The sequence below is a fragment of the Schistocerca americana genome, chromosome 8 (assembly GCF_021461395.2).
Source record: "Schistocerca americana isolate TAMUIC-IGC-003095 chromosome 8, iqSchAmer2.1, whole genome shotgun sequence".
Classification (NCBI taxonomy): domain Eukaryota; kingdom Metazoa; phylum Arthropoda; class Insecta; order Orthoptera; family Acrididae; genus Schistocerca; species Schistocerca americana.
The window spans coordinates 255,968,675-256,112,853 of record NC_060126.1 but is presented as its reverse complement, the minus strand read 5'-3'; the positions used below and the strand labels follow the sequence as shown (position 1 = coordinate 256,112,853).

General features: G+C 42.0%; 1 protein-coding gene across 1 annotated transcript; it reads left to right on the top strand.

Moving 5' to 3' along the window:
• The first annotated feature begins 38,365 nt into the window (after window positions 1-38,365).
• LOC124545092 (alpha-tocopherol transfer protein-like) lies at window positions 38,366-128,506 on the top strand. The gene is made up of 7 exons (XM_047123904.1): window positions 38,366-38,494; window positions 84,713-84,851; window positions 101,712-101,871; window positions 108,579-108,834; window positions 116,493-116,603; window positions 124,723-124,825; window positions 128,133-128,506. Exons 2-7 carry the CDS (start codon window positions 84,713-84,715, stop codon window positions 128,282-128,284), a joined length of 921 nt encoding a protein of 306 aa, XP_046979860.1. The 5' UTR covers window positions 38,366-38,494; the 3' UTR covers window positions 128,285-128,506.
• The last annotated feature ends 15,673 nt before the right edge of the window (window positions 128,507-144,179 follow it).

The following is a 144,179-nucleotide window of genomic DNA, read 5'->3' as shown; positions in this document are numbered from 1 at the left end:
GCTCACTTCTTTGATCCTCATTTAATCAATATAATCAAATTCTGCGATCTTGCCATGAAGAGCGTTAAACTTATTCTACACTTACTGGCATCAGCTTATGTAATGGGAGGGTGCCTACATATGGAACTCCAATACCTAGAAATTTAACCTTTACTCTCAGACAAAATTTACAACGTTTAGTTTTCGTTTGGATTAAGTCCAGACCTAATTCCCTACCATCAATTCGTACAAAACATTTGCAGACAGAGATGTCTGTTTTTGTGCCCCCTGTTGCAGAAACCCAATGCCTAACATGCATCTGGCGGACACATTATCTATGACCTCGAATGTACATTTAAATACTCCATTACCTGTAACAGCTTCCAACTTCGTCTGTCATTTAACATTATTTGATTTGGTATCAACAGCGCCAGTCGCTCTACAGCTCTGGACTTGTAATATAGGAGGTGTACCTTTATGAGATATTTGGTTGTATAAGTTGAGGGAAAGGACATTCCCTGACACACCTGTATCTATAATTACAATTGTAGGCAGTTTTCTTACCCCTAGTAGGAAAAGCAACTTGCACTACTGTATCATACAGTTCGTTACATGGGTTAGTATCAGAGAATAATTCGTCAATATCCTTATTATCAATATACCTGATCAGATTGATTTGTTCATCTGTGTTAGTCCCTGTAGAATTCCCGACCACTTTCCCAGGGCACGGTGTGACTGACTTCAGTTTGTCACGTTATTGGTTGTTGGTTAGTTGTTCTCAATCACTTTATTAACCTAACAGGTTGGTTTTGTGGCTTCAAATGTGCAACACTGCTGTTATAATTATGATTACTGTACATCTGTTCATTTACCTTGCCCGTGTTATTAACATTTCAGTGACTATGGGATTTGTATCTTCATGGAGCAAAACAATCGAATCAACTATTTACATGAATTTCTCAACATTTGTCTCTGATGCACATAATAGTTTCTCTTCACTTTAACTACGCGTATTACATCCTTGCTTGATGTTGGGTCATTCCAAAATCGAGCTTTGTTTATATATTTTTCAAAGTACCTACGTAAAGTATCCTGTTTACTGTTGTAAGATTCTGGGTGGTATACCTCCTTTCTCCAGCGTTCTTGAATACAAGGACATGCATTTTTATCTAGAAATACTCTCTCAAATTGTTAATAAGAATTTCAACGATCTAAGATTTCAGACGCCCAAAGATCTCCGTCACCCTCTATACGTTCTTCTACAAATTGTATTTTCTGTGTATCTGTCTAAGAAGACTTTTTACAAATACAATAGGATGTCGAACTTTTATGTCTGGTACGAAAACTTCGAAATGCCAGTGCTTTACAAGGATGTCTTAAATTAGAACCGTGGAGAAAGTATTTGCCCCCTCCCCTCTTGCATATAGAGTTATTAGCAGACAGGCTAACTTCACTTTCATCACGATAAAACGTTTTGGGTTGCGAAGAAGTAAGATCATCATTCTTGATGCCGTCTCGCCTCCGTTATTCCATTATTACTTTTCCCTTGCGGGTATTCGTGCATAAGCATAAACTTAAGTTGACCCAATTCAGTTTTTATCCCTCCGCTATCAATTCGGGGATCAGTTACCACAACTGCATTTACGTTCTGTACTAGAGTTTCTTTAATGATTCCTTTAAACTACGAATCTTTTTCATGTAACCAGTTAACGAATTCGTCGTTAATTTTGTTACTTTGAACAGCCAGACACTTAGTAGCTTCCTCGTCCTTCTCGTGCAACCAGTGAACGAATTCATTATTCAGTTGACTGCTCTGATTAGTTAGCTACTGCAAGGTAGTTTTTAATTCGGATTGCGTGTCTTTTATAACTTAACATCTGACTTTAATTGGGTTACCACTTCCAGTAAACCTTTACACGCGTTTTTTAAATCTGCTAACTCAGTCACTACTATTCCTCAGTTCGTGTTCAGTCTAGTGAGGTGAACGGACTGTTCCTTTAACAAACGCTCGAAATCATTACTCATTTGCCGTTGAATAACGGTACTTATTTGTGCCTTTGTTCATTTTCACTCTTTGTTCTTTCACGAGGTGGACAAAATTTTCATTCGTTTGTACGATTTGTTGTATACAAAATTTTCCTTTAATAGTGATGAACTCTGTACGATTCAGCAAATTAACTAGATAACGTGTACGGTAATTCCACATTCTCTACGAGTTCTGGTGTAATTCTACATTACGCATGTTACAACATGTGCTTTCTACAGCTTGATCTGGAATTTGCTGCTGCCAATATTTAATTCACATTCCTTCGTATCCACTTCCTCTGGATACGTCTGAATTTTTCCTACTTTTCCCATTTACATTTAATAAGATTAAATCGTTGAATTTGAAATTTATATTTATTTAAAATTTACATTATATTTATATAATGATATAATGAAAAATAGGACCAGAAGATGAAATTATTTATTTTTTGCACTTTTAATAACCTTCCTTATGCGTTGACCACAATTTCATTTATATTAAGATCTGTCACTCAATCTAAATAATATGTATTGTGTTAACGGAAAAAAATTAACCACTATTTGACATGATGGCTCTAGATTGTACAGAGCTCCGCCATCTTGTGGTGCTCAAGACTAACAGAAAATTTCTAATAAATAAAATTTGCACTCCCTTCGACTAAATTTACTGTAAAAGAAGAGCCACGTTCATCCACTTTTCTTCCTAACCACGGAACACAAAGATTTTAACTTGAACAGAGCCCTCCTTACCTGAGCATTTTTAATTTCCTTGATATTAATTATGTTGCCTTTCTCTTTTCTTCTGTCATTCCTTATTCTTGTTTATTTTTGTTTGCTTTTCTCTCATTCGTTGATATATAAAAGACAGAATACATGACAAAATTATAGAACATTTGCCTTCACAATCTTTACACAATGTATACTTCATTCCAATGCCTATTTTATTGGCAGTCGTCGTCTGACAACACTAGTTAAATCATTTACGCCTCACATTTGAAGTAAAACTGAGTTTAGATCTTAAATCTAATAACTCTTCAGCTTTAAGTTTCGTAAATCACTTAGTAAAAATTTCGTCTTTAGCGGCAATATTATAAGGAAAACTAGGGACAGAATATGAAATTATTTATTTTTTGCACTTTTAATACGTTTTCTTATGCCTTGACCACAATTTTATTTTTCCAGCAACCTTAAGCTGTTGAACTCCCCGTCATTTTAAAAGGCAGTGTTATTTCAGTCATATAAAACTGTTAATTAGATAGTTTGTATCGCGGTAACACTCTCGCCCACGAGACAAGTGCAAACTTGTTTGAGAACAAAGAAGGATAAGTAATGGTCTTGTTCAACGTTTGTATGTGTATATATGACAATGTAACAGTAAAATAGTTGTCTATTTTTTATGCTGTTAATGGTTACAGATTCTGGCATCCCTGCTTTAAACATATGTTGCACAAAATAACATTAAATATTTTTCCAATCAAACGTACTAGGCTGTCATTCAGTAGGTATTGCTCCTGGTACGGGGAGAAGTTCTGCAAGTACAGATGTGACGCCACGAAACTACGACTTTTATGCTGCCTAATTGCACTCACGGTGATGCAGAGGTCTTAAAGTTCCCGGCGCCTCTTCTTAACACTGTCACGTCATAATCGCAGTCTACATCCGAAAGCAATATCGTCACTGAAAGCCCATTTGTTAGGAACACCAACTTACAGCGAGAACAGAACTGGTGTCTCGCAACACGTCAGCCGGCGACATCTGGTGGCTGTATTTGTACTTTAACTTCACAGTCCTCGCTAGCATAGAAATCAGTCAACTTGATAATCCAGTCTCTTCACTGTTCCTATTTGGCCACTTGCACGTATTATATCATGGTACAGTAGTTCACAACGGGATTCTCTTTGATATATACGCCTATTAAATGTATAATTCGTGGCAACGCGTTGAAAACAGTCCACTCAGCAAACACGTTACTCCACTTTCTCCGGATCATAATTTTCAGTTGACTTTGTGAAGAGGCAGTCCACTACTGAAAACACTTCAGTACATTTATATTTTAATCCACACTCAACTACACTCGTTGGAAAGAGTCCTCTTTACACGCAGAAAAAGAATCTAAGGCTGCTGCTACATGCACATTACTCTATCGCTCACCCACGACTCTAATTCGTCTCTACACTTCTCTCCAGACACCTCCGTTAACGTTACGCATACAATAATATGTAACTTCATACATGTAGGAATATTTTAACAGAAAAATAAAAATAATGATTCCTTTGATGGCAGCTATACATGGCCCAATCGCATTAACGTGAGCATGCAATAAACTATAAGAGACGGCAGGTGGCATCAGTAGCAGTGGTGGATAAATAAAGTGTGTCGAGGGGACGCGGAAAATTGTACCCTCTTTGTCGTAACGCGGAATCGAAGCGATTGATCTCAAGTCCAAAAGAGCAAGACCATTATGGTTTTCAGGCCAACAGTGGAACCAATTGTAAAACGGCGAAGTTTTTAAACCGCTCGCTTACCACTTTGACTAAAGTATAACATGACGCTAGCCAAAGCCACTCCGAGGCAACCGTGGTGCACTACGGTCGTAGATGACGAGGGTGGACAACAACTACGGAGATGTGTACGGGTGGATGTACGGGCAACTGTTGAACAACAGACAGCCCAGATGAACCAAGTGCCTGCCAACAGTCTGTTCTCAACGACCGTTCAGCGAACGTTGCTGCCTATTGGGCTTCGCAGCAGGCGCCTGGTTCGTGTGCCCATCCTGGCTGTTCATCGGCAACGAAGGCTGTTATTTGCACGCCAATACTGCAACTGAACGTACACCGAGTGGCGACAGGTGACCTTTTCAGATGAATCACGTTTGATGTTCCATCGGACAGACAGCCGCTGGAAGGTACGACGTGAACGACGTGAAACGTCTGAAAGCAAACACCCTGCAACAGTCATCGGAAGCGTCCTGACTCGAGGCATTCTGAAAGGCTAAATATACAGGCAACATTAGTATCCACCTATCCTTGTGTACCATGTCCATCCCCACATACATGGTGGTCCATTGATCGTGAGCGGGCCAAATAGCTCACGAAATAAGCGTCAAACGAAAAACCTACGAAGAACGAAACTTGTCTCGCTTCAAGCGGGAAACCAGCTGGCGCTATGGTTGGCCCGCTAGATGGCGCTGCCATAGGTCAAACGGATATAACTGCGTTTTTTTAAATAGGAACCTGCAACGCTACCGCCCTTCTCCGACGTACGTTAGCTCTATAAAGCCTGTGCTGTAATACGTTCACGGGCTTCACCTTATAAACAAGGATTTTAGTACATTAGTTGACCGCGTGTACCTAATAGAAGCAAGATCGGACTTATATTCAGCCAATAACTACAGTGATGCATCAAGCAAATGTAAAGTATAACTACTCGTTCGCATGGACAAGAAGTACACACAGTAGATGCTACCTATAATTAACAATTCGGTCGCCAGCCTACTTAGGCAATGAGTGAGTTTTTCCTTGTACAAGTGGGTGCATGTACAAGCATAGTAACTCGTAGTAATGAAGCGTTATATGGCAAAGTTTGGAACCAGAAAAATCCACAGAACTAAAGTTTTCTCTTGTTGTACTAATTTGGACGAGCTAAATTTACACAACACCACACAGTAATGATTACTACGAACTGCATTTTGTAGGTTGAGCAGACTGAAATCGGGCATAGATTGCCCTAGCATCGACAATCTTGAAAGTACACACACAATATCACTATAAATGATGGAAAAACACTAATACACTTAGGATTAATATAGAATTTAGCTTTACTGGTCAAATCTGATCAACACATTTCAAGGTTTGAAAGAATGGACAAGAGAAGGGGGGGGGGCCCTGAAACTGTGATGGTCGTTATACTGAAACTATTAAGTACTGAAGGCAAATTAATACTCAAAATTATCAATCTCTGGATAACTACTCTTTTGTCTCACTCTGAATTATTTAACTGTCATTATTTCTGTCTCAGATTAATTAAATAACATCGCTAACTCAATCCAACAAAAACTCTCTTCCAATTTAGTCACACTTTTGTTCTATCTCAACATTTGCAATAACACATAGAAATTTTAGGCTCCTTTATGGCATAGATTAATCTGCTGATAATTTTCATTAACACTAACATTAAACTTTCAGTTCAGGATACTCGGGTTGCACAATACGAGGTAAGGATCCTGTCCAGGTCAGTGATCAGGATAAGTCATGGCTAAAGCAATTCTGGTAAAAGTCACGTTATTATTGAACAGTTAGAAACCTTTTCGACACTGGTCCACACATATACACTTCTAAAGATGAAATAAATGTTTGACCTGTGCAAGTCGGTGCGGCGGATGGCGGGCAGCGAGATAGCGGGCAGCACAGCACACATACCAGCACGGCTAAGGCTCACACAACATCGGCACTTTCCATCTTCTTAGCGTCGTAATCTTTCCAATTTTGTGCCTCAGAATATAGCCATGCCAAGTAGTCGTCGGAATCGGTTCATCCGAGGCTCAATGGAATCCACTTTTCCTGGGTAGCCTCCTCGGTACAGTACGTGTACTTCCGACTGTTGCTCGCCTCCGACTGTAATGCTGTGCCCGTTGTGCCGAACCGCGCCAGTGTGCGTTTTCCCGCCTCGCCTGCCTCCACCTTTTCCCGCTCCCCTACAGGTAGGGTATTCACCACAGATTTTCTACTACACATATCCTAATGCATTACCTACGTATGGACCAAGTGTATAAATTACAATTTTCACATTTTACAATAGTTTTAACATTAAATACACTTTCCTTTGATTACCACATTATTTGAAATCTAACATAAATAATAATATTCATTTCAAGAGTTGCTCACAGTCTCTTTAACATAACGATACGAACCAAAAAAAAAAAAGTTCAAAACATTGCATACATTAATTTATCTAAATTCATAAAGAAAATTATTATATGTACAGTTGCCGTTACAAACCCCCATTTTTTATTACAACTCGTGTAGTACGTAAAGAAATATGAATGTTTTAGTTGGACCACTTTTTCTCTTTGTGTAGATGGCGCTGTAATAGTCACAAACGTATAAGCACGTGGTATCACGTAAAATTCCGCCAGTGCGGACGGTATTTGTTTCGTGATACATTACCTTTTACCAATTGCGGACAAGGTCGATATCGTGTTGATGTATGGCTATTGTGATCAAAATGCCCAACGGGTGTCAGCTATGTATGCTGCTCGGTATCCTGGACGACATCATCCATGTGTCCGGACTGTTCGCCGGATATTTACGTTATTTAAGGAAACGGGAAGTGTTCAGCCACATGCGAAACGTCAACCACGATCTGCAACAAATGATAATGCCCAAGTAGGTGTTTTAGCTGCTGTCGTGGCTAATCTGCACATCAGTATTAGACAAATTGCGTGAGAATCTGGAATCTCAAAAACGTCGGTGTTGAGAATGCTACATCAACATCGATTGCACCCATACCATATTTCTATGCACCAGGAATTGCATGGCGACGACTCTGAACATCGTGTACAGTTCTGCCACTGGGCACAAGAGAAATTACGGGACGATGAAAGATGTTTTGCACGCGTTCTATTTAGCGACGAAGCGTCATTCACCAGCAGCGGCAACGTAAACCGGCATAATATGCACTATTGGGCAACGGAAAATCCACGATGGCTGGGACAAGTGGAACATCAGCAATCTTGGCTGGTTAATGTATGGTGCTGCATTATGGGAGGAAGGATAATTGGCCCCCATTTTATTGATGGCAACTTAAATGATGCAATGTATGCTGATTTCCTACGTAATGTTCTACCGATGTTACTACAACATGTTTCACTGCATGACAAAATGGCGATGTACTTCCAACATGATGGATGTCCGGCACATAGCTCGCGTACGGTAGAAGCGGTATTGAATAGCATATTTCATGACAGGTGGATTGGTCGTCGAAGCACCATACCATGGCCGGCACGTTCACCGGATCTGACGTCCCCGGATTTCTTTCTGTGGGGAAAGTTGAAGGATATTTGCTATCGTGATCCACCGACAACGCCTGACAACATGCGTCAGCGCATTGTCAATGCACGTGCGAACATAACGGTAGGCGAACTACTCGCTGTTGAGAGGAACGTCGTTACACGTGTTGCCAAATGCATTGAGGTTGACGGACACCATTTTGAGCATTTATTGCATTACTGTGGTATTTATAGGTAATCACGCTGTAACAGCATGCGTTCTCAGACATGATAAGTTCACAAAGGTACATATATCACATTGGAACAACCGAAATAAAATGTTCAAACGTACCTACGTCCTGTATTATAATTAAATATCCTAACTGTTCGTCTAAAATTGTGAGCCATATGTTTGTGACTATTACAGCGCCATCTATCAGAAAGCGAAAAAAGTGGTCCAACTAAAACTTTAATATTTCTTTACGTACTACACGAATATGCAATAAAAAATGCGGGTTACTATTTTTAAAAAAACGCTGTTGGTATCCGCTTGACGTATGGCGGCGCCGTGTAGCGGGCCAACCATAGCGCCATCTGGTTTCCCCCTTCAAGCTAGACAAGTTTCGTTCCTTGTAGTTTTTTCGTTTGACGCTTATTTCGTGTGATATTTGGCCCGGTTACGATCAATGGACCACCCTGTATAGCTTGTTTTTCCTCAGAACGATGTCATCGACCAGCAAGAGAGTGCAGCGTACCAAACAGTTCGCATTGTACATGTGTGGTTCGAACAGCACCACCAGATTCCTCGGATTTAAAACCGATCGTGGTATGTCGTACTACCTCTAACGGGTTGCTCGCGCCGTGAATACTCAATCGAGAAATGTAGTTCAGCTGGCCACAGCACTGGATTCGGCATTGCTCCAAATACCTGTCGGTACCTTCCAGAACCTCACTGACTCTCTTACCGCACGTCAGGCATCGATCCGCACTGCGGTGGGTGGTTATCCAGACTTTGGACTTAATTTAACTGGACAGTGTAGAAGGCACATGGAAAGAAACACAAAACCTCGACTGTTAAACTTCTTCTTGATGTGAAAAGAAACGAAAAAGAGAGTAATACACTGAGGTCACAAAAATCATGGCATAGCGATAGGTACATATATAAGTGGCGGTAGAATCGCGTGCACAAGGTATAAAATGGTAGTACATTGGTGAAGCTGTCATTTTTACTCAGGTGATTCATGTGTAAAGATTTCCATGATGATTATGGCCGCTTGACGGGATTTAACAGGCTTTTAACGCGGAATGGTAGTTGTAACTACACGCATGGGACTTTCAATTTCAGAAATAGCGAATACAGTATTACGAGATCCACAGTGGGAAGAGCGTGCAGAGAATACCAAATTCCAGTCATTACCTCTCACTGGAGACAACACTGTTGCTGATGACCTTCACTTAACGACCGAGAGTAGCGGCGTTTGCATAGAGTTGTCAGTGCTAACAGACAAGCAGCACTTCATGAAATAACCGCAGGATACAATCTGGGACGAACTACGAAAGTATGCGTTAGGGCAGTGCGGCGAAATTTGGTGTCAACGGGCTACGGCGCCAGATGACCAATGCGAGTGCGTTTGCCAACAGCACATTGCCTGCAGCACCTCTCCTGGGCTCGTGAGCATATCGGCGGGACCCTAGACGACTAGAAAACCGTGAGCTGGTCTGGTGACTCTCGATATCAGTTAGCAAGAGAGCTCGAGTGTGGCGCGGACCCCACGAAGCCATGGAGCCAAGTTGTCGACAAGCCACTGTGCAAACTGGTGGTGGTTCCATAATGATGTGGGCTGTGTTTACATGGAATGTAAGTGAATCGATCATTGACTGGAAATGGTTATTTTAGGCTACTTGGGGACAATTTTCAGCCATTCAAGGACTTTATGTTTCCAAACAACGATGTCATGTTACTGGGTCACAAAGTTCAAAACTGTTTTGAAGAATATTGTGGAAACTTCGTGCGATTGATCTGGTCACCCAGACTGCCCGACGTGAATCCTATCAGACATTTATGGGACATAATCTAGAGGTCAGTTCGTGCAGAGCACCCAGTGCCGCTAACGCTTTCGTAAATATGGACGGCTACGGACGCAGTAACGCTCAATATTTCTGCAGGGGACGTCCAATGACTTGTGGCCTACATGATACGTCGAGTTACTGCAAAAATCCAGGAAGGAGGAGGTCCGCCATAATGTTAGTAGGTATCCCATAACTTTTGGTGCCTCAGTGTACACTGGACTATAGTAATACTTTCACGATTTCTTGTTAAGTAGGCATGACAATCGACGCCGAAATTATTCAGACAGAAACTGCTAGGATCAAGTCCGCAGGGCCCATACGAATGTGTAACAGAATTGGTCCGGCGGGGAAGTTAAACTGGAGGCCATGGAAGAAAGAAGTCGTACGAGGGTCACACCAAAATAAATGCACACTATTTTGTATGAATACAGTTTTAATTCTGCATGTGTGAAAGTTTTACAGTGTGTAGATACATCCTTTCCGCTTGTTTCCAAACTTAGTTCAACCTGTTCCCGTGAGTGGCACCGTCGCAGCATGTCTTCAAGATGGCTGCTACACTTGACGTTCGTCAGAAGCAACGTGCTGTCATAGAATTCCTGTGCTGTGAAAACGAGACAGTGGGAAAAATCCACAAGAGGTTGAAAAAAGTGTATGGAGATGCTGCTGTCGATCGCAGTACAGTTAGTCGGTGGGCAAGCAGATTACGTGATGAAAGCGGGCATGGCAATTTTGAGGATTGTCCTCACAGCGGGAGCCCTCGTACTGCACACACTCCAGACAATGTGCAGAGAGTTAACGAATTGGTGACTGCTGACAGACGCATCACAGTGAACGAGTTGTCACGCTACATTGGGATAGGGGAAGGAAGTGTTTGCAGAATACTGAAAGTGTTGACGTTAAAAAAGGTTTGTGCCAGGTGGGTTCCCAGGATGTTGACAGTGGCCCACAAAGAAACAAGAAAAACAGTATGCAGCCAACTTTTGGAACAGTACGAGAATGGTGGAGATGAATTTCTTGGAAGAATTGTGACAGGTGATGAAACATGGCTCCATCATTTTTCACCAGAGACGAAGAGGCAGTCAATGGAGTGGTATCATGCAAATTCACCCAAGAAAAAAAAATTCAAAACCACACCTTCTGCTGGTGTTTCTCGATTCCGAAGGACTCTTGCTTGTGGACATCATGCCAAGTGGAACCACCAGAAATTCTGATGCAAATGTGACGACACTGAAGAAGCTGCAAACTTGACTGAGTCGTGTTCGACCACATCGGCAAAGCAGAATGGTTTGCTGTTGCACGACAATGCACGGCCACATGTCAGGCAAAAAACCATGGAAGCGACCACAAAATTCGGATGGACAACACTGAAACACCCGCTTTACAGTCCTGACCTGGCTCCATGTGACTATCATCTCTTTGGCAAACTGAAAGACTCTCTTCGTGGAACAAGTTTTGTAGATGATGACTCCCTTGTGCACGCTGCCAAACAGTGGCTCCAACAGGTTGGTCCAGAATTTTAACGTGAGGGTATTCAGGCGCTGGTTCCAAGATGGCGTAAGGCAGTTGAGAGGGATGGAAATTATGTGGAGAAATGAAAATATCGTTCCTAAAGGATGTATCTACACACTGTAAAACTTTCAAACATGAAGAGTAAAAGATGGATTTAAAAAAAAACAGTGTGCATTTCTTTTGGAGTGACCCTAGCACTTCTTGCAAAATCCTGTTGGGTAGTAAGATAGTTTAGGGGAAAAGGAGAGGAATATATACAGTATTTTTTTCTTCCAGAGAACGCGAATGGAATATTAAAGAAAATTCATAAGATCAGTACGAAGTACCCTTCATCACAGACTACACAGTGGTTTGCGGAGTACATGTGTAAATGCAAATGCATTAATTTGAGTCCGATAGCTCTTCCTCTAATGTATTCAGAGGCTGGAAATAAAATAGGCTGGATGGCTATGTGAGAAGTTTCGAAGCTAAAGGAAGACTAGAACGAAACGATTCTCTTTATCAAGAGGAGCTCTTGCGAAACTAGTCTGAAAAATATCCGAAGGTTGAAAGCCCCGATAAGGCCAACCGATGTCAACCTTATCAGTGGCTTGTGCGGCATCGGTTGTTAGTATCAGATTAGACTTGTTTTCTTCATCATCTGCCATACAAAAGTGCAAACTACTCTCTGCAGACCATCGACGTAGACGCGTGATTCAGAAACCTATTAACAGGGTACTGGGGTTCTTGTTCACGGTAATCATATATCTTCATCAGTTCTGACTGGCTTTCTTGTGATCCGTAGAGAATGTCTTTTCCGAAAATGTGTTCCTCCATAAACATGTTGGAGTAATGCTAATTCAATCGCATGAGCCACACCGTGTACGAAAAGCGGTAGAATTATAAAATGAATTTACGGGAACTCATCCAAGCTGTAGAAAGGATGTCATGACATAAATAAAACATGGAAAGCATTTGTGAGTAAAACTATATGCTGAAAATTGCAAAATCGGCATGCTAGTTTGGTATAGCTCAAGTAAAATAATACTCAGTGAGGTTATTCAAACAGCTAAGCAGGGCATGAAGTGTTGTGTGACGCCATTAATGGTGGTGTCCTACAGGAAGCGAATGACATACGTCTTGCAAAGTTTCTCTTAGGGGAGCAAGGTTCTCTGAAGTAGGATTGCTATGAGCAACAGGTGTAACAGGTGCAGACAAAATATCCTTCCCAAAGTTTCAGGTGGGGAGATCGACTTGACCATTCCAACCGCGACGATTCTTACTGTTGAGGAACTAAGAATTGAGATAAATAGCGCTCTAGACAATTGCGTTCAGGTTGACGCCGCGTTCCATGAGTTCGGGAAGCGCGCGACACCGTCCCGTACTACTGTTTCATACAAAAATATACGACCTTTCTGAGTATCGAACTAGATCTGAGACTGGCTATAACACCTCCTTAAGGACAGAACTCAGCACGTGGTTCTTAACGGAACAAAATCTACAGATGCAAAGGATATTTCCGTAGTATCCCAATGAAGTGTGAAAGGGACTTTACTGTTTACCATGTGCATAAATGACCTAGTAAAAGGCGTAGGGAGCTCTTTAAGGCTGTTCTCGGATGATACGGTTGTCTATAAAAAGTAGCAATGCCAGAACACAGTATCGATTTGTAGAATACCTACAGCCGATTGATGAATGGTACAGGCTTTATCGGTTGATCCTGAACGTAAATAAATGTAGCAATTTCTGTGCGAGCCCTGATTTCTCTTATTTGATCGTGATGATCATTTCTCCCAATGTGGGTGGATGCCAACAGAATGTTTTCGCAATTCAAGCAGAAAACTAGTTGTTGAAATTTCATGAGAAGATCCCTTTGTTTTAACGATTTCCACACCATTTCACGTATCATGTCTGTCGCACTATGTCCCCTATTTCGCGGTAAGACAAAACGAGCTGCCCTTCTTTGAACTTTTTCGGTGTCATCCGTCAGTTGCACCTGATGCGGATCCCAGGTTGCACAGCAATACTCCAGAACTGGGCAACCCAAGCGTGGCGTAAGCAGTCTCTTTAGTAGACCTGTTGCACTTTCTAAGTGTTCTGCCAATAAGTCGCAGTCTTTGGTTTGCTCTACCCACAGCATTGTCTATATGATCGTTCCAATTTGTAGTTGTAATCCCTAATTATTGTTGAATTTACAGCCTACATATTTGTGTGACTTACGCATAATCAAAATTTAGCGGATTTCTTTTAGTACTCATGTGAATAACTTCGCACTTTTCTTTATTCTGGGTCAAATGCCCCTTTTCGCAAAATACAGATATCTTGTCTAAATCATTTTGCAATTCGTTTTGGTCATCTGGTGACTTTACAAGAAGGTAAATGACAGCATCATCTGCAAACGATCTAAGAGAGCTACTCAGATTTTCTCCTATGTTGTCAATATAGATCAGGAACAGTAGAGGGCCTATAACACTTCCTAGGGGAACGTCGGATATTACTTATGTTTTACTCGATGACTTTTAGTCTATTACTTCGAACTGTGACCTTTCTGACAGGAAATCACGAATCCAGCCGCCCATCTGAGGCGACATTCCATAGGCATTCAGTATGGCTAGAAGACGCTTGTGAGGAACGATGTCGAAAGCCTTCTGAAAATCTAAAAATATGCTATCGATTTGACATCCGCCGTCAATGTCACTCATTACTTCACGAGTATAAAGAGCTAGTTGTGTTTCACAAGAACGATGTTGTCTGAATCCGTGCTGAGTATGTGTCAATAAATCGTTTTCTTCGAAGTAACTCATAATGTTCGAACACAGTACTTGTTCCAAAATCCTACTGCAAATCGACGTTAATGATATGAGCCTGTAATTCAGCGAATTACTCCTATTTCCCTTTCTGGGTATTGGTATGACTTGAGCAGTTTTCAAGTCTTTAGATACGGATATTTCTGTGAGCGATCAGTTGTATATATATGCTAAATATGAAGCTGTTGTATCAGCATACTCTGAAAGGAACGTGACTGGTATAGAATCTGGACCGAAGGCCTTAGCTTTATTAAGTGATTTAAGCTGCTTTGCAACACCGAGGATATCTGGTTTAAATGGTTCAAATGGCTCTGAACACTATGCGAGTTAACTTCTGAGGTGATCAGTCGCCTGGAACTTAGAACTAATTAAACCTAACTAACCTAAGGACACCACACACATCTATGCCCGAGGCAGGATTCGAACCGGCGACCGTAGCGGTCGCTCGGTTCCAGACTGTAGCGCCTACAACCGCACGGCCACTCCGGCCGGCCCGAGGATACCTACTTCTATTCTTCTCATCTTGGCAGTTGTTCTTAATTGGAACTCAGGAATATTTACCTCATCTTTTTTGGTGAAGGAGTTTCGGAAAACCGTGTTTAATAACTCTGCTTTAGTGGCACTCTCATCAGTGACTTGACAGTTGTTGTATCGCAGTGAAGGTATTGATTGCGTCTTGTCACTGGTGTGCTTTATGTATGACCGGAATCTCCTTGGGTTTTCAGCCAGATTTCGAGACAGAGTTTCGTTGTGGAAATTATGAAAAGCATCTCGCATTGAAGTACGCGTTATATTTCGAACTTCTGTAAAACTTTGCCAATCTAAGGAATTTTGCGTTCTTTTAAATTTGGCATGCTTTTTTCGTTCCTCCTGTAACAGCGATCTGGCCCGTTTTGTGTACCATGGGACATTTGGTACCATCACGTATTAATTTATGGGGTATGTATCTCTCAATTGCCGTCGATACTTTCTCTTTGAAAACATTCCACATCTTTTCTACGTTTATATGATCAGATCTGAAGGAGTTAAGACTGTGTCTTAAAAAGGTGCTAAGAGCATTTTTATTAGCTTTTTTAAATATATGTTCTTTGCGTCTCTTTTTGATGGTTGTGGTTGTTACGGTATTTAGCTTAGCAGCAACTGCCTTGTTGACGCTAATCCAAATATTCGTTATGATACCCCTTATTTGTCCAGGGTTATTTGTTTCTAAGGGGTCAAGTATGCTTTAGTGACCATTTGGGCTTCGAGAGGACTCATGAACTAATTGTTCAAAATAATTTTCTGAGAAAGCATTCAGCACAATTTCGGATGACGTTTTATGCCTGCCGCCACTTTAAACGAATAATTTTTCCATCATATCGAGGGTAGATTGAAGTCATCACCGACTATAATTGTATGGATGGGGTACCTGTTTGAAATGAGACTCAAGTTTTCTTTGAACAACTGTATCTTCTGAATCGGTGGTCGGTAAAACGATCCCATTAATAGTTTAGTCCGATTGTCAAGTTTAATATCTTCCGATACTACTGCGTAGGAGCTATCTACTTTTATTTCATTACAAACTAAACTACTTCTGGCAGCAATAACTGCTCAACCACCAACTGTATTTAATCTATCCTTTCTAAAGACTGTTAGGTCGTTTAACAATATTTCGGCTGAACTTATTTCTGGCTTTAGCCAGCTTTCCGTACCTATAACTATTTGAGCCTCAGTTCTTTCTATTAGGGTTTGGAGCTCTGGTTCTTTCGCGACACAGCTACGACTATTTACAACTACGGTCGGATCGTTTCTACAACTACTTCACTATGTTTTAATTGCCCCATTTGGATGGGCGCCCTTCCTGTGGTTTCCTGAGACCCTCTAACCCAAAAAACTGCCCAGTCCCTTCCACGCAGCTCCCACTACTCGTGTAGCCGCCTCTTGTGTGTAGTGGACTCCCGATCTATTAAGCGGAACCCGGAAAGCCACCACCCGATGGCGCCAAGTCAAGGAATCTGCAGCCTACACGGTCACAGAACCGCCTGAGCCTCTGATTCAGACCCTCCACTCGGCTCTGCACCAAAGGACCACAGTCGGTTCTGTCGACGATGCTGGAGACGGTGATCTCCGCCTTAATCTAGTAAGCAAGGCTGGCAGTCTTTACCATTTCCGCTAACTGCCCGAAACCAGACAGAATCTCCCCTGATCGAAGGCGACACACGTCATTGGTGCCAACATGAGCCACCACCTGTGGTTGGCTGCACCCTGAACTGTGAAAGGCATCCGGAAGCACCCTTTCCTCATCTGGAATGACTCTCCTCAGTATGCACACGGAGAGCACACTGGCTTCCTTCCCCTCCTTGGCAGCCATGTTCCTAAGGGGCCCCATTATGCGCCTAATGTTGGAGCTTCCAACTACCAGCAAACCAACCCTCTGTGAATGCCCAACCTTGCTGGCCGAGAAGCTTCCTCTGGAACGGGGTGGACGACTGCATTCGACTTACAGACTTCGTCAGCTACAGATAACGCCAGAAACCTGTTCGTCAAACGAACTGGGAGGCCCTTCGAACGGCCCCTTCGGAAAGTATTTCGTTGCCTAACAGATTTTGGAACGATCTCCCACTCGACCACGGGTGAGAGGTCAAGCTCAGTGCAGGCAGAATCCGGGGCGGCCATAGCAGTGGACCAAAATGGTTCAAATGGCTCTAAGCACTATGGGACTTAACATCTAAGCTCATCAGTCCCCTAGACTTAGAACTACTTAAACCTAACTAACCTAAGAACATCACACACAACCATGCCCGAGGCAGGATTCGAACCTGTGACCGTAGTAGCAGCGTGGTTCCGGACTGAAGCGCCTAGAACCGTTCGGTCACATCGGCCAGCAGCTGTGGACCGTTTGGGGGACACATGGGACATGCTCGACGTCCATTGCAATCCCGCGTCCGACCCCACAGTGATGCCCCTTGGCATCGTCAAACTGTTTGACGGAAGCCATCACAGCGTAGAGCTGTGGGCAAAGGGTCACCAACTTAACTCGCATCTGTACACAGCAATCATAGTTTCTATCCATTACTGAAGTCGCTTCTGTTTGAAGCTCGTAAAAATATGTAACAGACGAACGATGTACTGGGCTTACTAGCATCAGGAACTCGAAATGCCCTCTCGCTGACGGTCCAGCCCACACTGAGCTACACTAACTAAAACAAACAAAACCCTGTACGATACGAGGGTCAATTACAAGTGTCGACAACAACGGCGGTACTGTACGCTACACTGTTATCAAAATAAAAGGCTGTGCCTAGTAAGCACACAAACACACAATAAATTACAAAAATAAACCACTAACTACGCAAATAACTGAAAATAAGTCGCTCCTGTTTGAAGCTCGTAAAAATATATAACAGATGAAAGGTGTACACGCCTCATTAGCAGAAGGAACTCGAGGTGCCCTGTCACTGACAGTCTAACCGACATAACCGACATAAGAAAGGAAATCCACTACTGTACAGCTACACTATTGATGACAAGTGCTGGGAACAATATCTACCGTAAAATATCTGGGAATAACTATCCAGAACAACCTTAAGTGGAATGTCCATATAAAACAAGTAATAGGAAAAGGAGATGGCGGACTGATATTCCCAGGAAGAATCTTAAGGAAATGTGACTCATCCACGAGAAAATTGGCTCTCAGGGCGCTTGTACGAACGATTCTTGAGTATTGTACATCAATCTGGAACCGTTAACAAGTAGGACTGATAGAATAGATAGAGAAGACCCAATGCCGAGCGGCGCAATTTGACACGGGATCGTTTGATAGGCGTGAGAGCGTTAGATATGCTCAACAAACTCCATTGGCAGACGCTACAAGAGAGGCGTTGCGCATCACGGACAGAGTTACTGTAGAAATTCCGACAGAGAACTTTCTGGGAAGAGACGGACAACATATTACTTCCTGCAGCACACATCTCGCGGAAGGACCACGACGAGAAAATTCAATAAATTTGAGCTAATAGAGGTTACTACCGACGATCATTCTTCCCACGTGCCATTCGTGAGTGAAACAGAGAAATGGGGGAACAGTTAGTGTACCAGAAGTCTCCTCCGCCACACATCGTCAGGTTACTTACGGAGTACTGATGTACATGGAAAAACATTACGTACCGTGGCCTAGGGATGCCGGCACGTTAGCTCAGCTTGTACGGTCACAGAACCGGCTGGTCTCTGGAAAGAAAAATAAATAAATAAATAAAGAAAATGAATGGATCAACAGCGAAGTTCAACGGATGTCATGTGACGTCCGCTTCGAGCAAATACAACGAACAAAATGCAAAAAAAGGGGGGAGGGGGGAGCTACGTCGTTGACTAGCGTTCAATATGCGCTCTATCCCGCAGTTCGAAAGCCACCACGACTTAAATTTTGATTAAAAATCAGACTTCCGGAAAGATCGAATAGGGAATAATAAGAGTGGATGACCAAGAACGAAGTTCTGGGATTGAAAAGGGTGTAAGGCAAGGATGTATTATTTCGCCCCTGCTGTTCAATCGAAGGAGCAATGTTGGAAATTAAAGAAAAGTTAAAGAGTGGAATTACAATTCAAGGTGAAAGGTTAACAATGATACGATTCACTGCTGAAGACATTGCTATCTTGAGTAAAAGTGAATAAGAATTACAGGATCTGCTGAATGGAATGAACAGTCTAATGAGTACAGAATATGGTTTGAGAATGAACCGAGGAGAGACGAAATTAATGGGAAGTAGCATAAATGAGAACAGCTAGAAACTTAACATCAGGATTGATGGTCACGAAGTAGATGAAGGTAAGGAATTCTACTAGCTAGGCAGCAAAATAACCAATAACTGACGTATCAAGGAGGACATGAAAAGCAGACTAGCAATGGCAAAAAGAGCGTTCCTGGCCAGTAGAAGTCTACTAGTATCAAACATAGGCCTTAATTTGAGGACGAAGTTTCTGAGAATGTACGTTTGCAGCACAGCATTTTATGATAGTGAAACATGGCGTGTGGGAAAACCGGAACAGAAGAGAATCGAAGCATTTGAGATGTGGTGCTACAGACTTACGTTAAAAGTTAGGTGGGTGGATAAGGTAAGGAATGAGGAGGTTCTGCGCAGAACCTAAAGGGAAAGGAAAAGGTACAGGATGATAGGACACCTGTTATGACATTAGGGAATGACTTCCGCGGTACTGGAGGCAGCTGTAGAGCGAAAAAGCTGTAAAAAAATGTTCAAATGTATCTGAAGCCCTATGGGACCAAACTGCTGAGGTCCTCGGTCCCTAGTCTTACATACTACTTAAACTAACTTCAACTAACTTATGCTAAGAACAGCGCATACACCCATGCCCGAGGGAGGACTCGAGCCTCCGGCGGGAGGGGCCGCGCAGTCCATGACATGGCGCCTCAAACCGCTCGGCCACTCCGCGCGGCTAAAAGCTGTAGTGAAAGACAGAGATTGGAATACATCCAGCAAATTATTGAGCACGTACGTTGCAAATGCTATTGTGAGATGAAGAGGTTTGCACAGGAGAGGAATACGTAGCGGGCCGCATCAAACCAGTCAGGAAACTGATGGCCCAAAAAACAAACACAAAAAAAAAAAACTGTCCATAGATCGTAATTTCCAAGTTAGTTTGTGAGACTTGTGTGAAGATAGTATATAACAGGGGGCCCTTCAGTATATTTAGATTTTAACTTCACAGTTTCAGATATGAGTCCGTTTTATGCACCTGAAATACAGTCTAAAGCTGCTGCTGTACACCCGGGTTTCATCGCTCACCCACGCCAAGAAACAAGTTCTCCACTTCATTCCATGCTGCTTTCTTACCGTTACACTTACATTAATATGCAACTTTACAGGCGTATGTTGTTGTTGTGGTCTTTAGTCCAGAGACTGGTTTGATGCAGCTCTCCATGATACTCTAATCTGTGTAAGTTCCTTCATCTCTGAGTAATTACTGCAACCTACATCCTTCTGTATCTGCTTAGTGTATTCATCTCGTGGTCGCCCTTTGCGATTTTTACCATTTACTTTTCACTCCAATACTAAATTGGTGATCTCTTGATGCCTCAGAACGTGTCCTACCGACCGATCCCTTCTTCTAGTCAAGTTGTGCCACAAACTCCTCTTCTCCCCATTTCTATTCAGTACCTCCTCATACCTACGTAATCTGTCCATATAATCTTCAGCATTATGTACGTATAAATATTGTTAAACACAAAGTGGCAGAAAATTCAAAATATTAATTCCTTTAATGATGGGTATATACATACATATTTGAAAAATGGGTGTATGTATATACTTATGTATGTGTGTATGTATGTATGTTGCTCATCTCCTCCTAAACCGCTTGGTCGATTTCTGCCAAACTTGGTAGACATATCACTCGGTGTATGGGGAGAATCGCTGTAGCGGTAAGTACCACCCACCTATCAAAAGGACGGGGATGGATGTGATAAGGTAGTGTAGCTCGCGAAGCTCGAATTCGCAGGTTTTACTAACCCAGCATCTGACAATGAGATCACTTAGTGACTTACAACAAACCTTACACATAATTTCAAACCTTTAGGAAAGTTTTTCTGGCTGACAATCCCCAGAAAATGATAAAAGAATAAAGTTTATCACTTACTGCATTTTCACTTTTCGTGCAATAACACTGCCGCATTACTTATTTACTACTAGCTGCATTCACGAGATGTTTAGCAGACAGTATTCACGTATACTAGTGGATACACCTGCAAAATTATGTCCTTGGAAGAAAGATAGTCCAGGAGACACGATATCATACACACTGCGTGAAAAACTGCCACATCATGCGTGACGTATGAATCTACTGCTTCCTTATTGCTGACTGTATTCACGGCGAATTTTGCGGTACACTATTCACTTGTATTACTGTATGTACTTGCGAAATTATATTATTGTACGACTCATAGTTCGGCAGATATAACATCATAACTGCATTAAAACGACACTACAGAACGGAATTCGTTATAGATTCCGGTGAAACATGTGTACAAATATATGTGATATAGGTTAAGTATATGTTACATGTATGTAACACTTGCACTGCAGGTAAAAAGCTTCTCCTAAACTCCTCGATAGATTTAAACCAAACATGGTACAGTTATTATTTACAGTGTAGAAAAAAATACTGTGGGGGTAAGAACCAGCAACCACCTACTGGGGTGGAGGTGACAATGTAGAAAGCGAAGAAGAAATGGACAGACAGGATGGAGGAAGGAGGACATGGATACAGTTGTGAGGGAGGAGGAGATGGACACAGTGAGCGGGAGGGGGCGAATGGACAGAGAAGGGGAAGTGCAGACAATGGACAAAGATGGGGGCAGGAGGAGAATATGGAAGGAGAGGACAAAGACAAAGAGTATGGGGAGGAGTAGATGGACAGAGAAAGGAAAGAGGAGCAGATGGACAGAGAGAGTGACTGGAGGAAATAGTATGTAAATTGAAGACAGAGGGGGAAGACTGGAAAGGAAAGGAAATGAACTCATGATGTCATCTGTATCGGGACTTTATGCGGTGTCAGTGGCGCCGAGAGGAAATGTGGGGTGGACTCGGACTCGAACCCAAGGTCTCGTGCATACTTTGGACACACTGCCAACTAGCGCCAACTAATCGCAGTCCCCGTCCATGATCCCTACTTTGAGATTCCCACGGGAGGTCGAACGTGATTGCGCATTCGCACTGAAGGTGGTGATTCATCGCCCATCAAGGCGAGATAGACAGAGAAAGAGAATAATACATTGGACTCTGGTAATACCTTCACAGTTTCTTATCTAGTGGGAATGAGAATCGTATTTCGCAATCAGACGAAACTTGTTTGAACAGTATCCGAAGGTTGAAAGCAGTGGCGAGGCCAACAGATGTTAATCTTATCAATTATTTGTGCGGTATCATTTGTTTATATGAAACTGGACTTCCGTCATTCAAGACTGCTAAATACTTTTCGAAAAAGACGTAGCAGATATGAACACATGTGATTCTGAATCGTATTAACGGGGAGGGATGGTAGGGGCGGAGGGGTGGGGGGAGGCGGTGCCCGTATATTTTATTAGAGTTTCGATCTATTTCTTTACTTACTGATCCATAGAGAGAGATTTCTCTAAATTGTGTTCATCAGTAACTACGTCGGTGTAACGTTAATTCGATCACATATTCCACACTGTACGAAAAATCGTGGAAGAATTGTAAAACGAATTCACGGGAACTGGGCAAAACGGTAGAATATATATCATGGCGTAAATAAAACATGAAAAATGTTTGTGGGCAAAATTTAATGTCTGATAGGTATATAATACATAGGTGTGATACAGCACAAGTAAAGATAAGACTCAGTAAGGTTATTTAAACAGCAAAGTAGGGCTTAAAGCAATGTATGACGCCATTTATGGTAACGTAGATAGGAATCAAATGCCATATGTCTCGCAAAGTTTCTCTCAGGGTGGCAAGGATCTAAAAGGAGGACTGATATGAGCAACAAGCCTAACAGGTTTCAAGTGGGTAAGTCGAGCTGGCCAATCCTCCCGCCACATTGCGTACTGTTCAAAAATGAGACACTTATTAAGCGCACCACTCCCATTGGATCAAGAAGCTGACATAGATAGGAGTGGAAAAAATTATGGAAACACCACGAACACAGTGAACTACGACGCCTGATTCGAAGTAGGAAACTGGTTGGAATTCAAAACAGCTAACAGTCATCTCGTACCGCGTGGCTTTCAAGTGAAAGTAACACCATACTTTCTGTAAAATAATAGCAAGTGGAGGTAACTACGATGGAGATAAGTAGGGATCACGCACTTTTTCTCAAAAGTCAGCCACAAAGTCTCAATAATATCGAGAGCTAATGACTGTGGTGACCAGGGGAGATGAGATAATTCATCATCGTACTCACAAAACCATCCTGAACGATGCGAACTGTGTGAACAGGTGCCTTCTCGTCCTGCAGCACTATTAGGGGAAAAACATTGTACCACGGGATAGATCTGGACAGAGAAAATGGTCACAAAATCCTTGGCAGTAGTACGACCTTCCAGAAATATTATGGCTTCGGCACCAGCTCCTGTTACGGGCATTTGCATCGCTGATGAATGGTTCTGTAATTAATTCCCGGTCGCCCTGCAAGTCCATATTTATGGACCTCCCTTCGTGTTGTTTTGTTACTGATAAGGTTAACGAGTGCCACATTCAGTCCTGCAGCGCCTTTTGTAGCTGTCGTCTGCTTACACTGAAGCGCCAAAGAAATGGTATAGGCAAGCGTATTCAATAACAGAGATATGTAAACAGACAGAATACGGAGATGCGATCGCCAACGAATATGCATGACAATAAGTGTCTGGCGCAGTTGATAGATCGGTTACTACTGCTACAATGGCAGGTTATCAAGATTTGAGTATGAAAGGGTGTTAAAGTCGGTGTACGAGCGATGGGACACAACATCTCCGAGGCAGCGATGAAGTGGGGATTTTCCCGTACGACTATTTCACGTGTGTACCGTGAATATTAGGAATCGTGTGAAACATGAAATCTCCGATATCGCTGCGGCCGGAAAGAGGTAATGCAAGAACGGGACCAACTACGACTGAAGAGAAACGTTCAACGTGACAGAAGTGCAACCCTACCGCAAACTGCTGGAGATTTCAGTGCTGGGCCATCAACAAGTGTCACCGTGCAAACCATTTAACAAAATATCATCGCTATGGACTTTCGGAGCCCAAGGCCCATTCATGTACCCTTGATGACCACACGACGTAAAGCTTTGCGCCTCGCCTGGGCCCGTCAACACCAACATTGGACTGTTGATGACTGAAAAAACGTTGCCTGGTCGGATGAGTCACGCTTCAAATTTTATCAAGCGGATGTACGTCTACGGAGACAACATCATCAATCTATGGACAGTGCATGTCATCAGGGGAGCGATAGCTGGTGGAAGGTCTGTAATGGTGTGGGGCGTGTGCCGTTGGAGTGATATGGGACCCCTGATACATCTAGACACGACTCTGAGAAGTGTCACGTACGTAACCACCCTGTCTGATCACCTACATCCATTCATGTGCATTGTGCATTCCGACAGACTTGGGCAATTCCAGCATGACAATGCGACACCCCACAGGTCCAGAAGTGCCACAGAGTGGCTCCAGGAACACTCTTCTGAGTTTAAACACTTTCGTTGACTAACAAACTCGCCAGACATGAACATTATTGAGCGTATCTTGGATGTCTTGCAAAGTGCTGTTCAGAATAATCTCTGCCCCCTCGCACTCTTACGGATTTATGGACAGCCCTGCAGGATTCATGACGTAAATTCCCTCCGGCACTACTTCAGACAATAGACAAGTCCATGCCACGTCGTGTTGCGGTGCGTGCTCGCAGGGGCCCTACACGATGTTAGGCAGGTGTACAGGTTCTTCGGCTCTTCAGTGTATTTTCCTACAACATCCCCTTATATTGCTAGCTGTCAAGATCAGTCAGTACACACTTTGGACCACGTTTCGACTCAACAGATGATGTTCTCTGCGTACCCTGCAAGCAGTATAAATCTTCAACACAGTGCCTTTTTAAATATCAAACAGTTCGGTTTCCTTGGTTAAAGAAGCGTCCACAATACGTCCACCAACAATTAGCGGACGGTCGAACTCAGTCAGCCCCTACATAATGCACTATACGGTAATACGGTATAAGATTCTCACCATGGCTGACGCTTGCGACGTAATGAGAGCATTGTACAGGTTCTGTTCATGGTCAAATAGAACAGAATAAGCTACTGGTTTGGCTAGCATCTGCATATATGTCCAAGCATGCATTTCTCGCAGTTCTTCCGTGCTTTTGTACAACAGTGTTAAATCGGTAGCACATTTTACGAAGTTCATAGTTGCGCTTTAATAAGTATAATAGCGAGAAATCTAAGTTTCTAATACGCTCAGTATCCAAAAGTCACAGAAGGATTCTGGATGTGTTGTTCATAGGCTGCTGGAGCCTATTAAGAGCATTTGTGTCCATTCCATCCTAACAGAAATTGGTTCCTGATGCCGTGAAATAATAATCGGCAGCGATCTGATAAAGAGCGGACCGTCGAATGTCCAGTACGGCTATGCGGGGGAAATTGGAAATCCGTTCATTTGGCATCTGTCTTGCGCGGCGATTTACAGTAGTCAAACCTTTGTCTCTGCTGCTGTGGAGACCCTCTAGCCTGTCTTGACCTCTGAAATTCGAATTCTTCTGTAATCTCTGCTATGCCGTGACGCATAGAAGTCGGCAAATGCAAAGCTACTACTCCTATTCAGAAAACTTTTATTAGAATCTCGATTTACAAGAGAAACTTAATCCCTTCGGCTGTCCAAAAGTAGTAACGCAAGCTGCCACATGTTCCTCTGGTACTTGCCCTGGGGCATCGAAATGAGGAATCAAGTAACTAACGTAGCTCTCGTCTCACTCTTAGCCACGTTGTGTACAATATCGACCGCTTGGAATGTTTTTCAAACTTTATCAAGGCCTTAAATTCAACTGTTCAGCAGATAGATCCCGGTAGTGGGATTCGACTGCACGAAGGCGAAAATCCTTCCCAGAGACACACATATGCATAAAATTGGATCGGAAACTGACTGCACATCTGTAGCTGTCGGGAGAACATGTAGATGAAGTCCCAGTACTTGGTGAGGGGTAATATTTGAAAGGTAACTCTGACAAAAACTCTTAACTTTATCTAAATGATTGATAACCCACATCGAATACGTGACTTAATGTTAGATTAACAATAGCATCTGTATACTCCCTCATTTGTAGACGTCAAGATTAAATGAAATCACAAGCAGGTACCAGCGCAATGAAAGTTGGGAATGTATGCAATAAGGGAGAATAATCCTGCGTCAATATTAAAACAATACACAACTTAATAACAGAAACAAATAAGACACACTCAATATAATAACAGAAACAAATAAGACACACGTAACATAACAACAGAAACACAAAAAACTTCCTCCACCACTATTAATTCACACCGGAGCAAGAGGTCGTGCTAGCGAGGGCCTTAATTAATTAATTCCGTAATTTTGATGATATTTGAAAATCAGTATGTAATTTGTGGTTCATCCTGCGTCGAATTATTTATCCGATACATCAAAAAGTACTATGCACAATGTATCTTCGCTTTTTGCACACGTGACGGTTGACCTGTACATTAATCCCCAACTCTTTAATAAAAGAACAAAATTCAAATCTCGCGATCGAAACAGGCAGGGCACTTCAAAACTATGAGAAGCAGACACAAACTTGGCTATGCACGAGGCTTATTACTTGAAATCAACCTGCCTACACCAAGATACCAAATTTATATCAAAATTGTTACCCTCGCAAATTTAGAATAGCACTGTTTTTAAACAGGTTCCAAGTTTTTCTCAATTCAAGCAACAACATTGCTGATGGCTCAAAGTCCACGTTCCCACGAACAAAGAGAGAAAACTAAGCAAACATCTCCCATGAGAATCGCTAAAACAAGACCTCCACGATTCGGAACTAAAAACCTCCAGAACGCTTAATGAAGTTTATGAAGCAGTTTCCTTATCAAAATGAGTATCTATATTCACTAACTGAAACACAAAGCTGTACCAACACATATTCTGAAGAACATCTTGCTTACCACACCAGCGCACGGACTAAGAGATGCATTTTCGGCAGCATGTGCAGGAGGACCGCGGTACTTTCTTTTTCTTTAAAAAAAAAAAAAAAAAAAAAAAGAAAAAAAGAAAGAAAGAAAATAAAAGGGCGGAAATCGCTCTGATATGCTGAGAATTTGCTTTGTCAACCCTCAAAAAGGCCAGTCAACGGCAGTTGCCACGAAAACCAGTCGTTTCACAAAATGGAGTTGGCGCTGTTCACGTTGCCAGCTTTTCGGCGAGAAACTTAGGGTAAAGCTTTGATTTGAAGATAAGCACGTAACTAGGCCTTTCTGGAGATTCTTAGCAAGTTTGTCACTACACTGCCAGACAAAACAAGAGAGTCTGTCTCCCTTACCTATAGAGTCGAACACAAACACCCACACATTCGTAATTGCTGAGTTTACTCTGGGATATGGAGTGGATGAGAAAATGTTGTGGTGATTACACAAAATAAATATTATCGCACCGTACGTATTGTCTTCCCAAAGGACTGCAATACACAGAAAAATCATCTGTGCAACACGTACACGTGTCTGCCAGACAAATCTCTATAAAAAATGAAAGAGAAACACCTTTCATCCTGCCTTTAGCAATGGTTAAAAATCGGACAGAAAGGACGTCATATTAGAGTGAACATGGTGAGGACGGCAGGGAGGAGGTAAGCATGTCAGTCTGCAAGGAACATATTTCAGCATCTTCTAAATACTTATAATCACATAGTAGTGCACTTTGGCTTTGCTCATTTTCAGTTTTATCTGAAATTGCTCCATGATGTTCCAATCCGGTCATTAACACCGCCATAATTTCTGAAGAATGATATAATTAATCAGTCTTACAAGGGGAATTCCCCAGGGGTGTGATCGACCTTTTTTGTACCATCTATTCGGTGGTGTTGGTTAGACCCTCAGACGACATGCCCAGGAGCCATTCACACGAGTGGGCCCTCGTTTGCGAGAAATCGACGAAAGAGCCTTTCGTACGATACCATAAAGTCTCGAAAATAGTAATGGATCGACAACAGCGACGTAGCGTGGTGGTTAAGACACCTTCCTGACCTGCTGGAAGCTGAGAGCTCGATTCCGAAATGGTGCTTTCAAATTTCGCTTTTACATATTTATTGAAATAACATTGATCATTATTTTCATTAAGTTAATTCGTTTAGCTGTATTTTTTTATTTAAAATACTGTGGTAAGTCGTTTCAATTGTCGTATTTACTTCATTATTCGCTCGCAGTTTTTCTTCCTTCTCTCTTTTCACAGCTGGGATCTTTATGCAAGTCTTCTTAACTACTTTCATTCATCTGACATGATATTTAAACATATAAAAACGTTATGTATGGATCATAAAGCAAAACACGGAAGTCCACTGATATTTACTGTGTAATGCTGTCAAAAACACGTTTTTCGTTACAAGGTATACATTTCTTTTTAATACTCCTTATACAGACATTTAAAACACAAATTTTTGTTGCAGTACGGACAAAATAATGTAAAGGAAGGTTCAAAAAAATATGGGATAGCAGATAAAACGAAATTCAAACAAAACTAAGAACAGAGATGATGAATGCAATAACAAAAACAGAAATATAAAGCGATAAAAGGAAAAAATCTGAGTTAATACAAAATAATAATTGATATCGTATACAAAAATATTCCAAATGAAAAAAGAACCATAGAAAGGAAAAAAGAACAAATAAAAAAGTTAATTCAATGATTAAAGTGATGCGCCGAACGATTAAGATAAAGAGATTAACCGAATAAAAATAATGGACGAGGTCATTTTGATATAGATTCAAAACTAAAAATCTGAGTGCACTTGCTAGTATTCGAATGTAAAACCTCTAGCATGTCAAAAATAAATCATTACGACATTCTTATTTTTACTAACCTTCCTGGTGTCCAAAGGGAGGGGTGGGGCAAAGGGAGCAATGATCGCCACCCGAGGCCCGCCACCAAGTCCCGTTCCACCAGCACTAGGAACCAGGGAAAGAGTAGGGAACATGGAGTACAGGTACAATGAACATCTATTGTGTATTTAATTATTTGCTCTTTTTAATTAACATTAATACCAGAATGAGATTTTCACTCTGCAGCGGAGTGTGCGCTGATATGAAACTTCCTGTCGAGTCTCGGTCCGGCACACCGTTTTAATCGGCCAGGGAGTTTTAACATGAATACCACCGGGAATAGCAGGAAATCGGCGTCGCAAGGAGGAGGGCGCAGCAAGACGTCAGACTCATTGAGACCATCGCCGTATAGTTTTCCCGAGGAGAACATTCCGATGACAAAAGAATATGTCGGTTCCAAGTATGGAAGAGGCGGGCATCTATTCTTCATGACAGGAACATCCCAACGCTGGAGTGGATTAAGGAAGTCACTACAAAGGAAACGGGAGAAAAAATGTCTGTATTTTTGATTGCTGAGAACTGTACAATGACGTTGACTGAGGAACTGCCAAAAGTGAAGGATAGTTCTCTCGTCATCAGCAAAAAAGTAGTGTACTGCGTGTCCACAAATCCACCTCACAGAGTTATCCTTTGCTTGCGGGAAGTATCCTGCGTCGGAAAGAGGAACAGTTGAGTAGGTATCTGATGAGGAGTGGTACGGGTAATTAGGGACAACATCTGTCGTACCAAGAAGCAGACACCTGTCGCCGATCTGCACACCAGGCGCCGCTCGTCTGTGTCCATAACATCACATCGAAACACAACGGCATGTCTGGGAGATGAATCCTGTGAAGATGTTACCGGCGTATTTGCTTCCCATTGACAGTAAGATATCATGTAGACTGGACGTCAGTGGCAGGACAGGGAGCGCACGCCGATCGGCAAAAGGCACGCCAGTCGACGTGGGGAAGCTTGCAGCCAACCACATTCGGTGCTTCTGAAGGAAACCGTAGATCGCCTTCGTGGATGCCAACTGCGCCGGCAGTATCATAATATGGACGTGGCTCAGTTCAAGGAAAAAGTGGCTGAAGTAAGAGAAGTGCGGCGGGACTTCTGAAGGTTCGATAGGTGCTGAGAGGGAGTGTGGTACAATGGCCTCCAGCTATAGGCTGGTGAGGCACGTAGGACTACGGCGCCACAAAGTCATGTGACAGCCAATAGAAAGGGCTACCGCTCTATCGGGCACGTAATACAGTCCTAAACCCCCCTGCACCGCGCGAGGGTGAGGGTTTCGTACCTTATTTTGAACATCTAGCAGTGGCAAACAAACGAACTAAATGTCGCTAGCATATGGTGGGCCATGGATGACGGAATAGGAAATGTCTGTGCCACATGGGGGATACGTGACGTCAAACATACATTTGCGGATTGTGTGTGCTGCAGAAGATCGGGTGCTCATAAACGGTGATCTAAGAACCCAGCTCATAGTTGGGAAAGTAGACGTCGGGAATTGAGGGCAATTTTCCGCTGCAGATCACTTGTGAAATCGAGCACTAATCATCAGAGAATATCATGTACACGCAAAGGAGCAGCACTGTCCGCAGGAAGTCCCGTAGATATAGCCACGGCGCTCGATTTGCGGACGTTAAGCAGCTACCAGAAGCTTCGCCGTAGGTGGTAATCCATGTCAGTGACTCCCTGCCCTCAGCGCCGCTACGAAGAACGATGACGAGATCGTCTGTATGTGCAGTGCCGCTGAATACATGGTCACCGAGAGACATCCCAGAGGCGTTGACGGAGGCCGCACAACAACGGTTCCACAGCGAATGCATACAACAGTGCAGAGAGCGAACAGGCTTGACGCACTCCTCGACGGATCGAGATGAGAGGAGTAACACGGCCATTGTAGAGTACACGAGACGTAGCTCCACGTAGGCGACCCATTACGACATCGACGGTAGTACCAGGGTAGACCATATTGCGGAGCACCCCTTCCAGGAAGTCGTGATCGACGCTATCGAACGCCTGGCTGAAGTCAAGAGATGCCAATAGTCCAGGCGTACGACGAGCGTGAGCAAGAGCGATTATGTCCCGATAGCGGCAGAGGGCAGTGCGGATGTTATTTGTACCCCGCAAAGAAGTTAGATCGGAGGAAATAACGTACCTAGTTGTCCGTTTAAGCAGCGCAGTCAACTGCCGGGAAACGTCTTTGTATCGCTGTTGCGTAACGTCAAGGGGCAGTAATCGCTTATCGGTGAGGTACCCCGAGACTTGTGGATGGGGACGAGGAAACCGTTTAGGAAACCGTCTGGAATCGGCAAGAAAGGTGACATAAGGTTCTGACAAATTTCCGTCCACATTAGCGCCAGAAGGGGACGACAAAACTCCAGTGTGAGGCCGTCAGGACCTGTTCGTAAAACCCACCTAGATAGCGTCATGGACCTCGTTCTCCGTGATTTTAGCAATGAGATCCATCATCGCATCCACGGGAACCGAGCCAAAGGAGAGTCTGGGGACCGCCGTAATGTTGGCAGGGTGGTAACGTGTTCAGAGCACAGCGCGACATAATGTGCGAGGAAGACAGGCCCAATATCCCGTTGGGTATCAAAACGCTGCCAATCATCAGTCGTAAGAACATTAATCAGTTTCCTCCGACGGTGGCGTCGTTCCTCTATGACTTGACACATAGATGGACGCTCTTGCACTAACCCGTCGTGTGTTTGCGCCCTGATCATATCTCCCTCAAGGTGGTGGCGAGAGGGGAATGTGAGCTGTGCCTTAGCACAATTCTCCATCACCTGACGCTCTGGTGAATATGGCATCATAGTTCATTCCCAGAGAATGGTGAAACAGAATTCCTGAGTTCGTCGCCGTCACGCTGAAACCTCCCTTCCAAAACCAATCAAGGCCTTGTGGAGGGCAGGATTTGCACAGAGCACCCACCAAGACAAGGCAGACTGACAGGCATGACGGCGTCTACGACAAGCTGTCCACGTGGTTTCGATGAGCTGCCAGCAGTCGGATGAAGTAAGGTGGGTAGTGTTCAGTTTCCGTGATCCACGGCCAGGCCACATCCTTTGACGGCAGAGATTGATGGCGCAGATATATCGGTCATGAAGACAATGCATAAACTTCAGCAGCCTGTCCCCCACTGACAATATTGCGGAAGATGTAAAGACGTTCGAGGTGGCTGAAAGAATGGATAGGGAAATGCGTAAACTCCAGACGATCGCCATGAACATGCTCCTAAGAATCGATAAGGCTGAGGTGCTGGAGAAATGTCACTAGATCTGCGCATGGAGAGTGACATGGTAGTTGGTCTTTGGGTTCCTGGGTGCAGTTGAAATCGCCTTCCATGATCGGTGCATCCTGCCGACCCAGGAAAAGAGGCGTGACTGTCTCTGAGAAGAAACTGGAACTTTCACTGTGACGACCCGAAGAAGAAGGCGCATAGACATTGACGATCCCGACTGCACTATAGTGAGAGGCATACCTCCGGCATCAGGGAGATAGGTAACTGCATCAACGAGGATACCGTCACCTAAGAGGATCGCCACGCCACTACCAGTAGGGGAAGCATGAGATATATGTGCTGTAATACCATGGGGATCACAAAAAGTGGCAACGTGCACCCCTGAAGGAGAGCCAACGTCAGCAGCAAACTGCATTTCATGGAGTAAAGTCAGTTTGTGGCGTATGAGAATGGTGTTAATACTGACCGTGGCTATGCGATAAATCTGGAAAGCTGCCATCAACAGGAGGATGGGCGATTCAAACACGGGGGAAGCATAGGGAACTCCCTGTTAGGCCCCCAAGAAAGGGCAGATCTCTTTGATAGGGAGGGAGCCGACCCCAGCGAGGGGGTCCATCGTTCTGTACAGCTCAAGAATGTCCATCCTCAGCATCGACATCGGCGCCCAGGAAACAGACGTCTCACAAGGCCGGTCCAGCGGAACACTATCAGAGATGCTCCCACAGGTAGCGTCAGACACAGAAAGGGGGAAACCGCATCAGACGCAGGCAGAGGAAGGTCAGTGTCCGGAGGTGGACGCTGACTGGAGACGGAGGCAAGGACGGACGTTGCACTGTCAGTTGTCAGGGCGTCAGAAGACAGAGCATCATTAGCAGCAGGGTCGTCATTCCGTGCAGACTTCCGATGGGCGCAGTCATCAGAAGGCGTAGGTCGTTGTCTCTTCCGTTTCCTCTTCGACTGTTGCTTCCTGAAACGCTGTTCCGTGTCGGATGGCGGACGGCTATCGTCCGACATGTGGTCAGATGGCAGAAAAGCGGAGGTCGGTACAGCTCCGTGATCAAGAACAATGAGGCCGGGACAGGACAGCTTGTGCCTGCTGACGGTCATCGTTCATTTGTATTGCCTCCTGCAGTAGTTAAGCACTGGTGAAACATCCATCGCGTCGTCGAGAGGAGTCGACGCCGGTTAACGGCTGACTCACAGGCGTGGTGCGGGGGTGGGGAGGGGGTGGGCGGGGGGGGGGGCAGCAGACAGCAGCGCCGCAGACACCTGACACAGAGGTAACACAGTGGGTGCCGCAGGAAGAGCGACGTTTCCGATCGGCGCCTGAACCAGTCTACGTCGGAGACGTTCGGAACGGACCTGGCCTTCCCCGCCAAAACCTGAACAACTGGGCGGATGAACATCGTACATGACGACAGCCCTGCAGCCGGCAATAACCAAGCAGGGGGCCAAGTGTTTCTGTAGTTCAATTTTTATCTGACGGACATTATTGAGGACAAGGTTTGTTTCGAACGTCTTAGACATCGCAGCAAGGTGGCTGACGACGTTGCCATAAGGTTTAAACGCGGCCACCACAACGTCCGACGGTACCTCAAACTGGAGTTCGGAAATTCGCAACGTTCGGAGGCCAAATCAGTGTGATCAGCGACGACAGAGTATATCCGTCAGGGTGTCGGAACTTGAGAGCATTAGCATGGCGCCGCACAACTCCAGACTCAGCGGCAGCTGCGTTTCCCTTATGGCAGCCGGCCGAGCGGTTCTAGGCGCTTCAGTCCGGAATTGCGCGGCTACTACGGTCGCAGGTTCGAATCCTGCCTCGGGCATGGATGTGTGTGATGTCCTTAGGTTAGTTAGGTTTAAGTGGTTCTAAGTATTCAGATGTTAAGTCCCATAGTGCTTAGAGCCATTTGAACCATTTGAACCCTGATGGCAAACATTTGGATCCCCGAAATACCGAATCGAGTTCACTTTAGTATCGGGCAGCAAACTCGAGGAGACTTTCGAGACTTGTTAAGTCGGGAAGCCTACCGAGCCACATCTTCACAAAAATTTCCTGTCACGTGAATTTATACTCGATGTTAACAAAATTCACTTTTTCAAAAACGGTTTTCTTACTATACAATGTTTTTATCAGGTGAGAAGCAACAGCCGTTAAGTACTTTAGGAAATACATTTAGGCTATAAGCTGGTTTACTTAACTTATTTATCATCTACCGGTTTCAGTCTCAGACTATCATCACCGGATGTCTGACAACGTCGAAAATGAAAAAAAGTAGAAAAAGTGCAACGTATATAAAAATTACATTACACAACAAAAATATCGGTGTAAAATCATAGATGAATACTTACAAGGTGAAGCAGATCAGTTAAAAACATGTCTCATTTTCTTTTTAAGCTGATATAACATCGAGGTTGTCACATTGAAACCATCCAAACACTATTGTAACCCTTTCTTGACATTCTAAAGAACATATCCCACAGTGCTTTAAGTCAAATAGACAAAGTTCCATAGGAGAACGAAACCATCGTAATGCTGCCAAAATTCCTCATTAACGGGGTAATGTGAAAGATGGTACATTTGAAATACATAACCAACATAACAAAGACCTTTTACATCATTAGCAAAGCAAAAGACTCAACATCTTTACCAAACATCTTTGATAAACGGAAAATATGGAGAACAGTGATAGTGAAAGTAACAGTAAACGCAATAACAAAATAAAAGTGATGGTCACATAGGACTGAAACCAGATGCGTTAAAAACAGTAAATACGTAAACCATATTCATGGTGCAGGAATACTTAAGTTGCCCTATTAACACAGGCTAATAAATCAGAGAGACCTGTTGCTTGATTCGGTAAGACTACACTATCAGACACGACCTAGACATCAGGTTACACATCATCCTAATTAAATGTGAAGGAATAGTGGTGCTTGTAGTATGTCGTCTGTATCCATTCACAGGTTGGCAATGCTGAAACAGCGTTACAATCATATATCGTTCCACGGGAATGTTATGGACAATAAAAAATAAGTAATGTCTTTACGGTACAAACATGATAAAATCTAACTATTTCAAAACGAAGGTTACGTAAAATGGACGCAGTCAGATTATTTGTAAAAAGGGAAGGCCATGAGTGTCATTAGTGTATAATACATTATTACCTTAACAAACGACAGTAGGTTATACATAACCTTGGAAATACACTCCTGGAAATTGAAATAAGAACACCGTGAATTCATTGTCCCAGGAAGGGGAAACTTTATTTACACATTCCTGGGGTCAGATACATCACATGATCACACTGACAGAACCACAGGCACATAGACACAGGCAACAGAGCATGCACAATGTCCGCACTAGTACAGTGTGTATCCACCTTTCGCAGCAATGCAGGCTGCTATTCTCCCATGGAGACGATCGTAGAGATGCTGGATGTAGTCCTGTGGAACGGCTTGCCATGCCATTTCCACCTGGCGCCTCAGTTGGACCAGGGTTCGTGCTGGACGTGCAGACCGCGTGAGACGACGCTTCATCCAGTCCCAAACATGCTCAATGGCGGACAGATCCGGAGATCTTGCTGGCCAGGGTAGTTGACTTACACCTTCTAGAGCACGTTGGGTGGCACGGGATACATGCGGACGTGCATTGTCCTGTTGGAACAGCAAGTTCCCTTGCCGGTCTAGGAATGGTAGAACGATGGGTTCGATGACGGTTTGGATGTACCGTGCACTATTCAGTGTCCCCTCGACGATCACCAGTGGTGTACGGCCAGTGTAGGAGATCGCTCCCCACACCATGATGCCGGGTGTTGGCCCTGTGTGCCTCGGTCGTATGCAGTCCTGATTGTGGCGCTCACCTGCACGGCGCCAAACACGCATACGACCATCATTGGCACCAAGGCAGAAGCGACTCTCATCGCTGAAGACGACACGTCTCCATTCGTCCCTCCATTCACGCCTGTCGCGACACCACTGGAGGCGGGCTGCACGATGTTGGGGCGTGAGCGGAAGACGGCCTAACGGTGTGCGGGATCGTAGTCCAGCTTCATGGAGACGGTTGCGAATGGTCCTGGCCGATACCCCAGGAGCAACAGTGTCCCTAATTTGCTGGGAAGTGGCGGTGCGGTCCCCTACGGCACTGCGTAGGATCCTACGGTCTTGGCGTGGATCCGTGCGTCGCTGCGGTCCGGTCCCAGGTCGACGGACACGTGCACCTTCCGCCGACCACTGGCGACAACATCGATGTACTGTGGAGACCTCACGCCCCACGTGTTGAGCAATTCGGCGGTACGTCCACCCGGCCTCCCGCATGCCCACTATACGCCCTCGCTCAAAGTCCGTCAACTGCACATACGGTTCACGTCCACTCTGTCGCGGCATGCTACCAGTGTTAAAGACTGCGATGGAGCTCCGTATGCCACGGCAAACTGGCTGACACTGACGGCGGCGGTGCACAAATGCTGCGCAGCTAGCGCCATTCGACGGCCAACACCGCGGTTCCTGGTGTGTCCCCTGTGCCGTGCGTGTGATCATTGCTTGTACAGCCCTCTCGCAGTGTCCGGAGCAAGTATGGTGGGTCTGACACACCGGTGTCAATGTGTTCTTTTTTCCATTTCCAGGAGTGTACATATCAGGGCCGTGTAAAGAGTACAACATCCTGTACACTTCCAAAATAGTTCGCATTCTAAGCCCAGCACGTAGACGAGAGGCATACAATAGCAAATTGCACAAAGTAACTGACTTGACATAATCAGAGAAAGAATACACCATGTCCAAAACCATCCTAAGCATGAGAGGCATATAATAGTGAAATACATGGAGTAGCAGGTTAGACATACTGAGTAACAAGGTTCATCATTTACAAAAACATGAATAACAGCGTAAGTACAACTTCCATAAAAAGACATCACAATGATCCACATTCTTAACTGAAAACTAAGTGTAATGGCCAGAATATTTCGTACAATCATTATACCCATTAACTGGATGGTATGCTAATTAAATGTAGTAAATTAAATCAGGTGACGCTGAGGAAATTAGAGACGCTAAAACTAGTAAATGAGGCCTGCTACTTGGGCAGCAAAGTAACTGATGATGACCGAAGTGGAGAAGATATAAAATGTAGGCTGGCAATGGCAAGAAAAGCGTTTCTGAAGAGGAGAAATTTGTTAACACCGAATATAGAGCTAAGTGTTAGAAGACCTTTTCTGAACTTATTTGTCCGGAGTGAATCCATGTATGGAAGTGAAAAATCGACGGTAAGCAGTTTAGACAAGAGTAGAATATAGTCTTTTGAAATTTGAGGCTAGACAAGGATGCTGAAGGATACAAGGGTAGATAGTGTAACTAATGAGAAAGCACTGAATCAAACTGGTGAGACAATAAATTTGTTGCACTACTTGACTGCAAGAGGAGATCGGCTGATAGGAACATTGTAAGCCATCAAGGGATCACTAATTTAGTATTATAGGGGAGGTTCAGGCATAAGAATCATAGAGAGAAACCAAGAGATGAATAGAGTAAGCAAATTTAGAACGAAGTACGCGACAGTAATTATTCGGAGATAACGAAGCTTTCACACGATAGAGAAGAATGGAAACCAGTCTTCGAACTGAAGACCACAACAACAACCACCTTCAGAATTTCGAACAGTGTATTTCACACAATGTTGTCGAAACTTTTGTACGAATGTACAAATGCCACAAATGGAGGTTTATCCTTCTTAGTAACAGTATCGCCTTGCGTGTTACTAAATTTCTCCTCAACTCAAAGCTATCGTTCGGATGTCAGCTTCTGGAAATCTTTCAACTATTTCACGAATAATTCATGCCTGAATTTGAGAATCACGTCTTCTTAAACAAATGGATCGGTAATGTTCACGCCTACGCCAGGAAACCTAGATCACGATCGCATCTTCTTCCCAGCTATTGATATGAACTCCGCTGGTCCCAAATAAGAGGCCATTGCTTTAACGATTGTGGTGAGTCCTCTGGTCTGAGTAGAGCAATAAAGAAGCGCAAACGGAAAACTACCCGGAAAGAAACGCAAAGTGCTGAACTGCTACCCGTGACCACAGGTACTCAGCTTTATCCACACCGCGTCCTTGAGCTATGCCCCGGCTACATGCTAAGTGAAATGGCCGTGCGATAACGGTGAAGAGGGAGCATTGCTGGCACGTCCCGATTGCGGCAGTGCTGGAGGGAGTCGATTGCCGATAACGGGCGCCGCCTGACAGCCTCACTCCAGCACCGCGTCAGACGCGACACAACGAGGCCTGGGAAGTGCGCCCGCTAGCTCCGACTGCCTGAAGACCAAGGTACGTATTTGTGTTTTGAACGGCCAGCCTACAGCTCTGCTGTATGTGTTTCCCATCTTCTTCCCATTAACTGATATTTCATTCTCCCATCTTGGGAAGAGACTGGCAAAAGTAGCGTAACAGTTCTTCGCCCGTCCCAACTTAAAATTATTCGAAAACTTTCTAAAATCATTCGGTGGAGAATCAAACTTACACACACTAGCCATACTGCCTTAGTGAAACAAAATTACGGTCTTCTAGTTCTTTAAATAATAATACTAAATGATTAAATAAGTGGAGCAAGCCTCAGAAATCGTCAGATGCACATAACTGTAAGTCTACATCGTTTTATGCTCAGAAGTATGACAGTTGTGGCGAACGAAAATCTCCTCTATAAAAATCAACATCGATTCCGCAAAGAGAGATCTTTTGAAACTCAGCTCGCTCTGTTCGTCCACGACATCCATAACGCTGTATTCTACGGAGTTTAGGTTGAATACGTGTTCCTTTAGGAGAGCAGTTGACACCGCCCCGTACTGCCGTTTAGTAAAAAGTATAGGAGCTAACCGAGTATCGGTTCGAATTCGCGACTTGATTCCCAACTTCGTTGTAGACAGAACTCAAAATGTCGCTCTTAACGGAACAAAATCGACATATGTAAATGCAATTTCCGGAGTGCCCCAAAGAAGTGTGACAGGACCGTTACTGCTTACAACATAGACAAATTATCTAGTAGAAAGCGTTGGATGGTTCAAATGGCTCTGAGCACTATGGGACTTAATATCTGAGGTCATCAGTCCCCTAGAACGTAGAACTGCTTAAACCTAACTAACCTAAGGACATCACACAACACCCAGCCATCACGAGGCAGAGAAAATCCCTGACCCCGCCGGGAATCGAACCTGGGAACCCGGGCGTGGGAAGCGAGAACGCTACCGCACGAGCACGAGATGCGGGCTAGCATTCGCTCGGTTCCGGACTGAAGCGCCTAGAGTCGCTCGGCCACCGCGGTCGGCAGAAAGCATTGGAAGCTCTTTAAGAATATTGACAGATGATGCGGTTGTGAATAAGACGGCAACGACCTTGCTGCAGTGGATACACCGGTTCCCGTGAGATCACCGAAGTTAAGCGCTTTCGGGCGCGGCCGGCACTTAGATGGATGACCATCCAGCTGCCATGCGCTGTTGCCATTTTTCGGGGTGCACTCAGCCTCGTGATGCCCATTAAGGAGCTATTCGACCAAATAGTAGCGGCTCCAGTCAAAGAAAGCTATCATAACGACCGGGAGAGCGGTGTGTTGACCGCATGCCCCTCCCATCCGCATCCTCCACTGAGGATTACACGGTGTTCCGATGTTCCCGATGAGCCACTTGTGGCCTGAAGACGGAGTGTTATAAATTCAAAAGACAGTGTCGATTTGCAGAATGACCTATAGAAGATTGGTGAATAGTGCGGGCTCTGATAGTTGACCCTGAACGTAAAAAATGAATGTAACATATTCATCATTTTTATTTGCAGCTCCTTGTACTGGCCGTGTTTGCAGTTTAAATTGTTGGCTGTGAGGTCCGCCAGTTAGGAGGAAAACGGTGTTTTGCATAACTGGCGGACCTCACAGCCAACAAATGTAACATATTTCGCATACATAGGAAAAGAAATCCACCACTGTACAGCTACACTATTGACGATAAATTGCTGGAAGCAGCATCTACCGTAATACCCAGGAGTAATTGTACTTAAGTGGAATCACCACATCAAACAAATAGTAGGAAAAGCAGATGCCAAACTGAGATTCATAAGAAAAGTCTTAAGGAAATGTAACTCATCCACAAAGGGAGTGGCTTACAAGGCGCTTGTTCGAAAGATTATTGAGTATTATTCATCAGTCTGGGATCCTTACCACGTAGGACTGATAGAAGAGATAGAGAAGATTCAATGAAGACTGGTGCGTTTCGTCACAGATTTATTTTGTCGACGCGAGAGTATTACAAAGATGTTCAACAGACTCCAGTCACAGATATTAGAAGAGAGGCGTTGCGCATAACGGGAAGGTTTACTGTTGGAATTTCGAGAGAGTACTTTACGGGAAGAGTCAGTCAACATATTACTTCCTCCCCCCCCCCCCCATGCATCTCGTGAAATCGCCATGACGAGTCAATTGTAGAAATCAGAACCAGTACAGAAGCTTACCGACTATCGTTCTTTCCATACTCTATTCGCGAGTGGAAGAGGGAAGGGGGGATCAGTTAATGGTACCAGAAGTGCCCTTCGCCATACACCGTAAGATGGCTTACGGAGTATGATGTAGATGTCAATGTAACTTTAAACATATACAGACCATCGACGGGTGCGTAGAAGATCAGAGGTGCAATCCTCCGTCTCAGGTAGAACGGTCATCAGGATGCATAAGTGTAGGTGATGTGGTAACGACATGACCAGTAACATCCTCCGATATGTCTTCGTTAGAAAAAGCGTTGACCAGCACGAAAGTTAACTGCATCCCATCGCCAATATCCACGACATCAAGGGCCAGTTACTACAGTTGGGTGATTTCATCTCATATCACACAGTTCAAGAGTGAATGTGTCACACCATTATTACAAGGTTTTCTTAAAGAAATGTGCGTTAAAGTTCCGCAAGACACTTGCCAATAACTAAAATATTTTGGTTTTCTGGTGAGTTGTTAAGAGGTTATAGACCTCTATAAAAGCGACTATTTGTGAAAAAGTCGTAGCGAAATGGAAAATAAAAAATTTTAATAAAAAACTGCAAGTGATAGAGACCTGAAATTACGTATTTTCAATAAAATCCCTGTTCTCTGTACTATCAGACATTATTGACGTATATACACTTCTTAGCTTTTCTTACCTTTAATTTGGAAAAATAAACCACAGAAAGTTTGCAGAATGAGATTTTCACTCTGCTGCGGAGTGTGCGCTCATATGAAACTACAGAAATTTGGAACTTGTAGCAAACTTCAAAATTATGTTTCGAAAATATGAATAATTACAGAACTGTCTTGAGAAATGAGGAAGTGGGAAGACTGCTAACTGTCAGCTACGATATTAATTGCCTGAAATTCCTAAACCATTAAAACATTTCCGCATAAAGATGAGAGAATATGAAATTTTTTGATACTTTACAAATTATTTTCTCTAAAATCCTCATCCTGAATATAGTGAAAGCTGCATCTAGGTTACTTGGTCGTTGTACTCAGGCAGGTACAATCAGAGTGGGCAATATTTTGCGGTGTAAAATGTGAGAAATTTGTATATTAGACCTAGCTGCTTCCAAGGTCAAAAATCTTGGACACTTAAAAATTTCAGTTGATTGCCGATGTTTCGTAAATGTAATACAAAACTGGCATATCTTAGTCAAAAAAATTATTTTACAGCCTTGAAAGTGAGTGGGAAAACAATTTTTCATTTCGTTCAAGCATTTTATCAAAAATTAGATATAGAAACTAGCTTTGCATATACATTATTCTGTTTTTGATATTATTCATTTTGTCATAATTTTGCTTCTTTATGACATTCCATAAATTAAAATCGCCTACACTGAAATGGGAACTACATACTGATTTGTTGATGATGGTCATTTGAGAGAATTTGATGGACCATGAGGTGTAATAAAGGAGAAGGATACATCTTGCAGCGCATGAGAGACACTAATATTATTTGTCCCACCCGACACTGGTCGTCATACACACAAGAAGTGAAGTTGCACACAACAAATTATTAAGTAGACTGAGGTCTCTGCATTTCACAATCGTAAAAGGCTCCATTTCGTTGAGAACTGTTCTCGCAATATATATGCCACCGTGGCGTGCAATCCACCAGTGAGTTGATTGAATTCCTACCACTGGCTTTGTAGCAGCACACTCTCGTCTCTTTTTTAAACGGAATTCCTCTTATGTACTTTCATTTAGAAATAAGAGTTTCGTGTTTTGCAGTAATTTTTATATTGTCTGTACAGGTCCAATAGCATCTCTTACAGGATCAACAGATTCCTGAAAGAGATTAAATCTTGTTGCAAGGTGTTTACAGATACCTCCTTCCTCATTACACGCCATTTACCCACGTCATGTTGCTGAGAATATCCATTTTTTTTTGTCTTAATTCCGGTACAGTGTTTTCCAAGTTTATAAAGCTGAAAGCAGTTTTTAAAATGAGATGTTGCATCATCAGTCACGTACAGATGTTAAAGAAATTTACGCCATTTGTGACTTCATCAGTTATCATACTGCCAGCATAGCATGCATGTGCGTTGTCATGAATGAAATCATCACGGACACTAACAAAACAGAGTGATCTTTAAATGGTTCAAATGGCTCTGAGCACTATGGGACTTAACTTCTGAGGTCATCAGTCCCCTAGAACTTAGAACTAATTGAAGCTAACTAACCTAAGGACATCACACACATCCATGCCCGAGGCAGGATTCGAACCTGCGACCGTAGCGGTCGCGCGGTTCCAGACTGTAGTGCCTAGAACCGCTCGGCCACTCTGGCCGGCAGAGTGATCTTCCAAGGAAGTGCCCAACACTTGTGAATATTGACACTTATGATGCGTGCCAGTGGTAACTTTGAACATTGTTTTGCAAAGCAACAGTCCAGTTCTCAGCAAAGTGGAAATGAACTAATGTGTGAGTATTCTGGGATGTGACTGATTTTATTTCTGCTGTGGCCTGTCTCTGAATCCTATGGATATGATGATGAGCTACTCCTTTCATGACCCAATGCCTTACTTCTGTAATAAACTTCCCCAGCTCCACTGTCTTCTTTATCAACTCTCCTCCTCCCTCTCATAACGCATACGTTACGTCATTGTCAGTATCCTGATGGTGTAATATCACTTTACCACCAGGACACACTGCACACTCCTGAAACCAACATTTATCTGGCAGTTCTTGACCAACACACAACAGCATCAGGTCCATCTGTATGCACTTCTTCCCTGTGACACTACTTACGGCGCTGATAGAAAGCACCGAAGCTGAAATCGTTATAGGTACAGAAAGCTGGCTTAAGCCAGAGATAAATTCTGCTGAAATTTTTACAAAGGTACAGACGGTGTTTAGAAAGGATAGATTGCATGCAACCGGTGGTGGAGTGTTCGTCGCTGTTAGTAGTAGTTTATCCTGTAGTGAAGTAGAAGTGGATAGTTCCTGTGAATTATTATGGGTGGAGGTTACACTAAACAACCGAACTAGGTTAATAATTGGCTCCTTTTACCGACCTCCCGACTCAGCAGCATTAGTGGCAGAACAACTGAGAGAAAATTTGGAATACATTTCACATAAATTTTCTCAGCATGTTATAGTCTTAGGTGGAGATTTAGATTTACCAGATATAGACTGGGACACTCAGATGTTTAGGACGGGTGGTAGGGACAGAGCATCGAGTGACATTGTACTGAGTGCACTATCCGAAAATTACCTCGAGCAATGAAACAGAGAACCGACTCGTGGAGATAACATCTTGGACCTACTGATAACAAACAGACCCGAACTTTTCGACTCTGTATGTACAGAACAGGGAATCAGTGATCATAAGGCCGTTGCAGCATCCCTGAATATGGAAGTTAATAGGAATATAAAAAAAGGGAGGAAGGTTTATCTGTTTAGCAAGAGTAATAGAAGGCAGATTTCAGACTACCTAACAGATCAAAACGAAAATTTCTGTTCCGACACTGACAATGTTGAGTGTTTATGGAAAAAGTTCAAGGCAATCGTAAAATGCGTTTTAGACAGGTACGTGCCGAGTAAAACTGTGAGGGACGGGAAAAACCCACCGTGGTACATCAACAAAGTTAGGAAACTACTGCGAAAGCAAAGAGAGCTCCACTCCAAGTTTAAACGCAGCCAAAACCTCTCAGACAAACAGAAGCTAAACGATGTCAAAGTTAGCGTAAGGAGGGCTATGCGTGAAGCGTTCATTGAATTCGAAAGTAAAATCCTATGTACCGACTTGACAGAAAATCCTAGGAAGTTCTGGTCTTACGTTAAATCAGTAAGTGGCTCGAAACAGCATATCCAGACACTACGGGATGATGATGGCATTGAAACAGAGGATGACACGCGTAAAGCTGAAATACTAAACACCTTTTTCCAAAGCTGTTTCACAGAGGAAGACCGCACAAACGAAAAAATGGCTGACATCGAAATAAGTGTCCAAGGAATAGAAAAGCAACTGGAATCACTCAATAGAGGAAAGTCCACTGGACCTGACGGGATACCAATTCGATTCTACACAGAGTACGCGAAAGAACTTGCCCCCCTTCTAACAGCCGTGTACCGCAAGTCTCTAGAGGAACGGAGGGTTCCAAATGATTGGAAAAGAGCACAGATAGTCCCAGTCTTCAAGAAGGGTCGTCGAGCAGATGCGCAAAACTATAGACCTATATCTCTTACGTCGATCTCTTGTAGAATTTTAGAACATGTTTTTTGCTCGCGTATCATGTCATTTCTGGAAACCCAGAATCTACTATGTAGGAATCAACATGGATTCCGGAAACAGCGATCGTGTGAGACCCAACTCGCCTTATTTGTTCATGAGACCCAGAAAATATTAGATACAGGCTCCCAGGTAGATGCTATTTTTCTTGACTTCCGGAAGGCGTTCGATACAGTTCCGCACTGTCGCCTGATAAACAAAGTAAGAGCCTACGGAATATCAGACCAGCTGTGTGGCTGGATTGAAGAGTTTTTAGCAAACAGAACACAGCATGTTGTTATCAATGGAGAGGCGTCTACAGACGTTAAAGTAACCTCTGGCGTGCCACAGGGGAGTGTTATGGGACCATTGCTTTTCACAATATATATAAATGACTTAGTAGATAGTGTCGGAAGTTCCATGCGGCTTTTCGCGGATGATGCTGTAGTATACAGAGAAGTTGCTGCATTAGAAAATTGTAGCGAAATACAGGAAGATCTGCAGCGGATAGGCACTTGGTGCAGGGAGTGGCAACTGACCCTTAACATAGACAAATGTAATGTATTGCGAATACATAGAAAGAAGGATCCTTTATTGTATGATTATATGATAGCGGAACAAACACTGGTAGCAGTTACTTCTGTAAAATATCTGGGAGTATGCGTACGGAACGATTTGAAGTGGAATGATCATATAAAATTAATTGCTGGTAAGGCGGGTACCAGGTTGAGATTCATTGGGAGAGTGCTTACAAAATGTAGTCCATCAACAAAGGAGGTGGCTTACAAAACACTCGTTCGACCTATACTTGAGTATTGCTCATCAGTGTGGGATCCGTACCAGGTCGGGTTGACGGAGGAGATAGAAAAGATCCAAAGAAGAGCGGCGCGTTTCGTCACCGGGTTATTTGGTAACCGTGATAGCGTTACGGAGATGTTTAATAAACTCAAGTGGCAGACTCTGCAAGAGAGGCGCTCTGCATCGCGGTGTAGCTTGCTGTCCAGGTTTCGAGAGGGTGCGTTTCTGGATGAGGTATCGAATATATTGCTTCCCCCTACTTATACCTCCCGAGGAGATCACGAATGTAAAATTAGAGAGATTAGAGCGCGCACGGAGGCTTTCAGACAGTCGTTCTTCCCGCGAACCATACGCGACTGGAACAGGAAAGGGAGGTAATGACAGTGGCACGTAAAGTGCCCTCCGCCACACACCGTTGGGTGGCTTGCGGAGTATCAATGTAGATGTAGATGTAGATGTAGAAACAAATACGTTTCAAATTAGCGCAGTGAATACATGTGCATATCGCCTTCACTGGCAGGCGTTCCAATCATTTTGGTCGTAAGGAGTAGAATTTTGCGAGACCAGTTTTTAAATTTGGGTTCTCCTTTTGCATTAGGAGATATGATTCTCTTATTGGTAGTGTCATATATATTTTTATCTTTTCAACTTTTTCACCATTTTCAATAACAGAAATAACATCAGCCCAACTAGTACTTCGCCAACTGCAACGTTTGTCATCACTTACGTAGTAGTCCAGATAAAAATTAAGCATATCATCTTGCAATGAATGCCCACAGTAGGAATATGGGCAAGTCCAAATATTTTTCTCATTCTCTATTTTACTAACTTTTGAAATTAAATGATTTGAGGAAGTGGCTATGTATTTCTGTATGTGCTTCTTGTAGTAGCTATCTGGTATCAGTGTCAGTAATTGTAGCTTCTCGGTACAGGTGGGTGCTGAGATAGCAGGTAGATTTTGAAACTACACATCAGAGTGGGTGCACATGTCACTGTCTTCAGGTTCTGCGACAAGTGCATCTACATTATTCACTTCACAAAGTTTTGAAGACGCTGCTTGTGTAAAACTTGCTTCAAGCTCTTCCATTTTTATTTGCATATAACGTTTTCTTCTTGTGCTTCTTATCTTTCCTGGGCGTTTAAGGTGGAATATTTTAGGGGCTATAACAGAAATGCCAACATTCAACGCATCAACAATTTCACATCCAGCAATGTAAACATCTGCACTGTTTTCTTCAGCTTCACATTCCAGTGACGGAGATCGTTCAAATGGGTTATCACTAAATTTCCTTTTGAAGAGAGTATAGCGATTCCTGCACAATGAACGTGATGGTGACACAGTTATTTGAGGGCCAATATATTTCTGCTGTACGTCTGACAGATTTCCAACATTGTGAAGTGTTTTCACTTTTCTTAAAAACTTTCTTCTTGTGTCTTTTATCGTACTCCACGCATCACATCCTATCACTATCTATACTTCCTACTGACATTGTATGTAACAAAAAGTTCAAACCAAACACAAAACTCTACGTAGAATGATTCATGTGCAAGTTCTCACTCGTTTGCTATTAACAGTAGATAGCTGGAAACGGTGTTGCCTACATGCATACATTACACTAGAAATTCAATAATGCGAAATATGCAGAATGTTAGAAATTACTAATGATTTTCACAGAAAAATACTGCCCAATTTTATTGCAGTTACTACTGACAAATTAACAAAACGATATATTGCGCAATTTTCGTAAGTTTTGTGACGAAGGTCTTCGACTAAATACTCGTAAAATACGATTTTTTAAATTTTTAATAATACAGATGGTTGGGGCAAAGAGGATATTGTTTATAATTATGTCAGTTGTATCTGGTAATACTACAAGAAAGTTAGCAGTCTGTGATCTTTCAAATTATGAAAAAGAAAATTTTAAATAGAAAAAAGAAGACTTTTGTATTTTCCTCTTAAATTTGCAAGTTAAAAGAAAGCCCACATATGTGAGTAAGTGACAACTAAACTGGAACATATAAAGAAGGAGATTTAAAACAGAACACTTGCCAAAACTGCAGTACTTTTGATTTATTAGTTTTTTTTTGGTTCTCTACTCTTTTGAGAGTTATTTGCAAAGTATATATTTCTCAAATTACTGTACCATTTACAAAAACCGAGATAAAATGAAAATATTTTATTTCTTAACACATGTGATGCAGAGGTGTCGCACATATTTCTTCCAGAGAACTTCATGATCATGAATTGACATGTACCGTATGATTTGAGATGAAATGGCCCAGTTGTGTGTCGTCTTGCCTGAGGAGAGGTTACAATGGCTTTATAACACCATTCCCAACCGACTTAGTGCATGCATCCAGGCTGGAGAGTGTGCAAAGTCATGATTATAAGTGGGCTCTTTTGTAATCACTGAGCTAACATAACATACCCTCTCTACCTATGATGATTCATCTCTTTTCTTGCTCCCCTTCTGGGTGCATCTCTTCTCTTGTGAGGCAGTGTATTTCATCCACAAGTCACACAAGTGATATATACACTCCTGGAAATTGAAATAAGAACACCGTGAATTCATTGTCCCAGGAAGGGGAAACTTTATTGACACATTCCTGGGGTCAGATACATCACATGATCACACTGACAGAACCACAGGCACATAGACACAGGCAACAGAGCATGCACAATGTCGGCACTAGTACAGTGTATATCCACCTTTCGCAGCAATGCAGGCTGCTATTCTCCCATGGAGACGATCGTAGAGATGCTGGATGTAGTCCTGTGGAACGGCTTGCCATGCCATTTCCACCTGGCGCCTCAGTTGGACCAGCGTTCGTGCTGGACGTGCAGACCGCGTGAGACGACGCTTCATCCAGTCCCAAACATGCTCAATGGGGGACAGATCCGGAGATCTTGCTGGCCAGGGTAGTTGACTTACACCTTCTAGAGCACGTTGGGTGCCACGGGATACATGCGGACGTGCATTGTCCTGTTGGAACAGCAAGTTCCCTTGCCGGTCTAGGAATGGTAGAACGATGGGTTCGATGACGGTTTGGATGTACCGCGCGCTATTCAGTGTCCCCTCGACGATCACCAGTGGTGTACGGCCAGTGTAGGAGATCGCTCCCCACACCATGATGCCGGGTGTTGGCCCTGTGTGCCTCGGTCGTATGCAGTCCTGATTGTGGCGCTCACCTGCACGGCGCCAAACACGCATACGACCATCATTGGCACCAAGGCAGAAGCGACTCTCATCGCTGAAGACGACACGCCTCCACTCGTCCCTCCATTCACGCCTGTCGCGACACCACTGGAGGCGGGCTGCACGATGTTGGGGCGTGAGCGGAAGACGGCCTAACGGTGTGCGGGACCGTGGCCCAGCTTCATGGAGACGGTTGCGAATGGTCCTCGCCGATACCCCAGGAGCAACAGTGTCCCTAATTTGCTGGGAAGTGGCGGTGCGGTCCCCTACGGCACTGCGTAGGATCCTACGGTCTTGGCGTGCATCCGTGCGTCGCTGCGGTCCGGTCCCAGGTCGACGGGCACGTGCACCTTCCGCCGACCACTGGCGACAACATCGATGTACTGTGGAGACCTCACGCCCCACGTGTTGAGCAATTCGGCGGTACGTCCACCCGGCCTCCCGCATGCCCACTATACGCCCTCGCTCAAAGTCCGTCAACTGCACATACGGTTGACGTCCACGCTGTCGCGGCATGCTACCAGTGTTAAAAGACTGCGATGGAGCTCCGTATGCCACGGCAAACTGGCTGACACTGACGGCGGCGGTGCACAAATGCTGCGCAGCTAGCGCCATTCGACGGCCAACACCGCGGTTCCTGGTGTGTCCGCTGTGCCGTGCGTGTGATCATTGCTTGTACAGCCCTCTCGCAGTGTCCGGAGCAAGTATGGTGGGTCTGACACACCGGTGTCAATGTGTTCTTTTTTCCATTTCCAGGAGTGTATTTACAGGTTTAGGCTTATTACCAAGTCATAGTGTCACCTGCTCGAAAAGAGAGAAAACTGGAAATAGTGAATTACTGGGAAACTTAATTAGAGATCAAATTAAGGGTTGCTATGTAACACATGCTAGTACATGTGGTTGTGTTTCAAAGTTAATTTGAGTTAAGATTCCTAATCTCTTACTACCTCCATTTTTCATTGTTTTTAAACGGATCATCTGATGATGACTTGGTAATAAATTGAAACCGCTCAATGGACCTCTTGTGTGACCAAAAGCTGAAAAATATAATTAAAAATAGAAGATAACAATGTAGAGAATTATGATAAAATCAGAGGACGAAATTAAAAACTGATGATCTTTGCGCGATGATTACGATTTCGGTGGTGGCTGAAGTTTATTTTTCTTTTTTTTTCTATTGACGGATATACTCATTGTGTTGAATTATTTGTTAAAAGCTGGCCTTCGGAGACCCAATAGCCAGGTGAGGGTATAGCAAGAGTAATAGAAGGTTTGTCAGTAGGAACGTGGAAGTGAGATGGATAAGGGGGTGGTTAGGGCTATTTATCGATTTTCGTTGTAGACCGCCAACATTGGGGCTACCAGCTCCGCTTTTATATTTTGTCAGGCATTCCATATTTTACATTACTGTCACAACGACGTATGCTTTATAAGTTACAGATAATATAAATCCTACATCTATAAATTGATACAGCATAAACAGTATAGAAACGGGGCAGTTTGTATTCGTTCATGAGAAATACAGCAATAAAGATCAATTGCAAGCAGGAAGACTTAAACTATTAGAAATGGTCTTGACTGCTTGAGAAATGAAAAGCGAAAGAAGCAAAACAAGGAGAAAATGGAATCATTTGCTTTACCGTTTGACAGAAAGGACAACGGGCCATGTACATTAATTGTTGGGGAAACATTATGAGGCTGACAGAAGGAAGTGCTTCAGCGTGTTCTTAGAAGCAACAGGGCTTTGAACTGTAAACAGAGCATTGACAAGTTGTTCCAGAGGCGGAAAGATGCAACACAGAAGGAGTTCGGGAATTATTTATTTATGTATTTAGTGTATGGCTCGTACCACATCACACAAGAGAAATTATTTTTCTTTAATGATAATAAATTTACACATATTTAACAAATAGAAAAAATTCATAATTGAATAGCCGCCCAGAATAAGGTTGTAACTGAGAAAAGCAATTTTTTTCAGAAGAAGGAAAACATTATATTGCATAAACGTTTATACTTCGAAATCCCAAATTACAGTGAAACAAGTGGGCTGACTTCATTTGTTGACTAACAAGCACTTGCAAAGATAACATATAAATTAAAAAAGAAATAACGTAAAAAATAATATCTTGACACAGAACAATGTTGTAAGCTTACACAGAAGTACAAGGTTATAACCAACAACAATACATAAATGATTGTATTAAATCACAGTATTCGACGAAATGTTCAGTATCTTGCAAATTACGTTTCCCCCTTGCTTATGCGGAATGGGTCATTTAAAATCACCATAAACAGTGGCAATTCGCTACAAATAGAAGAAAAATTCACTGAACGGCTCGCCACGGTCACGTTTAATGTCGCATTAGCTACGGCATTCACAGCAGAGCGCTCAGAACACTATTGAACGCTTATTGGCTGTCGGAGGGTGCGTGATGTACGTGCGCAGAACAAGCCTAAACTCGACCTCCATCGCTCGTGACTTCGTTCGTGACTCCAACTATAGTCTATTATTCTTTGTCAAGGAAGTAAACTCTCTCACAACACTTGTCGTTCGAGACTGATAGACCTACTCAAGTTCCCGAAGGTCATCATCACGGCCGTTATCCTTAAGAGATCAATCGCAGTGACAATATCTTATCAACGAATGACACGATAAGGGTATATCTAATAAAATGTCATTAGAGAGCTGTCTGACCATTTGAAGTGTCAAATGCGAATATCGTATTTGACTTCGTAAGAATGCGAGGGAACTTCACAAATGAGAACATACGAGGGTTGGAACTTAAATAGTGGCAACTATTTATTCACAACCGATACAAAAGAGTTATACGTTTGCACCTGTTACTGTCCTTAAAAGTAGTCACCAGCGTTGTGTAGAGCCCTTTGCCAGCGATGTGGAAGGCGTAGTATACCATTAGCAGAGCCTGTTCTGTTGATGACGTGAATGGAGCGGTCTACTGCCTGTAGAATCTCTTAAGTGAATTCCACGAAGTGGTTCCTTCATCCTTGGAATCAAATAAGGAGTTAAGTCACCTGCGACCAGCTTTGCAAAAGAAGCGGCGACACTTTCTGCGCAACCCACACACCATTTTGCACGACAATGCGCGGGCGAATATAGCGCAAGCTGTGGCTGCTCTGCTCGGTCGATGGGACTGGGAAGTACTGTACCATCCACCATACTGCCCGGACTTAAGTGCTTGTGACTTTGATTTGATTTCGAAGATGAAGGAATCACTTCGTGGTATTCGCTTCAGAATTGTTGCAGAGATTCGGCAGGTAGTAGACCGCTCCATTCGCACCATCAACAGAACAGGCTCTGCTAACGGCATACTACACCTTCCACATTGCTGGCAACGGGTTCTATACGACGCTGGTGACTACTTTGAAGGACAGTAACAGGTACAAACATGTAACTCTTTTGTATCGATTGTGAATGAATAGTTGCCACTATTTAAGTTCCAACGATTGTATTTCCAATTCATAGCAAAGATATAAAATAAAACGAGATAATTTACTTCTTTGTGTAAAACTATTTTCTTTTAATTTCTACGAGTTCGTTTTCATATCTCAATGCAATTAAGAAACAGATTTGTCGCACCCTTCGAAAATTGAAGTTGTTATGAAATTGATGACTGTAACTCACTAATACAAAAGGACTGTAGTACTGTCTCCAAATTCAGTAATCACGATTACTCGTTATTTTTATCCGTTCAGAGTGATTTTCAAGTTGCTTCCAACTCAGGTCTGCAAATAAATAAATACAATTTAGATAAAAATACGAGGTGCATTCAAGTTCTAAGGCCTCCGATTTTTTTTCTAATTAACTACTCACCCGAAATCGATGAAACTGGCGTTACTTCTCGACGTAATCGCCCTGCAGACGTACACATTTTTCACAACGCTGACGCCACGATTCCATGGCAGCGGCGAAGGCTTCTTTAGGAGTCTGTTTTGACCACTGGAAAATCGCTAAGGCAATAGCAGCACGGCTGGTGAATGTGAGGCCACGGAGAGTGTCTTTCATTGTTGGAAAAAGCCAAAAGTCACTAGGAGCCAGGTCAGGTGAGTAGGGAGCATGAGGAATCACTTCAAAGTTGTTATCACGAAGAAACTGTTGCGTAACGTTAGCTCGATGTGCAGGTGCGTTGTCTTGGTGAAACAGCATACGCGCAGCCCTTCCCGGACGTTTTTGTTACAGTGCAGGAAGGAATTTGTTCCTCAAAACATTTTCGTAGGATGTACCTGTTACCATAGTGCCCTTTGGAACGCAATGGGTAAGGATTACGCCGTCGCTGTCCCAGAACATGGACACCATCATTTTTTCATCACTGGTGGTTACCCGAAATTTTTTGGTGGCGGTGAATCTGTGTGCTTCCATTGAGCTGACTGGCGCTTTGTTTATGGATTGAAAAATGGCATCCACGTCTCATCCATTGTCACAACCGACGAAAAGAAAGTCCCATTCATGCTGTCGTTGCGCGTCCACATTGCTGGGCAACATGTCACACGGGCAGCCATGTGGTCGTCCGTCGGCATTCGTGGCACCCACCTGGATGACACTTTTCGCATTTTCAGGTCGCCATGCAGGATTGTGTGCACAGAACCCACAGAAATGCCAACACTGGAGGCGATCTGTTCAACAGTCATTCGGCGATCCCCCAAAACAATTCTCTCTACTTTCTCGATCATGTCGTCAGACCGGCTTGTGCGAGCCCGAGGTTGTTTCGGTTTGTTGTCACACGATGTTCTGCCTTCATTAAACTGTCGCACCCATGAACGCACTTTCGACACATCCATAACTCCATCACCACATGTCTCCTTCAACTGTCGACAAATTTCAATTGGTTTCACACCACGCAAATTCAGAAAACGAATGATTGCATGCTGTTCAAGTAAGGAAAACGTCGCCATTTTAAGTATTTAAAACAGCTCTCATTCTCGCCGCTGGCGGTAAAATTCCATCTGCCGTACGGTGCTGCCATCTCTGGGACGTATTGACAATGAACGTGGCCTCATTTTAAAACAATGCGCATGTTTCTATCTCTTTCCAGTCCAGAGAAAAAAAATCGGAGGCCTTAGAACTTGAATGCACCTCGTACTAAGCGGCAGAATATTCTTTCCAATAGATCGTGTTATATCACAAATGATTGAATTTAGGACACATCATTGACTGTCCTTCGACTGTTGCTATTATAGACAACATTACCGGTTACTTGATTACTACCTTCAGTGACAGTCGGACAACGACCTATTCATTTCATTAACTCAGTTTCAGAGTGCGATTACAACGCATTTCACTTGTTTTGATTCTAATCCTTATAATAAAGCACAACGATACTCTTGAAAATCTGGAGTCCATTACCTCGCGGTGATTTGGCATCCCATAATACATCGAGGCAACTGGCACTGCGCTGTTCCACGTCAGTTGAGAATAATTGTATAAATAAAAATAAATTTTTTATAAAAGACATTTTTATATAATCATAAATATATATAATTATAAATATATATATTTATATACTTATAAATAATTTCTCCTAGTCCAATACAGAGTCCTAACCCCATACAGACAGTTATGAAAATTTTATAAATTTTTGATAGGGGTGAAAACACGTGTAAGATGTGAACCGAAAAACGTGGAGCACATGCAACAGATACCAGATAGGAGGTTAACAAGTCAACTATGTATTGCAAACGCCCCAAGTATTTTAAGTCTTACAAGTACTTCCATAGGTGATAAAAATTAACAATCACAAATATTCAGTTCTGTCTGTATGGAATTACGAATCTGTGTGGGGCTAGGAGAAATTATTTTATCCCTCTTGGTCCGATTTAAAAATTTCTTACTTTAATATTTTATTTTTCCTTTAATAATTATTTTCTGTTTTTTGGTTTTGTGTTTGCGAAATTTTTCAATCGATTTCAGACATATTGATAAGATCACATCAGAGGCGTGTGGTATATTTCAGGTTTATATCAGTTTCCCTTGAATCGTTTCAACCAATATACTCCTTCCTCTAATATGTATCTCGCGAGAAGGCCTTGAGAGTGACTGGAGCTCAGTTCTGAGCTATGTTGAACGTTTCATGTCTTTAGCTCAGCGTGAAATCACAGTGCTAAATAAATTACCCTCCGCCATACATCGCACAAGATAACTAGTTCATATTGTAATGCCAACCAGTACTGAGTTACGCTGAAAGTTTCAAATCTCTAGCTCACGGGAAAGTTAGTTTAAAATCAACTGCAAGATTTGTACTGAACACACAAACTGACAGGCAAGACAGTGAGTTAATAAAAACGAAGTAAAACGAGTCATACATTTATGAAATTTGGTTGAAACTGCCGCAGGCTTCCTTGAGTTACGGTTTTATCTCACACCTTTACACCTCCTTCCTCAGCAGTTGAGGTGCTAGGGGGGGGGGATCTTACTGACACAGTAATTTTATCCGGTTTACAAGCGATTCGTGTGCCCAGTTTACTAGAAATTGCTTCAGGCGTTTCAGAGGTGCACCTATAAATCGGATGTGTTGTCGCTGACTTTTTCTGCAGATCATTTTCGCTCATTGCGCCGTAGGGGCTGTGACGCAGTCTGCTAAGCACAGCCATCGTGCAGGAACTCCACCTGGACAGGCGAAGCTGTGCATTCGTCTGTTAGGTCGCCCATGCATCATCCCCACCTATTCCCCCACTGCAGACAGGCGATTCTTACCCCCAATACTAGTGCACTGTCATCCAAGTGTGAGATATGTTTAAAGTACATGCTCGGTAGCTGGTTTAAAATCAACTGCAAAATCTGTATCGAACAGTTGGAGATGAAAGCGACCTCATAAGAACGCGTAAAACCGTAAAGCATTGTAACGATCTCGTTAACACCACATGAAGCAAAAACATGAACAAATTCACATGAATGTAATGAAACAAAGTTAGTGTAAATACGTTGCAGTATACAATGATAAAAGTTACGCTGAATAGCATACTGCCTGAATTTCTCACAAATTTAACAAAAAAAAGCGTAACAACTGTTAAACAAGCAAAGCCATTTCCGTAACTACGCCTTTTTGGAAGTATTTTCTATTGGCTTATGATGTCTTTGTTCCTTTTAATTTTTTACTGGTTTTCATTTTTCGAATGCTTCCTCTCACAGTCCGTTTTAAGCTGTGACTGTTTTTATTCTTGTTTTTGAGATTTTATACCTTCACATAGTTATCCGTAGCCTACAGTTACAACAATCAGAGCGCACATATGATCACATTGTTAGCACCTCCCGAGCCTGTTCACCTGACGAGTTACTGTTTAGTTATTCAAATTCGTGTAGGTGTGTATAGAAGTTAGTATGTTGTAAAATTTAGTCTTATCACCTTTTACTACCCTCCTTTTTTCTATTTTTAAACAGATCTTCCGATGATGACGTAGTAACAAGTCCAACCCAGTAACTATTGCATTTGTTGATATGCGGCTGTAATATTTAACAAAAAATTTATAAATAGTTATCTGAAGTCGCTCAGGCAGGAAAGACACCAGTGTTACAGTTACTACACCTTGTTCGTAACTTCTGCTGCTCATCTTAATGACAAGAAAATTACGGACACTACGGCGATCTCCTGCGACACACTTAATGCACGTAAAACTGCTCTCTGAACTGACGGCGGTCGATTTATTACTATGGAAACTTGTCCTTAAAGACTACATATTTATGTGACTCATAGTTCGTCCGTTAAGTCTTAAGACACCCAGTAATCGTATTCTGAATTTGTACAGGTGTGCATACACGTGAGGTAGCAGTAATGTACAATAAAAGAACGAACGTGTACTGCGTCAACGTTGCTGCCGGCGATATAGGCTTAAGTGTGTTTATCCGGCCCGGCTCGATAAGTTAGCGAGTCAAGTGCCCGGGCGGCTGGACTTTGATGCCGGAGGCTTTGTATCGTGAACTTGGCCAGCACCTCTCCTTGCCTGTCGTGGGAACCAGCACGTGCGGCATACTGCACCTCACAGCGGCGCCACGTGCGCTACAAGTCACGTGACACAGGGGCCACATGCCATGCGTCACAATCCTTCCCCAGTGGCGAATTTCTACCAGCCAGAATGGATAACATTAAGGTGAAACATTGCAGCATACTTCACGAGACCCGCCACGTGGGAAGCAGAAAGAAACACTTTCTAGCTAAAGAGCCATTAGCGTTGTGCGTAACTGAAAGTACTCATAAGAAAACGGTTTCTAATAGACATCCTCGCATTGAAACAAATCAATTTAGTTCGCTCATATATCAATAAACGAAACTGACGATAGTATACAATATTATTGTATACTATCCCGAACTGAATCGTTTCTACGCTCACGGCCGTTACTGAATCGGTTGAGACATTAGCATTATTGTTAACAAACTGCGATCATAAATTTCCACTCGCGTTCCTCATACGTTCCGCAGGACGCCTTATATGGGCTCTCCTAGAAGAGGAGGTCGATAGTCCGTAATAAGACAGAAATGGTCATTAGAAAAAATAGGCTCAATTACACAGGATGAGTAAGGAGGAAAGGTACACGGTTTCAGAGGCGATAGTATTAGTGTTTCAGGTGCACATATATCCTATTCCGAATGGTTTCCGAGATAAACACCCTTAATGTACATTGTTGTTTATTTTCTGTATAATTTGTTGAGTGTTAATTAAGTAAATAAATTAGTGAAATCAAAGTGAACTAGGTAATTAGAATATAAATGAAAAACTTGGTTTAGTTTAGAGAGTTACATACTGGCATTCAGCGTGCAGAACAGCAGAACAGAAGAGACCATGACCGTGAAGTCAGCAGTTCCACATAAGCGGGCGCTGTCGATTCAGCCGTCAGGGCATCGCCCGACCGGCTCACGTGTTTCTCAGTTGTCGCATGTGAGCAAAGGCCCCCGCCTACATTCCAAGAGCCAATGACCGAGGTCAAGAAGATTCTTCGAGAAGCTTTTCAACGTGACAGAAGAGGCAATGGCCGTGAAGTCGTTCACCTCCAGTGAACTGAAGTGAATAAATACGCGAGACGCGGTAGGCCCGACAGATGAAGACAGATGAAGACAGAGGAAGACAGATGAAAACGGGGACGAAGACGAAGACGGAGACGGGAACGGAGACGAAGACGAGAGACGAAGGAAGAAAAGAAGATCAGCAGTAGTTTTCAGTCAGTTTCGGTGCTGAAGACCGTCATGCAAGAAGAGACTGCATCATGCACAGACGCACCAAGTCCGCCGATGTAATGGAATAGCAAGCAGCAGCCGCAGCGCCAGAAGACAGAAGTTAAAAGGTATTGGAAGTCTGCTTTTTACGTACCCGGGTGACTCGTGAGGACGGGAAGGAGACGGCCTCACCTCAGCAGTCACCTGTGAGCTGGGATAAAGACCTGACAGCCGAAGACTGGCAAGCGGGAGTCCGTGGTTCGAGTTCGGGACACTGGCCTTGCCCCGCCGCGCCGCTCCGCTGGTCGACGCACAACACACGCGGCCGCTTAGAGAAGAGAAACACTGGGACGCCACACCCAAGGTATCATCCGATGCACGACTTCGCTCGCAATAGTTAAACCGGCCACCTCGCGCTGCGCGTCTCCGGTCAGCTGGGCGAGACGGCGACACGAGATACACACCGCTACGCGTAATCAGACGCCGCCGCCGCCGCCACTGCCGCTGCCGCAGCAGAAGACTTCACAAACGACACAGCCGCCGCTCTCCGAACCAGAACATCCCGTAAGATACATTTGTATAAATCTTCAATAAAAGTTATCTTATGTAAAAATGATGTTTCATTCGACCTCATACCCGAGCCAAGGAAGAACCCACCCTGCCCACATGTTGTTAAGAGAGAAAAGTTAATTTATTTAATATTTTCACCCTGACAGAATGCTTTAGAATGCTCATCCTGACAATTGACAGCATCAAAAGAGAAAACCCAGTTACATTGAGTGACAGAACTGTCACATTTAGTAACACAACTGTTACATTTGATGTCAGAAGCCGTTTTAGTTGTTACAAATTTAAACATTGCCATTGCTTACAACGTACCGCAGTAGTGTAGAGGAAACTGAGACTAACAATTCGATATAGGATAATTGTGGTCCATCGAAGCTGGAAACTATCCCAAATAGGCGTACTAAAACTACCTAAGCTATATCACATGCGCATCGCGCGACACTCTCAATATTCTCGAGTTCTCTTCGCGCAAGCCATTAGTTCTAGAGAAAAAAACTCAATAGGAAATTTAGTTTAGTTTAATTTTGTGCTGTGACACGTTATCGCTGGAGGGTGTTGTTATAGAGTTATTCAAGCCAAACGTACCAAAGTGATATTAAATTTGTTCCGTCCAGAAAACCATGCGACATAGGGCATATGTCCTTATGGATTTTTGTTTAGAATCAATAATACTGTCATCTCTCAAATCACGCACCTTTCCTTCCGGCTCTCCTTGCATACATCGTAATTATAAGATGGTTATATTTTACTTGCCTGCACACATTAGCTATTCTTATCTGTTATTCATATCGTCCATGTATCCACTGACGTTAACATTTAGTTAACAATATACCTTACAGTTTGTTAATGTTTATTCTCTCGGCACATTACCAGTCATATTTTGTATCTTTGACATGTACTCATAAATTGTAACACATCGTGTGGTTTATAAGAGCAGACATTACTTATTTAGACTATGATATGTCACTTAGCACGATAAACAGTGTAGAAAAGACGAGAATAGAAGCTTTCGAAATGTGGTGCTACAGAAGAATGCTGAAGATCAGATGGATAGATCGCGTAACTGATGAGAGGAGGTGCTAAACAGAAATGGGAAGAAGAGGTATTTGTGGCACAACTTAACTTTAAGAATAGATCGGTTGATAGGACCCGTTCAGAGGCATCAAGGGATCACCCATTTAGCATTGAAGGGAAGCGTGGAAGGTAAAAATCATAGAGGGAATCCAAGAGATGAATACACTAAGCAGATTCAGAAGGATGTAGGTTGCAGTAGTTATTTCGAGATGAAGGGGCTTGCGCAGGGTAGAGTAGCATGGAGAGCTGCACCAAACTAGTCTCTGGACTGAAGACCATAACAACAACAACAACAACAACAACAAAATGTCACTTAGTCAGGCTGTACATTTGGTGACATTTCAACTTGCTTTTGAGAATGGCTATAATCCCGAAATCATTCTTCTGTAAAATAAAAGAACGGTAATAGTTCTAATTTATATAAAAACGGTGGAAATTTCTTTAAAAGATTTCTATTGTGTGAGGTCTGGGGCTGTTGGTATCCAGATAGTGGAACCATCACTTGCGTAATTTGAATTTTTCCACAATGAAAGGAGTATATTATCCAAGAAGTACGTTGGATTTAACGGGAAGTTTAACTAAATGTAAGATAACTCATACTGCGTAAAAGCTTTTGATTCACAGCGCACAGGATGGCCCTTAGTTTCTACAAAATGCAACAGATCCATTTTTTAGATTCAGCTTTGCTTTAATGGTGACACAAATAGCGAATCAGAATACAACAGAGCAGGACCTTTCGTCGACGATATATATTCACGACTTCCTGCACAATCAGAATGCAGCTCTCCTTAGAATTACAATGTAATGTGCTGTTAACACTGAAGACACACTGAAATACATCCGCTTTCCATTCCTTAGTTTCTTATGCCATGTGGTATAATATTTAGGGACAACTCAAATGAGACTCAGTGTATTATTTTAGGACTGTAATAAATCATTTGGCCCACACAAGGAGCTACTTCATAAAATCTTTTAGTGGAACTGAATTTTACACGTCGGATGTTCTTACAACGATGTCACTGTAAATATTCTCGCTTAAGAGGTTTGTGATTGACAATATAAGTACGTGTAGAAGCAACAGCAATATCCGTAAGGTGACTGCAATTCGTAGCAGATTTCGTTGTAGTGTAAGCCTATACAGCAGTACAGTTGACAAAAATTTTCAGCACATTCCAAGAGCGTTTCAGAAGTGTTCGTGAATTAACTGACAAAATGCAGCTTTTCAGACTCATGTTTCAGGATTTCCTCTAACAAATATCTTCTATTGTGGTTATGTAAACAGATTGGCCAGTGGCAAGCAGGACTCGCTCACTGAGATTTCCGTACAAACTTAATTTTGTATTTAGACAGGTCATCCATTCCGGGAATCGAAGAATGTTTTAATTTCATGTTTGAAGTCGGATAACAAATATGAAAAGAAATATTCTTTTCGTGGGATATAATTACAAATTCACAATTTTTCTGATTCTTTCCCTTTATTTGTACTGTGAAACCTTTATTCTTGGCAAATTTCGTGACTCTACATCAAGGGAAAGTACCATATAAGTTTTTATGATAGTTTACGATCATCAAAATATGTAACATGAATGCCGTATCTTTTGACTGCATTGACGTACAAGTTTCAAGTTTTTATATCGCCAAGGGACTGAAGACCTAATAGAACAATACTGTTCAGGTTTTAGTCATCTGAGTGCAGGTGATTATGTTGTCGTTATTGTGATCCGAAACAAATAACTGACGCATGAGGAAAGCTTTTAGTGTGAAGAGGGCAAAGGCTTGCACGTGAGATCCAGTCATTACGAGATATTTGTGCGAGAAAAAAAGTTCTACCACGTACTCCAAAAGATTTATTTTGTAGACTGGTTTCAGAACGTTAAAGCTTCATCTTCAATGCACAAAAGTCGACTGTGGTTGTACAAACAGCATACATATGCCACGCCACGGTAGCGTAATACTGCATCAACGATCACAAAAATAGTACACGCGTCCTTGAAATATCGTAAAGAACTGTTCTACGAACATTAATGAGAAAAAGCAACTCTGTTGGCCATTCCAGCATTCTGAAGTGAGAAATTCATAACAATAGCATCTTTCGGTAGTAAGTGACATTCAAGTACATTGTAGACCATCACAAAGGCAAGCTGTCACGTGTAGATTAATTGATGTGGATGAAATACGAGCCTATCTTTGACTCATAAGTTATGAACACCTTATAAAATATACCGGACTGCTTGGCTTTATGATGGTCACGTGTTCGTGTTACGAAGTGCAATTAACGTATGGACGAGCACTCTTATGGACGCTTCATTGGACCCTCTCCTGAGAGTTTATCGTATTGCATTAAAGTAAGGAATAGAGCAGATGCGAAAGAGAGCTCCGAAGTTCATTATGTGTTTCTTTAGTCAGCTTGGAGCGTTACAAAAACGCACAGCAATCTCCATGGGATCACTTTAAAAGAAATTTGTTTTTCGCGTACAGAATCTCACAGAAAATTCCGAGAGCCAACGCTCCAAAATAAGTTACGAAACGTGTTACTTCTTCTGAAATACATGGCGTGTTACGGTGACGACGGAAAAACTAGGGAAATTCCGGCTTACGCAGAAAAGTGTCGGCTGCCATTCTTCCCGCCTGTCGCGCCCTACGCATATAGAATTCTGGTATGAAGGAGGGAAACTGGTTCCTATGCACTTTCTACCCTCCGGTGGTTTGTGGAATGCATTTGAATAATGGAAATGGTAGACGTTCTAAGTGCCATTTTCTTTCCAAACACGCGTTTTCAGTATTAATATGCTCTCGGTACTCTGTTTCATGTCCCTAGATTAATTCCCAGTGTCAATACAAGGAGAAAATATTTCACACATTTATTACTGGAATGTGCATGGTCTTTGTGGGAAGCACTGCTTGTTTATCAGTTACAAACCAAAGACCTATTCACGACGTTGCCGTTTTTACCTCAACATCAAAGAGAGTTTTACAACGAAGGTTGCAACACCTCATTCCAAATAATTAGTTGTGTACAAAACGGAAGTTACTATTGAGAGATTTTTCATGAATTTAATTTTGTTATTCTCTTATAAGAAATTAAAATAAATGAGGCATAGCTTTTGATGACTCCAGTTCTTATAGTTAAAATATTACTGCTGTATTTCTGTATCTCAGCTGTCACAATGAAACATAATGCGTCTGCATTAATGACAGCTGAAAAAAACTTTGTTATTGGTACACAGAACCAGTCAGTGTCCTGACACGGAATTTAGGAAGTTCCTTAATGAATTACTTATTTTATAATTTGTCTCATTATGTTCTTCAGTGCAAGCTGGGAAGTTTACTTTTGTGTTATCAGAATACCTTCTCTTTTTTGGATGCAAATAAGTTACGTACAAGGAAAGACATTTTTTTTTATTTTCTTAACAAATATAAGATTTAGAATGTAATCCACTTCCACACATCTTTTATAGAAGATTTATTTGTAAATTCAACCTTTTTTAATATTTATTCCGTTGGTTCTTGGAGGAATATGGACATGTTCAATACCTTAAATACAGAGTATTAATATTACGCAATAATATTTATTTAATAGTCCGTTATGAACCGACTTCGCATTCTTAGGCCTTTTTCAGATAACTCTAAACAGATACTTCTCAAAACGTCAGCGACAGTTCATAGTTGTACAAAGATTGTTTTACAAAGATACGTAACATTTCGTCACTGTGTCGATACATAACACAAGCATAATGCAATTCCCTAAACAGATAATGAAAAAATAAATCTTAGATTAACTACTACAGTATGAAAACCCTATAAATTAATATAGTTTTAATATTTGAATATACTGTATCTAAGATTTATTTGTTCATTGCCTCTTTACGGAATAACATTATGCTTGTGTTTTCTATCGACGTAGTCGCAAAATGTCACATATCTTTGTACAACAATCTTTGTGCAAATATGAACTCTCGCTTAAGTTGTGTGGACTATCTGTCTAGTATTAAGTTGTCTTACGATGGACTAAGAATCCGCTTCATAACGGACTATTAAATAAATATTGTGGAACATTAATACTGTGTATTTAAGGTTTTTAAATTTCGTTCTTCCTTCACTCACAAATCTTTTCGTACCCTGGATGGTATTTTCAACTACTCTTGCTTTACAGACAAGGAGCTGCTCTCTTCTATACAGTGAAATAGGGAACACACTTTTAAGGTTGTCTTGGATTTTGATTCCTTCTGGTTGTTTACAATTGTAACTGATGTACCAGTTTTGGTATTAAGTTCACTTTAGTGTTGTTTATCCACTACATACTTGTGATAATCTTTTTAACTGAACACAGAGTTGTATGTTGACGTTTCAAATGCAACAAGGCGGAATAGTTGCAAAACTGGTAAGTCTGTTATGCAAATATGTTTTATATGCAATATATTCCCCTCGAAGAACATAATACTGTTTCCAGCATTATTTGTGAAGCAATGAAACTCACACTCGGCAAACTGGAGAGTTGCTTTGTCCAGGGGGCGAATAAGCCGTAAATACAGTAAGACAGATAATGTGGTAGTTCAGGTTCGTAATTCGCCTTATAATAACGATGAGTTGTCTGCCTAGAGTCAAGGTTTCTATTCAGAGGCGCAGTAATGCTCTGATTTGTGCCTCCTTTGCTCGTTAATGGTGCCAGGGACGTACAGGTCACAGGAACGGGGGATTTGTGTCACAACGAGGCAACGCTTCAAGGAAATGATCGATCGCGTTTCGGTTAAGTAACAGGTTAACACGTCTCCCAACGGCTTCACGCTACTCAGCTAAACCAGAACTCTGAAAATAATCAAGGCGCAATCACGCAGCCTGCTTACGCATAAGGTTTCACTCCGTGGCGGCGTGCTGTTCTTCAGTTACAGTAATGTTTTACGAAGTACCGGAAGTTAGTTACGCTCAAGATACCGCAACTGGCAGTTTAATTCCCACTCTAGTATCAAGGAGTTTGCAGAGATGGAAGTGGTTTCTCACATGGTAACTGGGAACAGCAGGGAGAAAACCTGCTTACACACAAATTGATTTGTCGATGTCGTTCATGCACCCATGTTGACTGCTGTTCATCAGCGACGAGGGCTGGAATTTGCATGTCAGCTAGAGGTCTACCTACGTGGCACAGCACCATTTTTATGCCCAGCATACACGCAAAAAATAATGACAAAATGGCTATACCATCAAAAAGTATAAATTTCTGCCAAGGGAGGAAGTATCAGGATGTGTGTGTTAATTTTATGTCGAAAGCAATCTTCATAGTCTCGTTTTCGGTTGTCTATTCAAGTTCATCGTAGTGAACACCGGTACGGTCTTGATTGTCTAGAAGTTTGTGGTCCGAACCATATAATGTTCCTGTGATAGACCGGAAGTCCAATTGGCTATCAGCAACTTTCATTACTGCTGTATGCACTGTTCCTGTGAAAACTTAACAGCAAAATAAAACAAAATGGTGTGGTTGTTCCGAAAAAGTTATCTTTTTGAACATACTGAAGTCAGGTAGGCCCGAAGTGACATATTTCATGATGTCGAAATAGCGCTATGTTGATGAAGAAAGTTTTCAGTCAACATCGAAATATTTTCATCTCTGCAGACATAAGAGAAACTGATTTTAGTTTTGTAGATACGAATGATGCTGTGTACATTATTTTACTGGTCTTTATTACTTTGGTTTCTGTCCTCTGCCAAACGCATAACGATTTTATCTTGTTTGCATTATCGAAATATGTTTCAAGAGCAGTGGCTCCTACTTTATTTTCAAGAAAAGAAAGGGTAATTTTCAGTTTTTTGAGTATCATAACAATAGGTTTTAGATCACCATTATTTCAGACCGAAATATTATGAGCCTGTTTGATTTTAGTAACGGTGCTTATCTTAACGTGTACAAGTTGTGTTTGAAATCTGACAGGTACATTTTGTGGTCTAGTGGCATATCACCCGAAAAGATGTAATGCAATAGTCACAGTTTTTACCTCTAAAATGCTTTTGCCGAAAACTTTGCTCTCATGTATGTTGCATATAATATTTTCTCTACGTGCGGAATGGCCGCGCGGTTCGAGGCGCCATGCCACGTACTGCACGATCCCTCCACCCGGACGTTCGAGTCCTCCCTCGGTGATGTGTGTGTGTGTTGTTCAGCCTAAGTTAATTTAAGGTAGTTTAAGTAGTGTGTAAGTCTAGGGACCGATGACCTCAGCAGTTTGGTCCCTTAGGAATTCACACACACACACAATGTTTTCTCGGACACTTTTTTCGCACCTATAACTTCTTCACTGTTGCTTTGTTTTCTTAGCATGCATTAAGAAACGCATGAAGTAATCCTTTAGGTCACACAAAGTGACTTTTTTAAAGCCATGCTACTGCGCACTTGTTATCTATGTTACTTTTGTCCAGAAAGGGATCGTTTTGAGCTATTCTGTTCACTTTGTAATTTTAGTGAAGGCTCTTTCTTTGGATTAAGGACATTCAGGAGAGTTTCAGTATTTGTTGCGGAGATCAACCGGAAATGTGGAACACGACTACTACATTTTAAAGCTTTTGAGCTACTCATAATAAATGTTTTTATGCTCTGAGCAACGTTTGGCCCTAGTGTACAAACCGGGGTAAAGAACAACTAGAGAGACCAGAGCTGTGTTAAACTCGTTTAAGAATGTGCTGTTGGTTCTGGATTTTTCTGTACATCGTTTGTACGTCAATTTATTTTCTGCCCTGGTTTTTCTAATCTCTTTATACCTGTATATTTTCTTTTATTTTTTATTTTATTTTATTTCATTTTTTACCACGCGTTATGATGTGCCATTTATTGTTCATTAAAGTGTTGCTGCCTTAGCATGGGCCTTGTGCTAGTACTGAATTGCTTTACCTGTCTTCAGTTTTGTCTGCAATTTGTTCTATCGTTATGTGTCTCTTTATTTTGCTATTTAGTTTGTTTATTGTTTGTGGGTTTTCATCTGCTCTGGCTATTTGGTGTGCTATTAGTTCTTGCGTGTATGTCTGAACTTTGTGTTACTTGTTGTCAGTAAACTACTTTCTTGATTGTACACTTTACCATCAGGAAGTTTGTAGTTCCTATTCCTTGAAGTTCATTCTACGTAGGGAAAGATAATAAAGTCAGGAAAAGCCTATACTCTATTGCTTCATATTCAGTTTACTCTGATTGCTCAAATGTTTTTGAAATATCTACATTCATACTCTACAAAGCACTGTGAAGTATATGCTGAAGGTACCGTTCATTGTATCAGTTATAATGGCTCGTTCCGGCTCCATTTACCCACGGAGCACTGGAAGAATGACAGGCTGAACGCCACTGTGCGCAATGTAATTAAACTAATTTTGTCCTCGCCATCCCTAGGGGATCGATACGTGAAGTATGTCACCAGATTCATCTTTTATGCTTCTAACCTAAGAAGACAACCACGCATACAGTTTCCGGGCTTTATAATATTAATAATGCAAAAATCTCTCACTATTTACATTTGAATAATAAATAAACTCTTCGTTTCAGCTGGCTTAACACGATATTTTATCTTTCAGAAAGAAAGCCTTTACACGACTTACTAAATACTGATACTGGGCTCCAGCTCATTGTAAAGAATCTACTCCATATACTGCATTACAGCTTGCGCACTGTGAAACGATAAATCGGCTGCAGTGCAGGGCAGGAGATTTGAACCTTCAGAACAGCACTAGTAACTGACTTAACAAATGAGCGAACCATACAGCAATGCTTGTCTTCTTTTCGAGTTTAAAATGAGATGATGTTAATAAATGAGAACAGACCTTTGCTAGGTAAACGTCCGGACTTTGAAATCCGCAGTTTCTGTCCATTACAGGTGTTTGGGCAATAAAATAGGCTAACCTCGCACGAAACAAACAGTCCTGTTCTGAAGGATTTTTAAGATGCGTTTAATATCGAGCAGTACAAGCTGTCATCAATTATGACAGCTGTTTTCACTCAAACTCGGCATGAAAAATTCAATAATTAACGTTCCAGTTTCAAAAGATGCAGAAAGAGTACTACTGCGCAGAGTAACATTAAATTTAAAGAGCGTATTATTGAGCAGAGGAAATTCCGTAGGAAAAAGTAACGAAAATTTTACCAATGAGAGAACTGTTAGCATCTTAACGTAAACAGTGTCTGCTAAAAATGACAGATGAATTCCAATACGACGCTATGGTTTGATTTGTATATCATCCGTGCTGTTCAGTGTACATCACTGCACAAGTTCGGCAGCCGACAATTATGGCAATGTTGGCTAGGTAAGCGCATCTACAATGGCAAGGTTGTACCACGGCGGATGGCAAAAATGGAATTTTTATTGTCCAAAAACGCATGAAAAGCAAATTGACATCGATTATTAATTACCTTGGGACCAAAAACCGCATAAAAATCAAAATGACATTGGTTTTTTATGCCGTGAAACTGACGTAGTACTTGTTCCATATACTGTCCATCGTTTTCTGCCACAAGTTGAAACCGAGAAACATGTTCCGCAACAGTTCGGAGCGTCTGGGGGGACACGTTCAGAACGCGTTACGCAGTGCTTGCCTTCAATTTAGCTACGTTTGTAGTGGGAGTACTGAACATATATTTCTGATAAACCCATAGCCAGAAGTCACACGAATTAAGATCACGTGATCTGGGCAGCCAGGTTGTAGGGCGATGACGACTGATAACTCTACCATTTCTGAAAGCCTCCGCAGCAACTGCTTCGATGACTGTGCTATGTGCACAGGAAAGCCGTCTTGCTTAATAATGATACTACCCACATACCCAGGCTGTTGGACTATTGGAATAATGTTGCTGCACAAAAGGTTCACAGAACATTTATCAACAACGGTACAGGTAACAGGTCCCACAGGACTCACTTCCTCGAAAAAGTACGACCTCACGATGTCAGCCAGAAACGTCACGTGTGCAGAATGAAGTGGTACCGGCTGGTGTGGGTGCGAATTTTCCGTTGCCCATATCCTGTAATTCAACGTGTTGATATGTCCTTGGAAATGAAAATGAGCTTGAAAATGTCCATAGAATATTCCATGGCCATTTATTGTCCACTTCCATGTGAACAAGATATTCCGGAGGGAACGTTTCTATTGCTGGCAGTTCAGCAGGAAGCAATTCCTGAACATGGGTGATTTTGGACGGATAACAGTGCAGCATGTTTCGTAGGATTTTATGCACCGTGCTCGCGAGTCTGTCCAACGTCCGGGCAATTCCCCGGACTTCTCATTAATATGAGGAGAACAAAGAAAACTGTTGACATATTGTTTACTATTTAGCATACATGTTGTGCTCAAACATGGAGCTCATCCGAGAGCATAATACAATACCTTCTACATGAATGAAGATAAAAATTTGAGGTGAACATTAACTTGCGCATTGAAACTAAAAATTTACCTCGACAACAGCCGTAAGTTGTGTGGTTTCTGATAGGCTCTGTCTACCTGGCGCAAGCACATGGCTCCCTCGGTCTATCCTTACCTGATGTGCGTCAAGTAGAACTGGCAGTAACACAGCAGCAAAACGTGTTTTCCATTCTTCGTTTCAGCATGTGAACTTCAGATGCGTTGTTTTCGTAGGATACGGCTTAAAGCATTCGGTGGCGGCACAAGCAGTTTCAAGACACTGGTTTCTTGTCCCAAGGGGAAAGGCTCAAGTAGTCCCGGGCCTCTTTCAAGACACAGAGCGCATTCAGCAGAATGTTAAATGCAGTCCACAGAAGTGTATTCATCACGCCGGCCGAGAGTTAGCCATTCCTGATGTTTCTATCCCGTGTATGTTGCGGCGTCATTTGTGTTTGGAACCATACATGATTTAATTGCTACTAGTCCTTCATGTTGCTAAACACGTGCAGGGATGTGTGAATTTAATCTGGCCGTGGAGATGGGAGACAACAATTTATTTTGACGTTTAGCAGTCAGTCATGAGGTTAAGTGGCATTTTATTGGAAAAGCGAACCGTTTCATTACAAGAATGTGAGAAACGCAGGAGCCACATTCTACGGATTAGGGATTAAGAGCATCCGTGGCGTTACGCTCATTGTGTCCAATTCGCTAAATTTTGTATTTATGGGTGAATGAGAGAAAAAATACGGAGAGTAAAACGAAACATATTGAATAAGTTAAGTCACTTTCATTTGGATCACAGCTATTGTCATCAAAAACAAGGAAGTAAAAGATCAGAGTTATTGTCATAAAAAACAAGGAAGTAAAAACTACAGATATTACTACTATGTAGGAAATAAAATTTCAAACTCCGGAGGCAGTTTGAAAATTTGTAGGAAATCGTACAGAATTCATTATTTTGAATGCGTAAATGGAAAAGTGTCTTCACTGTACATTCTTCATCAAATAAGTAACATCTATTTCGGAATGATGTGATTTCAAAACTATTGTACATATGAGGAGAGACGACAAATGTATATTTGAACTTTCCCTCTCAGAATCGTTCACACTGACACATCTCGAAATATTACTTATTATCCAAGCTGCTTGCGTAGAAACACAAATCTCTTTTGAGATATGGTCGGTGCAACATGCGACGAATAAAAGCTGGGTGTTTCAGGAGGAATAATCAGTATTTTAGGAGGTGGTGGGGTGGGCTAATACGATTACAACATTTCGTCTAACATGCGTCTAGTTTCTACAGATGACACAGATGCATTTGGTTACTGAAATAAGTTTTCAATTCGCGTCTTGGGACTCTAGGTGATGTGGGTTTATTTATTGACCATCGTTTTTGTTTTAAAATTCAAGTTGTGAATTTGTATTTCAGTTTAATAACTGAATTTTTTAACTATGACTGCGACTGTGCTTTGTTGGCCAATTCTACTGCATCATTTAAATGAGCCGCATGTATTTACATATGCTCAGCATGCCGGTATAGTATTTACGCACAGGTTTTGTAACGGAATTGCTGCGACTGCTTGAAGATAATACGGTGTACCAGTGGTTTTCAAACTTTTTGACTCCACGATTTCCTTGGCCTGAACATGAACACCCGCGGCTACTTCTACACATGACAGCCGACTCGAAGTGTGGCATGAAAATACTTTTTTCAAAAAAGGAAAAAAAAGAAGAAAAAAGAGTAGTTATTTCTTATTAACTGTTGGCGTAACATATTTTAATTTTCTTTTAATGTTGTTATATCTTATTCTCGCAACGATGTCAATGGGAAGGATGGGATTACTCCTTCATTACCAATCTTCAATTTCAAGATTGGAAATTACTATTCGCGTATCTTACTGCACATTCATTTGCGATATATCTTTTGTGTTGATGATTACCAATGCTGTAAACCCTACCTTACATAACGGGATATTGCAGAAAGGTATTAAAGCAGGGGGGGAGGGGGGGAGCTGTTATTTTCTTACGGATACTCGTTCTACATCAAGCACCAAATCACAAGCAGTGATGAGGAAACGAACTTCGATTTCAACGTTGAGTCTGAAGAAATATCAAAAGATTACTCTTGTTCTTCAGTGGTAACCTCTTTACTCAGATAGGAAATAAACCGAAGTTATTATTTTTGTGAAACTATCGTGACGCACAGTTTACAAAACCCTGCGCTAGGCGACTGGGGCTGGTGCAATGCCAACCGTCACATTTCACATGAAAGCTCAAATGAACAGAGCATGGGTGAAGCAGAAAATTTTATTCAAAGTAAAGGTTTGTGTATTTCTGACATAATCACTATTTGTTATGACAAAATCGTAGCCGGCTTCGGTCCACCATGACCGTATTCACAATCTTTAGGGGGCATCTGGAGATAAAATGTTTGTGCACTTTCGACTCATGACTGAGCATGGACATTTGTTTCCAAAAGCATATACAGATAGCCACTGCAGGCCGAAACCGGTTATGATTGTGTTATATGAAATAGTTATCGCGTCTAAAATAAACAAAACTTCATAGTGAGTCATTACCGTCTCCTTAAACGTAATGTTGTCTTTCCCATAGACCATATTCAGCTGGTAGAACGTTGTACCTGAACAATATATACAGAATTCCAGTAAGTAACAGAGTGCTCATACAAGAATATAGCGTATATTACGTATGCACAGCCTCTGTCCTTATCATTTATAGGGGATTCAACATCTTGGAGGCAGACGATTGGAATATTTTCGTTGGCTAATTTCAAATCGCCATTAACACTGTTAACTGGTGACGACACTTTCACTCGTGCCGCTATCAATAACACTAGTAACTTCTATCAATGGCCCGACAAACGCCTCTTGCCTTTCTGGAGACACATTTTCCAGAAGTGACACAATTTCAAATTCTTTACTGGTCTCATACAGATATGATTTTGTGTATGTAGACTGAAGCGGCGGGTGAAAATTTGTACCAAGGTCGGGAATCGAAACTGGGCCTCTTGCTTACTTTGCAGGTGTGTTAACCAATAAGTGGCACAGCGGTTCAGACAGCTGCCGGCTTACCCTGGCACGTCTCCCTCCTCAATCCATAATCTCACTGCTACCCCCCAGTCTACTTTAAATTCCCCCTTACACCACGAACAGAATTGCCGAGGCTGTCCATGTTCTGGAACAGCATCTCAGCAACGAACATGAATGGGGAATCCAGGCTGAAACCCAGAGGCAGGTAGTTATACAAATGAAATGACACAGTTTCGGATACCTTACTGACCTCATACGGATATGATTTTATGTATACAGACTGAGACATTGTCCAGTTGTGCAGTTGTGTGAACCACTGTGCCAAGGTAGCTTAGCGGCTAACGCACCTGCCAAGTAATCAAGAGGCCCAGTTTCGATTCCCGGCCTTACTACAAATTATTACTCGCCGCTTCAGTCTATATTATAAAATCACTTTTAAGAATGTTTCTCTCTAGATGTGTGATGTGCTGTGGAAGAGATCAGTTGATATAGTCTATTGTGTTACAGCATAGACTTACAGGCAACTATAATCTAGACTTTCTTGGGAACGACCTTTCAGGATCACTATAATGCGATCGTTTGTCTACAAGGACGGGTACGTTCTTCCAGTACGATGGAGCCCTTGCATATTCTAGTCGTCAGGTGACCATAATCTAAAACAAACTTTCTCCGGAACACAGATCAGTGGAAATGGTACATCCCTTGAGCAACAAGGTTGCTGGACTTTACCCCTGTAGATTTTTGGCTGTGGAGGTGACTGAAAGGCGTAGTAAGGCTACAAACATAGGACACGAAGTGTCAGTATGGATTGTCAGTAGTGCTGCCTCTCCGTAAAAAAACGCCAAGACACTCTAAGGAGAGCTACACGTCCTGTGGTCAAGAGAACTAAAAGTGCATTGAAGCCTCGAGGTGCGATTTATGCCTACTGTGAGCATAATCATCCGCCTTGACTATTTGCGTGGCTTCAGTTCTAGCAACTCTATCTCTGTGACGAAAACAAAAACAGCGAGGCCATCGGATGTGGGAAAAGAAATGTTAGTAACATGTAATGTGGAATGTGTCATTCGAATTATTCTTTGTTACCGCATCCACAAACTCCATCCCAAGTACTCAGGTAAGACAGCGATGCTGTCTTTCCAACTACTGTCCAAACTATATCTCGCAGAAGCAGTAACAGAAATAAAAGAGGTTCCAGAGTGGTATTAAAATTCAAGGTGAAAGGATATCAATGGTAAGATTCACAGATGTTATTTCTATCCTGAGTGCAAGTGAAGAAGAATTACAGAATCTGTTCAATGGAATGAACAGTGTAATGAGTACATAACATCGATTGAGAGTAAATCGAAGAAAGACGATAGTAATGAGAAGTAGCAGGAAAGAGAACAGCGAAAAACTTAACATTAAAAGTGATGATCAATAAGTAAACAAGCTAAAGAATTCTGCTACCTAGGCAGTAAAATAACCCCTGACGGACGGAGGAAGGAGGATATGAAAAGCAGACTAGCACAGCGAAGAAGCGTATTCAAGGCGAAGAAAATTGTATTAGTTTCATAGGACATTATTACAGGAAAAAATTTCTGAGGATATACGTCTGCAGCACAGCATTGTGTGGTAGTGAAACATGAGCAGTGGGAAAACCGGAAAATAAGAGCTTCGAAGCATTTGAGATGAGCTGCTGTGAAAAATTCTGAACATTAGGTGGACTGTTAACGTAAGGGATGAGGAGGTTCTTCGCAGAATCTGCAAGTAAAGGTATACAGTCTGGTCCATTGATAGTGACCGGGCCAAATATCTCACGAAATAAGCATCAAACGAAAAAAACTAAAAAGAACGAAACTCGTCTAGCCTGAAGAGGGAAACCAGATGGCGCTATGGTTGGCCCGCTAGATGGCGCTGCCATGGGTCAAACGGATATCAACTGCGTTGTTTTAAACAGGAACCCCAATTTTTTATTACATATTCGTGTAGTACATAAAGAAACATGAATGTTTTGGTTCGACCACTGTAATAGCCACAAACGTATAATTACGTGGCATCACGTAACATTCCGCCAGTGCGGACGGTATTTGCTTCGTGATACATTACCCGTGTTAAAATGGCCGTTTACCAATTGCGGAAAAGGTCGATATCGTGTTGTATGGCTATTGTGATCAAAATGCCCAACGGGCGTGTGCTGTGTATGCTGCTCGGTATCCTGGACGACATCATCCAAGTGTCCGGACCGTTCGCCGGATAGTTACGTTATTTAAGGACACAGGAAGTGTTCAGCCACATGTGAAACGTCAGCCACGGCCTGCAACAAATGATGATGCCCAAGCAGGTGTTTTAGCTGCTGTCGCAGCTGATCCGCACATCAGTAGCAGACAAATTGCGCGAGAATCGGGAATCTCTAAAACGTCGGTGTTGAGAACGCTACATCAACATCTATTGCACCCGTACCATATTTCTATGCACCAGGAATTGCATGGCGACGACTCTGAACGTCGTGTACAGTTCTGCAACTGAGCACAAGAGAAATTACGGGACGATGATAGATTTCTTGCACGCGTTCTATTTAGCGACGAAGCGTCATTCACCAACAGCGGTAACGTAAACCGGAATAATATGCGCTATTTGGCAACGGAAAATCTACGATGGCTGCGACAAGTGGAACATCAGCGACCTTGGTGGGTTAATGTATGGTGCGGCATTATGGGAGGAGGAATAATTGGCCCCCATTTTATCGATGGCAAACTAGATGGTGGTAATGTTCTATCGATGTTACTACAAGATGTTTCACTGCATGACAGAATGGCGATGTACTTCCAACATGGTGAATGTCCGGCACATAGCTCGCGTGCGGTTGAAGCGGTACTGAATAGCATATTTCATGACAGGTGGATTTGTCGTCGAAGCACCATACCATGGCCCGCACGTTCACCGGATCTGACGCCCCGGATTTCTTTCTGTGGGGAAACTTGAATGGTATTTGCTGTCGTGATCCACCGACAACGCCTGACAACATGCGTCAGCGCATTGTCAATGCATATGCGAACATTACGGAAGGCGAACTACTCGCTGTTGAGAGGAATGTCGTTACACGTATTGCCAAATGCCTTGAGGATGACGGACATCATTTTGAGCATTTATTGCATTAATGTGGTATTTACAGGTAATTACGCTGTAACAGCAAGCGTTCTCAGAAATGATAGGTTCACAAAGGTACATGTATCACATTGGAACAACCGAAATAAAATGTTCAAACGTACCTACGTTCTGTATTTTAATTTAAAAAACCTACCTGTTACCAACTGTTCGTCTTAAATTGTGAGCCATATGTTTGTGACTATTACAGCGCCATCTATCTCAAAGCGAAAAAATGGTCCAACAAAAATATTCATATTTTATTACGTACTACACGAATATATATATATATATATATATATATATATATATATATATATATATATATATATATATGTGTGTGTGTGTGTGTGGGGTTTCCTATTTAAAAAACGCTGTTGATATCCGTTTGACCTATGGCAGCGCCATCTAGTGGGCCAACCATACCGCCATCTGGTTTCCCCTTTCAAGCTAGACGAGTTTCGTTCTTTGCAGTTTTTTCGTTTGATGCTTTTTTCGTGAGATATTTGGCCAGGTCACTATCAATGGACCACCCTGTATATGGGAAACACTGACAAGAGTAACGAACAGTATGATAAGACATGTGTTAAGGCATCAGGAAATAACTTCTATGGTGCTAGAGACATGTGTACAAGTTAAAAACAGTAGAGGAAGACAAAGATTGGAATAGATCCAGCAAATAACTGAAGACGTGGGTGGCAGTTGCTTCTCTGAGATGTATGGGTTAACACAGGAGAGGAATTCGTGGCGGACCACATTAAACCAGTCAGAAGACTGATGACGAAAAGAGAGAGACAGACCTTCTCCTAAAATATTTACATTTCCTCCTGAAGCAAAACTGTGTGGATATATAATATTACTTCTACATTTTGTAATAAATACGATCAGGGTTGAGAATTCTTCCACATATTGCACAGAGAGAAGCTGATTTATTTGTAGTGTTTGCTGTTAATTCTTAGAGCTCTTGTAAAGAGTGTTCATGGTCACGCACTTAGTGAAAAGTTTCTTACGTAGTTAGAAATCAATCAAACAAAACTAAACTATTAAAATATAGGAAAAAGTCTTGGACAGCTGACGTGCCAGCTTAAAATTATGTGAAGAGTAGTTTTAGAATAATTTTTTGCATATAATTGTAGGGAGAATGTTGTACGTTACTAGTCGTACTTCCACACACATCGCTCATTTTCTGTATTGCCCGTTTTCTACGGCCAGAGACTCGAGTCTACGTGGCAGCGTTTTACCCGCCGTCTCCAGCACGACAAAGCCATTAGTACAACGGCGTCTTCCTTACAGGCGCTAGGATATTAAAATTACAAGTTGTGGATTCCGTTGCTTGGAGAAGCTATTGAACGATAATACGCAGCGACTCGTGACGGCAGACGTCCCTTTGTAATAATGATATCGACCTTTGCGACAGCCGTCGTTAAGAATTACGCAACTGCGAGAGAACTGCATTGTCACAGAATGCGTGTACATAACGCTGCGCAACTAATGTCACCAGAGAATGTCTTGCCTCAACTTGAAACTGCGGATGTAGATTCACCCCATGTAACTCTTGAATTGTATTCAAACGCCCTTTGCGGGAACAGTAATTATGCCTACGCAGTGAGAATACCAAGATCTTTGATTGCGTACACAGCAATACTCGAGAAACGGAGATATTGTATTGCTGGCTACGCACATGCATTAGTATAGTATCATCTACACAACATAATATTGAATTTAGCAGCCTACAAAAGCAATCTTCTATGAGGGAAATATAATATAAGGTACTTGCCTCGAAACTTCTTTCTACCTCGATAAGTTGAGTTTAAATTTTATTAAATTCAAAATTCTCTTCAGTTACGTAGTTACATTGATGAAATGGCAGTTCTCAAATGTATCAGGTGACATGAGAAAAATGTTGGATATGTTTGTTTCTTATTTATAACAAACTGCTCACCTCGCATTTATTAAAAAGACACCTTACATATTTCGAAATTGACAAAAATGATTTGCACGTTGGTCATACACTTGATATGAAAAATAAATTTCATTTGTAAAAGTTTTTCGTGAAAATTGAGCGCACATAATGGTAAGCTTATCAAAAATCTCACTGAAACCTTGAACTTAAAAGAATATCTCTTTGTTTAGAGCTGTACACCAAATTCTCAACCTCTTGGTTTATTTTCACACCTAGCTGTCATCTAAAGCACGTACTTCCCGCTGCGCAGCACTTAAGAAAATAAAGGATTTGTGGTAAATTACGGTCCCGTTGCAGTAGCTGAGGGGATAGTAGCACCATCACACATTAATGTATTGAACACAATTTTATTTGATCATATCTGACACAGTACATGAATCAGCCAGCACACAAAAGCAAAAGTCAAGTTCAAAAGTTCAACCAAAGAGTCCGTTCAGTCAAAGCACGAAGGTGATCGATAGTCGGCACAGATTTATTTTCGGCAGACGTGTAATGATACTGCCTTCAGTTTACAATACAACACGCTGTAGACTCCTCTTTGATAATCCCATGCGAATATATTCACTCTTGAGTGCTATCCGCGGCGAGTAATAAATCCTGTTTCAAATGAATAGTAACATAAATATACTGATTCACAGTTTCGCAGTAAACAATTTGCCAAATTTAATTTCGCGATGTAGGAATAGACTACCACGCACGAATACACAACCACAACAAACAAGATGCTGCACTCGGAATTGCGTCTTGAGTGCTATCCGCGGCGAGTAATAAATCCTGTTTCAAATGAATAGTAACATAAATATACTGATTCACAGTTTCGCAGTAAACAATTTGCCAAATTTAATTTCGCGATGTAGGAATAGACTACCACGCACGAATACACAACCACAACAAACAAGATGCTGCACTCGGAATTGCGTCGAATTATGAGAATAGTGGCATTATAATACGTATGTCAGAGATTCGGAACGCATATATCAGAACAACGCAATGGCAGATGTGAAACCCCCTCTCGTAAGAACTCGTAATTCTGAGTGTTCTCTATATTGTCAGCAGAAATTGTCAACTTCAAAACTTAAACTAGTTAATAAAACACTGAATTTCAAAATTCTATACTGTGTTGTCAGACCATTGCCCGAACTGTTTCTCACCTCCCACCCTTTGCAAACGGAGTTGACGTACGGCTATATTGTCGCTTTGTGATTGGTGGCTGGCTGTTTCTACTCTCGGATGCAACCTTTGGCTAACTTCCAGATGGTTCAGATGGCTCTAAGCACTATGGGACTTAACATCTGAGGTCATCAGTCCCCTAGACGTAGAACTACTTAAACCTAACTAACCTAAGGACATCACACACATCCATGCCCGAGGCAGGATTCGAACATGCGACCATAGCAGCAGAGCGGTTCCGGACGGAAGAGCCTAGAACCCCTCGGCCACTGCGGTCGGCGGGCTAACTTCCGATGTATTATATGCTTCGTGGTATGTTGTCTATATAACGTAACCTAGTAGTGAGATTATTCCTAACAGAAATGCAGTATCGAAAGATATCTACCGCACACGTTCCAGTCTTTCATACAAACAAGCACACTAGGCCAAACATTTGAAACCTTATCGACTTACCACATTAATATCTTGTAACACCTACTATGGTCTTGATAATTCCCTCATTTTAGGCAGGAAGAGAGTCCATAAATATTTTCAGACTGAAGCTAATTTTAGGATTGCATTCTGCAGAGATAAGAGACTGTGGGAGAGTTGTTAGAAGTGTTTCACCCACAGTACCGAATGGCCTCCACGAGTTTTTCACAGAATTAGTGTCAGGTGGCTTAGTGGACGAGATGAGGTGTGATAGGGTACCTGAGGGTTTGTCGAACCAGAAATGTGTGGACGCATCTGTTTGAAGACGGTAATGTCCACAGCATACTCATAATGAAGATGTATAGGGGAGGGCACAAAGTCCCAATCTCTCTCCCATGAAGAAAGAGATTCGTAGCCGTGGATTTGCTTCGGACAAAGAGTTGAACAACACCTGGGTAGAATCATGGCTCTGTAGGCAACCACCTACGTTTTTACATGAAGGCATTGACCTCTTTTCTGACAGTGGCATAAATGTATTAAGAGTTTTGGCGATTACTTTCGAAATAATAAGCAGTTTACTTACTTATTTTTCATCTGCCTCGTTATCATTTGGCTACTCCCTTTGGGCATAGGCTTCAGCAGCAAGTTACACCCCGCCTACGGCGTGTTGGCCATTCACAACAGAGATCCCACCGCCTCTACTGACTCTCCTCTACTACAATGTCTGCACAGGCGTGGGCCAAGATATTTCGTGTTCACTTTACACTGTACGGTGAGACTAAACTTTTTTCTTAGTAGGTTTTCTCATTTAGAGTCTGTGTTTATATGAAAACTTCTTCCATAAAAGAGTGGTTGAATAATACAGACAGTCGTGTGTGGTTCGCCATGTATGAAGCTGAAGAAGTATTTCGTAGGCACATCATGTCTGTATTTGCTGAATGTATTCCAGTCTCTGTCATCCCCTACAGTTTTAATCCTCTAAAGTTCTTTCCAGTACCACGTATGTTACTCTCTGATGTCGTAATACATGTCCTACCATTCTGTCCCTCCTTTTTGTAAGTGTTTTCGACATGTGCCTTTCTTCACCAACTGTACAGAGAACCTCCTCGTTTCTTACCTTATCGGTCCACCTGATTTTTAACATTCTTCTACAGCACCATTTCTAAAATGTTTGTATTCTCTTGTGTTCCGGTTTTCCTGCAATCCAGGATTCACTGCCGTACAGTGCTATGCTTCAGATGTACATTCTAAGAAATTTCTCCCTCAAATTGAGGCCTATGTTTGATACTAGTAGACTTCTCTGGGTCAGGGATGTGCTCTTGGCCTCTGTGCTAGTCTGCTTTTATGACCTCATTGCTTTGTCCGTCATGTGTGTTTATACACTGATTGGCCAAAGATGCTGGAATAGGCATGCGTGTTCAAATACAGAGATGTGTAAAGAGGCAGAATACGGCACTGCGTTCGTCAACGCCCATCTAAGACAAGTGTCTGGCGCAGCCTTTAGATGGGTTAGTGCTGCTACAATCACACGTTATCAAGATTTAAGTGAGTTTGAACGTGGTGCTATAGTCGGCGCAGGAGCAATGGGACACAGCATCTCCGAGGTAGCAATAAAGTGTGAATTTTCCCGTACGACTATTTCACGAATGTACCGTGATTATCATGAATCCGGTAAAACATCAAATCTCCGACATAGCTGCGCCCGGAGAAAGATCCTGGAAGAACGAGACTGAAGAGAATCATTCAATGTGATAGAAGTGCAACCCTTCCGCAAACTGCTGCAGATTTCTATTCTGGACCATCAACTAGTGTCAGCTTACGAACCGTTCAACGGAACATCATCGATACGGACTTTCGGAGCCGAAGGCCCACTCCTGTATGCTTGATGACTGCACGACACAAAGCTTTACGCCTCGCTTGGGCCCGTCAACACCAACACTATACTGTTGATGACTGGAAACATGTTGCTTGGTTGGAGGAGTCTCGATTCAAACTGTACCGAACGCATGGACGTGTACGGGATGGAGACAACCTCATGAACCCATGGACACTGTCAGCAGGGGACTGTTCAAACTGGTAGAGGCTCTGCAGTGGCGTAGCGCGTGTACAGTTGGAGTGATATGGGGACACTGATACGTCTTGATACGACTCCGACAGGAGACACATGCGTAAGTATCCTGTCTGATCACGTACATCCATTCATGTCCATGGTGCATTCTGACGGACTTGGCAACTCCAGCAGGACAATGCGATGTCCCACAATCAAAAGTTGCTACGGAGTGGCTCCAATAACACTCGTCTGAGTTTAAACACTTCCGCTGGCCACCAAACTCCCCAGACATGAACATTATTGAGCATATCTGGCATGCCTTGCAAAGTGCTGTTTAGAAGAGATCTCCACTCCTCATACCCCTACGGATGTATGGACAGCCCTGCAGGATTCATGGTGTCAATTCCCTCCAGCACTACTTCAGACATTAGTCGACTCCAGGCCACGTCGTGCTGCGGCACTTCTGCGTGCTCGCGGGGACCCTACACGATTTTAGGCAGATGTACCAGTTTCTTTGCCTCTTCAGTGTATTTACAATGTAGCAGAATTATTTAACTTCATCTACTTCGTAGTCACCAGTTTTGATGTTCAATTTGTCGCTAATCATCACATAACGGATATTAAATGATTAAACTTTTGCTTCATTCGGAACTGATGTCCATCATCATCATCAGCATCATCGGTTTGAGATGTGGCCCCCTGGAGCGAATACACTCTCCGTTTGGTTATGGAATCTTGAGAAATTTGTTTCGTACCGGAAACAGTTCCTGTGATTGCTGCCTAGAGGCTGGTATGAAATACGTGTAGCTCTTCCCACCGCACCCCAGACGCGTTCTGTGAGTGACAAATCATGGAACTACCTGGACAAATCAAGGGTCCGTACATCGCTCTAGGCCTGTCACGTGTTAACTTTGGAGACTGATTAAATTTCTCTAGTTTTCTACCAATGAACAGAAGCAGAACATAGACTGAATCTATGTGATCGTTCGATTTCATATACCCATATATGGTTACATCCATTTATCTGTATGAGTTGATGATTCCAGTTACGACACGTTGATATTGTAGCTATAGGATACTATGTTCTTTTCGTTTTGTGTGGTGCACAAATTTAAACTCCTGAACGTTTAAAGCAAGGTGCCAATATTTGCACATATTTTTAAATCTTATCAAGATCTGACTGAAAACGAGTGCAGCTTTTTTCAGACAATAGTTACAGAAGAAGGCATCATCCAAGAAAAGAGTGGGCTTATTTTTAATACTGTCAGCAAAGTCATTGACATAGAACATGAAGAGTATAGGTGGCAACACGTTTCACTGATCCAAGGAGTAAGAGAAGTATGGATCTCGAAAATCCCTGCTCCCTGTGACGTCTCACAAGGTCATTTACAGACACGTTGCCATCGATTTTATCACTGCAGACAGAAGTGAGACTCATTGATGAACATCACACAATGCTACGCAATGTCGCAGTTGATTCTGACTCTGTACCACGTTTTAAGCCTGTGCTGTCTATTGGAAACGGCACTTGGCAGCTTGAGGTCTCAACCCATCTTTTTCTAATCTGTTCCCGATAGGTCTTGGTGACACGCTGCCTGTAACCTGTGCTCGGATGTCAGGTGCTATCATCAGTCTATTCGTCTGATCCAATCAAACAAAATCCTACGATCTTCTCAATGTGCAGCCCTTCTGGAACGACACGTCGCTACTCTTGTTACACTGGTTCTTCTTGCCACATACTGCATTACAGTATACTTTGTGAGTGATCCGTCGGATTATATTTTCTTTGCCCTCATGGAAATGACACGTAGTCCGAAAGATGGCCATAAGCTACACGTGCACATCCTCTGGGCATATTCGATCGGTATATTGTGTCGCGATCAGTAACGATCATGTACTCACGCCTGTCTTCATCTGTGGGAATGGCTTTATTGTCTCCTGAAAACGCCGAAAACAAGTTCCTGTAAGGATAACGATATTAATTGACATATCCCACAGGCTTGGAATATCAGTTTTGAAGCGTTCATTCGAGGTGTTCTTGGTGTAAGACTCTCATTACTGTCAATGTCTGTCCATAACATTTTAGAAAAATGCCACATGACCGTGGGAAAATTTAATTTGGGTTTTTGTTGTTAATGCAATGTAAAATGCAGTAAGTATCATATTGAGCGTATGCCATGTCCTGGATTGGCCATACTATTAGGCCTGCCACACGGTCCAAACCTCTTAAGAAATTCAGTCCAGGACGTCTCCGCTGTTTGGTTTTTAAAAATTGATTTGTGTTTTCTCGACTTGAAATGTTGAAGCGTTTGAGCAGATCTTCATTTACTCCAAAAGTAAAATGTAATATTGATGACAAACTAATATAATCTTATTGCAACAGGAGCTGCAGCTGCGATGAATTTTTTGAATGATTTCGTGATGCCGTCATCTGCCATTACCTTCATTTGAAGTACGATTGTACAATTTTGGCCTTAGGCCATTTTCAAGTATTTTACGGACAATTCCTTAATGGTATATAATGCCATGCACGTCCTTTTCTTAGGTCTGCATGCAACTGTCACGAAATAAACTAGAAACATCTTTTTTAGCTCTGCAACAACTGTTCAAAAGGAACGCGCTTCCAAAATAGCGAAAAACTGTTTCTAGTTTATTTTGCGACAATTACATGCAGTCATAAGAGCAAGGTCGTGCATGGCATAATATACCATTAAAGAATCGTCCATAAAATACTTGAAACTACAGTGGTCCAATGAAGGCCATAAAATAGATAATAATAATAATAATAATAATAAAATAATACGGGACACTGTTCCATCTAGCCAATCCTTGCCCACTACGCTGTTATATGTCGCTTCTAGCAACTCTCATATAGATTTGAAATTTACAAGTGCAGTTTCATTTTACATCTGCCCTAACAGCTCACAACGCCGGCGATGATTTATACATTTCGATAAACTCAGTTTAAAACAAGCTTTCGCCTTGTTTTGAACTCATTTTCTACGCGACAACCTCTTTTTTGTGCAGAATGCGAGAGACTGTCGAGGATATTGTCAATTCTGCTCACAGACGGCACAGTATTTCCTGGCAGCGCAATATATTTCCAAAATATCTGATGTAGTCAATATTACTGCGTAACCTCTCAATGTCACTCCTAGACAGTCAATATTATTTCGCATCCGGGATATATTATCAATGATGTTCACCGTCTAGGATACGCTTAAAGGAATCGGAAATGGGGATGGGGGATTGGGGGGAGAGTTAACCAGTATTTGCTGCTCTATTAATAAGATTTCAGCATTCAATGCAACATTCGTCACACTTGAACTTACCGAACCAGTGTGTGTATGGAAGGACTCCGTTTCCAGATGAAGTATCGACAGTTCAAGGCAGCACGTTTTCCGATATTACATAATCACCTCCTATGCGTTAATGTTCGATAGTGTTTAATTATTATATTACACAGGAAATAGCTCATTGCTCATTTTATAGTGTTCAGCTAGTTTTACTGGTTATGATTATGTATTTTTTATATTACCAATAGCATATCACCAAGTTTTGATCATGGTTTCAGATGTATCTGATAGTTTTTTAAATGACAACATCTTTCGGGAATTACTGTTTATTTTCCACTTTTGTACAATTTCGGACCAAATGTCTTTTAAGTGGTAGTTTACGTGCTCGAGGACAGGGTACCAAGCTGTCCAACCAAAGCATATGGCGAGCATACATAAAACTAACGACAAGTATTATTGTGGAAAATAAACAATAACTGCTATAAAGTAGAAAAACTTTGTCATTACGAAAATTATGTACGACGTCTGTACCAGCCCGAAAGAGAGTAACGTAATTATATGATATATGTTTGACTGTTTCTTATAGATGGGATATCGAGAGCTGACACCCGAACTCCAGGCTAAAGCGGAGAAGGAGCTAAACGAGGATCCCAAGAGGAGGGACCAGGACATCCAGCACATCAAGGAATGGCTCAAGAAGCAGCCCCACCTCAAGGCGCGTGATGGTGAGCCAACCAGCCGTTACATTATCTTCTCCTGACATTGAATTCACTTAGACTTGAATTTGGTAAGCCGTGGCAGTGATAAACAGGAATTCCATTTCTTCCTAAAGGTGCTTTTACACCTCTGTAGCTTTTTGTGCGCACTACATTGGTTCACATACTCATTGCAAAAAGTAGCAGTGGGGTGCATGTAATGGTGCAATGTCACGCCTGCCTCTGACTTGGGTGCACGAGCCACTGTGCGCAGGCGCCGGAGTCCTCTCATCGCAGTCGGATGGACACGTTCATATATTGGAACAGTCATGCGCCTGCAACTTGGTGGTCAAGGGAAGGCAGGATTCGGTTACGATTGTGGACAGGGCCGTAAACAGTTGCTGTTGGTTGCCTTTTGCAGTTACACATATTCATTTTTAAAATAGTAATTCCAGACACAACAATAAATAAAAAATACCACACGTTATTAATGAAGGAATAAGCAACTGTGTAAGTAATAGCGTTTTCAGTGCGTTACAATTTAGAAAATCAACATAACATACACAGATAATGTTTAAAAAAACTAGCCACTGTGATTACGGCTGAAGGCCTTACACGCCAAGAATGGCAATAAATTAAGAATGTTTTAGAACTCGTTGCAATTACAACTTACAGGTATTGAAATATTAAAAAGTAAGTGACCACAAACACAGCAGAAGGTATCAGACGCCAGGAATGGCAGTAAGTAAGGTTTTAATGGTTGCTGGTAAAATACAAATATCGAATTATTTTTCTTAAAGCAAATGACCACAATCACGGCTGAAGGCCTTACACGCCAGGAACGGCAATTGTATAAATAATTTAGAAACCTGCTGTAAAACAGCATATACAAGCAAATGTTAATTAAAAGAAACAAGCAACTGACCACACAACGGGTGAAATAAGATTACGGTAACCTTATTACACAACCCTTGCACTGCTAGATTTATTGCAGAAGGCGACCAGAACCATTAATTAGACATAAATAACCTTTAATGTAGGTATGCTAATAAATAGTACAATAATAAAACACAATGACCAGCCACAGACAGTGCTCCAGGAATCGACCTCTGAGAAGGTCCAGCAACAAACACCTTCACGAGCGATGAGATAGGCAGCCAAGAGTTGCATTCACTTCACTCAGACTAGTAGCAGTCCAACGAATGACTAATGATGATCTTGCTGAAGCTACCTGACGTCGATAAACCAAATGCAACGACGGAACAATACGCCAAAGCCGGAACCGGCGGTCTGCACTACATGCCCAGAATACTGTGCTTAGAGCGCCCGAAACGAGAAAGGAATCACTACCACCAGAGTAGAAGAACCACCAACCGGTCTACAATCAAGAAAGCAGTCAAAACTACACGTCTTATGAACAGCAACGGCAAGGCGAGGAACGTACACTGCCATTACTTATACAAACCCCCAGGGCAGGTAACTCGGGCGTTAGCAGCCACCAGGCAAGAAAAATTACCACTGGTTGGACTTAACAAATTGCAACAAGTTGAACGCGCTAAATAGTAATAAGAAGTCGAGGAAAGCTAACGAGATCTGCCTTCCCCAAGCACTCCACTCGCTGGTCTTCGCCTCGGCGACACTACGAGCAGCAACACCAACCCAGGTCACTGGAGAATCGCCAGATACCACAGTGGTGCAGGTTTCTCTACTTGGGTTGAAATGCGCTCATCCTAAAGCTTTCTGGATCCAGTGTATGCCGAGGGCGTGCACCCTCGTGGCCACAGCCCTTCCATCCGGGAGTCCATGCGTGCCGTCAGAGGTCCCAGCGTGTTCTGCACTGCGTGGACCTGGCTCCTCCTGAGTCCCCAACCGAACACGCCCGCTCACATGACCCAGAAAAACTACGACATCGCCCCAAAGATAGGGCAACAGTACTACATATCGATAACCGCCGCTGCTGTCACTGTCGGACAGGCAACGCTTGAGAAACCGAGTGGCGCCAGTCAACACGAGAAAAAGACAAACAACAGCAACCATGCCAACTAAGCGATACCGTCTGGCCTGCAACAGAGGGCGGAAACCCCAGAACAGCACCAACGCGACCCGCAGCGCGACTCAGCGCCTGTCCGCGGTTTTGACCGTGCACTGTTCTGTGTTACCGTTCCTCACTGTAAATGGTTCAGTGTTTCGTTTGCTTTCAAGTTTGCCTTGCCTTGACGTTGGGATCTAACAATGAACGCATAGATATTGATGAGCATTATCGTGTATTTCCTTGTTTATGGTTAGTTAATTTGGCGGATTATAAAAAGAGACGAAATGACTAAGTTCCTGACAAATAAGCATAACCTGGAAGCAACAAACAAAACATGAGCAAAATAAGAAGCTTTCGTTTGTGCTGGTGTCGATTACATGCTGAAGAAGAAAAGTAATACTGGGGCCTATGTCATACCGAAGTTGTTTCGATTCCTTTACGAGCTGCTTTGATCCACATATAGCTTGGCTTGCGATTCGAAAAATAAAATAACATTGAAATCGTATGTATAATTTCAATAACTGCGTCCTCTGACGTCTAGCCACTGTAAAACAATATGTTTGCTGTCCAAAGTCCCCAAACCAGGCGAGAAATTCCATCTCTATTCAAAATCTCGTGTGACAGCAAACCATTCTTCTCCAGAATTTGGAAGCTGAAGGTAAAAAAACAGAAACTCAAAAATTTGGCTGGACGGGCTTGTGTTGTCCTCTCAGTGCTTCTATTCCATATAGCTCTATAGTCTTTGGATATTCAGAAATAAAAACGTATTCTTATTTTGTTGGGCTGTTAATTGTAAACGTTCATCATCAAATGGGCTATTCGCTTTTCAGAGAAAGAAAATTTATGTGCTCATTGATTTAGCTTAATGTAGTCCTCTAGGGAGTTCATCGGAGCCTGGAAAACTCCTGGGATTTTCATACTGCAGATACCCTGAAACGGAGCTTCAACCGGGGTAATTGTATCCAGAAGTGATGCTTTTTCTTGCATGTGAGACAAACACATGAGCACGGTCATTAGGCTCAATGCGCGCAAATCTAGATGCACCTTCGGAAGGCACACCGTACTAGCAGGTCCTACTGAAATAGCTAAAGCCCATAGCAGCCTTTTCTGACATTCACTTTCGACATCACTATGTCTAGAGAAGCAAAACGTTTGTCATACCAAACTTATTAATAATTTTAGTTTAGAAAGTTAACAAGTTTTCTTAAAAAAGAACATCAATAAGACGAGAAAATTCTTGACTCATACAACTATTTACGTGATCTCGTTGAGCGTTCTTCAAGAAAGAACTTTATAACTGGTCAGCATAAAGTAACGGTTGCAGCACTGCTAATTTTCTTAGTACGCACAGACTGTCAACTGGAGAGCTAAGGGAGCAGTGTTAAATTCCTTTACTGATTATATCACCTACAGGAAACTGAAAATCACTTATAAGGAGATATAAATTGATTTACACAGTAGCAGCTCATTTCCAAGGTGGATAAATGGTAGATAATGGACGTAAAATGGACAAGATATCGAATACAAATATGTTAAAAGTAAAACTTATACTTACAGAAACTACAATGGACACATGAAATTTATCGTATGGGCAGCAAACCGAAAACGATGGACTATCAGGAGAACGATGGGAGAGTATATCTGAACCACAAAATGAGACATTATATAAGAATTTTGTGCAATCTTATGTTGCATAGAACATGTTTGGTTGGGATCATTAGAGAGTTCATTGAGGGAAGACGTGGAACGATTCCAAATAGTGGAACTACATTAGATGTAGCAAGAAGCGAAAGTAATGACTCTAAGCCATCTGGAAGAACCACTCCAGTACTCACAGGACAAAGATACGGGAATTTCAGGTGAGTGGAAACAAGATGGCTCCTCCCGCTCGTGCCCACCCACTCCCTCTCTCAGTCCGGCAGCAGAGGATTAATGTCAACCATATACTGAAATTTTTTTTGCAAAATCACTGTCAATAAAACGTATCCAGTAGACTGATTTCAGTCATCGCTGAAACTGGGCGTCAAAACCAGAAACACTGATTGTGTAAAGCAGTTTGGTCATTCTTAGATCGCTAGGTGGTTATCTGTAACTTTTGAACCACGACCTAAAGATGAAGGTATTGTAAATTATATGGGAATACCTGACTGCATTTGTATAAAACAGGTCTGCGTGTCAGAAGAGTACGTTTGACGATGGGAAATGTCCCTAATGTTATTAGAAAACGACTGTATGACAATGCGACTTCATTCTCTTAAGCTGTAGGGAACCTATTACCACACATAGCACTTATTGTCAAGTGTACCGTGACCAAGACATAATTAACAGCAAGCAAATTATACTCACAAATGAGATACTTACGGGTCTGTATTGCATTCATTGTTCCTACATTTCTACGAAATGCAAACTGATCTTCTCGGAGGTCGGCTTCTACCGGCATTTCCAATCTTCTGTAGAGAATTCGTGTTAGAATTTTGCAAATATGACTTATTAATGTGCTAGTTCGGTAATATTCACACCTATCAGTACCTACTTTCTTAGGATTTTGAATTATTATATTCGTCTTGAAGCCTGAGGGTGTTTTGCCTGTCTCATACATCTTTCACACTAGATGGAAGAGTTTTCTCATATATCAGTCATGTATCAGTACATGTCAGGCTATCAGTAGGTCTGACAACATGTCATCTACTCCTGGGGTCTTGTTTCGACTTAGATATTCCAGAGCTCTGTCAAATTCTTATCGCTGTATCATGCCTCCCATCTCATCTTCATCTACTTCCCCCTCCACTTCCATTATATTGCCTGCAAGTTCATCACCCTTGAATAGACCCTCTATATATTTATTCCAACTTTCAGATTTTCCATCTTCGCATAGGACCGATTTTCCATCTACGCACCGATTTTCCATCTACGCTCTTGATATTTATAGCCATGCTCCTCCTTTCTACATAGTCCTCTTTAATTTTCCTCTAGGCAGTATCTATCTTTCCCACAGTAATATATACTTCTAAATCCTCATATTTCTCCTCTAGCCATTCCTGCTTATCAATTTGGCATCCCTTGTCAGTCTCATATGTTAAATGTTTGTATTGAAACGTCCCCTTTGAACAATTATACACGACTGTCCTTAAACTGACACACAATATTTTGTTAGCGCAACACAATCTGACTTTCAAAATTCCCTACAAAACAATGGCCCTGACTAACATTTAACTATACCTTTCACAAATCACTTACCTCACAAAAATCTTCGCTGCTCAAGCTACTGCAATACAGCGAGCGCCACTACTGCCAACTAAATAAAAGATTCAAACTACTGAAGGCACTAACTACTGATAGGGGTAGTTAGCAAATGAAAGATATTAATAGAGAACAAACAATGTATTTACCTTGATATCATCATATATAAATATAGCAGTTCATGAAAAATTACAAAACTCCGCCATCTCTCTCCCCACATCCACCACTGCTGGCGGCTCACCTCCAACTGCGCAACGCTACGCGCTGTTCACAGCCAGCTGCCTCTGCCCAACACTACAATGGCAGACAACAATGCAAACTACCCACAGACTGCACACAGCACAGCCAGTGATTTTCATACAGAGGTGGCGTTACCAATAAAAAACTTAAACAGCATACTTACATAGAGAAAACATAAACAGCCTACTTACATAGCCCCCATGCGCCCCACAAAAATTTTATACAAATTTGTTTGGGCAGTGCCCAATACAGATTTGAAAAAAATTTTTCATAATTACAATAACAAAGATATCAAATGCACACACTTATTGATACAACGTTGGTCAAAAGCTAAAATTTTGTCACAGTCCATAAAGACAGTCCTTATCATTCATCATAATAGTAATTACAGTTTTTTTTCGCAAAGTCTCGTTAGTAAAAGAAATTGCACACAGAAGTTGTGGATATCCACGCTGTCTTGAAGAAGTAGTGTTGTCCTTCCAACGGAAAGACAGTGCTGACTCTTGACATGCATACAGGTAATGGGCCACAACAGAGCAAACCCACAGCAGAGTCATTCGAAGTTTGGAAGAATATTGGTAGGTAGGTCATCACAGAGCAGACCCACCGTAGTCCTGGTAGAGATTACGATATTGGTGGGCCACCAGAGGTGCAGACCCACTGCAGTCCTTGTAGAGATAATGGTATTGGCGGGCCACCAGAGGTGCAGACCCACTGCAGTCCTTGCAGAAATAGCCAGCAGCCATCTGTTGTGACTGTGCAGGTGCACAATCACCATTGAAGAGTCTTGCGAATAATATAGCAAGTCCATAAACCACCACTTGTGCACTCACAAAGTTTCTGGAATTGTCCTTAGAACCAGCAATGCTGTTATCCAGTCCCTTGCTGAATTATAAACACACGTGCAAACACTAACAGTCCCAACTTCTCACATATTGTCCATATACTATGACCAACAGAAACGTGTGCAGTGAAATGTAACTTACAAGTTAATAATAAGATGATCTGGTGTCAATTACAATTTTATAAATTTACAACATGAAAATACAATTACAAAGGTACAAAATACATCATTAAAGAACATAATAATACAGATAACATTTGTACTACAGGCTTTACAAAAGAATAGAAATAAACATATACATCAGTGGAATTATGACATGAGTACATACATAAAGGATCACAATAACTTTCGAAACATCAACTTCACACATGAGCATTAAACAGAACGGAATTAACAATATCTAACATCTTTACAAAGTAAATAACATATTATTAATGCCAATTATATTCGAGGATAACAGTATTCCTCATCATAGTGAATGTAGCTTAATATTAAAAGAGAAAAAAATTCTATGAAACTGTACACAGAGACAGGAAGAAAACAAATACACAAGGGTACACAAACATATAGTGGGATAACACAAAAGGGAAAGGACAGGGTTCATTTTCAGTGTAACATGTGGTACTGCAGTCCAACCCAAAACTTCATATATCTTTCCTCTTATTTCATCCTTTGTTTCCACCCAAAAAATTCTATCTAAGCATGCTTTCTGTATTTATATGTTCATACATTTCTTACCTCAACATTTATTTCCAAGAAAATCCTACCTAAACCTGTTTTCTCAATGCATTTCTTTACCTATTCTCCATAGTCAGTTTCTTACATAGTCTACCCCCTCTTAAGCTAACTTAAATCTACTGAGCTCAGATGCTAAACTAAGGGACGAGGCAATGCAGAAGCACAAAACAATTAATACAAACAGCAATGACACAAAATACAGATTGGCAAAGCTAGCAGCAGCAAATGTAATAACTTATATCAAAACATGACATAGCTCAAGCAGAAAAAAATATTACACTAAAAATGGCCATGTCTAATACCTATGTCACATCTTAACATTAGAGTGATGCATCACAATTTATTCTACAAAAGAAATTACCAAGTACTTGAAAAGAAAATTATAGATGCAGTTACTGGTATTAGTCCCTTCTTATTGTTCTCTCCATTCCAAGTGCTCCTTTTTTAAAGAATGTGGATCATAAAATAATTATTTAATAGATCTGTTGACAGAAAGTGTTCACATTAGCAAATGCATTTCATTTTATAAAAGCAATGCTGCAACACCGCTGGAAACCAGATATCAAATGAAATAAGCAACTATGAAAAGCAAAGCATAAAAATATCATTCAGTAGTCATGTGACATTTCATAAGTTAGTAGAAATTCTCTCAACTCTCATAGAAAGACGCTTGTCATAATCAGGTGTGCAGATGTACGAATATTTCCCATCAATTCATAAGCATTTCAGTAATTAGCACAAAGTGCGAGTAATCATATGTTTTCAAGTAACGAGGGTGTCGCATTAGCGATGAAAGGCACACCCTAATGGCTTGTTCTCCAGGTGTTTGACACGTCCCACGTCCCCTTTTTTTTTCTACCTGTGCCGCTGAAAAGGGCTCGCAATAATGGCTTTTTCTCCAGGCGTCTGACACAGCTGGGTGCCCGCGACGCATTACGTGCAGGTGGTCACTTAACTTTCGTACGGAAATATTTACGACAGGAGATTCTGCTACCGTTGCAGTCTCATTTAAAAATATTTCACAGGTCAAGAATTAGCGTTGCAAATCTGTAGAAACAAAATCCTATAAATATAAGTGTCCAAAAAAAAATATTCGTCAGCATTGTGATACAGTCACACATTTCATAACTCTTAAAGTACGTTTCTTGGTTTCCAACATCCTTTCATAAATCAGAGTCCCTAAACACTACTCATTATTCCTTACCTCATTATACATATACACATTCGTCGACACTTCTTCAATATTTCATCGTGAGAAATACGTAGCATAATAAACATTCCTCAACAACATAATACACATCGTCGTCGTAATAATAACATCATAACACCTCAGTCAAATCTCAAAATCGTCGTAACTTCCTCCAATAATTTCTGAGCCTAAAAAAATTCTCTGCTCATTTCAATAGTGTCATCTACCTCAAACGTACTTTAAAATCATGCTCCCTTACGAAATACGTCATTCAAAGCTCTCATAGTATCACAATGATTCCGAAAAATATGAGCGTTTCTCAAAGTACAGACAAAATACAGTTTCATAAGTGTGAAGTTACCCAACTGTGTATTGCGTAAACATGTGTCACTGATGTAGTAAAAAGAATGTTTGTTTCTCTGTCAAATAATCAGATAGCTGTGTAATTCTGTGTTAGAGAAATATGGTACCGATGTGTAAAGTTGTATAAGCAAATACCATATTAGCTAGGGTTCCTTGTGGTTGCCACACACATGGTACACAAAGTAAGCGTGTACCCCCCTGAGGATTAATGTAATTATACCCTCAGGTGTTACAGATTACACCAATGGAATGAAATATATCACGGAAAACTTTCTTTGTAATTCAAAAATCTTTAAAAATAAATGTTTTAAGTACAAAATTAATCACTGAAATGCGTGTCCTGTAGCGCTAAATGTGCATCTTGTTGTAAGATGATCTCTGTGGAAGTGTCGTAGTTATTTTCCTCCGAAAGCTAAGTTCTGCAGAAGTCAATGTACTTACCTCATGATAAACAAAAATGAAATGCTTTGCGTATAGATATCGTAGTTATTATGCTTATTGCCGTGATGAAGAAAGTACTGTACAGTAACGTATTGTTATGCCATGAAAAAGGCTGTCTCATTGTTGCTATACCACAAAAGTTACCACTAAAACATGTTTTTCTTCCTAGAAGAATTCAGAAAACTGTGCAGATATAAAACAGATACACTGCAAAAGCAACATTGTGAATTGTCACTCATTAGTAGCGTCGTGATAACATCGTGTAGCTGTCACATAAACTAACCACTGTGTCCTCTGGTATCTCACAGAAAGTACTTTAAACCCAGAATGTATTTTCAAGTAAACCAAAATGTTGCATTAAAATCTCATTAGCAGTACTGGTAAATGTTCTAATCGTGCAACTAACAAGCAAGAATGTACACACACAATTACACTGTGTCGTCTGTTCGCAATAACAATGCATTCGTAATTTCTGTTTAAATAATTTCTCTTGGTTCTTGGCTGGATATTTAACTTCAAACATTGTTGCATGGTAACAGTTTCTAAAGCATACTAGTAACGTGAAGTGAAACGTTTTATGGCAAAGACAAAGTTAAAAAGCAGATTATCTTTCAATAAACGGTTTTACATGTGAAATGTGGTGTAAACCTTTATTCTTCCTAGTACGCAGAGTTTCAACTTCAACGCAATTATCATGTTGTATACATCGGTAAGGAATGCTAAAATTTTTCTCAAGGTTAGCGTCTATGTTATTTTTCTCTGAGCCAGCCGGCGCACGCGGCTGCCTGTGGTGCGAGTCATTGTCTGTTCCTTTGTTGGCGCGCGTCGTTATTGGGATTAGGAGACCTAACTTCTACAAATTCACATTGACGGGAAGGCCCTGCCCTGTTTGAAGCTCGCCAGTTCTGATGGAATTCAGGTCTGTCGTTTTGTCGGTAGTTTACACAGTTTCTTTCTTGTCGGCCACGTGGTGGAGAATTTCTCCCTGAATCGTAACTGCGTGTTGAACTGTTGCGTCTGAAATTATTCTGCCTCCCTTGACAATAATAGTTCTGGTTACCATATTGTCTATTTCTATGGTTATCTCTGTCATATTCATTTCTACGGAAATGCGATCTTTCTCTGTAACTATTATTCTGCCGGCGGTTGTCATAAGGGTGGTGTCTGTTTTGGTCACGATTTGTGTTGTGAGAATAGCCTTGTCGTGTCCAGTTATTACTTCTGTCGTCACGGAATTGTGACGGATGTGACCTGTAGTGATTGTTTTCCTGTTTTCGCATCCCGCGACTGTCTGTGTCAATTTCTAATTCTTGTAAGAGTCCCTGAAATGCTTCAATGTCGTCTTTGCAACGTCCTGCTAAAATAATATGTCGTAAATGTTCAGGCAGTTTGATTAAGCAAATGCGGATGAGTTCTGAGGGGCTGTATGGGTTTGTCAGGTACTGATTCTTATGCAACATGTCTTCAAAATATTTCACAAGACTGGAAAATTCAGATTGTTCGAAATGTTTCATCATTATGATGCCATGTTTTACTCGGTCTTGTGTGGGTTGAGACCAATATGCTGAGAGGAAGGCATGGTAAAACTCTCCTTCACTGTGGCAATCGTGAATGACCGACCGCATTCTTACAGCTGGTTCATTCTCTAAGTAGCCACACATAAATTCTAATCTGTGCTCTAATGACCAGTTGGGAGGAAAACAATGAGAGAATTGATGGAGCCATGCTTGTGGATGAATGTCGTTGCCAGAATTCTTAAATGTTTTGAATTTACGTGTAGTAATGAACAGCTTATAGTCAAAATCATCATGTCGGCGAGTAGCATATCGGTCATTGTTACGTCGTGTCGGCGGTTCCATATCGAAATTCGGTGCACATTGCCAGTTTCTTTCATAACTTACGAAATGCCCTGTGTTATTATTTTGCGTCTTTTCCGTATTTCTAAGTCCCTCTTCCCGTGTTGGAGCGCGAGTGTCCTCTGAAATACGTAATTCTTGTATTACCTGTGTCAGCTGATCTTGTACTTCCCGGATTTCTCTTTGGTGTTGTGTATTAATTTGATTCTGATTTTGTTTGAATTTTCTTATTTGTTCATACTCTTCTGTGTCAGTGAAGGCTACGGGTCTTGTGTCATTCAGATCATCATCTACCTTTGTAGATAAGTTAGTGACCTGATCCGAAAGTTCGGCTACTTTCTCCGATAGTGTACTTATTTCTTCAGTGTGTTTTTCTGAACCAAGTTTCAGAGTATCTACTGTGTCCTTAAAGTTTTCCTGAGTTTTTGCAAGTTGCGTAACCGAATCGGTAGATGCAACTGAGTCAAATTTAGCTTGCAAGGTCTCATGATTTTCATGAACAATAATTTGCAGTTCTTTTATGGCTGCTTCGTGATTCTGTAATGCATTTTCATGCCGCGAAAAAATAGGTTGAAAATGCTCACAAATTTGTGTTTTTACGTCATTACAGACTTTTTGACATTTCGATTCAATGTTATGTAACTCAGTAGTTAAATCTTCACGTGTTTGTTCAAGTGTTTGTTCCAATGAGTCTAACTTTTTAAGATTTTGTTCCACTGTGTCTAACTTTTTGAGATTTTGTTCCACTGTGTCTAACTGTTGCTGTGTTTGTCTCTGATTTTGTTCCATTTGTTGCATTAATTGCAATAACAATGTATTAGTGTCTGGAATCTGTTTCTCTACGCTTTTCGGCAGTGCATTTGCACCGACAACATTCACATTTTGACAAGCAGAAAATGTGTCTTGACTTATTTGAGAAAACGGTGATGACCCAAAACCTGAATCTACAGTATTTGCGAAATTGTGTCCTGTCATTTCGGATTCCTGAGGCGAGCTGTTGCCGACCGATCGATCGATAATGCGTCCCTCTTCACTAATTGTTTCACTGTCCACGCCATTGTTTGCCGCCTGCTCCATTTCCCTATGAACAGTTACCAAATTACTACTTTGAACATCAGTTAATTCATTACTCGGTGGCGCTAACACACTGCTTTCATTTTCACTGTCATTTCTCAGTTTACTTTGGAGCCTAGTATTACGTTTTTCACACGCCATTATTGTCACAGTATTTCACACGACAACACAGAAAAACACAATTTGAAGATCAAAAATAAGAGAACACATTAACATAGCACTGAAAATAATATCTAGTTAATTGCAAGCGCAGCTGCGAAATACTTGGTGCAAATCTACATGCATGCCACAACTGTTTTACTGTACAACAATGAAAAACTACAACTACAAAGGAAATTCTCTCTATGATTACGCGCTACCAATAAACAAAATCTACACTAATTACACAAACTACAACAAAAATCAGAAGATTCCAGTGAGGTATCCTAGGCTAAGGGTCGACATATGAAACGTCCCCTTTGAACAATTATACACGACTGTCCTTAAACTGACACACAATATTTTGTTAGCGCAACACAATCTGACTTTCAAAATTCCCTACAAAACAATGGCCCTGACTAACATTTAACTATACCTTTCACAAATCACTTACCTCACAAAAATCTTCGCTGCTCAAGCTACTGCAATACAGCGAGCGCCACTACTGCCAACTAAATAAAAGATTCAAACTACTGAAGGCACTAACTACTGATAGGGGTAGTTAGCAAATGAAAGATATTAATAGAGAACAAACAATGTATTTACCTTGATATCATCATATATAAATATAGCAGTTCATGAAAAATTACAAAACTCCGCCATCTCTCTCCCCACATCCACCACTGCTGGCGGCTCACCTCCAACTGCGCAACGCTACGCGCTGTTCACAGCCAGCTGCCTCTGCCCAACACTACAATGGCAGACAACAATGCAAACTACCCACAGACTGCACACAGCACAGCCAGTGATTTTCATACAGAGGTGGCGTTACCAATAAAAAACTTAAACAGCATACTTACATAGAGAAAACATAAACAGCCTACTTACAGTATTCCCTATGGCATGCATCATTTGCTGCATTTTTGTATTTTCTTCTTTCATCAATTAATTTCAACACCTCCTGTGTCACCATAGGATATCTATTAGGCCTCCTCGTTTTACCTATTTAATCCTCAGCTGCGCTCACTATTTCATCTTTCAAAGCTACCCATTTGGTTCCACTGTATTTCTTTCCTCTCTTCTACTCAACCGTTCCTTAATGCTCCCTCTGAAACTGTCAACAACCTCTGGTTATTTGAACTCATCCAGGTCTCATCGTCTTCATTTCTTACCTTTTTGTAATTTCTTTAGCCCTATCATTACGAGCGCCGTATTTAACCAACGTCCGCAGCTCGTGGTCGTGCGGTAGCGTTCTCGCTTCCCACGCCCGGGTTCCCGGGTTCGATTCCCGGCGGGGTCAGGGATTTTCTCTGCCTCGTGATGACTGGGTGTTGTGTGCTGTGCTTAGGTTAGTTAGGTTTAAGTAGTTCTAAGTTCTATGGGACTGATGACCATAGACGTTAAGTCCCATAGTGCTCAGAGCCATTTGAACCATTTGAGCCATTTAACCAACATCCAAGCGCTGACCTCTGTTTACGAGCGCCGCAGTTTGCCGGCATCCACGCGCTGATGTGTGTGTACGAGCAACGTATATAGACGGCGTCAGCATAAATCTTTCTTCTAGCATTACAGGACACGGGAAAACAGTTATAAATTTTTTCGCCGCGCGGGATTAGCCGAGGGGTCTAGGGCGCTGCAGTCGTGGACTGTGAGGCTGGTCCTAGCGGAGGTTCAAGTCCTCCCTCGGGCATGTGTGTGTGTGTTTGTCCTTAGGATAATTTAGGTTAAGTAGTGTGTAAGCTTAGGGACTGATGACCTTAGCAGTTAAGTCCCATAAGATTTCACACACATTTGAACATTAATTTTTTCAAGGTTCGTAAAATTCACTTGAAAATTGTATTTGTAGCTATGCTTAGTGTGTTTTATAAAATATTTTTAAAAACTAAGAAAAGGAGAGGTGTATGTCGTACTTCAGCATCAGAATCGGAGAATATTGAACCCATTAACGTCAAAAATATTCGTACCTAGAGTACATAAGTTTGCGCCAGAAAGTTCAGGGATTAAAGTAAACGTAACTAGATCAGCGAAAATCTTAGATTACTTTCAGCTTTTCGTCTCTGAAAATATCGTAGAGTTAATTGCAAAAGAAGCAAATCACTATTGTTCTCGGAAAGATAATAGTAACTGAGACAATTCAGAAGAAACTGGAGTAGCAGAACTACACTGTCTTTTTTTTTTTTGTCATATCATTTTTAATGACGCGCAACAAGAAATTATCTTTCGTAGAATATTGTAGGAAAGACAAACTTCTGTGCAGAGACGTAATGACTAGAGGCCGCTATTTCAAATTATCACCAATGCTACATTTCAACCATTATGTCGATTCTACCAATGATCATTTGTACAAAATACGGAACGTCATTGATTTATTACGAAAAAACTTTAGTCAGTCATTTCAGCCATTCCAAAAGCTGTGCATAGAGGAGAATTTACTGTTATTAAAGGGCGGCTGTCTTTCGAACAATACATCCCGTCAAAAAGAAATAGATTTTGATAAAATCTTTTGTTCCCTGTGACTGTTAGACATGACTTGTAAAAGATTTAATTGTTTATGCTGGATCATCTACCCTGGTGGATATCAAAAATAAGGGTTTTAGAAAGTCGGGAGCTATAGTTGAAGCACTTATGAACCCCTATTTAGGAAACGGCCATACCGTTAACGTAGATAATTGGTATTCCAGTCCAGCTTCATTTAGAATGCTACACAGTAACTGCACAAATGCGTGCGGGAGCGTAAGAAAGAGAAGGAAAGGAATGGCTAAAATTCATGAACGATTAAAAAGAGGACAGGCAACCTCTCGATCATGCTAAAATTTAATACTCATAAAGTGGATGGATAAAAAAGAAGTCTATATGCTTTGTACCATGTACTCGGATGAATTTGATACAGTAACCAAGCACGGTAGGAAAAAAGTTTTCCGAAAACCTGTATGCGTATTGGATTACAATAATGCAGTCGGTGCAGTTGATAAAGCTGACATGGTTATGAGCACTTTGGAGTCAACACGCAAATCTCTGAAGTGGTACCGCAAATATTTCTTTCGCATGTTGGACATTTGTGTGTGGAATGCCTATTGCCTTTATAAACGAGAGAGGAAAGAACCGGTACCCACAGAAAAATTTCAGTTACAGTTAATTAGCGAAATACTGGAAACGTTTCATCGAAGTATAAAACGTCGACATCCAACAGGCAATAATCATCCACTGAGATTAACAGAAAGACATTTTCCTTCCGTTTGCAAATCGGTAAGAAGAAACCGAAATAGAAGGTGTGTTGTTTGCAGTGCAAATGATAGAAGACGAGAACCTACGTATAAGTGTAAAACTGTAATGTGAGTTTGTGTGTTGACCCTTGTTTTCAAATTAATCATACTGAATTACGTTATTAAGAATCTTTTACAATTTGTACAGAAACCAGATGGCAGTTATAAGAGTCGAGGGGCATGAAAGGGAAGCAGTGGTTGGGAAAGGAGTGAGACAGGGTTGTAGCCTCTCCCCGATGTTATTCAATCTGTATATTGAGCAAGCAGTAAAGGAAACAAAAGAAAAATTCGAAGTAGGTATTAAAATTCATGGAGAAGAAGTAAAAACTTTGAGGTTCGCCGATGACATTGTAATTCTGTCAGAGACAGCAAAGGACTTGGAAGAGCAGTTGAACGGAATGGACAGTGTCTTGAAAGGAGGGTATAAGATGAACATCAACAAAGGCAAAACGAGGATAATGGAATGTAGTCAAATTAAATCGGGTGATGCTGAGGGAATTAGATTAGGAAATGAGACACTTAAAGTAGTAAAGGAGTTTTGCTATTTAGGGAGTAAAATAACTGATGATGATCGAAGTAGAGAGGATATAAAATGTAGACTGGCAATGGCAAGGAAATCATTTCTGAAGAAGAGAAATTTGTTAACATCGAGTACAGATTTAAGTGTCAGGAAGTCGTTTCTGAAAGTATTTGTATGGAGTGTAGCCATGTATGGAAGTCAAACATGGGCGATAAATAGTTTAGACAAGAAGAGAATAGAAGCTTTCGAAATGTGGTGCTACAGAAGAATGCTGAAGATAAGGTGGGTAGATCACGTAACTAATGAGGAGGTATTGAATAGGATTGGGGAGAAGAGAAGTTTGTGGCACAACTTGACTAGAAGAAGGGATCGGTTGGTAGGACATGTTTTGAGGCATCAAGGGATCACAAATTTAGCATTGGAGGGCAGCGTGGTGGGTAAAAATCGTAGAGGGAGACCAAGAGATGAATACACTAAGCAGATTCAGAAGGATGTAGGTTGCAGTAGGTACAGGGAGATGAAGAAGCTTGCGCAGGAGAGAGTAGCATGGAGAGCTGCATCAAACGAGTCTCAGGACCACAACAACAACAACAAGAATCTTTTGAGTGATCCTAAATTGAATTTTTATTTACAATACTTGTAAAATCTCCAAATTTATTGTTATTTTACGCTTAAATAAGGCAACCCGCACATCAGCTAACTGACGTGCAATGTGCACAGTTCGCGTCACGCTGCACCGATCAGTGGCGCCACTACAGCGGAGCAGACTGCCGTAACGAAAGGGTTAGTTTTAAGACCGATATGTATCAAATAGTCAAGTTGCAATATTTATTTCGCCTTCTTATGTCGGAAAGCTGTCCTCGACTCGACCTTGCTCGTGGCACACAGCTTTCGTTCTCGTGCCACATGCATCAGCGTTTCCTTATGCCCGGCATGGCGTGTGTTTTTTCAGACGACCAGTGGATCCTGACGTTCCTGCGTGGCTGCAAGTTCTCGCTGGAAAAGACCAAGCAGAAGCTGGACATGTACTACACCCTGCGTTCTGCTCTGCCAGAGATCTTCACCAACAGGGACCCCTTCTCGCCGACCGCCCAAAAGATACTCACCTCCGGGTAAGGCCAAGTTGCTCTCCGCTCTTTGCAGTTAAGAGTTGTCTTACTGGCATCTAATTAGGCAAAATTTGTTTATACCAAAAGTATGCTGACAACATGAGTATTGTCGTTTCCTCAGATCCGGAAAGATAATTTAATGTAAGACTCAGGAAATCGAAAATGGCTCCGCGCTTACCAAGATGTAACTTTTAATTAAAAATGTCAGTACCTTCCCCAGTGGAGTGTCACTGTTTTACTGGCATATTCGCGATGGAAGGCTGCCAATGACCCTCAAGATGGAAAATCTATTTAATTAGGCAGCTCATCGTATTGCTCACCATATCCTGGCATCAGATCGTAAGATTTTTCCTTTGCTAGAACATGACTCAAATACACACCATTTCAGCAATAACGTAATACACACAGCACGAGTCTTACATGAATGAATGAAACCTTATGAGTAAGAGCAGGTGGGTAGAGGCACACAGAGAGACAGAGAGAGAGAGAGAGAGAAGCGTGGATACCTGCGTGGCGTGTAGCCCACTTTACCCATCACTTCTTTACGCTACAGTGGTGTCTCAGGTCCCTTTATTACACCACAACAGATTTTCTCCCAAACGAACATCTTCAGATGACCTGTTCTCCAACAAGACACGAATTGGGCAAAAAGCTGCTAAAACATACACATTATGTCTGATATGTAACTCACAAGGGAGATTCTTTGTAACTAATTCTCACAAAGTGGCAGTGGCGTCCATGTGTCAAGACTGAAAATTTTACTCTCCCCATAACGCTAAAAGATACATTCTGCAATAGAACGAGCAACCTGAAACACTACGCCGAACACCTGGCACAAGCATAGCTAACAGCAGGTGGAGCGGGCAACATAACAACGTGCTACATTATACCGAACTGTCGACACTGGACCACTAAAAGGAAGAATTATACATGTAAGTTCCCTGCGCGTCTTCTGTCAATTGTCGAATATCATAATCATTTCAAAAGTATAGGGTAATAAATACGAGGTGTGATAAAAAAGTAAAGAGAATTTTTGTTTTACTTGAAGTATCTTTATGTATTCATCAACATCAACTTCGCCCCCTCAAAGTAATCCACCACAGATATCATATACTTGCCTCAGCGCTTTTTCCAATCTTGGAAACTTTCCTAGAGCTCACTTTTCGTTATGGTGTTCAGATCCTTCAGCAATTTTTTTTTTTCCATTTCATCAGTGTTGGAAAGACGACGTTCTTTCATGATCCTCTTCGGCCTCAGGAGTAGAAAGAAGTTGCAGGCGGCCCTGTCCGACGAATACGATCGCTGAGGCATCATAATGGTTATTTTTCTTTTTGCCAAAATATTACGAACAACCACTGAGTTGTGAACGGGAGCGTTATCGTGTTGCAATTTCCACGAGTGGTTATGCCACAATTCTGATTGTTTCCTTCGGACTGCTTCACGCAAGCCGCGTATAACTTCCGGGTAGTACTCGTTATTGACCATAAGACAGTAACTCACTCCCATTGTAATAGAAGAAAGCAGTGAGAAAAGCCTTCGCATGTGATAGAACTTGTCGAACGTTTTCGGTCTTGGCTCTTCAGGCAGTTTCCATTGTGGCATTGGACCTTGGTTTTGACGCCATATCCGCACATCCGTCTCTCGTCACCTGTTCTAACCTTCTTTAGAAGTGCTGGATCGTTATCCACTTCGATCAACAATCCCTAAGCGATGTCTGCACGACGTTGTTTTTGGTCGAAATTCAACAGTTTATGAACATCGGAAAAAATTGCTTGGTAGGAGCCAAAGAACATAACGACATCATCAGCAGTCTCTCTGATTAAAATTCGACAGTTCTGCAGAATAATTATCTTTACTTCTTCCACATTGTGAGTAATTGATGTGCTAGAGCGTCCAGGGTAGTCATCGTCTTCAAAGACTTCTCGGTCATCTTTCAAATCTTATGCCACTCGTTAACTCATGTCTTACTCATATTAGATTTCCCAAAGGCCACAGTCAACATTTCGAATGTGATGCTCCACTTTATTCCACTTTTAAAGCAAAATTTAATGCAAATTCTTTCAGCCATCTTTTCCGTAAGTACAAATTCGCGGAACGCTCGAAAACATGGCCCCACGAGGTAGCCGCGCGGTTTGAGGCGCCTTGTCACGGTCCGTGCGGATCCCCCCCCCCCCCCCCCCCCCCCCCGACGGAGGTTGCAGCCCGTGGGTGTGCGTGTTGTGTTGCCCATAGCGTAAGTTAGATTGAGTAGTGTGTAGGCTTAGGGACCGATGACCTGTGAGAAGTTTGGTCCCATAAGACCTTACCACAACTTTTCGAAAACACGTATAACCTTTTCGACTGTCAGCAGTAAATGAGATATTCAGAACTTCTGAAAATATAAACGTACACCAAGAACGTGTGTACCAACAAGAAAGTCGGGTATATGAAGCCAGCGAAATTGAAAAGTTGCCGTTACTTTTTTATCACACGTCGTGCACTCTGAGACAAAAAAAGAATCACCAAGAAGTAATTATTCGAATGGGGTGGAAGTCGATAGATGTGATGTACATGTACAGACAATCAGATGATTTCATTTTCAGAAAAACTGGATGACCTTTTTCAAGAGAAATAGGCTTCAGGAATTGAGCAAGTCAATAAGGCGTCGGTCCACCTCTGGCCCTGTTGCAAACAGTTATTCGGCTTGGCATTGACTCATAGATGTCCTCCTGAGGGACACTGGGCCAAATTCTGGCCATCGCCCGTCAAAATCCCGAGCTGGTTCGAAAGTGCTGCACATAATGCAGTAAACTTTCTCAGTTAGGGAGAGATGCGGTAACCCTGCCGCTCAAGGCAGGGTTTTGCTAACACGAAGACAAGCAGTAGAAATTGTTGCCATGTGCGATCGGGCACTGTGTTGTTGAAATGCGAGCCCAGGATGGCTTACCATCAAGGGCAGCAAAATTGGGCGTAGAATATCGTCGACATGTCGCTGTGCTGTAAGGTGCCGCGGATAGTAGCCATTGGGGATCCTACTATGAAAAGAAATGGCAACCGAGATCATCATTCCAGATTGTGAGACAGTATAGCAGGTCAGGTTGATATCCCACAACTCTCCAGGGCGTTTCTAGACACGAATCCGGCCTGGAATTTTACTAAGCAGAACTGTCTTCAGTGATACGTCCTGCTTCTAACTGAGCCCTGATGAACAGCGAAGACGTATAATTCCTTGACATCTTTGCAGCAGCAATTTGGCCTTGGCTGCCTTGTAGCAAAATGTTACAGACAAAACATTTATAATTTTCACTGCAGCTCCCATTTTGTGACTACATCTACGTTTATACTCCGCAAGCCACCCAATGGTGTGTGGCGGAGGGCACTTTACGTGCCATTGTCACTACCTCCCTTTCCTGTTCCAGTCGCGTATGGTTCGCGGGAAGAACGACTGCCGGAAAGCCTCCGTGCGCCCTCGAATCTCTCTAATTTTTCATTCGTGATCTCCTCGGGAGGTATGAGTAGGGGGAAGCAATATATTCGATACCTCATCCAGAAACGCACCCTCTCGAAACCTGGACAGCAAGCTACACCACGATGCAGGGTGCCTCTCTTGCAGAGTCTGCCACTTGAGTTGGCTAAACATCTCCGTAACGCTATGACGCTTACCAAATAACCCTGTTACGAAACACGCCGCTCTTCTTTGGATCTTCTCTATCTCCTCTGTCAACCCGACCTCGTACGGATCCCACACTGATGAGCAATACTCAAGTATAGGTCGAACGAGTGTTTTGTAAGCCACCTCCTTTGTTGATGGACTACATTTTCTAAGGACTCTCCCAATGAATCTCAAGCTGGCACCCGCCTTACCAACAATTAATTTTATATGATCATTCCACTTCAAATCGTTCCGTACGCATACTCCGAGATATTTTACAGAAATAACAGCAATCAGTGTTTGTTCCGCTATCATATAATCATACAATAAAGTTCAAATGGTTCAAATGGCTCTGAGCACTATGGGACTTAACATCTGATGTCATCAGTCCCCTAGAACTTAGAACTACTTAGACCTAACTAACCTAAGGACATCACACAAATCCATGCCCGAGGCAGGATTCGAACCTGCGACCGTAGCAGTCGCGCGGTTCCGGACTGAAGGGCCTAGAACCGCTCGGCCACCGCGGCCGTCTCATACAATGAAGGATCCTTCTTTCTATGTATTCGCAATACATTACATTTGTTTATGTTAAGGGTCAATTGCCACTCCCTGCATCAAGTGTCTATCCGCTGCAGATCTTCCTGCATTTCGCTGCAATTTTCTAATGCTGCACTACTCTGTATACTACAGCATCATCCGCGAAAAGCCGCATGGAACTTCCGACACTAGGTCATTTATATATATTGTGAAAAGCAATGGTCCCATAACACTCCCCTGTGGCACGCCAGAGGTTACTTTAACGTCTACATCTACATCTACATCCATACTCCGCAAGCCACCTGACGGTGTGTGGCGGAGGGTACCTTGAGTACCTCTATCGGTTCTCCCTTCTATTCCAGTCTCGTATTGTTCGAGGAATGAAGGATTGCCGGTATGCCTCTGTGTGGGCTCTAATCTCTCTGATTTTATCCTCATGGTTTCTTCGCGAGATATACGTAGGAAGGAGCAATATACTGCTTGACTCCTCGGTGAAGGTATGTTCTCGAAACTTTAACAAAAGCCAGCACCGAGCTACAGAGCGTCTATCTTGCAGAGTCTTCCACTGGAGTTTATCTATCATATCTGTAACGCTTTCGCGATTACTAAATGATCCTGTAACGAAGCGCGTTGCTCTCCGTTGGATCTTCTCTATCTCTTCTATCAACCCTATCTGGTACGGATCCCACACTGCTGAGCAGTATTCAAGCAGTGGGCAAACAAGCGTACTGTATCCTACTTCCTTTGTTTTCGGATTGCATTTCTTTAGGAATCTTCCAATGAATATCAGTCTGGCATCTGCTTTACCGACGATCAACTTTTTACGATCATTCCATTTTAAATCACTCCTAATGCCTACTCCCAGATGATTTATAGAATTAACTGCTTCCAGTTGCTGACCTGCTACATTGTAGCTAAATGATAAGGGATCTTTCTTTCTATGTATTCGCATCACATAACACTTGTCTACATTGAGATTCAATTGCCATTCCCTGGATATGCGTCAATTCGCTGCAGATCCTCCTGCATTTCAGTACAATTTTCCATTATTACAAACTCTCGATATACCACAGCATCATCCGCAAAAAGCCTCAGTGAACTTTCGATGTTATCCACAAGGTCATTTATGTATATTGTGAATAGCAACGGTCCTACGACACTCCCCTGTGGCACACCTGAAATCACTCTTACTTCGGAAGACTTCTCTTCACTGAGAATGACATGCTGCGTTCTGTTATCTAGGAACTCTTCAATCCAATCACACAATTGGTCTGATAGTCCATATGCTGTTACTTTGTTCATTAAACGACTGTGGGGAACTGTATCGAACGCCTTGCGGAAGTCAAGAAACACAGCATCTACCTGGGAACCCCTGTCTATGGCCCTCTGAGTCTCGTGGACGAATAGCGCGAGCTGGGTTTCACACGATCATCTTTTTCCAAACCCATGCTGATTCCTACAGAGTAGATTTCTAGACTCCAGAAAAGTCATTATACTCGACCATAATACGTGTTCCAAAATTCTACAACTGATCGACGTTAGAGATATAGGTCTATAGTTCTGCACATCTCTTCGACGTCCCTTCTCGAAAACGGGGCCACATCTGTTCGACGTTCCAATCCTTTGGAACGCTACGCTCTTCTAGAGACCTACGGCACACCACTGCAAGAAGGGGGGCAAGATCCTTCTCGTGCTCTGTGTAAAAGCGAACTGGTATCCCATCAGGTCCAGCGGCCTTTCCTCTTTTGAGCGATTTTAATTGTTTCTCTATCCCTCTGTCGTCTATTTCGATATCTACCATTTTGTCATCTGTGCGACAATCTAGAGAAGGAACTACAGAGCAGTCTTCCTCTGTGAAACAGCTTTGGAAGAAGATATTTAGTATTTCGGCCTTTAGTCTGTCATCCTCTTTTTCAGTACCATTTTGGTCACAGAGTGTCTGGACATTTTGTTTTGATCCACCTACCGCTTTGACATAAGACCAAAAAGAAAAATGGTTCAAATGGCTCTGAGCACTATGGGACTTAACATCGGAGGTCATCAGTCCCCTAGAACTTAGAACTACTTAGACCTAACTAACCTAAGGACACCACACACATCCATGCCCGAGGCAGGATTCGAACCTGCGACCGTAGCAGTCGCGCGGTTCCGGACTGTAGCGCCTAGAACCGCTCGGCCACCGCGGCCGGCATAAGACCAAAATTTCTTAGGATTTTTTGCCAAGTCAGTACTTTACTTTCGATGTCTGTAGACGTCTCTCCGTTGAGAACGACATGCTGTGTTCTGTGTGCTAAAAACTCTTCAATCCAGCCACACAGCTGGTCTGATATTCCGTAGGCTCTTACTTTGTTTATCAGGCGACAGTGCGGAACTGTATCGAACGCCTTCCGGAAGTCAAGGAAAATGGCATCTACCTGGAAGCCTGTATTTAATATTTTCTGGGTCGCATGAACAAATAAATGAAATGACTGACACGGAGATTGAAAAAAAAAGTAGCCCGCATAGCATGACGTTGAGAATCTGAGTTTTCCATCTCCAGGAGCGTGGTGGTGCTGCCCCAGCTGGACGACGAGGGCCGGCGCGTGACCATCCTGCGCACGGTGCTGCCGCCCAACGCGGTCCCCCTGCACGAGAGCGTCAAGCTGAACATGATGGGCGCGGACGCCACGCTGAGAGAGGACGACGCGGCCGTCGTCTGCGGGGAGGTCACCATCCAGGACATGCAGGGCATGACCATGGCGCACATGTCCGCCTGGACACCCTGGCAGCTCAAGCGCTTCATGACCTGCTACCAGGTGCGTGCGCGCCGCTGCGGCAAACACTTTGCCGCCGACGGTCTTTCTCCTCTACTCTTCCATTTACAGGGGATTTCCATGTATCTTGACCGTCCCAAACACCTCTTTGTATAAAAGAGAGAAAAAAGAATCAATCACTTCTTGTTTAGCTACCAGCGAGGAGTTAAACTGCTTGACTCCCCTTCTTGTAACTTTGTTCGTTACGAATATACATTCATTTTCAGAAGAAAAACATAACACATTGAACGACTACAGATATGACGTTCATATTAATAGGACATGTACCGGGTGATCAAAAAGTCAGTATAAATTTGAAAACTGAATAAATCACAGAATAATGTAGATGTTGTTGTTGTTGTGGTCTTCAGTCCTGAGACTGGTTTGATGCAGCTCTCTATGGTACTCTATCCTGTGCAAGCTTCTTCATCTCCCAGTACTTACTGCGACCTACGTCCTTCTGAATCTGCTTAGTGTATTCATCTCTTGGTCTCCCTCTACGATTTTTACCCTCCACACTGCCCTCCAATGCTAAATTTGTGATCCCTTGATGCCTCAAAACATGTCCTACCAACCGGTCCCTTCTTCTTGTCAAGTTGTGCCACAAACTTCTCTTCTCCCCAATTCTATTCAATACTTCCTCATTAATTATGTGATCTACCCATCTAATCTTCAGCATTCTTCTGTAGCACCACATTTCGAAAGCTTTTATTCCCTTCTTGTCCAAACTATTTATCGCCCATGTTTCACTTCCATACATGGCTACACTCCATACAAATACTTTCAGAAACGACTTCCTGAGACTTAAATCTATACTCAATGTTAACAAATTTCTCTTCTTCAGAAACGCTTTCCTTGCCATTGCCAGCCTACATGTTATATCCTCTCTACTTCTCCCATCATCAGTTATTTTGCTCCCCAAATAGCAAAACTCCTTTACTACTTTAAGTGTCTCATTCCCTAACCTAATTCCCTCAGCATCACCCGACTTAATTCGACTACATTCCATTATCCTCGTTTTCCTTTTGTTGATGTTCATCTTATATCCTCCTTTCAAGACACTGTCCATTCCGTTCAACAGCTCTTCCAAGTCCTTTGCTGCCCTCTGACAGAATTACAATGTCATCAGCGAACCTCAAAGTTTTTATTTCTTCTCCATGGATTTTAATACCTACTCCGAATTTTTCTTTTGTTTCCTTTACTGCTTGCTCAATATACAGATTGAATAACATTGGGGAGCGGCTACAACCCTGTCTCACTCCCTTCCCAACTGCTGCTTCCCTTTCATGTCCCTCGACTCTTATAACTGCCATCTGGTTTCCGTACAAATTGTAAATAGTTTTTCGCTCCCTGTATTTTACCCCTGCCACCTTCAGAATTTGAAAGAGAGTATTCCAGTCAACATTGTCAAAAGCTTTCTCTAAGTCTACAAATGCTAGAAACGTAGGTTTGCCTTTCCTTAATCTAGCTTCTAAGATAAGTCGTAAGGTCAGTATTGCCTCACGTGTTCGAATATTTCTACGGAATCCAAACTGATCTTCCCCAGAGTTGGCTTCTACTAGTTTTTCCATTCGTCTGTAAAGAATTCGCGTTAGCATTTTGCAGCGGTGGCTTATTAAACTGATTGTACGGTAGTTTTCACATCTGTCAACACCTGCTTTCTTTGGGATTGGAATTATTATATTCTTCTTGAAGTCTGAGGGTACTTCGCCTTTCTCATACATCTTGCTCACCAGATGGTAGAGTTTTGTCAGGACTGGCTCTCCCAAGGCCGTCAGTAGTTCTACTGATAAGTTGTCTACTCCCGGGGCCTTGTTTCGACTCAGGTCTTTGAGTGCTCTGTCAAACTCTTCACGCAGTATTGTATCTCCCATTTCGTCTTCATCTACATTCTCTTCCATTTCCAGAATATTGTCCTCAAGTACGTCGCCCTTGTATAGACCCTCCATATACTCCTTCCACCTTTCTGGTTTCCCTTCTTTGCATAGAACTGGGTTCCCATCTGAGCTCTTGATATTCATGCAAGTAATTCTCTTTTCTCCAAAGGTCTCTTTAATTTTCCTGTAGGCAGTATCTATCTTACCCCTAGTGAGATAAGCCTCTACATCCTTACATTTGTCCTGTAGATAGAGAGGTACAAATTGACACACATGCTTGGAATGACATGAGGTTTTATTAGAACCAAAAACCTACAAAAGTTCAAAAAATGTCCTACAGATGTCGCTTCATCTGATCTGAATATCAATAATTAGCATAACAAAGTAAGATAAAGGAAATATGATGTTCTTTACAGGAAATGCTCAATGTGTCCACCATGATTCCTCAACAATAGCTGTAGGCGAGGAATAATGTTGTGAACAGCACTGTAAAGCATGTCCGGATGTATGGCGAGGCATTGGCGTCGGATGTTGTCTTTCAGCATCCCTAGAGATGTTGGTCGATCACGATACACTTGCGACTTCAGGTAACCCCAAAGCAATTATCGCACGGACTGAGGTCTGGGGACCTGGGAGGCCAAGCATGACGAAAGTGGCGGCTGAGCACACGATCATCACGAAACGACGCGCGCAAGAGATCTTTCACGCGTCTAGCAATACTTTTTTTTGTTCTAATAAAACCCCATGTCATTCCAAGAATGTGTGTCAATTTTTACCTCTCTGTCTACATTATTCTGTGGTTTATTAAGTTTTCAAATTTATACTGACTTTTTGATCACCCGGTATCTTGACCGTCCCAAATAACTCTTTGTACAAAAGGGAATAAAAGAGTCAACCACTTCTTGTTTAGCTACCAGGGAGGCGCTAAACAGCCTGACTGCCCTTCTTGTAATTTTGTTCGTTACGAATATACACTCATATTCAGAAGAAAATCAGAACACGTTGAACTACTACGGATATGACGTTCATATTCACAGGACATGTACATTAACATGTGCTGCAAAGAATTATTAGCGTATCATGTCGGCCCTTGAGATCAAATCAATATCGATATCGTAGCGCTCTCCCATTGGTCAGACAAACCTGTGACCATTATTGCTGCCCTGTTTCGTATTCGGCCAATATCGCCTGTTAGTCCTATTTCGAACAGGTCGCATAGGCTTTAACAACATTCTATGATTGTTCGCACATGTGATTTATAAGCAACATCCTTCGTGCACTGTTTACATTTCCTCACTATTCGGGAGGACGACGGTTCAATCCCGCATCCGGCCATCTTGATTTAGGTTTTCCGTGATTTCCCTAGATCGCTCCAGGTAAATGCCAGGATGGTTCCTTTGAAAGGGGACGGTCGTCTTCCTTCCCCGTCCTTCCCTAATCCGATGAGGCCGATGACCTCGCTGTCTGGTCTCCTTCCCCAAGGATCGCAACCCCAACACTTACTATTCTGCCAAGCGATCGAAGTCTGTCAACTGTTTGACATACGACTGCGCCTAAGTGAGCGATTGAATATACGAGTTCGAATCCCGGTCTCTCACAAAGGATTCTTTTCTAAAGTATCATAATAGCTTTTGTTGTTCAGTTTTACATTCACTTGTAGTTTTCTTAGATAACTAATATTAAAATTTTTCGGCAATGTTCGAGTATTACGCTTTACAGCATTAATATTGTGCAGCATCTCTAAGAAACATAAAAAGTGTTGTGCAATGTGGTATATTCTTGCGAATAAACTATGAAATACATGGCCAGCCACGTCAAATGTTTTTAATTAAAGGTATACTGAAGTTCTCAAATTTGTTTCATTGCTTTAGAGGACAGAAGTTAAGTACACGAGATTTAATTCTTTGTGAGGTTCTTCTGAGATCGTTGTCTTTCGAAACAGAACAGGAACTCCTCTATAAAAGTATCAGAAATAAACCAAAAGTTTTGTTATGAAAGTAGTATTCCCGGCCTTATGTGATTTAGCTTAACATGGGAAATTCCACTCAATATTTTCGGACAGGAGTATGAAAGCCAGCGATTCCAAAATACCATTTCAGTATAATATCCACTGGATCACATCTGTCGCTCACTTTAAGTTGTTGCTCAATCTATGAATTTTATTTGTTCTCTCAGCATTCCATTTACGTATTACTCCAGTTCCACCGGCTGTCAACTTCGAGGATAGAACCACAAAAAGGTTTGTACGTAATCTTGACTTAATATACAAGGCGGTCAGAAATACTCTGAAAAGCTTGTAAGGGTGTTGCATGGTAGGTTGTGCTGAGAAATGATTGTTAAGAAAAATGTCGATACATTGCGCTATTTCCGAGTTAATTAGCCAATCAGGTCGCTGCAGTCGCAAATCGATGTGGCCGCCAGATACAATTAGTATCAGTTATCTTCATAGCGCAAATGACAGCGCACTACACTGCTCAGTCTTTGGCTCCCAACAATAGTCCCGTGACCAATTTTTGTATCGATTCCATGTTCGGTTTTAGGAAACCAAACGAAAGACAGATTAGGCCACACCGTCTCTGGCGGGCAGCTTGAAATTGCGCGCGCATCAGCCTCATCAGCTAGTTTCAATACTAATGAAATCGGAAAACGCTCAGAGTACTCAATTTTTTGAATAACCATTATTTCTCTGCGCAGCCTACCCTGCAACATCCTCACAAGTTTCTCATACTGTTTCCTGACCACACTATGTACACGAAAAAGAAGATAATTCTACGAAAAAACTGAACAGGAATATAACACATACACTCCTGGAAATTGAAATAAGAACACCGTGAATTCATTGTCCCAGGAAGGGGAAACTTTATTGACACATTCCTGGGGTCAGATACATCACATGATCACACTGACAGAACCACAGGCACATAGACACAGGCAACAGAGCATGCACAATGTCGGCACTAGTACAGTGTATATCCACCTTTCGCAGCAATGCAGGCTGCTATTCTCCCATGGAGACGATCGTAGAGATGCTGGATGTAGTCCCGTGGAACGGCTTGCCATGCCATTTCCACCTGGCGCCTCAGTTGGACCAGCGATCGTGCTGGACGTGCAGACCGCGTGAGACGACGCTTCATCCAGTCCCAAACATGCTCAATGGGGGACAGATCCGGAGATCTTGCTGGCCAGGGTAGTTGACTTACACCTTCTAGAGCACGTTGGGTGGCACGGGATACATGCGGACGTGCATTGTCCTGTTGGAACAGCAAGTTCCCTTGCCGGTCTAGGAATGGTAGAACGATGGGTTCGATGACGGTTTGGATGTACCGTGCACTATTCAGTGTCCCCTCGACGATCACGAGTGGTGTACGGCCAGTGTAGGAGATCGCTCCCCACACCATGATGCCGGGTGTTGGCCCTGTGTGCCTCGGTCGTATGCAGTCCTGATTGTGGCGCTCACCTGCACGGCGCCAAACACGCATACGACCATCGTTGGCACCAAGGCAGAAGCGACTCTCATCGCTGAAGACGACACGTCTCCATTCGTCCCTCCATTCACGCCTGTCGCGACACCACTGGAGGCGGGCTGCACGATGTTGGGGCGTGAGCGGAAGACGGCCTAACGGTGTGCGGGACCGTAGCCCAGCTTCATGGAGACGGTTGCGAATGGTCCTCGCCGATACCCCAGGAGCAACAGTGTCCCTAATTTGCTGGGAAGTGGCGGTGCGGTCCCCTATGGCACTGCGTACGATCCTACGGTCTTGGCGTGCATCCGTGCGTCGCTGCGGTCCGGTCCCAGGTCGACGGGCACGTGCACCTTCCGCCGACCACTGGCGACAACATCCATGTACTGTGGAGACCTCACGCCCCACGTGTTGAGCAATTCGGCGGTACGTCCACCCGGCCTCCCGCATGCCCACTATACGCCCTCGCTCAAAGTCCGTCAACTGCACATACGGTTCACGTCCACGCTGTCGCGGCATGCTACCAGTGTTAAAGACTGCGATGGAGCTCCGTATGCCACGGCAAACTGGCTGACACTGACGGCGGCGGTGCACAAATGCTGCGCAGCTAGCGCCATTCGACGGCCAACACCGCGGTTCCTGGTGTGTCCGCTGTGCCGTGCGTGTGATCATTGCTTGTACAGCCCTCTCGCAGTGTCCGGAGCAAGTATGGTGGGTCTGACACACCGGTGTCAATGTGTTCTTTTTTCCCTTTCCAGGAGTGTATAAGAAAATCTACGTGGAAAGCTAGCTGTCTTTAATTTTACTTTCTTCCAACGCTTCAATTCCGCTGTTGATGTCTTCCCCAGGATTTCAAAAAACCACGCACTGTAGGTCTCGCGATACGTTCACTTCGACAGCGCCCAGCCGTGAGAGGAAGTCCTGGAGCTCTCAGCAGTATAACTGAGACACTGAATCAATGAGTTACTAAAAGAAAAGTCTATTTTAATATGTGACCTTATGGTGTGTTCATTGACATAATTTAAAAGATTTCATGACGATTAGAAAGTTTAACTGGAATGGGTACATATCTTGAGGATGGTTGCTTGTATTTGTTTATAACTGACATGTACTGAATTCTTCACGATAAAGGATGACTGCCAAAACAGTTGCAGGATAAAAATTTATTAAAATTCTTGACCAAGGCTTCGGTATATATAAATATACCTTCATCAGAAGTAAAAAATCTAAAATTACATCATGCAATGGAGAGTAATAAAACAATTGTGCCAAAGGCGTCGTCAATATTCAAGCAGCCGAATTTTTGAACTGACAGTTTTTATTATCTTCTTTGTAGGAAAACTGCACTAATGCGAATATTCAATTCAACGGGAATCCAGGAACAGAACAAGTATAAAACCAGCAATTTGAAGGCAATGTGAGTACTACGGAGCAGTTTTGACACTAACTCAGTGAAAAACATGGGATTATTTCTTTAAAGTATACAAATTAAATAATCTTTTGACTTATCGATTAGATTTTCCACCTGCTGGTGGGACGGACTATAGTTACTACTCCTCCTTACTGAATTGACTTTCTGGCTGTCGCTCGCTCCATACTGTGCGTGACTGCGAACATTGATCAGTCAGACGGCCACCGCATCCAACATTTATACTCGTAGTTGCTTTGTGAACTGAGCTAAGTCTCTATACATTTCACTTCTGTGATGAAGCACCTCTGGACAGTGTAAAACGAAAATTTTCCCAATACTTGGTTTTGAAATGTGGTACAAGGTACTTACATTATTATCCTAATTAATGATTACCTCGTTTTCATACCATATCGTATGATAAGGTATTTTACCAGTGCTGTAGCTAATTCCACACAACTATATTTGCGGCTTTTCACTCCGTGCTACTGACACGGACGGGATAATTTTACACTCGGCAGAGAGTCAGACATGAGTCGCGTCCAATCACTTTTGAACACGACTGTGTTTTTAAAAGAAAAGAAATTCAGTATTTAGAGGTGCTGTACATCTTCAGTTCTCAATTTCTCTCTACCTGACTAATTCTCGTATTATATTCTCTTCGCGTGATTTATTGCAGAGCATGTAGCTGTTTATGTTCAGCATGTAGAAAGAGACTGCCAATCAGTAGACACGTAACTGAATTTCTCTGCAGTTCACGTACTGTGTACGTAAGATAACTCTTTTCTGCCATTATAAAAAGTCATGTGAAAAGACTAATATACAGCAAAAAGAAGAAAATTTAGTTGCAGCGTACACATGCAATGCTGAATCGTCGTGACACCTGAAGATACATGGTTTTCTTTCTTTTCATAGGAAGGATACCCACTTCGACCCAAAGGGATTCATATGATCAACTGCCCACCAGGCGTTGAGAAAGTGATGTCGGTGCTTGATTCCATACTGAAGGAGAAGATGAGGAAAAGGGTAAGTAGATTAAGAAGAAATAACTCAAAGGATTCTAATAACGTTTTTCACATAAAACTGTCTGAAAATGATCGTTGGAAATGAAGAGGAAAAATGTCATCTACAAGTATCCCTGCTTAACCGGGATATTGTGTTTCTGTGCTTTTATAACTTTCCATTTCTAATGGAACTGCCGGCCGCGGTGGTCTAACGGTTCTAGGCGCTCAGTCCGGAGCCGCGCGACTGCTACGGTCGCAGGTTCGAATCCTGCCTCGGGCATGGATGTCTGTTATGTCCTTAGGTTAGTTAGGTTTAAGTAGTTCTAAGTTCTAGGGGACTGATGACCATAGATGTTAAGTCCCATAGTGCTCAGAGCCATTTGAACCATTTTTTTTTTCTAATGGAACTAGGTGGTTTTATGGATAATATGTCGAGTACATTCAGGTACTATTTACAGTATATGTGATCATTTCTTCTATCTGTATAAGTATCTCTTAGAATTAATATATTAGTTAAATGTTTTCCCTTTTGCAGCCAGTGTTGACTATAGTGAAATCTGTTTGAGTATAATGCCGTGACACTTTACAAGACGAAATAAAATCGATATTTTGATTTACTTCCAAGCGACTCAGGTTGCCGATAGGACACATTCATGACGGCCGGAAGAAAATGTATGGTCGAATCAAAAGAACTGTGTTACTTTCGAGGGGTCTAGGGGTTCAGTTTCGAAAAAAAAAAATAGAATTTGAGCGCTTACTCTCTAGCCGACGGGTCTTAAATTTTAATTTGCTAGACACGCAGCAAAAGCTTGTACCTTCATTGGATGGTTCTAATACTCTTTCATTATGCTAGTGTGTTACGAAGTACCTCCTGCACCGTATACTGAGGTTGCGGTGTAGGGCAGTTCATAAAAACCCAAATTGAATTTGATCACTTTTAAACAAAAACACGAACACTTGGGGGGGGGGGGGGGGGGGCAGGGAGGAGGCAGTAACCGCGTGTTGCTGCTGGTGGTGGTGGTAAGTTCCTATGGGACCAAACTGCTGAGCTCATCGGTTCCTAGGACTACACACTACTTAATCTAACTCAAACAAACTTTCGCTAAATACAAAACCAATATCCGAGCAGGGCTCGAACCTCAGTCGGTGGGGAGATGGCGAGGGGCAGCCGCACGAACCGTGGCAAGGCGCCTCGGACCACGCGGCTGCCCCGCAACCGCGTGCTATAAGCATGTCTGATATAGTGATATAACTACTGTTTGAACCTAATAAGAATACTGCCTGTGATAATTACTATATTGAACATCTTTCATTGCTTATTGATTCGTTATTGAGTGCGTTTGGTTAGGAAGGGGTCTCATTATCGATTAGAACTACATAATTTTGACTGAGGTAGGTTTTACATTCATTCTTTAGACAGAACTCTCGTTCATTTGATCCTACACATATTTTACTTCACACAAAAATCTCGTCGGAAGCGCGTGTATAAGTTCACTGAATGCGGTGGAAGCGTGACGAAACAACTCTATCCTGAGTTGTTTTCGCAGCGGCTGGAACCACATCGCAAAGTACGTCAAGCCGCCCGCCGTGAGGGAGCGGTTCTAGGCGCTTCAGTCCGGAACCGCGCTGCTGCTACGCTCGCAGGTTCGAATCCTGCCTGGGGCATGGATGTGTGTGATGTCCTTAGGTTAGTTAGGTTTAAGTGGTTCTAGGTTCTAGGGGACTGATGACATCAGATGTTAAGTCCCATAGTGCTTAGAGCCATTTGAACCGTTTGAAAGTACGTTAATCGTCTAACGCTTGTAGCGTTACACTGTGCTTTGTGTTGTGTTTCGGTGATTTCATATTACAGGCTACTTCACTAGTGTGCAGGTACTTTCACAAAAACAAAGGTAATACTGCAGTGGCAAATTAAAGAAATCGTAATTATAATGTTACTTTGTAATGATTCAATGGAGATTGCGGGTCACTTGCATCAAAATATTCAGAAAATATCTCTAAACAACCTCCGAAATTTTCTGATGCAGTTTGGGTTCACCCCCTATATTAAGTTGGATCATCCTATGTTATGACAATTCTTCCCCTACCCCGTGACAGAATTTATGTACCCATTCTGTCTGCATCGCTAGTGTTATCCCATATGGAAGTGTTCGAAAGTTGTCCGCATATTTGCTAATCATGTAAGCTGAGGCGGGAAATGTATCAGCTCAGTATTCTCCTAACGGGATGTTAGAAACCGCCTAAAAACTACATTTAGACTGGACTGCACACCACCTTCGCCGTTAAATTGCCGGGCGGATTAAATCAAAAAAGACGGAAATAAAAGTGGGTGGCCACAATTATTTCAATTGGCACACTTTGTCGATGCAGTCTCACGTATTGCTTGTATTGTGCTCAACGCATCCTGTATGTCTCTCTCCATTCGGTCCGAACTTTACAATCCTAAATATAACAGACAACTGCACACACTTGGTAATGTGACAATTATGTAATTCGCAGAAACATTTTTCCGCATATACGGAGAAATACATCAAATATCAGCTCAGTAGAACTGACACACTGCGATTGCAGCGCTGTTACGCCATGTTCAAATGTTCAAATGTGTGTGAAATCTGGCCGGCCAGAATAGCCGTGCGGATCTAGGCGCTACAGTCTGGAACCGAGCGACCGCTACGGCCGCAGGTTCGAATCCTGCCTCGGGCATGGATGTGTGTGATGTCCTTAGGTTAGTTAGGTTTCAGTAGTTCTAAGTTCTAGGGGACTGATGACCACAGAAGTTAAGTCGCATAGTGCTCAGAGCCATTTGAGCCATTTTTCTTTTTTTTGTGTGAAATCTTATGGGACTTAACTGCTAAGGTCATCAGTCCCTAAGCTTACACACTACTTAACCTAAATTATCCTAAGGACAAACACACACACACCCATGCCCAAGGGAGGACTCGAACCTCCGCCGGGATCAGCGGCACAGCCCATGACTGCAGCGCCTCAAACCGCTCGGCTAATCCCGCGCAGCTGTTACGCCATGTGTAACGTGTAATGGTGTCAGATGTTTTAAGAGCCAGTACTTGCTTGCATCACATTCATCATGTTGACTGCATTGTCTTTCAGAAAGTTTTAGTATAAATTTCTAACAGTCACTATACTACTACATACCCCCTCCCCAACACCCCCGCCGTCAGGCGGCTTTCGGCTCTTTCGTGAGTTTGTGCGTGGCGCACACTGAGCCCCAAGCTATTGCGATCTTTCTCCCTTCCCGGACTGCATTCCCTTCAACGTACCGCTCGCTTCCTGTCCTCGCTCCTTTCGCTCTCTCGGTGTCCTTGATCACATCAGCCTAACTCTCCTGGTTTCTGCTATCTCTCACGGTTTTATTCCTCTTGTTTTTCATTCTTCAACTTTCCTTTTCGGCGTTTTTGGTCCCCATTTTGCGTTTGAAGTCATCTGCTGAATTTTGCCTCCGTATTGTGAGCCAACTGGAGAAGAACACCTTACTTAGTGTCTTTAGCGTGTGGCCGTAGCGCATCTTCCACCGTTTTCTCAATGCCTTTCGTTCCGTTGTGCTTTAACCCTATATAGCCCGCACAGTAGCCGGTCCATGTGGTGGTGTCGTTATGGACCCCTTTGGTTGAGTCGCATGACAACATAGGCATCACGATTCTAATACCTAAACTACCACCTCCGTTGTATGTCTGGGAGTGGTTGCTTGTCATTCTGGGGCCTCGATACGGCAATGACCGCCGTGCCAGACAGTCTATGCTGTGGATGGGTACGCCCACAAGTAAGCCCCTGACGAGAATGGGTGCTATCATGGCGCACGCTTTGTGTCTGAACGCATTACACTAAAAAAAAATAGACGAACCGTTCTTCTACGGACATCACTTTAGTTGGGAATGGATACTTTCATGCTACTTCTTATGCAGCCACTCACTAGAACTGAACGGGACATTTTCATCGCCACAAGGTCGTTACTTTTCTTGGGGACTATAGAAGACTAGTTTGACGAAGTTGATTCTCTGAGTGAGATCTAGCCGGATTCGCTGTTGATTAGAACTTCTTCTACAGCCCAATCTGAGGCCTTTCGTGCCTGTGACCATCTTGACGACTTTGATTATTTCATTTTATTTCTCATATTTTCAGAGGCCTTAAGGACCGTCACATCGATACCAGCACTTTTATTCTGGCTCTTAAGGGGATTCCCTCCCTGAGAAGGCCAAGGTCGTGCTTTATTATCGTGATGTAAAGCCGTACTTGCGTTCTTGGGAATTTAAATGCCCATTACTCCATGTGGGGCACTGCTGATTCATCTAATCTGGGTCCTCATAGACAAGTTTCTTGCAGGCCACCATCTGTCCCTTCCTAATAATTGCTCCCCTACCAATTTCAGTGCTACCTTTGGCACTTTCTCTTCCATTGAACCTTCACTGAATTCGCCTCCCTTTCTCCCTTCCTTGCATTCCGCAAAATGCCCCTTGTGACAGCGACCATTTCCTACGGATTTTCTCGTTCCTCTCCATCTCCAGATGGCCAGGTTACCCCACTGGACTTTCCATCGAGCTGGTTGGCCTCTGTAATCCTTCCAGGTCGTGTTTAACTCCTCCTTGTCAGTTTGGACTGATGAAGTCGCCCGTGACATGTCCGACATGATTATTCGTTTTATAGGCATTGCCATCCTGTGCTTAGCAGGCCTCTTTCGCCCCCAGCTGATCCCTTGGTGGAGCACAGGCATTGCAATCGCCATCTGTGATCTTTGTCGAGCCCTGGAAACACCTTAAGCAGCACCCATCCTCCACCAGTCTAATTGCTTTTAAATAGCTTCATACCAGAACCTGTTACTTAATCAACGAGAGCAAGCAGGTGTGTTGGGAATGCTTTGTCTTCTCCCTAGGTTCGTTCGTCCTTTTATTACGGTGTTGGCTGTGCTCTTCAGCCTCCATTGTTGCCAATGGCCGTCTTCCACCCTGAGACTTGGTCTCACAGGTGACCTTTGTACAGATCCATCAGTTCTCATGGAACACCATGCAACACATTACACAATGGAATTGGTGTCAGCCTTCAATCCGGCTGAAGCTTCCCACTTATGTTTTACCCATTGTCAAGCGAAATCCTTCAATAGACTTCTTCCTGAATGGGAGGTTCTTTCAGCCCCCTTCTGTTGCAACATTTCAGCCTCTGGCTCGATTCCATACATAACTAAATGCTTCAACACCTCAATCCTCTACAATGACAATAGCCTCTGCAGGTGCTTAACTGTGTTTGACTCCAAGGTGTTTTCCTCTCTCCATGGAGGGACAGTATTTTGGTTCTGATCCTGAAGCCCAGCAAAGAACCATCGTTTCTCTATAGCTACCAACTGATCACTCTGACCAGTATCCCACGCAAGTTATTCGAATGGATGTGGCTCACTGGTTCTGTAAGGTCATCGAATTTGGAACCTTTTGTCTCCTTACCAGTACAGCTCTTGGGAGGACTGTCTCCAATCTATCATCTTCTTCAGTGGCGAACTGCATTTCAGCACACCTTATCTTATCACCAACTTTTCCACAGTTTTCTTAGACTTTTTATAAGGCATACGACGTGACTTAGCGCCATCATATTTTCCTTACACTCCATGACTGTGGCTTCAGGACCCCCTTCCAATTTCTGTTCATCAGCTCTTGTTCCACTGGTTGTTCCAAGTTTAGATTGCCACCATTCTCAGCTTTCTATGGGCCCTTTTCTTCATCGCTATTAATGGACGTGGCCTCCATCAGACCATCGGTCACCTCTTCTCAGTGTTGATGATTTCTGTATGTAGGCTAGTTCCCACTCAGTGGCCTCTGTGGAGCGACAGCTCGAGGACGCCATCTGGCGCACTTCCAGGTGGACTCTCTCACATGGTTTTCAGTTCTCCTCCCCACTCTCCCCTTAAGTAGCAGGTGATACATTTTTGTCACATACTACAATCCACCTAGACCTGGAGCTCTACCTTGATACTCAGTGCCCAACCATGGTCACCCAGTCCCGTTTCTTGGGTCTTCTCCTTGACAACAAGCTTATTTGGTTGCCTCATACCTGCCATCTGTATATTGGCTGTTTCCATAAACTCAATGTTCTTCACTTCCTTCCCCACATGTCTTGGGCCACAAAGTGTTTGACTCTTCTTTGCTTTTGCTGGACCATAGGTCTGTCTTGGTTGGACTACAGTTGTTTATGGCTTAGCTGCCCCTTCCACACAGCCACTGTTTTACATGGTCTACCATTGTGGTATCGATTTGGCCTCAAGTACCTTTCACACTAGCCCTGTTGACAGTCTTTTGGTTGATGCTTGGACCCTCCTCCCCGTCCCACCCCTTCCTATGCCATTGTTATCCGCTCTTTCCCTGGCCACCCCTTGTTTGCTATTCTTTTCATGGCTTTGGCTCGTCACCTGTCTCCTGCCCATCCTTATGCGGAATTACCAGCAGTGTGCCACCTTCCTTCTCTAAACTGTGACTCCATCGTTCCTTTTTTGTCCTGTTCTCCACAGTCTCCCTCAAACACACCCCTTGATTAGTGATTCACATCCAGATGGATCTCCTCCACGGTCCAAAAGCCTCCATTGCTCAGATGGTGTCCCATTGTTGATATGCCTGATCTTACAACAGTTTTAGGATGCTGCTGTTTTTAGTGATGGCTTTAAATCCGTTGAACACATGAGATATGCTATCTCTTCATATGTGGGGTGTTTACCACAGAACTAATGGCCATTTCTGGGGCTTCAGCTTTATGAAAAGGTCCTCCTTCACACAAGTTTTGTGTGTGCAGACTCGATGAGTGGCCTTCAAGCTATTGTCCAGTTTCTTCCCACCATTGCTTGGTCTCTACCAACCATAACCTGCTCGCTGATCATGACTGTATGGCTTGTTCAGCTGATTTCCTTTGGAATGTCCAACATGCACATGGGTATCCCAGGTCAGCTTTCTGATTGTCTGAATTGGGTGTGGGGGGTGGGGAGCGGAAAAGCCACCTATCCTCCTCCTCTGCAACTCCTCCAGGGGTGGATTTGCAGCTTTATGTCAAATTGCTTTTCGTTCAGTTGTAGGGTGAATTGGAGGGGGGGGGGGGGGAGGACCACCCCCAGTCTAATATAGTTCATGCGATTACGGGAATTCCTGCTACATGGTGTTTGTCCCTCCGCCTCTCCTGTTGGGAATCTACCATGATCTTCCGACATTGTATCAGACATATCAGGTTCATTCATGATTTTGTACTCTGTAATGAGGCGCAGTGCTCCCTCCTTTGTAGAATTGGGGCTTTCCTCAAGGTGATCCATATTTTGCTGGATTGCCCCTGCCTTTTGGCCCTTTGCACTAAATACACCCTCCAACTCTTCTAGTCTTGCATGTCAGTGGATGACCCTTGTATGTTTTTGTCCATACTCGGTTTCCTTCGTCAAAGTGGTTCCAAGATTTAAATACACGAATTCCCTTCTGGAATTGGAGCCCATAGGTTAGAATTGGCATTGGTTTGGTATGCCTTCGGCCTTGGCTCTGCTGGGACCAGATTTCTCCCCCGTTTTCCCTACGTTTTATTTGGTGTTTTGTGCTTTTTTTCCCATTTTCGTACGTCTTCTTCTCATGGTGTTATTTCGCGATCATGCTGTAGTGTAAGGATCGGGATGATACGGCGGCTGTGCCGACTTACCATCGCGCCTAGCGTTTCTGGAGCACTCTCTGATCTCGCTATACAACTTTACCACCACACATCCCTCCATTGACTGATTTACTATTACTTGATGATTCAGGAATTGTTGTGCGGTAAATTCCTTACTTGGTCAATTCTGTTCAGTACTTCTTCATTAGTCATGCTACATAACCATCTAATCTTAAGAATTTTTCTGTAACACCGCATTTGTAAACCTTCCGCTCCCTTCTTCTCCGTGCATATTACTGTAATACACACGATGTCTATGTAAAAGTGATCCATAGATGAATAAATTTATAACTTTCACCACTACTACATGGGTAAATATAATCTCGGAGCTGTTTAGTGTCACTTGTTATACATCGTTTATGTAATATTACATTCTCCATCTTCTCCATACATCCTACGTATTTCGTGAACGATATGTTCTATTGCACTCTTCAATATTAATTTTAACAACTTACATCTTTTTGTTGCAGGTCATGATTCATCCCGATCTGGAATCGTTGCACAAACACTTCCCAAAGAAAATACTACCGGCAGAATATGGAGGGGAGGCAGGACCTATCGACAAAATACAAAGTTAGTAGACGTCTTTTCTGTCATGAATTCAAATAGTTTCTATGATTAATATAACACCAGTGAACCTCCAGTTCAGAATCTAACTCCCATGTATAAAACAGTTTCACATGTCCAATTACGTACAGTTGATATGCTTATTAACTGACACTAAGTACATAAAAACTTTTTGGCTGAAGACGCAAAACCACTATAATGTTGATTTTATTCTATATAATTTGTGTTTGTTTTAAGAAAAGTTAATTTTCACTCAGCTTAATGCTTATGAGGTCATATATAGCTGAATTATCTGTCGTGCAGTGATATAATTTTGGAGGTACATTCAGTGGTATATTTGGATAGTGTCTGAAATACGCGCTGTAAACGAAGTTGGTAGTACAAAAGTTGTAAATTGAAACGTCATGCCTGATGCTGATGTTTTACTGTATGAACAGCGAAGATGTAGTGAGTGAGAAACTTTTTTCCTTTCATTATTTTGTGGGTATTTCAGCCAGAAAAGTTTTAGAGGAAGTTTTAAATTATGTGTAAAATTTGTTGGAAGTCGCTAAATGCTCTCAGTCTCAAATGCTGGATGAATATAGTCTGCGTAATTTGCTGCTTCAAGACATGCACATAATATTTATTTTTAATACGTGACTTACTGTGTTAATCATTTTAAGTAAGGCTATACATCTTAATCAGTATATATCAGTATATTAGGTTTGTACATTCAGTCAATAGTACATGAATTTTTTTTTGCCACTGGAAAGCGCTAGAAAGACACAATGCAACTGGAGCTTAGTGGCCATTTTGTGATAGGTTATATCTGCGTGGTAATGGAATGTATTTCACTTTCTGTATTGCAGAGATGTGTAAATTATAAGTTCTCAAGTACACCTCCAAAAGTCGTTAACCTAACTCAAAGCAGAATTCACTTCCTGTATCTGGTAAGCCTTGACCTTGACCAGTCTTTTATATCAAAATATTTTGCAGTTGTCGACGTGACTAGATTCAGTGCACAGGAAATATGAACAATAACACCTTTATTTTCAAGACGTTTCGGTAAATTTCGAAATACGCGAATGGAACAAAGGAAAGTAATACAAAAAAGGTGAAAAACCTATCAGAAGATCTAGGAAGAACATTTTCAACGCTGTACCGTAACCAAACTTATATCTATCGATCCTGTAGTTGCATGTCAGATCACTCAAAAAGTGGTTAAGTCAAAGCTTACAAATATTATAGGGTTCAAGATGTTCTTTCTAGATCGTTTTGTTGAGAGTTATAATGCATGTGGATACTGATGATAAAATACGTCAGTTCAAAACGAACTCGCACATTACACTGCATTGAGAGCTACATGAAATACTGTTAGACGAACGTAACGTGGCTCACGACAAGGCATGACACGATAGCAGGTACACATTGGAAAATGCACAAGCAGTCAAGTGTACATGTTTTGAGGATGGACAGAGCAGGCATACTCATACATGGAAGCAAAGATCTACGAACATCATGGCTTACACAAGTCTACAGATGTTCATTTGAATGCTTTAGACGAAACTCAACATTGCAGATTCAAAACATCTTGCCCAATACAGTTCATAAACTTACAATTTTTTTCTTATCTTATATCTTTTTCATTACTCTTCTGACATATCACTTGTTTGTAAATACACTGCCCTAACAACTTTGTTAGATACAACTTCTCTTATTTAATGATGTATAACATCAATATGCTGTGACCTTTCTTGATCCGAAGAATCAACAGACGAAGTTATCGCTATCTTCCTTAAGTAAAACAATTCTTCGTTTGAATAATAATATCCTGGACTCGAAAGAACGACTCGCTCTTCCAGATCATTTATCCGTTTTAAACGACAGTAATCTGGATATCAGGATACAACAACTTGTCGATTTGGGGACCTGAGAATCTAGACCCAAACATTTTGAGGGTTCTAGCGCATGTGGTTACTGCCGGTAAACTAATTCTGTTGAGAAGAGTGGCAAATGTATTACTGTACACTTTATTAGACCGCTTCAGTTTAAAAGAAACTAGCACATTACTCTGTACTGAGTGCTACATTACATATTGTACGACTTACAGAACATTACACACGACGAGACATGACCCAGTTACACACTGACCCAGATACACACTGGTAAGTAGACATTCAGTCAAGTGGACACGTAGTGAGAATGAGCAAGTCAGAGACACTGGTGCATAAAAGCAAAGACATACAATGGTCATGGGCCAGAGGAGTCCACAGATGTTCATGTGAATGCTTTTTGATTAAACTCAACATCATTCATAGGTTTTCCACTGGTTTTCACCGTATTTTCCATTGATTCTCGAATTCAAAAGTTTAAAATCCAAGCTTCTCTCTGCAGAAACGTGTATTTCTTCATCACCTTGCTCAAGAGCGGACATAAATAACGAATTAAACTATTTTCACCTCATGGACCTAAAGCGTCCGAAACTCATCGTCTGATTTAATAAAGCACGAAATTTTTTGTTGCTAAAGTCGTTATTATTCACAGTTCCTATGTATAGATAAGAGCGATTAGTAGTGGCACTGAGGTTATTATCGCTAGAAAAATGTAAAGACAGAATAGAAATCTCATGTGGACAAAAGACATAACTCTGAGCTACGCTGACGAATTAAAATTATAAGATAATCGTCTGAGAATCCAATTAAGGCTTTTAAAAACGACTTTACCAATAACTATAACTTTTAGTGGCTGCACCGTAAGTCCATTGTGAGAATTTTCTATGCTTATTATCATGACTGATAATGCTCCGATTGTACCGGTTGGTTTTAATTTAAGTGCGGCCACTCACAGAAATCCACAATCTGCTGTCACTATCTTAAGGCAGCTGAACTTGGTAGATAGTCTAATGCGTTCAGCGAAGCCCATCTAAACTGTAGAAAAGTATTTCAAATTTTAGCCACCAGGTGCAATTCTGGCGCTGTATGGCATCTCCAGTGTTAATATTGAAAGATTTGTGTAAACGGCTGTTAATAATCGAGTCAATATTATGCCTTTCTCACTTTTTTGACCTTTTCTGCCCGTTCCAAATTGCATTGACATCGCCAAATTCGCACCTGGTGGAGCTAATTTTTTCCAGCGGAGATTTGTTCTGCATCGACGCTTTAAAATGTCTACAATGTTTCCCTTTCGCACGTTAATTACAGCCCACAATGGACGTCTATCAGTAGCTGTACTTTAGTTATAACCACACGGAACTGTATTGCTATTATAAGAATGGGAGTGTTCCAGGTCTTGATGACACTGAAATTTCAAGGCTACATACTTTGCCTGATTCCAGATATGTGGAAAGAGCGCATTGAGAGGAACGCTGAATTCTACAAAGAGGATGAACAGTACGGCGTGGACGAGTCCAAGAGGCCGGGCAAACCCAAGACGCAGACAGACCTGTTTGGCGTAGAGGGCTCCTTCCGACAGCTCAACGTGGACTGAGGCGGCGTCTTCGTTAGAAGAGACGCTTCCGAGAGCTCACATAATGATGGGGAAAGCACGGAGGAGTGGTTCACAACAGCAGAACAGCCCCTTATGAGCCTCATTACTGCTGTACTTGAAAATGGCGGTTCGCGACTGCGCAGTCTTTAAGACTGTTACATCGCCACTGTACTTTCGAAGTAAAGTCAACACTGTCAACATGGAAAATAGTTTGTCCACTAATTTTAATTTTATTTTGATTGATTTTCTTGACGCTTCCTACTTCCCAATCCTTTATTGTCTGAAAGAGATCGGTGGTGAGACATTCAGTATCCAACCTCTTCGTCTGCATACGATCGGTACATAAGATTTTATATTTCTGTTCATCTTCCAGGGTTTGCACAGGGTTTGCACAGGGTTTGCACAGGGTTTGGATAAAGTCAAAGCAGCGTTTGTACGAACGTTATTTGTAAACCTACATCTGTTTGGTTATAATAAATTACTCAAGCAGCTTAAACAAATTTAAAAAAAATTAGAAACTACTGCTCTACATACTAACCATTCAGGCTTGAGTATTTACCACGGTTCTTAAGTTCCCTTTGCATAAAATTTTACGGCAGGAAGTTTCAGGCAACCGGGAAGAGCATTCATGTTCTTAGTCAGAATCAAAACGGTGGAAGCCAAGCTATTTTCTTTTTCACGTTCATGGAGAGGAGAAATTCACTTGGAGACATGTCTGGGCCGTAAAATGCTAAAAAAATTCTATGTCATTGCAATCCGTTCATGTTTTTATTTGCGAATTTACCTTTTACTGTGTGTATTAACGTGATCGGTATACAGAGGCCAGTGAAAACTGGGAAGGAAAATACGAGTGGAAATTTTCTAATAGGCAAATAAATTACAAAAAATTACATGTTGTCAAAGATTACGTGAAAAAATTTGAGTTTTCTGAACAAGCAGAAGGTGTGACTTCCACAAATACACCTATATGTACAATTTAAAAAAAAAGGCATTCATAAACCTTTGCCAGTAGCTAAAAGGATGTTTCCTAGAAAAAAAAACTCCGTTTAGTCTGGAGCAGTAATGGTTCTGGCGTTTTTGCCGGTCACTATTTGAAAACACTTTTTCCTGTTGGTACGAATGGTAAAAAATCCAGTCAAGTTATAACAGCCCTGTGGACAGCTGAGCCACGTTTCGCACTTAACACTTAATGAGAATTTAATTTTTCGCTACTACTCAGGAACTGAATCGACTGACGTCTCAGTTGGGCGCTGGAAAATATATAAAAAATTAAGCAACAATTTTTTTCATACTCATTTAAAAGATAATTCCAGTACAGCCCATCGATTTCTATGAGGTTCTCAATCAGTCCCTGGGAATACTTTTAGGATTTTGTTTTAATTATTTGGTACGTTTGTAGCTAGATTTTCTTTCTGAAAATCGCTGTAACCGCTCTGCCAGAAAATATTTTTGTTATTGAAATTTGATCGTGCTACAGTCAGAGATTGCACGCGGTGTGAATTACTAGTTTTATGTCATCGTGTCAGCTGTAATACTGTCTTCATGGTTCCTTAGATAATAAGAGTGCGGAAATTTCATGTATTCGAATTCAAAAATGGACAACTGAAATTTTGTAAACTTATTTGCAAGACATATCTTCGTTTGGTTTCCAGTTGAAATTTTGCGGATTTTTTTGTTACACTTTATTGAGTCAAGTAAATGTCTGTGCGACGTAACACTGTTTCTTGACAGCAATCCACAGCCTTAAGTTACCAAACATACGTAATACCGCCTTTTGGAGTATAATATACACGGTGTTTCAGGACTTCACCAACAAACTTCGAGAAGCAATGGGATCAGTATTATTTGACTGACGCATCGGTTTTTAACCCGTCTTTTATGAGTTACGGTCATGAGTGGGGCGTATGGATTATGGTACACAACATATTCACAGTCTGAGTGTGCTTTATTAGTTGTTATTTATGCATGTGAGTTTACAGATCCTACATCGACTCCGAATTAATTGAATTCAGTTGTATTTCTGCCACTGCGGCAGCGGCGGGATGATGCCATGATACCTATCCCCTCTCCTAACCCACGCCCCCTTTCTTGCAAATAGACTAGTCAGAAAGCATCTGAGCCGAAACACACACACACACACACACACACACACGTGTATGTCCATAACAGATAGAATATTTGTTGGCTTGAGATGGAGCTGAAAAGGCTCAGTTGCTGGGTTGTGATTGAGAGATCTTTATAAATATAGAAGTTTTAACAAGCATGATAAGTATAGATGACAAGAAGAAACCCAATCTCTGGGCGAGTCAACATAAATGCACATATAAACTGCCACTTTAATGTCTGTCAGTAGAGTGTTGGAAACTATACAGCATTCCTTCTGGAATGTGAGAATGAGTATGAAACACACTCTCCATCAATAGTGAAACACCAACGTTTACTTATGCAATATCACTATCGAGTTAGAAATACGAAGTTCCACAGATGAGTTTTACTTCAACTCCTATTCCGAAAAATTAAGCAATGAGATCAGCTGTTAACGAATGGCGTGGCATACAGGTGGCCACACACACACACACACACACACACACACACACACACACACACACACACACATTTTGGCAATTACCGGAGGCAGGTTAGGTGTGGTAATGCTTTATGGGGAACTCGGTTGTGTCTTACACGAAGTGTGGTGCAATGATTGAGCTACGGTCCTTGAGAAGTACAGTTTAATCTGAAAGTTAAATTAGCAGAGAGTTACATGTGATTTTGATAAAAAAAAAAACAGTGCAGATACTGTAGAGCTGAAAATATTTAATTTTATATCATAGATTGTGTCTTGTACCAAGTCTGATAGAAAGAACGAATTATGCTCGTTTACAAGTGGGAGGTGCTGGCCGCTGTGGCCGTGCGGTTCTAGGCGCTTCAGTCTGAAACCGCGTGACCGCTACGGTCGCAGGTTCGAATCCTGCCTCGGGCATGGATGTGTGTGATGTCCTTAGGTTAGTTAGGTTTAAGTAGTTCTAAGTTCTAGGGGACTGATGACCACAGATGTTAAGTCCCATATTGCTCAGAGCGATTTGAACCATTTTTTTATCCGTTTGACCTATGGCAGCGCCATCTCGCAGTCCTACCATAGCTCCATCTGCTTTCCCCCTTCAAGCTAGACGAGTTTCGTTCTTTGTAGTTTTTCGTTTGACGCTTATTTCGTGAAATATTTGGCCCTGTCACGATCAATGGACCACCCTGTATATGTTTAATTTGTCTTATCAGTATCTCGCTTTGGGAATATCTCTGATTACATTTGTTAAGTTATAGATAGGGCTAGTCGAGCACAATCGAGAGTGGCAAGGAAACTTTTTGGCCAAGAGGATTCAACGAAATCTGAGGAACTAGTGACATAATTTTGAAAGGGCGAGGAGCCAGCAGCAGCTGCGTTGCCTGAAACCCAGGAAACCACATCGACAACAAAACAGTGCGAAATGCACGTGGCTTGCGAAACCCAATCCACCGTAGCAGAGTCGACTGAATTTCGGAATCACTGGGTACGTTCCATTTCGGGTCAAGCAGATACTCGAGAAAGGCGAAGCAGATAGGAAAGAGGCAGAAACAGATACGATGAAAACTTGAGAGAAAGATAGGAAAGCTGAAGCAGATAAGAAAGATATCGAAAGAGATGAGAAAGAAGCACAGGAGAGAGATAGGAAGACCGAAGCAGACTGGAAGCAATTTGGGAAAGAGATGGTAGAGCGACACAAAAAGTTGGATTCCTGTTTGAAATCAGTTGCCCAGAAACTGGACGAGTTTACATTCACTGTAGAAAGCAGCATGTGCGTTCTGGCCTAGGTAGAGTCGGATCTGAAGAGTGTAGAGGAAACAACACAGAATATTCTTAAGGATTTCTATATCTAAGATTATGGTACAGATTCAGTTCCCAAGAACTGAGGAGTCTGCCTCTTTAAAACGAGATCTAGAGAGGGTAAGGAGAGAAACTAAGCGACCGAATCTCGCGGTCCCAATAATACCCGTAGCGGGTGGTTCCCTTTATTCCGCCTCAGATACGCTATGTCGGTGATTGCTGCGCAAACAATTTCTCCACGTACGCGTACACCATGATTACTCTACCACGCAAACATTGAGGTTACACTCGTCTGATGCGAGACATTCTCGGGGAAGGGGTGATGGGGAGGGGGGGGGGTGTCCAGTGCGGAGGGGACCGAACCGCACAATAACCCTAGGTTCCGAGTGGGGCGGCGATGGGGTGAGTGGACTGCTGTGGCCTGTTGTGGGGTTGTGAACCACTCACTGAGGGCTACGGCGGGGAAGATGCCTCTCCGTCGTTTCTAGGTCCCTGGTTCCATACCTCACAATAGCCTTAGCAGATAATAGAGTGAGGATGAATAATGAGGGACATGTTTGTGAGAATTCAGAGTTCAGAGATGCACGTTCTTCAGCAGAAGACGGAGGCATTGAGAGACAATCATTTGTGGCCTTGGATCTGCGTTTCCCAATGGACAGGACTTTGATGGCAAGCACTTCTTTTTGCTGAGGAACTTCCTCACTTGTACGTCGCGCCGAGACTTGCATATTAAATGGTGGGCTGAGCAATTTAAGGACAGCTTCCCGCACTCCTGGACAATGTGATGGAATTTGGTGTTTATGAGTAACCCTTTGAATGAGAAGGTGATGGTTAACGCCTTACCAGTCACAGGATAACGTACACCGTTGGAAGAATTTGAATCAGAAACTATGAAGCTGTAATAGTCCAGTGCAGAACAAAATAAAGTGCACCTAAGCATCATAAAAAATCTCCCACTGCCAGCAACTCACTTTCAGACTTATTCAGCATATTTCGATGAGATCCTAAAATGGATACAACATCTTTGTGAACCGATTCAGCTGTTCATAAACACAATGCCAACAGAACATAAGAGATTCTTTCTCTGTGTTGAAAAGAGTTGTCTGGAGATTTTTAAATTGATTGCAAAAAAATGGTTCAAATGGCTCTGAGCACTATGGGACTTAACTGCAGTGGTCATCAGTCCCCTAGAACTTAGACCTACTTAAACCTAACTAACCTAAGGACATCACGCACATCCATGCCCGAGGCAGGATTCGAACCTGCGACCGTAGCGGTCGCGCAGTTCCAGACTGAAGCGCCCAGAACCGCTCGGCCACTTCGGCCGGCAATTGATTGCAAATGATCTCAGTGAGTACATACGGGATCATAGAGAAACAGGTGCATCAGTGTGAGAACTCTTGGGAGAATGAGCGCACGAATGATCATGTACGCGAAAGTAGCAACATCAGCTGGTATCAGACTCAGAGGCCTAATTGGCAAAATCAGAGACGCAGACAATACGATGAGGGATTTCATCAGGGAAATGATACGCAAAGTCAGCCAAGGAACTGGTAAAATAGAATACTTCAAATACGAAACCCCGCTCAAGACCGTAGTCGACAAAACTGACAGGAAACGAGGGCACATGGAGGCCAAGTCTACGTACACTCTAAATATAATGAAGTATGACAAAGTCAGAGATGATCTTTTGGCCGAGATGGGCGGCACTGAAGAAGAAGTGTGTCCGTCCCGTCACACCTAGAAAAATCGGTAATCGAGAACTTTCCCTTATGCTGAATACTGGTGGTCTCATAAGTGGGTTTTCGAAAATCACGTTTTTAGTCTATGGGCAGGTACTAGATTGGGCGGCTATCCCGCTGCGGAGAACCCGGTTGAAGAGAGCAGACTATTGAAGTGAAGAAGCAGGTGAGATTGTCCTTCACGCTTCAGGCAGTGCCACTACAGTTTCCCTGCCCGTCGAACCCCCGCTCCCAAGAAAACAGAAAAGCACGGGATAGCTGTTGTAGAGTTTGATGAAATTATCTGCGCCATTTAGCATAAGGTTTGTGAGATACGAGACCTCCAAATGAAAGAAAGCTGAGAGTAGCCCAAAAACATATTAATAGAGTATGTAGAAGTTCTTAGTGTCAGACTGATACTCTTAAGAATATTAGATATAAGTTAAGGGTTAAAAATCAGTGTAAGTCGTTCACTAGACCACACACATTCCACCGATCTATAGAGAGTAGGTGGGACAACAAATTAAAGAAATGTTGGAAGAAGGGGTCACTGAAAGGGCAAACGCTACCTACAACAGTCCTCTCCTTGGAGTATGAAAGAAAGATGTACAGTCAAACTGGTACTGGCTTCTCGCAAAATAAACACTACCATTGTGCACGAGACTCTAGAAGGGCTTAGTTACAATAATTTCCACAGAAAAGTATTTTTTCACTAGCCATTTGCGCTCGAGGTCCTGGCAGGTCTAACTATACCCCAGTTGCCGGCAGTATACTGAATTTTTGTGCTATAGTAGATGTTACCAATTTAAGAAGTACCTTTTGGTTTGTGAACATCTTCATGCGTGTTCTTTCGAACCCCAGACACGACACACAATGAGGTTCAAAATGTTCAAATGTGTGTGAAATCTTATGGGACTTAACTGCTAAGGTCATCAGTCCCTAAGCTTACACACTACTTAACCTAAATTATACACCCATGCCCGAGGAAGGACTCGAACCTCCGCCGGGACCAGCCGTACAGTCCTTGACTACAGCGCCTCAGAACGCTCGCCTAATCCCGCGCGGCACATAATGAGGAAGTTGACAATTTCGTCAGCAAATATATTGACGAAATTATGTTTTCTGTGAAGACAGCTAATTTCAGAAATGGAGCCAGATGCAAAGGAGCTTTAAAAAAAAAATTGATACCAAGTTGCAAAAAAAAAAAAAAAAAGAGATGTTAAACTGATAAATTTCCATCTGGCATATGATATTAATCGTCAAGAAGCAGGAAAACGTGATGTCTCTTCAGTCGAGTATACGAGTACTGGCCTACATTCACCTCAACGAAAACACATTTTCTTTATGCTTATTTCAGAAGCCCATTATATTTACTCGGAAGCAAACCTTGAATTTAAAGAGAAGAAATCCAAACTCTTTTCATTAAGGCCTAATAATGCTTCGCCATATTAAAAAATGCCTCGCAAAGTCCATGCGATGAAGGAATTTTTGCCTTCTAGCATTTCCGGTGCAGAGGAAAAATATTCGAAGATGCGGCAGTAAACTTGTTAGTACTGTAACATGTGATCCAGAAATATTTTACTGAAGATCATTGTGAATATTGTGATACAAGTGCATTTCAAACAATTTTTGAAGAAAGTGACTTGGGAATGCCTGAAACTTCACACCAGTGGGAGGCAAATGACACAGGTTACCTCACTGTCACTGAAAAATCCTCCAATGTAAGGCAGCTAGTGCTAAAAATGTTGAAACAACTTCCTTTCTTTAAAGGACATGTTTTCGTCAAGAGGTCCCACGCTTCATACTTCGAAAACAGTGAATTAAATTTGGTGAATGACGAAGTAGTTTTGCAAGTGGACTTTGCAGAAAGTTATTCATTGATTCTCAAGATGAGATCCAGACGGTTGACTGATCCGACGTCCAGCTTACTGTTTTCACTGGACTTGCTTGACTCCCGAACAACAGCATAACAAATTATGGTGTTATATCTGATGACTAGGAACATGGTAAAGTAGCTGTTTGGGTATATTTACGTGTAATTCTTCCTTCCTTTAAAATGTGTCCTTGTCTTGAAAAAGTGAAATTTTTTCCGAAAGTGCAGCTGTTCAGTTTAAGAACAGATAGACTCTGCCCAATTTATTATTTTTAAAGAAGATCTTTGCGTCTCAGGAGAACGAAATTTTTTTTTCTTTCAGCCTCGGGAAACAGCCTGTTGATAGTGTGTGAGGAATAGTTAAGCACAGGGTCTAGTTGGTTGTAAAACGTCGAAAATTTATTTGCAATTCCCTTCAAAGTTTTTTAAAAATATTCTCAGATAGTGCTTACAAAGTATAGAACTGACCATGGTATACAGAGATGCTATGACATGTTGTAAGGAAGACCTAGAGAAAAAATGGGAACAGACTGATCAATTCCACATTTACAGAGAGCGCAGTGTGTTGCACGCAATAGTGAAATGTGTTATTTAAGTGTAAGTCAGGTCAGTGAATCAAATATTAGTGAAAAGATCAGAATTTTATCACTGGCTAATGATGAAATTGCGCACAAAGAGATCAACATTACGTCATAGAATATAAAACCTGGAGACTTCGTTCTTGTTCATCTTGACAAAATTAAAAAAAAAATCAAAAGGATTAGATTATTATGCATTTGTACTAGGAAAAACTGGAAGGAGTGTCATCTACGATACAGACATTGAAGTGGGAAAAAGTGGCTCTGGCCACATCCAGACGACGAATCTTTTCAACCTAAGTCTGTAGTTTTAAAAATAGTTATCCACCTGACATGACAAACAACAGGGGACAGTTTCAATTGAATTGACTGGTTCCTTTGCTCATGGACTTGGTGTACCTTTACTTAATGTTTGAAAACATTTTAGTTGAAAGAAAATGTTCAGTTCTATTCACGGTATTAATTATCTTTGTACATATTATTTATTTCAGCTCTAAAGCAAAACTAACAGGATTTGAATATATGAATTTCATTGTGGTCCCAACCATATCACCATACTGTGACAGATATAACAACAGTATACTTTAAATATATTGAATACAGAAATGTTTCAACTACTGAGATGTAGTCTTCATTTACATACAAACAATTTCAAAAATATAATTGCCAGTTAACTATTCACAATTCGCAAAGTTATCATCTTTTATTTAACACAACGCTGATTTGTTTCTCTCTGAGTTCCGACCGTAACATACGTTCATTATTTTTTTCACCATTTAATTTTAATAGAAATCATTTGAAAACTGTATGAGAGAAAAGTGCTGTATGATACCACAAAAAATTATAAACTTGATAATTACATAAAAATACTAAGGCTTCATTGTTCTAATCTATCACAACCGTGACCATGTATTGACCCAAGAATAGAGCAAGCCAGGGATCCAGGGCTTTGTGATGTAAACGAAAAGTTAGGAAATAAGGATTGCCCATCATTAAGGCAGTTTCATCTGCTACGAGACAGTAAAACCATATAAATCAAAACAGAACATCATGGGGAGGGTGGGGGGTTATTTGTGGCAGAGGAAATTACTAATAAGCTGATCTGATACACTGATACATCAACTACTGCTAAGTATATTTTGGTCCAGATAAGTGCGCCATCAAAGAATTAATGTACTTTATCAATATGGAGGAAAGTACTGGCAGTTTGTGTGACCGAAAAAGGGCGGAATTTTTTCCACGAAGCAAGCTGTTCCTTTTTGCCTAATTTTCCCCAGGACATGACTACGTGGCTGTCGTCAACTTGGGCCCGACTGCAAGGTCAAAGGGCGGTGACCACTACATCCTCGTAGCCATAGAGTTAGGTCGAAATATATCACACTGATACCACTGGAGATGGCTATTGGAAGCGCTTTCCGAAGCCATTCGTCAGAACCTTCCCAGGTGTGGCTGAGTATGTAAAACATGTGCCTTAGGAAAGCGCTAAACAGTTCATTTCAGAGGCACGGGAGGGAATGTTATGTAAGAAGAAGATATGGGGTGGTTACACTGCTGTGTGTCATCCAGAAGCAGAGAGAATAATGAGACACTTGTAAACTGTTGTCACATTTATTACAGTAAGTAGCACAATACCTGGGATCAGTACATCAAGGATTAAGAATTAATGATGCACCAGTTCCCTCATGACTCAATGAAGCTACTGCGAACCAAAGTTTTAATAATTCATGAACGAGAGGGCAGAATCAGAGTTGGGGTTGCATTTCTGCTGCAGCAGCCGGCCAGGTTTATATGGGTGACTCCGGACCCAAGGACACCTAAAGTATTTGAACAACCAAATATCTGCGTAGAACAAATCCCAATATACTGGGTGGTTAATTGTATAGACGAACCAACGTATCTTACTAGAAGAAAGTGAACACCCTATCGCAAAATACTATACATATCAGAAACTCAAGAACAGGAGCAAACAACACAAAAGACACAACAATTCCAAAGATGGAAAATTCGTATTTTTTAACTGCACTGATCTCTACACCTATATTTCAATACAAGAAACAATTAATACTACAGAAAACAACTTGTTACAATATAGGGAATCACCCATTCCAGAAATACAGGAGATCGCTAAAGTGCTACAACTAGCACTAATCCAGAATTACTGTGAATTCAGATATCCATTATACACAAAAAATGATGGAGTAGTCATGATATGTAGCATAGGCAGCACCATAGCTGATATATTTTCAAACACATTCCAACCAACGTTTTTTAGCCTCAGAAACACTATTGAAAGAATATTGTATTTTATTATCGTTATGTAGATGACACCCTGTTACTCACAGAAGGTTGTGGCACAGACATTCAACAGACACACAAAACATTTAATGAACATCATCCCATCATGAAATTCACAATGTGATCGGAAAACACTAAAATGAGCAATTTACTCGTCCTAACAATAGAAAACGTCCACAACACACATCAATACGAAGTCTACAGATAACACGCATCAGACACTATCACCACCATGAGGTGCTCTGCAAATCTTTCAATTTTGTCCAGAAAACATGAAACAAGTATCAGTTTTCTTTCAAACCAGGAGCTAGCTGATGTTCGTAGTTGTCGTTCTGCACGTTTTCCATCTGCAAGAACTGTTCCTGGAACTAGATCAATGCAGCAGTTCTTGGCGTTTCAGCAATACTGACTGGAGGCAAACGCTCAAGCTGTGATACCAGTTCCAGTGTCATTTTTCATTCCCGCCGAAGTGAACCATTAATGCCTAAAGTTCATGTGCATGCTAATTGATACGTTGCTTGTGTGGAAGATTCCTTCTGGAATTTAAGCATAGTTTTTAAAGTGAATGACAAGAAAATCGATACGATAGCTAGATTTATGCGTGCACCCTTTTACTGGTCTGAAAATGAGACTTGTAATGTTCCATTCTCCCACATTTCATTTCTGGTGGAAATCAACAGAATGACAAGATGTACTTATATTCTAAGTCAATTCTCTTTTAAATTGGTGGAAGCAATATGGTCCTTATTTAAGAGTAAAATGAATGTACAATGAGACACATTACTGACCACAGTGTTGTTACGAGGTTTGTGGCTTTATTGTAAAACTAACTGATAGTTGACTTATAATGTGCATAATTGGGTGTAATGCTGAGACTGTTTGCCTACAATGATTAGATTCTGGTGAATGACATATCTGAACAATATGTGTGAAGGGCTTACAGGTATGTAGTGACAAGTCACATATTTGACATATACATGATTTTTGGTATATATACTAAGATAGGCAATCGCAACTGACAATGCATTCTCCTCAGCAAATTTACATGTTAATATCTTTGCCCTAGTATTTCATATAATAATTAAATTTTTTAATTTATCCTATGTAAGTACAAAATTTAGGTCTGAAGAAACTGGTCTGTTTGTTATTGTATGTCTTTGTTAGAAACAGAGGTTCTGCTTGTTTATCCCCTTTTCAGTTTTCTAAATAAAGTATTATATCCTCTCATTCCTACGTCGTCAATTTTTTTTTCTGTAAGATGTGTGCAGTTCGTGGAGCATGTAAAAAAGCCATTATTTTTCGGAAAGGGAACATCCAAAACATTTTATTTTTAATTTTTCACAATTAATCAAATAAAAAACACATTTATATATGTATTCGCTTTCTGATAATTTTTATCTTATATTAAACCTCAGTTTATGACAAATGTTCAATGCACGTTCCATAACTTTAGAATAATTTATATGGAAACTCTGGTCATTTAAATCAGTTTTAGAGTTTTCAAATGAATTGTGCAGCACATTACATTAGATTTCATTACTTTGAATATAATTAAGATATTATTATATAAATTGGCCAAAATCCATGACAGTTTAATCAAAGAAGTATATGAAGTGTGTGATACCTCATACATTGGCGCCATGACCTGGATAATTTGAGACGGAATGACCTGAATTGCTTCACCCTAAAGCACACAAACATACATACTTTTTTATGATGATAAATAGACTGAAGAACCTACCATTACAAAATACTGCAATATATAAAGAATTGGAATTCCTCAAATACATAGCAGCACAAAACACCTTTAATGCCAAGATAGTCGAACAAACCAATGATAAACACAACAAACCGATACATATCACGATTCATAGTGTCATATAGTTAACATGAGGGGTACTAGCAAATCAAAACCTAAATACATATATCACAAATATGTATAGGAAATATATGAAACGGAACACATTCATAGTCTAAAGGAAAACATCAGTAAGATTTGCATACCACACTGCGCACAACCTAACAACAAAAACACACTCAAGAAAAACGAAGCCACCAATAAACACATGCCCAAACTTTTGCCAAGTTACTTCTAATGCCTACGAACAATTCTATATCGGCTAAATGGGAAGAAGTTTCAAAGCAGATAGAGGCTATGGAGAACATACCAGAAACAGTGGCACAAACCTATCCACTGCCTTCGTACAAGCAAAAAGGAAACCACAATGTGAACCAGAGCGAAAATGTGATGCAAGTTCTGCACATAACACCAATAATGAACTTTTTAGAAGATATAAAAGTCTGCATACAAGTGGGCAAATATTCGGATAAAATTCTTAACGAACAAACCGACTTAGAACATAAAAATTGTATTGAAATTATGGAACACGACATATTTCCAAGAAACCTTGGGTAACTAAGTGGCGCCCACAATGCGAGCGATGTACCTCGGACGTTCAACTACCGAGGCGGCAGGTTTGGATATTGTTCTGCGCGTTGACAACTCAGACGACAAATGAAGAATAAATGACAAACTTAGTTTAAAATGAATACAATACAAAAATGAAACCATAATACTACTACTTTAACTTCAGCAATGTAACGAAGAAATGAGTAGACTGACTTACCTCAGTTGTCAGCACGTCCTGAGCGTGGGTAATGCAGCATGAGATGTCGCCAACCGTAAGAATTCCTTTCCTTTCGTATCCGGGGTAAGCTCGTGAAATGTCTTCGAGAAACATCAGTAGAGTGTCACATGTATGAGATTTTGCTGAAAGTAGTAAACTGTGGAAATGCAAGTATCTCTCACGGTCAGCCCTCTCTCTTGATGTGTGACTCGAATGACTTCCACAATCACTCAGTTTTTGGGTGTGCACGAATGAATCGTCTGAAGATACAAACTCTACTGTTTGTTTCACGAACTCTCAATCGAAACCCTCATCCTTCAATTTTTGATACAATTTGAAGCCGTCAGTTATCACTTTTATACTGGAAAGAATGAAAGGCTTTATAAGTGGCTTTAAAGTGGTCTTACCCTGAGAATAAACACGAAGTATAAAACACTTTCTGAATTTCCCTTCGATCCCACCGAAAACCCAAATATGTTCTGCCTAGTTTTTAAGGCGACATCCTTTCCCGTATTTACGAGTAGCGATGTGCGACTCGTCAACTTCTACAATCTCGCTGACGCCACCAATGAGAACACTCTCGTTAGTTAAAATTACGTAGAACACATTCCGACAAAATCCATAAGTCACAGATGTAATTCACAGACAGTTAACATTCTGAGGCAGTCGCTTGCAACGTATAATCTTTTATCCATCGCGAAACGATACTTACGCTTTTGTCAATGCTGAACTTCGAGGCTTCGATCCAAATATTTTTTCTAATAGAGGCCCTTTTTTGCATTTTGTACGGTAAAGCTCGAAAAGGGAGTCTAAGCGGTCTTTTTGTACAGTTTCACACATGATTCTCGGTAACAAACCATGCAATTTCTTTGATCTTGGTTCGGCAGTAAATTACGTTCTCAATAGAACTATGAGCATTTTTCTACTATACATATGAGTGAAATTAAATTACGCAATTATAACAGAATCGCTCATGGTTCATCACAACGTTAAACGATATTCCCTTGTCAACGTGCAAAACAATATCCAAAACGGCAGCCTCGACAGTCTAACGTTCGATATACGTTGTATAGCGCTGGCACTACGAGCGTAACTTCGATACCCAACGCTACGACTTCGATAATCAAGGTTTCTTGGAAACTGCCGAACACGAGAACGGCTAAAATAAATTTTCAAAGGCAACACCAGCGAAAATTAGCAAAGAATTTACTACAACACACACAACTCCATAGATGAATAAGTCAACGATATAAGCATATAACATGAATGACTTATCTATCAACTAAAGCTGTCAAATTACGGACGTAGGCTACAATACTGACAGTGCCATGGACGAAAAAAAAGAAGGGAAACTTCCGTCATTGGATATTTTGCTGCCTAGGTAGCAGAATTCCTTAACTTCATCTACTTCGTGACCATCCTGATGTTAGGTTTTTCGCTGTTCTCATCTACTACTTCTCATTACCTTCGACTTGCTTCGATTTACTGTCAATCCATACTGTGTACTCACTAGACCAGGGCTTCCCAACGTGTGGTCCGCGGACCCTTTAAGGGTCCGCCGGCTTTCTTTAGGGGGTCCGCGGCCACCATTCACCAAATCGTTTAAAATAATGAGTAAAATTATTGAATCAAAATGTGAAAATCAAATTCATCACTTTTTTTCGAGTGAGAAACATGTGTACTTTTACTTCAGGTCGTATTCCCAAGCAGCAGCCTTTGCGGTTCCTAAGTGAGAAAGCATACACAGTTTAGTGCCGGAGAATGCGCCTTCTCTGATCGACTGTTTCGCAACAATACGGGGGTCGTTTATGCACCGGCTCATGGTGGTAGATGCGCTGAAACATTTTACGCATACGCGGAGCGAGCTTTCTCGATCAATCACAGCGCTCGCTGGCACGTATGCGGCCCCAGGCATCATTAAATGTTAAACTTGCTTTGTCAGTGTACTACCTATTTCATAAGTCGATTTTTGACCTTCAAGTTGTTTTCATTCATCTCTAAACCAAAGACTATTGACACTTCGCGGGGGGGGGGGGGGGGGGGGGGGAAGGGGGGGTTAATTGGCAACATGGAACTTGCATTAAAAAGCTTTCAGTTCCCATGGGTTTCGCTCTGAAATTTAAAGTTACTGTGCTCTTGACTGACTAGGGGTCCGCCATGGATTTTCGACTGAAGAAGGGGTCCACCAGCTGAAGAGGTTGGGAAGCCCTGCATTAGACTGTTCATTCCGTTCAGCACATCATGTAATTCTTCTTCACTTTCACTCAGGATAGCAATGTCATCAGCGAATCGTATCATTGATATCCCTTCACCTTTAATTTGAATGCCAATCCTGAACTTTTCTTTTATTCTCATCATTGCATCCTCGATGCACAGATTGAACAGTAGGGAAGAGAGGCTACATCCTTGTCTTACACCCTTTTTAATACAAGCGCTTCGTTCTTGGTCGACCACTCCTATTATTCTCTCTAGACTGTTGTACATATTGTATATGACCCGTTTCTCCCTATGGCTTACCCCTACTACTTTCAGAATTTCGAACATCCTGCACCAGTTCACATTGTCGAACGCTTTTTCCAGGACGACAAATCCAATGAATGTGTCTTGACTTTTCCTTAGTCTTGCTTCCAGTATTAACCGCAACGTCGGGCTTGTCTCTCTCGTGCCATTACTCTTCCTAAAACCAAACGTCATCTAGAGCATCCTCAATTTTCTTTCCCATTCTTCTGTATATTGTTCTTGTAAGCAACGTGGATGCACTTTTCAGCTCTTGTCGCCTTCGGAATTGTGTGGATGATGCTTTTCCGAAAGTCAGATGGTATATGCGATTGCAGTCTTTCTCGGCGTATTCTCATACATTCTACACACCACTGTGAATAGTCGTTTTGTTGCCACTTCCCCCAATGATTTTAGAAAATCTGATGGAATGTTATCTACCCTTT

Excerpts from the sequence above, each read along its gene's own strand:
- LOC124545092 (XM_047123904.1), top strand. The coding sequence starts at position 84,713 with ATGGGATATCGAGAGCTGACACCCGAACTCCAGGCTAAAGCGGAGAAG. Across the intron at positions 108,835-116,492 it reads GCTTCATGACCTGCTACCAG|GAAGGATACCCACTTCGACC; the intron begins GTGCGTGCGCGC and ends TTCTTTTCATAG. Across the intron at positions 124,826-128,132 it reads ACCTATCGACAAAATACAAA|ATATGTGGAAAGAGCGCATT; the intron begins GTTAGTAGACGT and ends GCCTGATTCCAG.